The sequence below is a fragment of the Bos grunniens genome, chromosome 19, assembly GCF_055505025.1.
Source record: "Bos grunniens cultivar Pamir isolate PY7600 chromosome 19, Bosgru_T2T1.0, whole genome shotgun sequence".
In the NCBI taxonomy this organism is placed as follows: Eukaryota; Metazoa; Chordata; class Mammalia; order Artiodactyla; family Bovidae; genus Bos; species Bos grunniens.
In genome coordinates, this window is record NC_141183.1 from 53,078,365 (window position 1) to 53,222,543 (window position 144,179).

The 144,179-nt window shown below is 45.6% G+C and overlaps 1 protein-coding gene, 1 long non-coding RNA gene and 1 pseudogene across 12 annotated transcripts; 1 reads left to right on the forward strand and 2 right to left on the reverse strand.

Annotated features, from left to right (window-relative positions):
* The first annotated feature begins 2,566 nt into the window (after positions 1–2,566).
* On the forward strand, positions 2,567–11,558 carry LOC147352671 (adenylate kinase 4, mitochondrial pseudogene; annotated as a pseudogene). The gene has a single exon (XR_015148321.1). The product of XR_015148321.1 is annotated as an adenylate kinase 4, mitochondrial pseudogene (transcript).
* Positions 11,559–19,279: 7,721 nt separating this feature from the next.
* LOC147352672 (uncharacterized) lies at positions 19,280–38,373 on the reverse strand. Of its 2 annotated transcripts, XR_015148323.1 has the most exons (3): positions 35,316–38,373; positions 34,272–34,367; positions 19,280–19,679 (listed from the first exon to the last, which is right to left on the reverse strand). It is a non-coding gene; the product is annotated as an uncharacterized LOC147352672 (long non-coding RNA). The 2 variants fall into 2 exon arrangements; XR_015148322.1 differs by lacking the exons at positions 34,272–34,367; positions 35,316–38,373 and adding an exon at positions 20,178–34,265.
* Positions 38,374–41,457: 3,084 nt separating this feature from the next.
* Positions 41,458–110,425, reverse strand: YPEL2 (yippee like 2). Of its 9 annotated transcripts, XM_086360600.1 has the most exons (6): positions 108,866–109,092; positions 99,558–99,782; positions 85,003–85,316; positions 51,246–51,289; positions 50,124–50,232; positions 41,458–46,247 (listed from the first exon to the last, which is right to left on the reverse strand). In XM_086360600.1, exons 3-6 carry the CDS (start codon positions 85,117–85,119, stop codon positions 46,158–46,160), a joined length of 360 nt encoding a protein of 119 aa, XP_086216726.1. In that variant the 5' UTR covers positions 85,120–85,316; positions 99,558–99,782; positions 108,866–109,092; the 3' UTR covers positions 41,458–46,157. The 9 variants fall into 9 exon arrangements, with proteins under 9 accessions (XP_086216726.1, XP_086216732.1, XP_086216725.1 ...); XM_086360606.1 differs by lacking the exons at positions 99,558–99,782; positions 108,866–109,092 and adding an exon at positions 109,671–110,425; XM_086360599.1 differs by lacking the exon at positions 99,558–99,782 and having other exon boundaries at positions 109,015–109,157.
* Between the last annotated feature and the right edge of the window lie 33,754 nt (positions 110,426–144,179).

Genomic DNA, 144,179 nt, shown 5'->3' on the forward strand with positions numbered 1-144,179 from the left:
AATGTACAAAACTCGGGTTTGATCCCTGGGTCAGGAGGATCTCCTGGAGAAGGAAATAGCAACCCACTCCAGTATTCTTGCCTATGAAATCTCATGGACAGAGGAGCTTGGCGGGCTACAGTCCATGGAGTCATAGAGTCAGACACGACTTAACGACTAAACAACAAAAAGAATGATTACAGGTGAGAGCAGTCACCCTGGGCAGTCTTCCCCAGAGTGGTGAAATTTGGATAAGTATGTATGAATGGAAAGGGACAGGGAAAGACCTTCTAGAGGACAGGTCAGGGGCAGATTATAAATTCTAGGCAGTGGCCTCCAGACACTTTATTATCTTATGCAGGTCTCCTGACTCTCACTGGATCCTTCCAGCCTGCCACGTGTTGCTGTGGCTGCACACACAGCTAATCTTATCTCATGTTACAAATTTTGGTTTAATCAACAGTTTTCATGGGAATTCTTCAAGGGTTCTCACCAACAGGCAAACATTTTTTTCCTTCAGATTCAAAAGGCAACAGGTCCTCACCCCTTTCTTGGATAGTTGGCTGTGATTTCTAACTCTTCTTTTATAATCAGGTAAAAGGAAATTCCTTACATGTACACTCTCCCAAATTGCTGGAGCCTTTAATGTGGTGCAAATCTTCCCTGTAAAGCTCTTAATCAGATCTCATAAACGATTAGCACAGTGTGTTTACAATTTCTCGATGAAGTTAATCATCCTCGAAAGCCAGGAATTAACAGGAAAATGGGGAACGTAGTGGTTTCCCTGTCTTAACATCTAGATTTACTTTGCAAAGCAAAAGTGATAACACCGAAGATGAAATCCAGAGTTTCAGTGTTTATTTTCCGAATGAGCTGGTATGATTGTAACCCTCTTCTTGTCACACACAGTGTATCCAGTAAACCAGAATTGTTCCCAGAATTAAACAACTCTTTGTGACCCCATGGAGTATACAGTCCATGGAATTCTCCAGGCCAGAATACTGGAGTGGGTAGCCTTTCCCTTCTCCAGGGGATCTTCCCAATCCAGGGATCAAAGCCAGCTCTCCTGCCTTGCAGGCGAATTCTTTACCAGCTGAGCCACAAGGGAAGCCCAAGAATTAAACAGTGGGGATGAGGTGGAGGGTATGAGAGTGCCTCCACTAGATGCCTGTAGGAAACCATGTAAGAAGCCCTCTCTCCCACCCTTATCTCCAACTTCCTGAAGAGGCACAAGTAAACTGGAGACTCCAGAAGAGAAATATGATCAGTAGGAGGAGATAGTGTTGTCATTGTTTAGTCGCTAAGTCGTGTCTGACTCTTTTGCAGCCCCATGGACTGTATGTAGCCCGTCAGGCTCCTCTGTCCATGGGATTTCCCAGGCAAGAATAGTGGAGTGGGTTTACCATTTCTTTCTCCCAACCCAGGGATCGAATATGAGTCTCCTGCATTGGCAGGCAGATTCTTTACCACTGAACCACCAGGGAAGCTTATAAGCTTTAAATAATTCTTTAGATAATTAAATAATTTTTTAAACCCTTTAAATAATTCATTGCTACTGCTGCTGCTAAGTCGCTTCAGTCGTGTCCGACTCTGTGCAACCCCATAGACAGCAGCCCACCAGGCTCCCCTATCCCTGGGATTCTCCAGGCAAGAACACTGGAGTGGGTTGCCATTTCCTTCTCCAATGCATGAAAGTGAAAAGTGAAAGTGACGTCGCTCAGTCGTGTCCGACTCCTAGTGACCCCATGGACTGCAGCCCACCAGGCCCCTCCGTCCATGGGATTTTCCAGGCAAGAGTACTGGAGTGGGGTGCCACTGCCTTTAGACCCTTTAAATAATTCTTTAGAATAGTTCCACCATAAGCTCAAGGGCCCTTCGCCTTGTCTGAGCCCCGTTAGAGGTCCCTGAAATCAGGATGGAGCTGAGTCTGTCGGGTGGGTGTCTGCCTCTTGGCCTCAGGGCTGCAGACTCAGGGCTGACTGAGCCTATCAGTCATCTCTGTCAGAGCCTATCACCAAGGCGCTTGTCACCAGCTGCCCAGCACACGGGGGAAAAAACACTTCCTATACTCACAGAGATAATTTGGGTTGATAGGAATAGCATCAGGGAAGAGAATGGCGTCACCAAATCAATACTTGAGCTTTGCGAATTAATATCTTTCTTGGCTCTGGCTCTCTGTTTATATCCAGGAGGCCATTGCTCCCAGACAGAGATGCTAAATGGAACAGACGTTTCGCTCCAAACAACAGCAAATTCCCTTTCCTTAACGAGGAGTTGACTTGAGGCTTAACATATTAAAGAAAATTCACTTAGTACATCCACTAGCTGTGAATGTTATCATTTTCCTTGTGGCACACTACTAGGAAATAGTGTGGATAAGCTGGGAAAATAAGGAGCTGCATGCCTGGCATGAATGCTGGTCATAAGAACGAATCTTTCTACTCCCATGTTCGTAGCAACACTACTCACCATAGCCAAAACATGGGAGAAACCCACATGTTCACCGATGGATAAATGGGAAACAAAATACAATATATACACAGAATGGAATATTACTTAGCCTTCAAAAGGGAGGGAATTCTTTTTTATAATTTTTAAAAATTCATTTATTTGGCTGCATCGGGTCTTAGTTGCAGAGGTCTTAGAGAGCAAGCAGCTCTCTAGTTACAGACTTAAGTTGCCCCACAGGCATGTGGGATCTTAGTTCCCTGACCAGGGATCACACCCACAACCACTGTATTGGAAGGTGGATTCTTAGCCAGGGAAGTTCCCAAAATGAAGGAAATTCTGATACAAGCTACAGCATGGATGAACCTTGATGACATTATGCTAAGCGGCAGGGGGGCGGAGCCAATCACAAAAGCAAAATACTGGATGATTCCACTCATAGGAATCTAATTTCCTGGCCTCAGCACTTACCTAAGCCTTAGTCCATCTCTAGGCTCAATTCTAGACAGGTGTTTCTAACAGCCCATGGGACTTCCCCATCTAAGGTCATGTGCGTATCTTGAAGGCAGTATGTCTTATCTTTCCTCTAACCTGTTCTTCTATTACCTACTGTAGTTAGTGGAACCCTCATTTCCCTAGTGGCCCTGGCAATGGGAGTTACTGTTTAGTGGATACAGAGTTTCAGTTTGGAAAGATGAAAATGTTCTAGAGATAGATGGGTGTGATGGTTGTACAACAATGTGAATGGACTTATTGCTACTGAATTGTACACTTCCAAATTGTTAAAATGATAAATGTATATTATGTATATTTTGTCCCAATGGCACAAAAACAATGAACCTTTCACCCATCAGCCAGAGAGCGAGCCCTCCATCTCAAGGGATCTCAACCTCACTGGCTCTAAGGAGATTTCTTGGAAATGTTTGAAGTGAAGTGAAGGGAAGTTGCTCAGTCATGTCCCACTCTTTGCGACCCCATGGACTGTAGCCTACCAGGCTCCTCCCTCCACAGGATTCTCCAGGAAATGTTTAGTAAAGTACAAACAGTTTAACCCTTGACTGAGTTTACTTTTGGACATAAATCAGACTCATAGGGGCTGATAAATGGATTACATATCAATTAGCCATGCAAAAAAACTTAAGATTGCAACATGGTAACAGGCTTTACCAGTTAAGCAGTTTTCCTATCTTTAAATCAGGGCTTTTCAAACTTGCATGTACATGGGAATCACCAAGGCATCTGGTTAATAATGCAGATTCTGAGTCAGGTTTGAGGTGGAGCTTGAGATTCTATTTGTCTAACCGGCTCCCAGGAGATGCTGATTCTTTTAGGCCAGGAGTCTCATTTAAGCAGCAAGAGTGTAGACCTCTCTTCAGTGAAGATTCCTGTCCACACCTTGGAGGTAACAGTCTTTCTGATAAGAATTATTTCTGGAATCTTGTCAGTCTTTTGCCAACAAAGGCTCAGGCATCTCCAACTCCTTTTCCTCTAGCCTGAGCATGAACAATATATCGTGCCCTTATCCTTTAGGTACAGCCAGATCAGCCGCGATGTCCAAAAGCAGGCTTGTGGGGAGGACTGAAGGAAGGAAGAAGGATGGAAGGGCGGGAGGGAGGGAGCAAGGGAGAGAGGAGGAAAAGAGGAGAGAAGAGAGGAAGGGGGTGAGGACAGAAAGGGAAGAAAAAGCCCCTGCAGGGGCGGCGGCGAATCTCCGCGCGAGCCCAGGGTGTCAGAGGCAGGGGCAGAAGAAACAAAGTTCCCGGGGCTTCTCCGAGGCCGCTGTCCCGGTTGTCAGTTCGGCCTCCCCCTCCTCTCCGAGGCAATGGCTTCCAAACTCCTGCGTGCGGTCATCCTTGGGCCGCCGGGCTCGGGCAAGGGCACCGTGTGCCAGAGGATAGCCCAGAACTTTGGCCTTCAGCATCTCTCCAGCGGCCACTTCTTGCGGGAGAATATCAAGGCCAACACGGAAGTTGGTGATATGGCAAAGCAATACATAGAGAAAGGCCTTTTGGTTCCCGATCATGTGATCACACGCCTCATGCTGTTGGAGTTGGAGAACAGGCGCGGCGAGCACTGGCTACTTGATGGTTTTCCTCGAACATTAGTTCGGACTGAAGCCTTGGACAGACTATGTGACCTGGATCTAATGATCACTTTGAACATTCCATTCGAAACGCTCAAGGATCGTCTCAGCCGACGTTGGATTCACCCTCCCAGTGGAAGGGTATATAACCTGGACTTCAACCCACCTCATGTACATGGCATGGATGACGTCACTGGTGAGCCACTGGTCCAGCAGGAGGATGACAAACCGGAAGCAGTTGCTGCCAGACTAAGGCAGTACAAGGATGTGGCAAAACCCGTCATCGAGCTGTACAAGAGCCGAGGAGTGCTCCACCAGTTTTCAGGAACCGAGACTAACAAAACCTGGCCCTATGTTTACACGCTTTTCTCGAACAAGATCACACCTGTTCAGTCCCAAGAAGCCTACTGAGCCTGCGCAGTGGAAGAACCAGGAAGATATGGTCATTTGTTCAACTGTATGTGTAGTGTTGGTGCCATGCCCCAGTTAGCAATTAGCTGAGATAGCTTGCAGTGTCTTTTCTAGTTTAAATGGTGAACAGACATGAAAACTAATGAATAGAATGAGTTAATGACGAGGCTCTTCTCTGCCTTTCTAAAAGAGGGGCCACCTACACGTGTTTAAGATGTCCCTGCACATGTCTCAAGTTCTTTATAATAAAGGAAGCAACACAGGCTGGAAAAAAAAAAAAAAGAAAGAAAGAAAGGGAAGAAAAATGTCAAAAGCAGAAGACTTGCTTTAAAGTCCTCTATAAGAAAAAAAAAAAAAAGTCCTCTATAAGAATCCTTCGGTGGCTCTGTTGCTTTCAAGCTAAATGTTCAGATTTCTTATAAAGGCTTCTAGTGGCCTGATGAAATCCTTGTCCACCTCTCCCAGCTCATCCCTTAGCATTGCCTCCATATAGTCTATGTCCAACCATCATGAATTCTGTTCTTCCTTGCCTTTATTTCCCTCAGGTGGTAAAGAATCTGCCTGCAATGCAGGAGACCCCGGTTCAATCCCTGGTTGCGAAGATCCCCTGGATAAGGGAAAGGCTACCCACTCCAGTATTTTGGCCTGGAGAGTTCCATAGACTGTATAGTCCATGGGGGTCACAAAGAGTCCGCCACGACTGAGCGACTCTCACTTTCACTTGCCTTTACAGTTGATCTCCCCATGATCTGGAACCTTACCCTCTCCTTACATCACCTAGCCCAGGTGTGATCTCTTCTGAAACGATTTCTCTAACCATGTCGCCACTCTCATTTCGCACCCTCTGAGTGAGGTAGTCCTTCTCTGTCTTCATTGCATACAGTGCTATCAGAGCACTTCACAGTCTATTTAAATTGTATTCCCTTCTCTACATCCTCCTACCCCCAGCTCCACTGGACCGTGAGCTCTTTGAGGGATGGGAAGATGTCTTTTGTCCCTAACACGGTGTCTACAGCATACAAAGTACTCAAACAGAGTTTGTTGAAAGAATGAGCAAATGCAGAACTGTGACATTGTGTGACACTTGATGAAGACGTTGCTTAGTTCCTCAAACACCACGAAGCTGCCCTCAGAATGACTTTGCTGAGGGTCAAATACATTGACACCAATTTCTGTGTTCCAGCAACTGCTACCAAACTCCCCTATTCTGATAAATTATACTTCCCCAGCTTCTTCATTTGGAGAAGGCAATGGCACCCCACTCCAGTACTCTTGCCTGGAAAATCCCATGGATGGAGGAGCCTGGAAGACTGCAGTCCATGGGGTCGCTGAGGGTCGGACACGACTGAGTGACTTCACTTTCACTTTTCACTTTCATGCATTGGAGAAGGAAATGGCAACCCACTCCAGTGTTCTTGCCTGGAGAATCCCGGGGACGGGGGAGCCTGGTGGGCTGCCGTCTATGGGGTTGCACAGAGTCGGACACGACTGAGGCGACTTAGCAGCAGCAGCTTCTTCATTTGATAGTATTAACCCTGTATCTTTTCTGCAAGACCAAATGCCAAGATATACTTCACAAGGGGATAATAGAACTTTTAATGGAATTTGGGGGAAGGCTAGAATCTCTTCGAATATTAGTATGGTACTTGTACTCTTTTTTAAATTGAAATACAGTCGATTTGCAATCACACAATTGCACTCATCTCACACGCTGGTAAAGTAATGCTCAAAATTCTCCAGGCCAGGCTTCACCAACACGGGAACCGTGAACTTCCAGTGTTCAAGCTGGTTTTAGAAAAGGCAGAGGAACCAGAGATCAAATTGCCAACATCCGATGGATCATTGAAAAAGCAAGAGAGTTCCAGAAAAACATCTATTTCTGGCTTATTGACTATGCCAAAGCCTTTGACTGTGTGGATCACAATAAACTGTGGAAAATTCTGAAAGAGATGGGAATACCAGACCACCTAACCTGCCTCTTGAGAAATCTATATACAGGTTAGGAAGCAACTGTTAGAACTGGACGTGGAACAACAGACTGGTTCCAAATAGGAAAAGGAGTACGTCAAGGCTGTATACTGTCACCCTGCTTATTTAACTTATATGCAGAGTACATCATGAGAAATGCTGGGCTGGAGGAAGCACAAGCTGGAATCAAGATTGCCAGGAGAAATATCAATAACCTCAGATATGCAGATGACACCACCCTTATGGCAGAAAGTAAAGAAGAACTAAAGAGCCTCTTGATGAAAGTGAAAGAGGAGAGTGAAAAAGTTGGCTTAAAGCTCAACATTCAGAAGACTAAGATCATGGCATACAGTCCCATCACTTCATGGCAAATGGATAGGGAAACAGTGGCTGACTTTATTTTTCTGGGCTCCAAAATCACTGCAGATGATGACTGCAGCCATGAAATTAAAAAGACACTTGCTCCTTGGAAGAAAAGCTATGACCAACCTAGACAGCATATTAAAAAGCAGAGAGACATTACTTTGCTAACAAAGGTCCGTCTAGTCAAGGCTATGGTTTTTCCAGTGGTCATGTATGGATGTGAGAGTTGGACTTTAAAGAAAGCTGAGCGCCGAAGAATTGATGCTTTTGAACTGTGGTGTTGGAGAAGACTCTTGAGAGCCCCTTGGACTGCAAGGAGATCCAACCAGCCCATCCTAAAGGAAATCAGTCCTGAATATTCATTGGAAGGACTGATGCTGAAGCTGAAACTCCAATATTTTGGCTACTTGATGAGAAGAGCTGACTCATTTGAAAAGACCCTGATGCTGGGAAAAATTGAGGGCAGGAGGAGAAGGGGACGACAGAGGATGAGATGGTTGGATGGTATCACTGACTCAATGGACATGGGTTTGGGTGGACTCTGGGAGTTGGTGATGGACAGGGAGGCCTGGCGTGCTGCAGTTCATGGGGTCACAAAGAGTCGGACACGACTGAGCAACTGAACTGAACTGATTTACCATATTATATTAGTTTCAGGTGTACAAAACAGTGATTCAACATTTTTATAGATTACACTCCATTTAAAGTTATTACAAAATAAGGGCTCTGTTTCCCTGTGCTGTACAATATATTCTTGTTGCTTATTTATTTTATACATAGTAGTTTGTCAGCTATACTCTTTTATTGCCCATTTGATCCTAAAATAAGTCTTCAAAATTACAGTGACTTCAAACTTGAGGTCTCTGGGCATCTAGCTATTACTAGCAATTTCCAAACTGTCATGTCTTTGTATGTTTCTGTAGATTTTTACATAGATACTGCTTGCTTTATGCAAAGTACTATGTTAAGGGTTTGGGGGACTATCAAGCTACTAATGTCAAAAACTTTGCTGGCCAGTGGTCTGATCTGTGCCGTCTAATTCCATAGCCTCAGCACCTATCTAAATCTTAATCCATCTCTAGGCTCAACTCTGGACAGATATTTCTAACAGCGCATGGGGCTTGCCCATCTGAATGTCACGTGGGCATCTTAAAGGCAGTATGTCATTTTTCTTCCCAACCTGTTCTTCTTCTTTTACCTACTGTACTTAATGGAACCCTCATTTCCTCAGCTGTCCTGGCTACTGACTCTTAACTTCTTAAGTCATCCTTAACTTCTTCCTTTCCCACATCATCTCCCGCCAGTCAGTCATTAGGTCTTATTGGTTGCATCAATCTCTCATGTCTTCCCTGAGCCCATTCTGTTCCCTTTGTTTCAGCTATCAAGGCCTTGTCACTTCTCACCTCCCTGTTGATTTACTGCCTGTTGATTTAGGTGTTGAAATACCTCCCTGTTGATTTCTTTGCCTCCAATCCCTCCCCACAATAACTCTTCCTTCAGACAGCTGACAGAACGTCTTTTTAAAGCCCAAACCTAATATTGTCCTTCTTTTACGTAAAGCCCTTCAACAAATTCCTTTTATCTGTAAAAATAAAGTCCAATGCCCACAGTAAGATCTATGTATGAAGCTCTGGTGACTTATCTCTTACCCTCACCTACCTTTTAAACCTCCTCTCCTGACACTCTCCCTACATACTTCAAGATCTTTCCATACCAAACTATTTACCATTTCCTCACACACCATGCTGGCTCCTCCCTTAACAGATTTTTCAGATAATCTGCAATTTCAGCCTAGAAAACTCCTGTTATCTTCAAGTTCAAATGTCGCCTCCTTTGTAAAGACTTCACCTCCAAGCACTCAGTACATGCTTCTGTTAGGGCACCTTTCCTGTTATAATTATTTTTTCATATGCTCCTAGAAGGTAGGGCCCATGTCTCACTCTGTTTTGTATCCTGGTCTTCGACACTGTACTTGATGCATAACAAGCCTTCCATAAATCTCCAGTGAGAGTCTGACCAAATAACTGAGTGAATAAATAAGTGACTGACAAATTCAGAATAAGAATGATAAGAAATGTGCAAATAAACTGTTGCTGTTTAATGTTCAAAGGACTGAGTCACATTCATTTGGGAGACCAAAAAAGACTTTCATTGATTACAATCTTTCAATGTAACCCTATTTATTTGTTTCTATCTTAAACCAAGATTCACTTAAATCTGGCCACAGCCCCCTCTGTCTCCAACATCTGACCCTAAATGAAATTAGTTTTACTGCAATCTGTCTCTGGTATAAAAGGAGGTCTTTAGTTCATTTTATGCAGCACATAGTAATCTGATTTCTTATAATAATTTACCTATGTACAAATGGAGATTCCTTCTTTCTTCCAAAAAAAAGATTGAAGTGGCAGCCTTGATTATGTGTTCTTACTGTAACTTCTTATATAGAAAGTACCCGTTAAATATTTGTTGAATGAAGAGGTGAAGGATTGCTCAGGCCTGCTGGTACTCTTGAGTTACCTGGCAAGTACTGTGAACTCTTGAGAAGTAGCTGGGTACTTAGTAATCTTCCTACCCCGCATGTCTGATGGCATTTCTGTCTGTTTTCAGCTCATTTGGGTGACATATTCTTTTACACAGATCTTTTGAACCTTGCACATTGACAAACCACTTCCCAGGTGGCAGTAATGGTAAAGAACAAGCCTGCTGATGGAGAAGACATGAGACTCGGGTTCGATCCCTGGGTCAGGAAGATCCCCTGGAGGAGGGCATGGCAACCCACTCTAGTATTCTTGCCTGGAGAATCCCGTGGACCGAGGAGCCTGGCTGGCCACAGTCCATGGGGTCGCAAAGAGTCGGACACAACTGAAGTGACTTAGCACGCACGCACACACCCACTGACAAAGAACACTGAAGGCCTGTGTATCTTCAGGGCTCATGTCTCCTGTGGTCCCAGTCTGCCCCAGTGTGGTTAATGTTTAACCCCTAACTGCTGGCCGAATGTCCATAAATCAGAAAGAATAGCAAACACAGGCCAACTTAGCTTCAGTTTATTTAGCGACAGGCGCTGTGTGGCTCTCACCTTGGCCCTCTCAAGCACCTTAGCCTCCTTTCCAGAAAGAAAGGAGGGATCACAGAGCAGAAGAATCCAATAGGAGGGGCAGTTCCTGAGGGGCCAGATCAAGAAGCACAGTCTACTAACCTCCATGACTTGAGGGCCCGCCGTGCAAAGGAGCCCTGCACAGAACTGGCAATCCAGATCTCTGATTCTGAGGCTTGTGCTCGACCGCCCAGGTGAAAATGCGATATCTGTGTTTTCTGTGAGCTGAAGTGTTCCCTCGGAGCAGAATTACTTTACTTATTGCCTTTTCCTTCTATCATGGACAGTTATTGGTTGCTGCCTCTTCCTGAGACTTGTCCCCCAATTTTTCTTTTTTTTCTTCAGTTTTCTTTTTATCTTTATACCCACAGCTGTAGGAAGGGAGGGCACAGCCTAAAGCTCTCCCTAGGGCTGTCCCCTCCCATACTGCCTCCAGGAAGGTCCTGGGCCCATCCCATCTGTAGGTGGGCCCCTCCCACACCTCCAGGGGCCCAAGGCAAGGCCTCAGGAGCCCCCAAAGCCACACTCACTATGACTGTGGGGGTGCTCTGCTCCCAGCTGCCTGGACACCCACCATGCCCCACACCCCACAGTTCTTCACCCTGGGTGCCCGGCCGCACTGAGGGTCCCTGAATTTCAGTGAGTTTAAGCCCATCAGTACATAAGTGCATCCGTTACACTGAGCCCCAGTCACCGCTTTAGGAATGGCCTGCTCCCCGGTTGGCACTAGTGGTAAAGAACCCGCCTGCCAATGCAGGAGATGTAAGAGACCAGGGTTTGATCCCTGCGTTGGGATGATCTCCTGGAGGAGGGCATAGCAACCCACTCCAGTATTCTTGCCTGGAGAATCCCATGGACAGAGGAGCCTGGTGGGCTACGGTCCACAGGGTCGTAAAGAGCTGAAATGACACAACTGAAATGATTTAGCACACATGCACATGACCTAGAATGGTCTCATCAGAGTGGACCTCCAGTGTAGGGAATTTTGGGACTTGGACTTTTCTTAGCTCAAATGGTAAATGGTATGTCTTATTTCCGCTGCAGCCATTGTGGAAGCTGCCAGAAGAGGGGAAGGGTTGCATCGTGTGGCCACAAATGAATGGATCTCACCCAGGGAAAGCAGACCAAGCAATGGAACCTGTTGTTTGAGTCCTGGACCAAATTGTGCCTGCCTCCCCAATGAGCCAATAAATTTTCTTTATTGCTTAAGCTTTTCTGAGGTTGTTTTATTTCACTTGGAACATTAAATTTTCTGATACACACTAGCTAGATTATAAACTGTGTGATAACAGATGGTCCATCTTGATCACCCCTGGCACATAGTAGGCATTCAATGAACAAGTTCTGAATGGACACATTTCAACTCCAAGGAATACATGTAAACGCTCCTTTATTCATTTGACAGCCAAGGAATTCAGTGATGTGTAGGGAAGTAGTGATGTGGATCTAGATGCCAGGATCTCACCCCAACACAAAGCTTTTTCTAACCACCAGGAGGTCTCCAGTCAATGCTGAGGTCTTTGAGGAGACTCCCAAGTAGTAGTTAACCCCTTTTCTCTGCAGATTTTAAAATTAATCAGAGATAAGACAGCAGTGAGCTAGACAAGGACCAACAATGCCCTTTCTCACTAGTACAGCTGATACTCAGGAAAGAGTGTTAGCCGCTCAGTCCTGTCCTACTCTCTGCGACCCCATGGACTGTAGCCCACCAGGCTCCTCTGTCCATGAAACTCTCCAGGCAAGAATATACTGGAGTGGGTTGTCATTCCCTTCTCCAAGGGATCTTCCCGAACCAGGGATTGAACTCACATCTGCTGCATTGCAGGCAGATTCTTTACCATCTGAGCCACCAGAGAAGCCTTATATTGTCAGGCCAGTGAACACTGAAAAAGCAAAAGAGTTCCAGAAAAACATCTACTTCCACTTTATTGACTATGCCAAAGCCTTTGACTGTGTGGTTCACAACAAACTGTGGAAAATTCTTCAAGAGATGGGAATACCAGACCACATTTCCTGCCTCCTCAGAAATCTGTATGCAGGAAGAAGCAACAGTTAGAACTGGACATGGAACAACAGACTGGTTCCAAATTGGGAAAGGAGTATGTCAAGGCTGTATATTGTCACCCTGCTTATTTAACTTATATGCAAAGTACATCATGACAAGTGCCAGGCTGGATGAAGCACACGCTGGAATCAAGATTGCTGGGAGAAATATCAATAACCTCAGATATGCAGATGACACCACCCTTATGGCAGAAAGCAAAGAAGAACTAAAGAGCCTCTTGATGAAAGTGAAAGAGGAGAGTGAAAAAGTTGGTTTAAAACCCAACATTCAGAAAACTAAGATCCTGGCAACTGGTCCCATCACTTCATGACAAATAGATGGGGAAACAGTGATAGACTATCTTTTTGGGCTCCAAAATCACTGCAGATGGTGATTGTAGCCATGAAATCAGAAGACGCATACTCCTTGGAAGAAAAGTTATGACCAATCTAGATAGTATATTAAAAAGCAGAGACATTACTTTGCCAACAGAGGTCCGTTTAGTCAAGGCTATGGTTTTTCCAGTAGTCATGTATGGACGTGAGAGTTGGACTGTGAAGAAAGCTGAGCACTGAAGAATTGATTCTTTTGAACTATGGTGTTGGAGGAGACTCTTGAGAGCCGCCCGGACTGCAAGGAGATCCAATCGGTCCATCCTAAAGGAAATCAGTCCTAAATATTCATTGGAAGGACTGATGCTGAAGCTGAAACTCCAGTAATTTGGCCACCTGATGTGACGAACTGACTCATTTGAAAAGACCCTGATGCTGGGAAAGATTGAAGGTGGGAGGAGAAGGGGACGACAGAGGATGAGATGGTTGGATGGCATCACCAATTCAATGGATATGAGTTTGAGTAAGCTCTGGGAGTTGGTGATGGTCAGGGAGGCCTGGCGTGCTGCAGTCCATGGAGTCGCAAAGAGTCGGACAAGACTGAGTGACTGAAATTAACTGAATTGTACTGAACTGTACTGAACCCAGTACTCAAACTCAGAATCTGACAGATCTGGCCACTTAGCAATGGACAGGTGGGCCAGAACGGGCCTACCCTTCCCACCGTGCAGGAGCAGTGTGAACTCTCAAGAGGAAAGAAAGAGAGGCACAGACTTTCCTGGGAAATGCAACAGTCCTATTAAACCACTCTCCCTTTCCAGGTAAGCAAAAGGGAGTGAGTGTTAATTAGGCTTCTTTCACCAGGAAGCAAACAGCAAGAGTAGAAAGAAGATATCCCCCTACCCCCAAAACACATCAAGTGTGATTTGATCAGGTCAGTTGATTCCGCTCTGTTTTCAATCAAAATGGATTCTTTTTCAAAGTGGTGAAATTTGTTTGCTGTTTAAAATATCCTTCTCCATGGAATTAACTCACACACCACCGTAACATAAGGCCCCCAAAGGAGCTGTAGATCTTCATTAAAAATCATGCAAAGTTCAGAGGAAGAACCAAGAATTCATGGTAAAAAGACATAGTTGAGGGCACTCGATGGCAATCCTCCTTGCTCCTGCGCACCAGGCCCATCTAAGGCGTCGCAAGAGCCCTGAAATCTCACACGCTTCCCACGCCGACTGTCAGTTTCTTTCTCGCTGAGCTCAGAGCCACAAGGTGCCTATTAGTCACCAGAGAGCAGAGCCAAGGTTTAACTCCTTGGTGATGTAGGGGAAACAGTGTTTCAAATTGGATTCCAGGAAATCTAGGGAAGTATTAGACAGGAAGTCTCGTACAGCGTTCCCACTTTGCCCAACGTCAAGGCTGGAGCTGGAAGCATTTTTCGAAACAATTAGTCAGTTTAGCAATGGGACTGCACATGGTTTTCATTTTATTCACCAGGGCACTCTTTCCAGATCCAGGTTTTTTGGGGGGTTTTTTGTGTTTGTTTTTTACAGTAAACATTTACCATTCACACTTCAAGAGGCTTTCCCCAGAAAACCATTGTTTATAATTTTGAAGTTTCATAGGCAAATTATCATATCAATGGGACAATAATAATTCCTCACATTAGCTAATCATACATGTCAAATTCATCAGGTTTCACTAAAAACTGTGGGGTTGGCTCTTTAATGTGACTCTGAGCACAGTGAGGACCAGAATGCCTTGAACCCAGCATGGATGTCCTCTGGTCTGGCTGCTAAGACAAAGCTTTGATCTCATCTTGAGAGGCTCCCGGGCGGACTTCTTGCTGGAGGTCAGGAAATAGGCTTCCCTGGTCAGTCCTGGGAGAGAACCCACGCTGACAGTGGAAACCCAGATTGAAACAATATGTTCCCAACCTCTCTCCTCAAATGCAAAGCTCTTTTCTCATCTATTGTCTGCCCCTATTTTTACCATGAAAAGCTCTCCAATGTCATTTTAACTATCAATAATTGGCAGTGAGTTTTTGCAATTAACAGCTGCCCAGAATCAATTTCAATGAGCTGCACAGAAAAATCATTGCCAAAAAAGCCCATTTGGGGATTACTCAGCTGCTTACCTGTTCCTTAATCCTTTTCTTACCCTACACGTCATCTCCAGGAAGAACCTGAAACCTGAACCATGTGCCTAAAGGCCCAGTTCTGAGTATGTGGTAGGTATTTGAGAAATTCTCTGATCAATGTGTACCTAGAGGAAAGGAATGGGCAGTTCCACAAGGAGCTACTGTGTAATTCATAACAAAGAGCTGACTCATAAGTCCTGTCTAATTTCAGACGAAAGACCCCAGGGAAAGATTTGGGTAAATAAGTTGGCCTTAAAGGAAAGCCACTGAGGATTATTTGTTCCTTCAAAGGAAAGCAATAAAGAATCGCCAACTGTGATGGGCACATCTCAAGCTTTGCTGGTTTATCTCCCTCATCAATAATACCAACGACGGTCTTTTGGGAAGCTGAACTTCCCACCCACCACACCCAAGCCAACTGGAGACATAACTCAAAGCCTTGGTGAGTTTCTCAGCTTCCGAGGGAGCCAACCCTCTAAATGACACTTTCCAATGCTGAAGACCGCAGGGCTGCCAATCACTTGAGAACTAGGAGGCATATATTTTTAGAGACATTCCGTCATCCGGGCAGCCTCAAGTGGATTTTGTTTTTTTCTATCTCTTCTCAGTTCCTTATCTGGTGGGCTTGGGGCAAGAAACCCTCCAACGGCAGCAGCCTGGGAGGAAGTGCTTGCTAAGGCAAGAGGTCGAGCAAGAGGGAGCCGGAGGTACACAAGCTCCCGGAACCCTCAGCTGCTCAGTCTAAGACTCTCCTTCCTGATTCCACCTAGATCTTCTTTAAATCAGCCTCAGCCCAGGAATTATCCTGGGGCCTGGTGTTTACAGCCAAGCCCCAGATAACAGAACCATGGAGATGCCACCCCGGTTTCTATACTGACCAGGTGGTCAAGGATCAGCCCCTGGGCCCAAGGACAACCTGTATTGTTTCTTCACTGCGCCAGAATGCCTTCGCCTCCAAGACGTCGACCCTATTGTGGGAAAAAAAAAACAGCCGCAGTTGCTATTTACACCCTGAACTGCAAGCTGGGTAAAAATAGCTCTAGCAGCTTGGTCCAGCTTTAAACCCCGCTACAGAAAGACATTATTTTTGGAAGAGAAGATTTTCCTCCCCACCCACAGATCTGAAAACGGTCACCTCCCCGGAGGAGAAGAGGAGAGACAAGCCCACATAAAGGTGAAACGTAGCCCCCTTCTCCACCCCTCCTGCTGGGGACAGCAAGAGCCAGATTAGAAATTCTCTTCCTCCCTAGCAGCCAGGTCAGGCCCGGCACAGACCTGCGGGTGACCTAGTTCAAGGTACAGTGGAAATTAATTAACTTTGACTACAGTGAGAGGAGGCGGCTGTCTGAATCTGGGTGCTGACACCATCTTGCTGACTATTATGGCTGGTAGGTTACTTGTTTGCCTTTCCAAAAAAAGGAAGAAAACAGAATTGACCGACAGAGTCTGTAAGGCTTCCCCGGTGGCTCTGTGGGAAAGAATCTGCTTGTCAATGCAGGAGACACAGGTTTGATCCCTGATCCAGGAAGATCCCCCATGCCAAGGAGCAACAAAGCGTGCACCGCAACTATTGAGCCTGTGCTCTAAAGCCCGGGAGCCACACCTACTGAGCCCATGCGCTGCAGCTTCTGAAGCCCGCGTGCCCTAAAGCCCATGCTCTGCAACAAGAAAAGCCACCGTAAAGAGAAACCTGAGCACTGCAACTAGAGAAAAGCCAGTGCAGCAACAAAGACCCAGCACAGCCAAAAAAAAAAAAAGAGTACATAAGACCCCAAAAGAACAGCTCAGATGATCTACTGCCTGAGAGCTTGGAAATTATCAGGCTTGGTCTGGTCCCAGGCCCCTGACAGCTGGCGGCTGAAACTCTTCCCTCACGTATTTGCAAGCGCTTAGGGCCTGGTGTTTGGGATCCTGGAATTTCCTTCAGGTTCAGGAAGTAGTCTATATGACAATCAGTGGAAGGAAAGTCATCTCTCTTTTCTGTGAAAAGGTATTTGGTAGATGCACGTAAGTATGTAGATTACGACACCTTTGTAACTCTCAAGAGATAGATATATATGGATAGTTTCTAGGATACATGAAAAACAGCAGAGAAAAACACCAGATCCATGATGTCATTCAATTGTCCTATCATTTGAAAGTACCCAGAGCTGAGCTCAATAGGTGCTTAATAAATATTTTTAGGAAGGAAGGGAAAGAAATCTTCCACATCCGATCTCAATCTGAACCTCCTTCTTCAGAGATCCAGGAACCAAAACAAATTTTCTACTCTGAAACATGCCTAGGCATGTCTAACCAACTAAAAGAAGGGTGACAAGATTGTAACACGTCAGTCCCCCACTACTCAGCACCTCCCAGCAACACACATACAGACTCTACCACCTTGACTTCAGTGTCAGTACTGGGGTAGCTACAGGCGTAGGGGGATGGCAGGGTCAAGGCAGAAGAAGCCGAAAAGATGGGGGTATGCTTTGAGGGTATGCAGGGAGCCTGGCTCTCCCCCTGGCCTCAGACAGACCCAAGTTTTCGTGCTATCTTTGTCACCCACTGTGTGGCCAAGTCACTTACGTTTCTGAATCTCATTTTTTCCCTCTGAGAAGAGGGGTGATTACACCCCATTGTGGGGGTTGGTGCAGACTAAATGCGGCAGCATACGCAGAACGCGTGCGCATTCAGTGCCTGGTTCAGAGTGAGGGATATGCCGAACGCAGCATCCATGGCATGCCATGGCTAGATTGGTTTTTTGTTTTTTTTGGCTGTGCCATGTGGCATGCAGGAGTTTTCGTTTCCTGACCAAGTATGGAACCCGTGTTCCCTGCTATGGAAGCTTTGAATCTGGACCACCGGGGAAGTGCCCATGGCCAGATTTTGGAACGTATCCTGTTTCCAGCATCCAGAGGTTGACAAATTCTACTAAATGTCAAAAATCTTAACTCCCTGAAAAAGGCATTCCATCGACAAATTACCAAAAACTTTCTTCCGCATTATTAGGCCCTTTTGCACCATGCCCTTCATTCTCCCCTTGCACCTTTCTGTAACACCCACTTCCCCAAGCCTTATCAAGCAGCCAGAAATAGAATCTCCCTACTCTGACATCTCTGCCAGTGGGAAGGGCTGGCCAGCCAAGCGGCTGGGTCAGCACCGGCTTGTCAGTTGAGGGAGACCACAGAAATATAGCCCCAGCACCTTTCCAAGTCTCACTGACTGATGACATAGCTATTTAAGCTATGTGTTCTCAGGGCTCCAAGACTCCCCAAGGACCTGGGAAAGACGGCTGGATATCCTTTTGATCAGGACCGCTTCGGGTTTCTATTTCCAAAGTTGAGAAAGCCAGATAGTGCTGACTGCGGCCCAGGAATGAAAAGAGCTCAGGCCTCTCTTTTTCTCTCTCTCACTGACCTGTGTCCGAGGACTGTGGGCCAAGGTGGCCAGGCTCTTCCCTCCAATCTAAGTCCGCTCCCTCCTTAGTCAGCTTTCCTCGCCTCCCTATTAATAGCCACTGCTTTGACTGGCTCCTCTCGCAGTCTGATTACAGTTTAATAAGACATCTCGAATAAGGAAGCGGCAGACTTCCTGGACTGCCGAGGGCCGAGAGAGTTCAGGTTCCCTCCCAGAAGGTAGAGGCAAGGTCTTACCTGCAGAAGGACAGAGGCCCAGGTGACCGAGTCACTGGTCCCAGAAACCAGACGCTGCTCTGGGGTTTCTGTCTTGCTGAACTGCCTCTGGTTTAGGGCAGGAGACAATCACCCAGGCTACCTTGCATTTTATTGAAGTCTTTATTCCCATGGATATCCCTGGGCAGGACTGAAAAAGTGTGGTTCTTATTCAATGATACAGTAGCAGTAGCTACTCTATCAAAAGTAGCTGGAAAGCTAACTTTGGACCAAGATAGCATTGTGGTTTGGTTAGTTGCTCAGTCGTGTCTGACTCTTGCAACCCCATGGACTGCAGCCCACCAGGCTCCTCTGTCCATGGGATTTCCCAGGCAAGAATACTGGAGTGGGGTGCCATTTCCTTCTCCAGGGGACCTTTCTTACTCAAGGATCAAACCTGAGTCTCCCAAATCCAAAGGTGGATTCTTTACTGACTGAGCCACCAGGGAAGCTAAGTTAGCATTAGTCCCTACCAAGTCATCTTTTCTCTGACACTACAGAAGCAAGGTAGCATACCTAGGTTCGGGTTATCTGTATGGGACAGTGGGCTAAGAACAGATTGAATCCCAGCAAAAAAAATATTTTCATGCCCCACTCCTCCCCCTCCTCTGTCTCTCCCCAGTAAATGCAGACATGCTTAACAATCTTTAGTGTTAGATTCATGCTGATAAGTAATGTATTTGGGTTACCATGTAATTTACTCCAGCATTCCTGTTCTTCCTGGGCCCTGGAGGGGAAGAACACACAAAATTTAAGAGCAAGGCAACCTGAGTTCATATTCTGCCTCAGTCCCTCAGCTGAGGGGCTATCTTTACTTTATTTTTCTGAGCCTCCATCTTCTCATTTATATAAAAAAATCATAATCTATCCTGAAATGGTTTTATACAAATGAAACTTTGGAAAATTCGCCCAGTACAGTGCCTGGAATATAGTAGGTAGTCAATAAACAGTCTTAATTTTCTTTTCTTCTTCTTCTTTTATATTTTTAATAGTTTCATTTCCATTCTATTTTTCAAAAAAAATTTTTTTTGACCGCACCAAGTCTCAGTTGCTGCAGCAGGATCTTCAGTACGGCATATGTGACCTAGTTCCCCAACTAGGGATTGGACCTGGGCTCCCTGCATTGGGAGCGTGGAATCTTATCCAGTGGTCGTACTTTTCTTTCTGGAAAATAAAAAGGAAGGGAAATGTGAGGGCCAATCAGGGTCATCCAAGTCCCTCAAACCAGCGGGGAAAATGACCAGCATCAAGACCATCTCTGCTATGAAATTTCATAAGAACAAGTAAAACTGTTTTTCCCTTCTCTAGATTCATACCATTCAGAAGTCCCAAAGAGAGGCCCAATCTGAACTGTGATGCATCTTGCTGAGGCCATAGTGAGGAGTCTCCCAGCTCCATTCATCATCCCTCAGGACATTTATCAGAGGTCTCACAGTTGATAAAGGAAGGATGACATCAGGAAGAATGGGTTGACTGTACCCTTAGCTACATTTCAAGGCCCCCTTAGAAGGACCAGGTCAACCTGACCTCATGGGTGAACCCTGCTATCGGCAAGGCCAAAGGAGAAACAAAACATCACGCCTTCCCTGGCTTTCAACCTGCTGAGAAATAATCTGACCCTCAAACACCTGCTTATGAGATGGCAAATAATGGTCTCCTTACCCCAGGACCAGCTGACTTCCCTCGGCAACTACTTCAAGTTCTGGGAGGGTGACAGACTTTGTTCCTGCTGCAGCTTGCTTCCTTCCCGCTTGCCAACAGCCGGCGTGTATCTGATGGGAGCCAGCCAGAGCTCCTGGCAGCCCTAAGCGGGGCAAGCCCCAGCATGACCTGCTCCCCAACCGGCGCTGAGTGGTAGGGGTTGGTGTGTGAGGAGAGATGGGAGCTAAGCTGACTTTCATTTTCATAAAAGAGCCCAGGATTCCCTGCACCTCAGTAGGCAGAGGGTAGGACTTCCCAGACACCTCTTGGGGAGCGGCCTTTATTTCTCCTTTGGACCTATGCTTGGTATGAACCCTAATACGATTTTATCTCTACATAGATGTTGAGGGAATGAGCACACTGTAATCTATTTACTTGTCACCAATACCATCCCGTTTGAGGATTAACCACCCAGACATCATTCACACCTTCGGTCATGCAACAAATACTTTTGGACATTGCCTTCCCACCAGCCCTGTTCTGGGTTCTGAACACATGGTAAATAAAACAATGATGGTTCACCCTAGTGGGTGAACCAGACACAGGATGTGAAAATTAATAAGTACATCATTCAAATCGTAAGACATGCTGGTAGGAGACGTGCTCAGGTGCAGTAATAGAGAAGGACGCGCCATTCTCAGTCGCTTCAGTCATGTCTGACTCTTTGAGACCCCATGGACTGTAGCCTGCTAGGCTCCTCTGTCTGTGGGGATTCTCCAGGCAAGAATACTGGAGTGGGTTGCCATGCCGTCCTCCAGAGGATCTTCCCAGCCCGGGAATCGAACCCATGTCTCTGGCATCTCCTGCACTGTAGGCAGTTTCTTTACCCACTTAATCATCTGGGAAGCCCATTAGCACACTGCTGCTGCTGCTGCTGCTAAGTCACTTCAGTCCTGTCTGACTCTGTGCGACCCCATAGACGGCAGCCCACCAGGCTCCCCCATCCCTGGGATTCTCCAGGCAAGAACACTGGAGTGGGTTGCCATTTCCTTCTCCAACGCATGAAACTGAAAAGTGAAAGTGAAGTCACTCAGTCGTGCCCGACTCTTAGCGACCCCATGGACTGCAGCCTACCAGGCTCCTCCATCCATGGGATTTTCCAGGCAAGAGTACTGGAGTGGGGTGCCATTAGCACACTAAGACCCCCTAAACTTTGTTCCTGTTAGCTCATGGTATCAGAATGCGGAGAAGCAAATCTACAGATCTGTCTCCTGACTACTTTCATAAGGCACGTAACCGTCCTGTTATCAACTGGACACAGGCCTCCTGAATGCATGGCTTCTCCAGCCTGGCAGAGCCCCTTAAACTGCTGCTGTAAGGACATATGCAGTAAGCAAGGGCACCAGTATAAAGACAAACGTTAATTGAATAGCGTCAAAGCAACATGTCACATACTCCCATCAAGTACAGGATATGAAGTGAAGGACAAAACCAGGAGAAATCACATCCTAGAGCAGGGCTGGTGGGCACTGCAGGTGGGCTGGAGAACGGTATATGGTGATGATAGAGAGCGATAGTGGGGGGAGTTTCCTGGCAGCCCGGTGGTTAGGACTCCGAGCTTTTACTGCCAAGAGCCAGGTCCAGTCTCTGATCAGGGAACTAAGATCTTTGCAGGATCCATTAAAAACAAAAAACAAAACCCCAAGAAACAAAAGAGAGGGAAGAGAGAAGGAGAGCTGGTAGGGGTGAGGGGTGACTGATTTATGACCTTAGATGAGGTCAGGGGAGGCCACTCGGGAAATTAAGAACTCGATGGGATTTCATTGGAAATTGTCTATGAAGGTCACACACCCCCCACCCCCACCTCAGTGTTCAGCCAAGTTCCCTTCTCTCCGAGTGAAACACTCTAAGCAGAACAAAAGGGAACCTCAGCCAGGGATTCAGTGAAGACCATCCTGGGAGGAGGAAGGGGGCTCCCACACTCCCCTTCCCAATCTCCTGCCACGGGCATGTCTCCTTCTCTTCCCTCTCCTGAACCCCATCCCAAGCATCTGTCTGTCCTCTGGCCAGGGCCTTGCTGATGCCACTTGTCTCCGTACAAACTCTTCTTGTTCCTGTCACCCAGCAGGGTCTCATCATGGGGGGGATGCCGAGGAGCCCATCACAGGCTCTCTGTCATTGAAAACTGTTTTCTCCAAGGTCCCCACAGGCCTGTCCCCGAAGCTCCAGAAGCCAAATAGCTCTGACCTGCAATAGATCAAAACTCATCATTCCAGCTAGGCCAGCAGGCTTATTACAGAGTCTTCTTGCTCTATCTCTTTATCTCAGGGTTGTTTTCCTAAATTAGCATCAGCTAGGTTGACATCAATGCCATCTACCACCTGCATTAAGGAGTTGGCCCTCTAGAATGCTGGGGAACCAGCCCAGACATCAGAGCCAGACATGTGTCTGAACCACAGCTCCCCACTTTAACCGGCCCTGAGACCTTCGGCAATTATGCTCTGTGGGCTTCAGGTTCTTTATATGCAAAACGAGGAGGAGGGAAATGCTTACTCTGCAGAGTGGGTGTAAGAATGAGCCAAGAGGGAGGCAAGGTGGATGCAATGTAGCAGGTACACTGCAAATGGGAGCCTTTGTTATGATTTCAGCTATAAAACATCCTCAGGGAAGTCTGGCAGTGCCTCTTGGAGGAAGGTGACTGATTGCTCTCTTAAGAGAGGCGGCCAGGTCTCCGTTTCACCAACCGTTTGGCCGCAGCAGCGCTTGAATCTGAGTATTTCTAAAAACCAGGTGAAAAGAGGACACTTCAGGACACGGTAAAAGGCATGGATCCCAGAATCTTGGATTGGAAGGAATTCTGAGAAAAATTCTAATCCAAGTTCTTGCTACCAGGCAGGACTGAATTTCAATTTCAGACAGATGGAAGTCTTTTCCAATACACAGTTGAGCAGGCATTACTCCGCTGCCCTAGCCGTACTGTTCTTGTGATCACACAGACTTTATTATGCACTCAGCCCTTCAATCTTTAATTCAAAAAATATTTTTGGAGCAGATACTATGGGCCGCGTCTTATTCAAGGCACATGGATATGGAGGCAAGAAGGCAAAGCCCTGCCCCTCATGGAGACCAGTTATATGTAGAGATTTTAAAAAGTGGGATAGAAGGACTTCCCTGGTGGCTCGGTGGTTTAGGCTCTGTGCTCCACTGCAGAAGACACAGACGGGTTCAAACCCTGGTGAGGGAACTAAGATCCCACACGTGTGTCAAAAAATTAAATTTAAAAGGAGGGAGAGAGAGAGAGAACAAAAGTGATATCAAGAAAATAAAACAAGGTAATGGGTTAGAGTGACGGGGGTGGAGTGGGGTTGGAAGCGGGTAATGGGGTGGGGCCAGTGTAGTTAGGGGGCCAGGGACCTCCTGTCTGAAGAGAAGACATCTGAGCAGAGACGCAGTGGGTGAGGAGGAGGCACATATGGGAGGATGGGTAAGAGCTTCGTGCATTCAAGTCACATAAAGATTGTCTGTGTGGCTGTGGTTGGTGAGATTGCAGGTGTGTGAGCAAGTAAGGCTTTGAAGGTTGAACTTTATTGTAACTTCAGGATTTTAAGCAGTGGACGTGCAACACCTGATTCACACTTTGAAAAGATCCTTGTGGCTCTTCTTGGAAATGTGCTGTAAGATGCATGAGTGAAAGTAAGGTGACCAGTTACAGAGCTCATTGCTGGAGTCCAGACAAGGGAAGATGGTGAAAACTGGCCAGATTTGAAATATCTTTTGAGGGCAGAGCTAACAGGACTTACCTGTGGATTAGATATGGGGACTGGGTGCAGGGGGAGGGGGAAAGGAGGCAGTTGTAAGAAAGGAATCAATGATGACCCTTTGATTTTAAACCTGATAAACTGGGAGAATGGTAGCTGTTTAATGAGATGGGATTATTTGGGAGAAATTACTAATTCCATGTCTTTCTCCTCCTCCAGACTATATATTCCATGAAGACAGGGCCCCAAACTCTTGTTCACAGCTGTGTGCTCAGTGACTGGCACAGTGTCTGCTTTGCAGAATATCTGTCACTTCATGGCAAATAGATGGGGAAAAATGGAAACAGTGTCATATTTCATATTCTTGGGCTCCAAAATCAATGCAGATGGGGACTGCAGCTACAACATTAAAAGACGCTCACTCCCTGGAAGAAAAACTATAACAAACCTAGACAGTGTATTAAAAAGCAGAGACATCACTTTGCTCGCAAACGTCCGTCTAGTCAAAGCTATGGTTTTTCCAGTAGTCATGTATAGATGTGAGAGTTTGACCATAAAGAAGGCTGAGCACTGAAGAATGGATACTTCAGACTGTGATGCTGAAGAAGACTCTGAGAGTCCCTTGGATTGCAAAATCAAACTAGTCAATCCTGAAGGAAATCAACCCTGAATATTCATTGGAAGGACTGATGCTCCAATACTTTGGCCACCTGATGTGAAGAGCCGACTCAATGGAAAAGACCCTGATACTGGGAAAGATTGAGGGCAGAAGGAGAAGGGAGTGACAGAGGATGAGACAGTTGGATGGCATCACTGACTCAATGGACACGAGTTTGAGCAAACTCAGGGAGATAGTGAAGGACAGGGAAGCCTGGTGTGCAGCAGTACATAGGGTTGCAAAGAGTTGGACATGACTTAGTGACTGAACAACAGCAGCAAAAAACAACCACATACCAATATTGAGTATGTAATCAATGCCCAGTGCTGTGCTCCATGCTCTATAGTCATTCTAATTTAATCCTTACAAGAGAAATGTGAGGAGATACTTGTTTGAATCCTCATTTTACAAACAAGGAGTTGGGTTCAGAGGCGTTACATGACAGCCTCAAGGTCTCATAGGTACTAAGTGGTAAAGCTTTATAATCGTGGGTCTGGCTGCAAACTCTAGGCTCAGATGGGTAGGTCGGTGGATGAATGGATCCAAGGATGTATGAATGGATGGATGGGTAGAAAGCAATACCATATGCTGAAAATCATTTGTACCGAAGTGTCCTTCTGAAAGTGAGAGATTCAAACTGGAAGGATCTATTCCTAAAAGCAAAAATTTGAGGAACCAAGCATGAATTCCCACTAAAGTTATTCCCAGGGATTCAGAGGTAGAATTCATTTTCAGGGGATGGGAACAGAAAGTTCTAGAATGCTTTGTTAAGCTAAAAAAAAGAAATCCAGGAATTTGAAGAAATAATCTTTTTCAGGGGGTATTTCCTAGTACTTTTTTCAATGATCTGAGGTTACTTTAAGAGCATTAGAATCACATGAAATACTTTTGACACTTGAAAAATATCTTCTAAGAATAAAGGCATAAAATCTTGCTTGCATCAGGCAGCCCAGATCCTGGAGCTACTCAGGAGTGTCACTTATTACTTACATGGCTCGACAAGTATATCAAATATTAGTTGTGGCCCATTAGGATCAGCTTCACAGTGTTTTTCTCGATAAGTGCTCTTTTGCTTTGCTTAGTCACTCAGTCGTGTCCGACTCTTTGCAACCCCATGGGACTGTGTCCCTGGGGATTCTCCAGGCAAGAATACTGCAGTGGGTTGCCATGCCCTCCTCCAGGGGATTTTCCCAACCCAGGGATCAAAGTCTCCCGCTATTGCAGGCAGATTCTTTACCAGCTGAGCCACCAGGGAAGCCCAAGCGCTCTATTAGATTACAACCTTTTCCGGGAAGGTAGCCTGCAGGTAGTCCACGTTGACACAGTGAGCCTGGTCAGGAACCTGGAATCTAGCATAGATATGTCCCCTTGTCACACTAGAATTACGTAAACAGAGAATTTGTTGAGCTCTTACTCTTTTTTTTTTTTAATTTATTTTTGGCTGAGCTGGTCTTCATTGCTTTGTGAGGGTTTCCCTAGATACAGTGAGCGTGGGCTACTCTTTAGTCGTGGCGCACGGGCTTCTCTTGTGGAGCACGGGCTCTAGGCTTGTAGGTTCTGCAGTTGTGGCCCATGGGCTTAGCTGCTCTGAAGCACATGGAATCTTCACGAACCAGGGACTGAACCCTGTCCCCTGCATTAGCAGGTGAAGTCTTAACCGCTGCACCGCCAGGGAAGTCCAGCACTTACTGTTCTTGACGCTTGGATCTCATTTGACTTTTGTGACAATCCTTTGCTGTACGTACTATTGTGTCCTCATGTTATGGATGAGGAGACCGAGGCAGATGGATGGTTTAAGTACCTTGACTGAGTCACACAGCTATGAAATGAATGGAATCGATGCTATCTGGAGCCACATGCAGTTAACCACTACAATACCTCATGGTGAAGCAATCCTCAGTCCCAGAGATCCTGCCTTCTTAATCTCCTTGTTTGTCTCTTCCTCCCTATCCCTTTGGGCACTGCCCCCAAGTTAAGCATTTTATCTTTTCTCATCTTTGAAATTGTCCCATCCTAGATTTTTTTTCTGTTTCCATGGCTTCTTCCATAACTGACCATGCTGGAATCTGATACGTATCTTTTTTTTTTTCCTTTGGCTGCACCACTCACCTTTCCCACCATGTGAAAGCTGAGTCCTAACCACTATACTGCCAGGTAATTCCCTTGACACCCACCTGACCATGTCACTGCTGCTGCTATTGCTAAGTCGCTTCAGTCGTGTCCGACTCTGTGCGACCCCATAGACGTCTGGCAGCCCACCAGGCTTCCCCATCCCTGGGATTCTCCAGGCAAGAACACTGGAGTGGGTTGCCATTTCCTTCTCCAGTGCATGAAACTGAAAAGTGAAAGTGAAGTCGCTCAGTCGTGTCCGACTCTCAGCGACCCCATGGACTGCAGCCCACCAGGCTCCTCCATCCTTCTGCTCAAAATCCTTTAATGGTTTCTTGTTGCCTGTGAGTTGAAGGCCCTTATAAGGCCTTTCAAAGACCTGGTCCCAACATCCTCGTGCAGCCTTATCCTCCTCTCCCACTGTCTCCATCGAAGCCCCTGTTCCAAGTATACCAAATATGCACTCTCAAGTATGAATACTATGCTTCTTCCTTTTCTCCTCTGTGCAACATCCCACCCCCGTATACACAAGCCCTGTGCATGTACACAAACATACAGACACACACACCCTATTTATTGCCTGAGTACTCTTTATTCTTTGAGCCTGCCTGCTAAGTTGCTTCAGTCATGTCCAACTCTTCCTCTCTCCATGGGATTTTCTAGGCAAGAATACTGGAGTGGGTTGCCATTGCCTTCTCCAGGGATTTGCTTGACCCAGGGACCAACCTTGAGTCTCTTGTGCCTCCTGCATGGGCATTGGTAGGCAGGTTCTTCACTACTAGCATCGTCTGTGCTGTGTGTAGTCACTCAGTTGTGTCCATTTCTTTGTGACCCTATGGACTGTAGCCCACCAGGCTCCTCTGTCCATGGGGATTCTCCAGGCAAGAATACTGAGTGGGTTGCCATGCAGGCGATCTTTCTCCCTTGCCTCCAGGGGATCTTTAAGCCCCTATTCTTTGAGACTCAGCTGCTAAAATGTCTTCTCCAGGAAGCCTTTTCTCACCCTCAGAACCACGTCTAGGCACCTCTTTCTTCTCCTTGACATTGCACCTTCATAGGTCTGATAAAATACATCAATTTTTACTGTAATTTTCCCTTTACAAACTGTTTCTCTTTTAGATTGTAAGATCCATGAGGGCAGGAACCATAGTTATAACTATTGTATGCTCAACATCTGTACATGCTCCTACATTTTTGTTAAATGAATAAATGAATGACTTATTTAAGTGAATAGATTTTCCAAGTAGATTTCAAAATCTGGGCAATTTTGATCTTCACATTTTCCCATTGTTAGACTTATCTACCTGTGGATTTTTGCTGCAATGGAGCTCTGGCTGAGATAGGGTGTAGTAGCAATTTTGGGGGGTTTGTTTTGTTCTTTTAAAAAATATTTATTTATGCTGTACTGGGTCTTAGTTTTGGCACACAGGATCTACTAGTCGTGGTGTAGACTAGTCTGTGGGATCTAGTTCCCTGACCAGGGATTGAACCTAGGCCTCCTGCATTGGGAACATGGAGTCTTCGCCACTGGGCCACCAGGGAAGTCCCCTGAGAATATAGTAGTTGTTAAGAATGAAGACTCACATCATCTATTAATACCTTTAAAACTTAGCTTTACTATCTGCTCTGGAGAAGGACATGGCAACCCACTCCAGTATTCTTGCCTGGAGAATTCCATGGACAGAGGAGCCTGGCAGGTTACAGTCCATGGGGTTGTGAAGAGTCGGACACAACTGAGACACACACACACACACACACACACACACACACACTGCTATCTGCTAGCATTGGGCCCTTAGGTAAAAGTCACTCTCTCACTGAGCTTCAGTTTTCTTTACTGTAAAACTGAGTTAATAATAGGATTCATGTGAAGAAAACTGAGTTAATAATAGGAGCTATCATAGGGTCCATGTGGGGTCTAGTAAGGAAACAAACATGTGGCAATTCCCTGGCTGTCCAGTGGTTAGGACTCGGCGCCTCACTGCCAGGGCCCCAGGTTTGATCCCTGGTTGGGGAACTAAAATCCCATAAGCCATGTAGCATGGCAAAAATAAAAAGAACATGTGGAACATTTGGTGGTTGGCGCAGAGCTAGGGCTCAATACATATGAGCTATTCTTAGGAGCTATTTTCCTGACAGCTTCTCTTGACCCCATTGTGTCACCATCACATTTTGAACCAAACGTCTGGAGTCTGGCTCTCAAATATGAACAGTCAATGTCAGCACGCTCTTCGTTTGCCAAACTATCGGGTCACCCTGGATACAGGGCCGTGGGGAATATGGATGCAGATGACGGCGGAAGACAGGAGTAGCCTTTTGCTTATAAATCATGACTTATTGCCTAGAAACGAAAAGTAAGCCTTGTCAACCAGTCAGCAGATCACCTGAATTCTTCAAAATGCCGACCCCTCTGCCTGCTTGCTCTCCCTTGCATTTGGTAAAAGAGAGGTGACTGGTGCAGGCAAGTACGGCTACAAGCAGCAATTTCTCCTTGCAGGAAAGGAACAGGACACAGACTGTCAGGGCAGGATGTGGGGTGCTTTGTTCCTTTTGTTGGCTGCACGGAGGTGTTTGAAGCAACCCTGAGTAAACAAAGCCCCCGTGTGTGTCCTAAATCCAGCTGGAAGAAATGCCTTCCTTTCCAATCTCATGCATAAGGAGGGGGCTGTAGTCTCTATTTCACACCTGAGGTTTCTGGATCTTGATTCAAGCAGCCTCTTTTAGAGGTCATAATAGTCTCAGTGGAGCCTGGAACTAAATGGCCAAGAAATAAATCGCAAGATTATCCTGCAAATGTGTGTGTCGATGAAGTGAATGAGGAGTGACAAGGAAAAGGACAGGATGAGTCTTCAGAAGAATTCGAAGACTCTTATGTCAAACTACCTTCTTAAGAACTGAAAAATAACATAATTTTGGGTCAAGGGTGAGGTATTCCTTTGAATGTGCAATCTTTTATAATAATTTTACATGTGGCTATTTTAGCGATGCTATTGTCTCACCTGTCTCTGTGAGCGCTGACATTTCTGGTTTAAAGGAGACTAAGTTGGAAAACAGAAGTTAACAAAAAGTGGTTGGTTGTATAACCATTGCTCAGAGCAAAAGTAGATTTTTCCAAATGGATTAGTCAGAAAATCTGGCCAAAGGTATGTGTCCTATCTGAGTCCCTTGGACAGCAAGGAGATCAAACCAGTCAAACTTAAAGGTAATCAACCCTGAATATTAACTGGAAGGACTGATGCTGAAGCTCCAATACTTTGGCCACCTGATGCAAAAAGCAGACTCATTGGAAAAGACCCTGATGCTCTGAAAGATTGAGGGCAGGAGGAGAAGGAGGCAAGAGAGGATAAGGTGGTTGGATGGCGTCACTGGCTCAACGGACATGAGTTGGAGCAAGCTCTGGGAGCTGGTGAAGGACAGGGAAGCCCAGAGAACAGTTCATGGGGTCGCAAAGAGTTGAACCCAACTTTGTCACTAATCAATGACAGCATTGTGTCCTGTCTAAATGGATGAAAAAAAGAACTATACTGGAAAGGTTATGAGATCACATACCTAGGTCCCACTTCCCAACATCGCTCCTCACTTCTTCAGTTTTTCATTCTTACCTTTATGTTTTCTTATGAAGCAAGATATATTTTTGCTTATTATGTAAAGTTACTCTTAAGTTTCCTCTTGGCTTTATTTGTCAGACAGGATTTTCTGCACATTTATCCCAAAGGAGAAATGTGTCAGTAGAAATCAGAAAAAAAAATACGTGAGCGTCTATCATCTATCAGAAGGTCTAAATTGAAAAATAAACAGACAATTCTGAGTGCTGGCGACGATGTGGAGCAACCAGAACTCTCATGCACTGCTGGTGGGAATGCAAAACGGCACAGGCTTTTTGGAAAAAGTTTGATAGTTTCTTCTAAATTTAAAACATCCACTTGCCATATGATCTAGCAATCTCATATCTAAGAAACCCAAGAGAAGTCAAAGTATATACAAAATACATACCAAAACCTGTCCACAAATGTTAACAGCAGTTTTTCCAATAATAGCCAGAAACTGGAAACAACACAAATGTTTATCAACTGGTGAACACACTGTGGTACGTCCATACAATGAAATACTGCTGCTGCTGCTGCTGCTAAGTCGCTTCAGTCCTGTCCGACTCTGTGCGACCCCATAGATGGCAGCCCACCAGGCTCCTCTGTCCCTGGGATTCTCCAGGCAAGAACACTGGAGTGGGTTGCCATTTCCTTCTCTAATGCGTGAAAGTGAAAAGTGAAAGTGAAGTTGCTCAGTTGTGTCCGACCCTCAGTGACCGCATGGACTGTAGCCTACCAGGCTCCTCCATCCATGGGATTTTCCAGGCAAGAGTACTGGAGTGGGGTGCCATTGCCTTCTCCACAATGAAATACTATTAAGCAGTAAAAACAAATGACTTACTGATCCATTCAATGTTGTGGATGAACCTCTAAAGCATTATGTTAAAGCGTTATGAAAGAAACCAGATTCAGAAAGCTATTTATTATATGGCTTTCTGGAAAAGGAAATACCATAGGAACAGAACAGATCAGTTGTTGTCAAGGGGCTAGGGATGGGAGAAGTGGGTTCATTATAGAAAAGAAAGATGAAAAGGGATTTTTGAGATGATAGAAATTAATTATATCTGATTTTTCTTTTCAGCCATACTATGTGTCATGTGGAATCTTAGTTCCCCAACCAGGAATCAAACCTGTGTCCCCTGCACTGAAGTACAGAGTCTTAGCCACTGCACTGCCAGGGAAGTCCCAAATTATATTTGATTTGAAAAAACATTTGTATTTCTTTGGCTTTTGAGTTTCAAAATCCTAGGTCACCAAGGGTAAGAAAAGAGGACTTTAGGCAAGAACAAATTATGTGGGAGAAAACACTATGAATAAAAGCAAGATTTCCCCACTTCTATCCTTCACTTGAAAGGGGTTCCCTAGATCCTAAGAGATTAGGGAAGCGAGAGGAAGAGGAAAGGATAAATGGGGCCAAGAGATGTCTGTTCCCCCAAGATGTTGCCCAGTTCTCAGTCGAGCTTACTCCCTGTGGAGATAGCCTCCTTCTTGCTTTTACATGAGTGACTGCCAGCCACCCCATTCTCCTACCACTTGTGAAACCATTTACCTTAGATTGGGACTTGAACCAATGTAGTGGGAACTCAAACCCAGCCAAAACCCTTCTTGGGACTTGAAACTATGTGACTGGGACTCGAACCTACGTGACTGGGACTCGAGCCCAGCCAAAGCCCACAGCACATGGTACAGACCTAATGAAGCTCAGTTTCTTGATGTCTCATTGCAGAAAGAATACAGTGAGAGACAGAGATAGGTAAGAAGTGGATTTATCCAGATTCAGAGAGAAGCGGATTTAGATTCAGGCAGAGTGTGGGCCATTGCAGAGGGTGAGTGTGGCTGTGAAATGTGGCGTGGTTAGTCTTTATAGGCTGGGTAATTTCATATTTTATAGGCTGGGTAATTTCATGTGGCCATAAGCAGTGGCCAAAGGACTGGAAAAGGTCAGTTTTCATTACAATCCCAAAGAAAGGCAACACCTAAGAATGTTCAAACTACTACACAATTGCACTTATCTCACACGCTAGCAAAGCAATGCTCAAAATTCTCCAAGTGAGGCTTCAACAGTATGTGAACTGTGAAATTCCAGATGTTCAAGCTGGATTTAGAAAAGGCAGAGCAACCAGAGATCAAATTGCCAACATCCATTGGATCATTGAAAAAGAAGAGGGTTCCAGAAAAACATCTACTTCTGCTTAATTGACTACACCAAAGCCTTGGACTATGTGGATCACAATGAACTGTGGAAAATTCTGAAAGAGATGGGAATACCAGACCACCTGACCTGCCTCCTGAGAAATCTGTATGCAGGCCAAGAAGCAACAGTTAGAACCGGACAAGGAACAGCAGACTGGTTCCAAATTGGGAAAGGAGTACACCAATGCTATATATCGTCACCCTGCTTATTTAACTTATATGCAGAGTACATCATGAGAAATGCTGGGCTGGATGAAGCACAAGTTGGAATCAAGATTGCAGGAGAAATATCAAAAAATAACCTCAGATACACAGATGTCACTGCCCTTATGGCAGAAAGCAAAGAGGAACTAAAGAGCCTCTTGATGGAAATGAAAGAGGAGATGAAAAAGCTGGCTTAAAACTCAGCATTCAAAAAACTAAGATCATGGCATCCCGTCCCATCACTTCATGGCAAGATGGGGAAACAATGGAAACAGAGACTTTATTTTGGGGGGCTCCAAAATCATTGCAGATGGTGACTGCATCCATGAAATTAAAAGATGCTTTCTCCTTGGAAGAAAAGCTATGACCAACCTAGACAGCATATTAAAAGGCAGAGACACTACTTTGACGACAAAGGTTTGTCTAGTCAAAGCTATGGTTTTTCCAGTATTCATGTATGGATGTGAGAGTTGGACTATAAAGAAAGCTGAGAGCCGAAGCATTGATGTTTTTGAACTGTGGTTTTGGAGAAGACTTTTGAGAGTCCCTTGGACTGCAAGGAGATCCAACCAGTCAATCCTAAAGGAAATCAGTTCTGAATATTCATTGGAAGGACTGATGTTAAAGCTGAAACTCCAATACTTTGGCCACCTGATGCAAAGAGCTGACTCTTTGGAAAAGACCCTGATGCTGGGAAAGATTGAGGGCAGAAGGAGAAGGGGAAAACAGAGGATGAGATGGTTGGATGGCATCATCGACTCTATGGATATGGGTTTGGGTAGACTCCAGGAGTTGGTGATGGGCAGGGAAGCCTGGCGTGCTGCAGTCCATGGGGTTGCAAAGAGTCAGAAAGGACTGAATGACTGAGCTGCTGAAATTCATATGCTAATGTGTGGGAGGATTATTCCAACTATTTTGGGGAAAGTGTAAGTTGTTCAGTCACGTTCGATTCTTTGTAACCCCATGGACTGTATGTAGCCTGCCTGGCTCCTCTGTCCATGGAATTCTCCAAGCCAGAATACTAGAGTGGGTAGCTGTTCCTTCTCCAGGGGCTTTTCCCAAACCAGGAATCAAACCCAGTTCTCCTGCATTGCAGGTGGATTCTTTATTGTCTGAGCCACCAGGGAAACCCATTTTGGGGAAGGGGTGGAGATTTTCAGGAATTGGGCCACTGCATACTCCTTGGTCTTTTGACAGTGCCTTAGAACTGTTACTGGAGAAGGAAATGGCAACCCATTCCAGGATTCTTGCCTGGAGAATTTCATGGCCAGAGGAGCCTGGCAGGCTGCAGTCCGTGTGGTCATAAAGAATCAGACATGACTGAGCGACTTTCACTTTACTTGGAATTATCATGGCGCCTCTGGGTGCATCATTTAGCTTGCTGATTGAGGATCAAGGTCTAATTAAAATCAACTTGTCTGCCATCTTGGACCCCTTTGATTCTAATTGGTTTATGTTGTGTCCTTGGGCTATGTGGTTCTTTGAAAAGTTGTGTCCTGCCCCCTTCCCTCCTGTTACACTTGTACTTGGTTAGACTACAAGAAACCATATGACAGGCTTCACTCCCACCAAGAGATATAAAATATGCCCTCTTTAGTTATCTTACCTGGCAAACTTCTCTTTGGGACTTCCCTGGCGGTCCAGTGGTCAGGATTTGGCAATTCCACTTCCTAGGGCCTGGCTTCAGTCCCTGGTCAGAGAGCTAAGATCCCACAAGCCATGTGGCATGGCCAAAAATAAATAAAAAATAAACCAACTTATCTCATTTCCCTTATTGTTTCAAATGGAATGAAGGTAAACGCTAAAGCAATCTTTCCTTTATCCACAAGCATTCAATAAGTACCACATTTCCTTTTGGGTTGGGGTTGAAAGGAATAATTCTTTTGTTAACTGACCATACCTTACATCCACACTTTTTTTTTTTTTTGGTCCACGCAGCTTGCGGTATCTCAGTTCCCCAACCAGGGATTGAACCCAAGCCACAGCAGGGAGAGCCTGGAATCCTACCCACTAGACGACCAGGAAACTCCCCACGATTATTTGTTCATCAAACGTTCACTAGTCGGTTATAAAGAGTTCGGGACTTCCCTGGAGGTCCAGTTGTTAAGACTCCACGCTTCCAGTGTAGGGGGCGTGGGTTCAATCCCTGGTCAGGAAATAAAGATCCCACATGGGGAGCAGGCCAAAAAAAAAACAAAAGAGAACCTGGGTCCCTGCCCAGGAGGAAGTCCTATGAAAGGAGTCAGACAATAAACCTGGTAAGGACCAGAGAAGAGGCCTGAGTTAAGTGCTACGAGGACCTAGTGGGAGACAGGCAGCAAGGAGGCCTCTGGGAAGCCTTTCTAGAACTCTACTTTCTAGTCTAAACCAGTAACTGCTGTGGTAACTCTGACCTTTTTTCCACTGGGCAACCCTTTCTCCCCCTTGTAACACAAGCACTCCCTAAAGAGATTGAGAAAACTCCCCCAAGGGCAGGGGAATTATCCCTAAGCCTGGCTCAAAAAGACTTATTGAAAGAATGGGTAAATTACTGTCCTTGGGGATAATTGCCCAAATATACAGAAATGAATAATTGCCAAATATACAGAAATGAATAAAATATGTTCAGAAAGTGCATGCAAAGAAAAAGGAAAATTATAAACCAGCCTACCAGTAATCCTTGTCATTTGGCCATTGGAGCACATGCATTTTTCCACTTTGAATAACACACAGCCATGCTCTGCCTTTACTACTATTCAAGCAACAATAGCCAACATTACACCAGCTTCCCTGGTGGCTCAGTCAGTAAAGAATCTACCTGCATTGCAGGAGACCTGAGTTCGATCCCTGGCTCAAGAAGATCCCCTGGAGAAGGAAATGGCAACCCACTCCAGTAGTCTTGCCTGGAAAATTCCAAGGACAGAGGAGCCTGGTGGGCTACACTCCAAGGGGTAGCAAAAGTCAGATATGACTTAGGGACTAAACCACCCATCCAACCAACATTTCTTTAGCTTTAGGGGTGCCAGGCACTTGAGATACATTATCTCTCTTAGTCCTTACAACAACCTTCTTTTACAGATAAGTCAACTAAGCCTCAAAAGGTAACCAATCCAAGGTCACACAGCTGCTAATCAGAGCCTGGAAGCCTGCTTTTTAATCCCCAAATGCCTGGTAGTCTTATGCTCACAGGCAGAAAAGATCTTTACAGGCTTTCTAATGTTGAGTTCTGCCTGCCTTATCTGCTTTTACAAGTAAGTCTCCCTTAGGCTAAATCTAGCTCTACCCAAGGCAAGATGAAATATCTGATGTATAGGACACAACAGGTCCAAACCAGTTAGCTCAGTGATAACTCTAACCTTTTCTTTGCAAGTCTTGTTCCTGTGCTCAGCCGTGTCAGACTCTGTGCAACCCCATGGACTGTAGCCCGCCAGGCTCCTCTGTCCATGGAATTTTCTAAGCAAGATTACTGGAGTGGGGTGCCATTTCCTACTCCAGGGGATCTTCCCAAGATGACTCCCTAACTCCCCCTGGTTAAATAGAAACTTCCAGAGTTCCCTCCTATAGCCAGGGCTCCAGAAGGTCAGTGATGCTTCCTTTTTTCAATTTCTCTCCCTGATGTGGTTAACATTCTCTCTGGTACTATTTCTTTATAATATCATTGAGAAATAAGAACAGAATGAAACCTGAGCCCTGGGCATGTCTCATCACCATGGAAACAACTTCAAGCCTGAGTGCCTCCAGGAGATATGGGTACTGTTCATCCAATGGGTGTGGAAATAAGGCTCTGGGAACTAGATAAAGTTCAAACAAGCCCCTGTTGGCCTAGTGGCAGTTTTGGTAATAAAGACCATATTCAACATAGGATTGTATCAGCAGCCACATTATCAACCTATATCCTCCATTCCTGACACTGTGCTGGTTTGGTACAGAACATACCAACCAAATGAACATCAGCTCAAATTATCCTTCTTTTGTGAAGGGATGTTTGAAACTCTATTAAGGTGGCTCAGAGACTGTGGTAGGAGAAAAAAAAATGTAAACAGCAAAAAAAATTTCAAGAACATTCTGTAGATGATTTTTTGCTTCTGGGAATGGGAAACCAGTTTTCCCAAGAGACTCCATTATTAAAGTCATAAATAAAACATCCCTGATTCAACTGTTTGTTCGGTGGCTGTGCTCTGGAAAAGTGGCTCAGAATCAGAGGAGGCTGGGGAGGCGAGCCCGTTTGAGAACATCTTGCTTCCCCCACAAGCTGACCGCTCATCAGTCTCGGGTGTAAGGATAACGAGCGAATTTTGCTGTATGGAAGATGACCAAAGATGGGTACATTTCAAACAGGATCCTAAAATGCAAGGATGCTTTCCTAGCTGACACCCTTTCTTTTTTAAAGGTACACACTCTCCTCTCGAAGTAAAAGTAAGTAGTGTGGTGCAGGGACTCCTAGTCTGATTGCCTAGGTCTTCTGGGTTCCAGCTCCAGTTCTGGCTACATACCAGGCCCGTGATCAAGTGTAGGTTACTTAACCTCCCTGAGCTCCAGCCTCCTTGGTAGAGATGGGAAGGATGACTGTTGAACCTTAAGTATCCTATGTGCTGGGACTTCCCAGGCAGTCCAATGGTTAAGACTTGGCCCTTGCAATGCAGGGGGCACGGGTTTGAACCCTGGTTGAAGAATGATGATTTTGAATGCTGAGATAATATCAGGGCCAATAATAATAATAATAATCCCATGTGCTAGTGGTACCCATCACAGTGAGTTTCAATTACTCAGCAAATAAAGGGCAAGTGACACCTGCTAAGGCCCACTTGGTCTGGGCAAAGTGCTGAGCACTTTATGGCTGTTATTGATTCCTACAATAACTTATGCTTTCTGGTAGCCCCAACTTACAAACAATGGAAACTAGTCCTGAGAATTTCAGTGACTTCCTCGAAGTGATCAATGCATGTCCAACTCTTGAGACCCTATGGACTGTAGCCTGCCAGGCTCTTCTGTCCATGGAATTTTCCAGGTAAGAATACTGAAGTGTGTTGCCATTTCCTTCTTCAGGGGATCTTCCCGACCCAGGGACCAGACCTGGGCCTCCTACATTGCAGGTAAATTCTTTACCAAGTGAGCCATCGGGGAAGCTATAAGCACGCAGTCAGGCTTCAAACCCCCATCTGTCCAACTCCAAAGTAACCTTCTTTTTATTTGACCTTGCTAATATCTCAGCTTGGGAGAAATCATTAATATGATTTTAATTCGAAATAAATATAACTCGATAGATCGGTCATAGTTTTCAAATGGTTTGCTCAGGCCTTGAAAAATTCAGCTTCTCTAGCTATCCTGTCTCTCATTAAAATGATCCCACATCACTTGGGAATTAGAAGAATCTTCATGCAACATGAACTTTTAATCTTTGGCTTGTTCAAACAGGCCTGGAGCATCGCCCCCTATGGCTCCAAAGAAATATCATGTGTTAGGACACTTTAGTCATATCCAGATGGATAAGTTTTGGGGTTTCTATCTTTCAGTCTGAACTGAAAGTAATACTTTTTTTTCCCCTCAAAAGACATAAGTCGTAGTACTGAAATCAATAGTCATGAAATCCTGTGGAATAAAGGTTTAACAAACTATGCTTCCTCAGTTCTAAGCTCTTGGCTTCTAATGGAAAAGCCAGGGTTTCCATTTCATGAAAATAGAATAAAATATAAGAGAACAAAACAACATGACATTTTGGGTGTGCTTAGTCAGACCTGCCAGAGAGTTTCCGGTTTGGTAGTTATTCCTTTTTCCTGAACGGCAGGCTGGACCAGATGTGGTGTGGACTTCAGAATCAGAACATTCCTTTTTCCTGAACGGCAGGCTGGACCAGATGTGGTGTGGACTTCAGAATCAGAACAACAGTTCAGAGCTCTTCCATGTATACATTCATGCTCACTGAACCTCAGTCTTTCCCTCTGTAAAACGGGGAAGCGTCATGGGATTGTTGTGAAATTAAACAAAAAATATAAAGAGCAAAGTACAGTAGTCCTTTTTTCCCTACTCCAAATTCAAAACGGACTTAAGCAGCCTGTAATGATAACAGTTATTTTAATATCATTGACTCCTCCCTGGATTCCTTTTTTTATGAAGGGAAACCAGTATTTGAAACCAGGTGCTCTAATTCCAGGACTTGCCCTGTGCCCTGCTCTAGGACACAGCCATTTACTGGGTTCAGATGAAAGGATTTATGAGCAATTGCTTCTGCAGGAAACAGCTGCCTGAGGGTCGTGGTCCCTGTGGCTAGGTATTTGGCCAACGGTAGGGAAAGCCATGCATAATCCTTTGTTCTCACTCGACACAATTAGTACCCCTGCTCTTCTCCTCCCTGGGGTTAGTTTCCTGACCAGACTAGGTACATAATAGATGCCCCCAAAGTGCCTGCTGAATAAATAAATGCAAGTTAAAAAACTGATTGCTCATGGTGAACAATTTATGGAACATTTAATACTAACCTCCATTCTTCTCTTACGGAAACAAACATGTTAAAGAGATTAAAAAAAAAAAACACAAACCTGTTAATTCTCCACATTAATTCAGTGTTCACCAAGCACTTATTAAGGACCTATTAATCAAAGGGCCAAGGATTACATATGTAATTCATTACTGAGTATTAAAGAAGCAACAAAGCTCAGCTTATATTCAGCTGTGGAATACACAATACTTTTCAGGTAGAATTTAGCTTTGTGGCTTTGTTTGCACTGCTTTTCTAATTTGCATTCCTCAGTCCTTATTTATTAAACAGTCATGGTGGGCAGACTGGGCAAGCGTCCTGTGAACCACGCTAGAATGAGGGCAGGAGAAGACAGAGGCTAACATTTGGGACACGGTGTAGGGAACCAAGAGCATAAGGTCAGATGGGCTACAATTCCTCACCCTGTCATGAGAAACCTCGGTTTCCTCATCTACAAAACGAGAATGATCATTTGCCCTGCTCTCCCACGAACTCCTAGGATGATATGAGGAAGCACTTCCTTGTGAACATCCTACGTTGAGGTCATGTAAGCAAAGAGCCCAACACAGGCTCTCACGCAAACCAGGCACTCCATGAATGTCTCTGCTTTCCCCTCCGTTTCTTCGGGAGGCGTCCCTGGTGACTCAGTGGTAAACAGTCCTGCCAATGCAGGAGATGCGGGTTCAGATCCCTGGGTCGGGAAGATCCCCTGGAGAAGGAAATGGCACTAGCACTCACTGAACAAATAGTAAATATCTATTCAGTTCTAGGCGGCTTCCCTGGTAGCTCAGACTGTAAAAGTGTCTGCCTACAATGTGGGAGACCTGGGTTCGATCCCTGGGTCGGGACGATCCCCTGGAGAAGGAAATGGCAGCCCACTCCAGTATTCTTGCCTGGAGAATCCCATGGACAGAGGAGCCTGGTGGGCTACAGTCTATGGGGTTGCAAAGAGTTGGACATGATTTAGTGACCAAACAACAACAATCCCTTCTTCCAGCCTGATCTCCTGGACAGCTGCCGTGGTTTGAGTCTGGTCCTCTCCTGCACATGTTATCTTTTCTCCCCTCCTGGCTGCCAAAGGCAAACACAAATGAAATGGTAACAGGGTAGCCACTGAAGCAAAACAGGTCACAGGAAGGAGATAATGCATTCAAGGACAAATAAAAGTCAACTGTATACAATTATGTAAAGTTTAAAAATAAAATAAAATTTAAAAAAAAAAAAAAAAGTCAACTGTAGCTGGGGCCAGAATGGGTAAGTAAAAAGTCCAGGAAAGTAGAGATGGTATCTCCTATTTTAATAGGGAATAGGCTTTTAAAATATTATGACCAACGTGAAAACATACAACACATATATTTGTGTGGCTCTAATATCCTCTTTGCTGTTTAGGTTGCTTGCACAAGGTGGGGACTCTGTAAGTTGTGGATGCAACCTTCTGAAAAAATGCTTTAAAATATAGAATAAACTGATGATGTTTAGGTAAAAATAGCCTTGTTAAAACTGTACTTATAATGAATGGCTATGCAAGGCTGTGTGTGCATATAGACAAGACTAGAGGGACAGGTATTTGGGAAATAAACAGCTGCAATGTTAGGATGGTTGAATCGTCTCACCCAGTCCCTAGAACTGAATGTGAAAGTGAGGTTGCTCAGTCGTGTCCGACTCTTTGCGATCCCATGGACTGTAGCCCGCAAGGCTCCTCTGTCCATGGGATTCTCCAGGCAAGAATACTGGAGTGGGCTGCCATTTCCTTCTCCAGGGGATCGTCCCGACCCAGGGATCGAACCCAGGTCTCCCACATTGTAGGCAGACACTTTTACAGTCTGAGCTACCAGGGAAGCCGCCTAGAACTGAATAGATATTTACTATTTGTTCAGTGAATGAGAAGACTTGCTTTTCCATATATTGTATCTATGCTTATTTCCTTTTGTTAGTCAACCATTCAGAGGTAATGTTGCCTCTTTTTGACATTATTTTATTGATTCACCTGTTTTTTTTCCCCTTGGCCTAATGCAATTCTATCTCCACAGAAAATTGGTGTAAACAGAAAAGGTTGCAGAGACTAACAAGGGGCTTAGTAGACAGAAATGATAAAGGTCACTCCTGCATTTCTGATCTCCAAAACCAGGAGACGTGTTTATAGATAAGCAGGAGACCTGAGTTTTATTCATTAATCAGCCAAGTGTCCTTAGAGAAAATAACCCCCTAGGGCCTCAGTTGACAGATCTGTGAATGGGCTTAGACAGATGGCCTCCTTCTGACCTTTCAGTTAACTTTTATGTATTAAAATGTCGAGATAAAACATGCTGGGTCAATTAAGACAGAGGAGCCCTGCAAATAATTCATATTTGAAAACTTTATTTTCTCAAATGAGCACCAACACAGATTGGAAATATGACAGAAACAATGCACTTTTCTCTAATACTGAATCACTATGTACAAATACAGGAAATGGTGAAGACAAATTACTTGAAAATAATTTTCTTTGTTATTGAAGCAAAGTGACCTGAAAATGCCACTAAAAAAAAAAAAAATAATAAAGATAAAAGAAAAACAAAACCCAACAAATACAGTTTGTAAACACAAGCATAAATAGGCAGAGTCTGTATTGAAAGATAGTCTCTGCAGGTTGGAAAAGGGAACTGACTCTCACTTTCACCCAAATGTTATACAAAAACATACGGGCAGGTAGAATTTGATACTATGAGAACGGCTTGTTTCTTCTTGGCTTTATCTTTCACTGCTGGCTGATTTCATGACGTTATCTTAATTTTAAATATTAAATATTAATATATCTCTTTCCTCGACCTAGACCACTAGCATGTTTTCTCATTTGAGGCAGACTCATTTTTTAAAAAAATATCTAAGTTGATTGTGTTCAATATTTGATTTCCCAGCCTCTTCCTGAACCTGAGGCAATGTGACCTTAAAAAAAAAAAAAAGCTATTTACCTACAAAATATGTGTATTATTTTATTGACATTCTTTTCAACCCAAACCGGTTTAATGTTTAACATGATGTGGCTTCCACAACAACTGGAGCCCTGGGTCCATGATGAGTTCCCTCACCTCTCAGTGAGGGACACAGCTGTGACTGCTGGGTCTTCACAAACAACAGATTTCCTTTACAGTCTGTAAAAGCTGAGCACACAAAGACGAAGGAGCAAACTCGCAACAGCTCCGTGCTCGGGGAAACAAACTCCTCGAGGGTTGTGCTGCTGGTCCACTCGGAAACAAAACCAGCAGAGAGAAAGAGAAGAAAAATCTTATGTGCCCAAGGTGTAAACTGTAGGTATAGTGTCCCCCCAAAAAACGAAAACCGCAGGCACGATGCAAAGTGCTTTACACACACACACACACACGCACACGTGGGCGCACACACACTTACACAAACAATTAAAAACAAGACTCCAATCTGTTGGAAATTCTTCCAACAAGAGGAATCGCTCTAAGTTGTTACTAAATTTATTTGATTTATTTTCTTTTCTGGCCAATAGCGGTACAAGAAAATATTTCAATTCTCAACCTGGTAATGAATGTACTGCAGAGTCTGTTCCATTGGGAAGAAATACAGAGACATTGCTTCATTTATTGCCTCTGTCCAAACTAAAGTGATGGAGATCTTTTCTTTTTTCCTTTCCTTTTCTTTTGCAAGAGTATACTGGTGATCACTGTTTCCCTTAAAATACACTTCAAGAAATGCAGAGGAAACTAGAGAATTTAAAAATGAAAATAAAAAGTGCTCTCAGGGGATCTGAGAAAACAGCACCAAATATATTATTTAAAAAATTAAATATTATTTACAAAAGTATATTTCACAAGCAACTGTTTCTTATATATCCTCTTGAAAATCTTTTTATAAAGGGGACACCTGTCTTTCACACACTGATCCACCAGTAAAGATTGACTCTATCCTATCTCCGTCATCTTGTTGTCCGGGGAATTGGGCAGGCCCAGCTGACGTTCCGTGGACACTGAGCTTGGCTGGATTGGATACACGTCAAATCAACCCATCAGCGGCCTGAGACTAATATCCCAGCAGGCTGGGTGTAATCCAGGGCCGCCCACGCCATATGACCTGGGGAGGCACGAGGGAGATGGAACTAGAATCTGCCGGCTGGACTTCAGCTGAAAAGGAAGACAGCTGCTGGCTGAGGTCTAGCACGTCATGCCTTTTTCCTTTCCCCTTCTCCCTTTCCCTACTCCGGGCACCCCACCTAAGCCTTACCATCGAACTCCAGTTCCCCAAACCCACCAGGGGTGAACGGATGAGGTCTTTGGTTATGCTCTGAGTCCATAATTTGGTGAGGAAATTAAAAAATGAGCCGACTGAGGCATCTCCCTCACTCAGCTGCGGTCTCTCGGATACTGCCAGACATTAGTAGACAAGCCATGAACGGAGCTCACGTTGTAAGAAGCACTTTTGGTTCTTCTTAGGGAAAGCCTAATGAGTTGGTTCTTTCTTACCCTTGTCATTATGGATAAACCAGCATTTTGTGCAGCTCTCTTGCACCATGTGCCCACTGGATGCTCAATGGATAGTAATTTAAATTAAAGCAAAACAAAACACCAAAACCCGGGTCTAATTGGAGCCTGCTCTGATCCATGCAAGAGTCAGAGGCCCCATCCCCACAGACGAGCAGTGGCACTTCAGTGTCCTCTGCCCCTTGAACATTCTAGGGCACCTCACATCCAATTCCTATATGACCATGCTCGGTTTTTACACACCTACATGTTCCCCCCACCCTGACCCTGCCTGTTTTCTTTTCCTGGAAAGGATTATCAATAGCCAGGACATTCCCTGAGTAAAGGGGCTAATCAAAACACAGAAATGAGAGCCACTACCTTCAGCAGGGATGCAGAGGGGAATTTATGATTTCTGGGCTGGCAAACCAGCTTAGGAATGTGAAAGTTGAAAATGATTTTTTTTTTTTTAATTGAGATCTTGGGCCTGGGAGCCAGAGGAACTGTTTTCTCTGGGATTGGAAATGAAAGACTTCTGAATCTCAGTCTGCTTTTTAGTAATGTGGAGAGAACAACTTAATCTCCCAGGGTTGCTAAAGCACCAAACGACGTGGGCCAAGAAGCTTTTGGGAACAAAATTTGCTTTTGCAGAACCCTCTTTGTTTCACGGAGGCTGTCTGCTGCTAAACGCAGGGCCACCTGGCTTCCCGTTAGCTCTCCACCCAGGACTGCCAGGGCAGGACCATGAGCATCTCAGGCCCTGTGCTCCACCAGCAGCCCACAGAGACGCAAAAAGGCATTTCCATGACAGACTCACCCTCTCTGGGAATCTGGTTCCATTTTGAAAACGTCCCGGGTTGGCTGCTTTAATCTTGCTTAACAATTTTACAGGTTCTCGTCTCCTTCAACTCACTCTTTTGTGACTTTTAAGGTGAATTTTCCTATAGGATCAGCCTACTGGGAGAATGAGATGCTGAGAATTACCTAACATAACCTACACATATCTTAGCAATGATAATATTTTCAGTCTAAGCAATGAAATTATCTCAGTTAAATGAGTTTCGGTCATGCACTGCATACTGGCTAAATTGCTGGAGAACAGACTTCACAGTGTTGATTAAATGCAACAAACTCTTCTCTCATGAGCCTCACAGAGATGCGTTCCCCACTTCCCTAATATAATGAGCTTTGGATGGGGAGGTCGGGGGTGGGGTGTAACACTGGAATTTATAACGTGCCGTCTGACATCAAATTGAAGACTTTTCCGTTGCTGGATCACACAGATTTCTCTCCACACAAAAACATTCAAGTACAAAGAGAACAAGCTAGGGGCATGAGGAATCTGTCAGCCAGGTCATCTCTAAACTCGAAGGCTTGGGACTTTGTTTTCCGCAACTACAATGATAGACCTGGAGGAAAACACCCCAAAACTCATACGCGTAAAGGACTGCTGTTCTCAGTGAAGCCAATGCATACCAAAAAAAAAAAAGATGCACTTAACCTGTAACAGTTCAAACCAAAACTATTCCAGGCTCTGCCCCACCCACCCCCTCTTCCTTGCCACAGTGCTCTTCTCTTATGAAGGTTCAGAAAAAAAGGTCAGTCGGAATTGCTAACTGGTTCTACTTTTTTATTTTCTCTGGCCCAAGATCAAGGCCATTTCTGCAAGAGCTCCCCAACTGCACCTCCCTCCCCTGTGTTCCCTGTTATCCTCAATCATTGATTTTTTTTTTACTTGATTGCTGGTCAAAGCCTTTGGGATATTTGCATCTCGCGCACATTGCAAATGACAGTCCCCTCTCCTGTCACCTACAGTGGCTGAAGAGGCAGAGATCACCCAGAGGAGCAGTGAGGCGTCAGTCATCAAAACCTTCTGGGCTTTTCCCAAGTCGTCCCCTGCTGCCAGGACACACTCCCCCCACCCCCACCAGCTCGGCCCGGGAGAACCAGGCCGGCCCCCTGCCCCGCCAGCGAAGACGAGGGGCCACCCTTCTTGTGTTCTCATTGGCTAATCTGGCACATTTGGTGGCAGGAACAGAAGCTTCTGATCAGAGAGAATGCAGTCATGAGGTATTTTTTTTTCCTCTTTGTCCTCTTAGACAAGTCGATTATTTCAAGCCTAAGTTCCCAGGTCTCCAGGAGCAGCACAAGTCTGTTCCTACCTCTCCCCTCCCGTCCCCTGCCCACCCGGGACCCTCACACCCCCGGGCTGGGCCACTGTACTCCTGCCCAGCGGCCTTCGGGCAGCTCTTCAAGGGCCCTGGGGCCTTCGTCAAAGTGGGCTGCCGCCATGCGGGCAGGCGTCTGTTCCTTTTGTTGTTTTGTTTTTTTCAGCCAACACTAGAACAGAGAGAGAAGCCAGGATCAACTCACAAACAGATACAAAGCAAAGAGACAGAGAGACAGCGGTTTAGAGGCCGGTCACCAGAAAGATGGCGTCAGGGTGGGAGAATGCCCCAGATGGCAAGGCCCCTAAATGGATGGAACCACGTGTTCAGTCACTCTCTCACGCTTGGGTAGAATGTTCGGTTGGATGGCATTCACGTGGACGCTGGGTTGGCTGGATGCTCTCCCATCAGTCCCAGCCATTGTCCTTGATCATGTGTGCTAGCTCAATGATGTATTTGCCTTCTTTATATTTCTGGCTGCTTTCAAAGGCGTGTTCCTACGGAAACACAAAGGAAGAGAAGACATGGAATGACCAAAGATGCGCAGGTGACTTCTGGCATACCGGAGCAAAGGCAGGGCCAATGACAGGCCTCGGGGCCTCTCAAGTCTGACCCCAGCCTCACCCAGACTCACTGAGAAGGCCCACTGCTCAAGCACGCCATGTCCCCTTGGCTTAACTGCAGGACTGAGGCATCACCGGGGCTTTCTCCATATTTACAAAAAATTTAAATGTTTTTAAATTTAAGTATTCTAAATATTTTCTCAGTATTTGCAGTAGAGTTCCTTTAGCATCTTTGCTCAAACGTCATCATTGCAGTAAGGTCTTTATTGAAAACCACAACCTCCCCTGCAGCCACCTCCCTTGCCCCCTGTCGCTTCCTGCTTTACTTTTCTCCACAGCACTTAACCACATTCAAACATACAGCATAACTTGTATCTATTTTGTGTCTTTCCGTCTTGTTCATTGTATATCCATTTTGTCTTTTGTCTGCCTTGGTTTTTGATGTTAACCAGAAATCTGTCCTATGGAGGTATCCATAGAATTTCTGTGCCAAATTTTTATTATTTTGGGGGGCTGTGCCAAGCAGCTTCCGGAATCTTAGTTCCCCGACCAGGGATTGAACCTGGGCCCTCAGCAGTGAGACCACAGAATTCTAACCCCTGGACTGCCAGGGAATGCCCACTGTGCCATTATTTTAAACCATGCTTGTTAGGCTGAGAGAAGAGACATTGGGGGAGAGGAACAAAGTGTACTGTATTGCCAAACAGGTCTCTCTTTTATTTCTTATCTTGCTATTTCCATGTCAGATGGGTTAAGTTTGTTTTTCCATCATTGCCTTTCTCTAGGGAGAAAGGAGCTGTATGAACTGCAGGCTGAAGGACCTGCCAGCCCTTGAGCCCCACTCAGCTGCGAGGCCTCCAGAGGACAAACCCAGCACAAAGCTGCTGGGAGGTGCCCATCTGAAATAGCGCCACAGGCTCTCCCAGCTAACAAGCCCCACAGAAATAAGTCCTGCATCAGTGTGGCAGCAAGGTGATATTCTATTTGCAGGTACAGATACAGAAAGCCATCTTGGTGTGTCATCTAAAAAACAGTGGGTGTCAGGGTCATCAGATGGCGAAGCTCAATGGGCAGAACAGTGGAAAAACTCTCCCTTCTGAGCCCCCCAGATCGGGAAGGAGCTAAATCTTACTGCTGATAGGTGCTGGGCAGCATCTGTATGAACTGTATCTTCTGTTCTAGAGCTCAGGGGCTCTGGGTCTCAGAATGCAAGTTCAGACTTGAGTCTCTCATTCAGAGAGGAGTCATTCCCCGTAGCAGAGAGGGGAGGGGCGCCAAGAGAAAGTGCAAACACACCACACACACACACACACACAAGAGCTGTGGGCTCAGCAGTAATTTCCCTGACACCTCATTATTCCCCAGCTCCGTCTGCGTGAGTGTGATGTGTACACAACAGAGGAATACGGTTTAGGAACAAGACCTGTTGTTCCATGGTAGTGTGTTCAGAATACAGGGGGAGGAAAAAAATAAAACTAGGAAAGTGACAGTGTGTCCCTATTTAAAAAAACAGAGAGAGAGAGGGAAAAGAAAGCCAATACGCCCACCCCTCAAGCCTCAAGGCACTTGCAAAATGTCACAAGTGGACTCTAGGAGACAGAGCCCTGGATCTGGAATTGACACAAACATCGCAGATTAAACCCTGCTCCTACTGCTTCCCAGCATCAAAAGCATCATTTAAGCATCTGACTTCCATTAATAGTTTGCAAAATTATAAACTTTCCATTTACAAAGTTGGGATAATTACAGGGTCATCGTAAGGGTCAGAAGGAATAATAGAATGAAAGGTTGGAGCACTGGGGTTTGTGAGAGGGGATCAGGGAATGTTTGGGGAGACGGATGTTTCTCTGTTGTCCTGTCCAGCTGTTTGATCTTCACTTGTGGCTTTCCTCCCAAGTATCATGACTATAAGCATCCTGAGAGCAAGAACTGTCTCTCGTCCACTTTTGTATCCAACACAAAGGCTCTTAATAAATAAAGCTTTGTCAAAGGACTGGATTTTTTTTTTTGGCCACTCTGTGTGGCCTGTGGGATCTTAGTTCCCCAAATAGAGATCCAACCTGTGTCCCCTGCATTGCAAGGTGGATTCTTAACCGCTTAACCGCTGGTCTGCCAGGGAAGTCCCCAGGACTTAATCATTTTACCTGAAGTAAGGAGCCAAGCCGGCCAACTCAGGATTATTTTCTGTCTATGATCCAGCACAACTTCAAGGAATAAGATAATCAAGAAGCTGGGAAACAAAGAAGGGGCAGAACATTTCTGGGTAATCAAAACCAGAACTGAGGCCCCAAGACCACACAGTGGGGACCAGTGGCCACATGGGAATCAGAACGGCCAAGGCCCTTTCTCCCAGATGAACCTGTGGCTAAACCTTCTCAGCATTGTGAAACACAGCATCTAGGTTTTTCTGTTCTCATTCTGAACATTCCAAGGAAGACATGAAAGACAGACTCTAAAGGCTGTGCTCCTTCCCTGGACTCTACCTGCTGCAGCTTTTATGATCTGAGTATTTTTAAACTTTATTTCAACAGAATCATACTTTCATGGCTGGCTTCTCTTGCTCGATATCTTTTTTTTCACACAGACTCATATTTTTAGAGCAGTTTTAGACTCATTGAAAAAAGGAGCAAAAGACACAGATTTCCCCTATGCTCCCTGCTCCCACATATGCAGAAGCTCCTCCACCAGCAAAGTCCTGCAGAGTGGTGTCTTTGCTGCCATCAACAAACCTACATGACACATCCTTATCACTCTCCAGGAGGTTCTGACTGCTCCTTCAGGCTCCTTCCCAAGCAGGTCCTACGAGCCAGCCCCACACCGACCCTCTGCAACAACATGGAATAAAGTTCTCTCCCAGAAACAGGAAGACTGACTTTTCAACATCCCCACAATGACAGAGAGGGGAGAGAAAAGCACTGTGAAAAGATCTACCGATAATAATAGCAGCAACAACAATAATAATACAAGTTGACTCTCACTGAACACACATACCTCCTCTCACCCTGGCAAGGCTCTGAGCACTCTCCTAGCTGCCAAGGAGACGTTACAAGTATCTGTCGAGGGACTCCCCTGGCAGTCTAGTGGTTAAGACTGCACTTCCAGTGCAAGGAGTGTGGGTTCAATCCCTGGTCAGGGAACTAAGATTCCACATGCTGCATGGCATGGTCAAAAAATAAAAATAAATAAAAATTATTACCCTGCCTAGGCCTCAGTTTCCTCATCTGTAAACTAGGAATTAAATTATGGCTCACACACTAAGGATTCTGTGAAGAGTAAATAAAATCACGTATGCCTGGAACACGCGGTCAGGAGGTGTTACGTGCCATTGTTACTACTACTATTACTACTGGGCTTCCCTGGAGGCTCAGAGGGTAGAGCGTCTGCCTGCAATGCGGGACAGCCGGGTTCGATCCCTGAGTCGGGAAGATGCCCTGGAGAAGGAAATGGCAACCCACTCCAGTACTCTTGCCTGGAAAATTCCATGGACTGAGGAGCCTGGTAGGCTACAGTCCATGGGGTCGCAAAGAGTCGGACACGACTGAGCAACTTCACTTTCCACTATTATTGCACTGAGAGGGCGCGTGACTGTGTGTCCGTGTGTCAGGAGCAGGTGAAGGACTGAGTAGGAAGAGTGGACTATCAATGCAAAGAGGATGCTTGGATGCCAGGAACTGCTCTTTGAACTCAGTTTCCCATGCTCATTGCAGACAAGCCCACAAGGCCGGGGAAGCAAGTGGGAGAATGCATTCCAGTGACTCTCATTAGTTTCTTTACAGCGCGCTCTCCACCCACAGACCCCTCGGTACTTACATATTTCCAGCCCAGGGTGGTTTTGCAGTTTTCACAGTAAATGTCTGCGACGGCGTGCAGTCCTGTGAGCAACACGCGCTCTTCCGCCGGCCCGCAGCCCACGTTAACTCTGTGCCAGGGATGGGGAGAGAGAGAGCGGGGAGTGAGGCAAATGCCCATCGGTTGTTGAAGCTGAACTCCCAGCAAAAGATTAACTGAAGACGGCTGCCCAAAGGAAGCTAACGCTAAGCGCATCATCTCTAACTGAAACTAGAAGCAACCTCAAAGGCAGCCACATGGACACATCTCCATTGAGCTATCTGTCAGATGTGAAAGTTCTGATTCTGTGAGTCAACTCAAAATACTCTTTATGGCTGAGACTTTGCTTGGAATTTTTCTTTTTTCAGAGCTTTCCTTAACAAGTGCTTTTAGGCTTGTGATTTAAGGGGACAAACTGACAATCACACTGAAGCCCACGCCATGAGCACAGGTCCTCAGAACTTCCTGAGGACAGACTGTGGTCGAAGAGTCAATCATGACAGCAGAGTCCTGTCCTCATCACAGGGACGGGTGAGCCCCATCTATCAGCTCTCTAGACTCCTACATGGAGCTCCTATTATTTCAAGCTGGACATGCTAGATTTCCACTTTCACAGTTCATCAGGCTTGCCTTCCCAGAGAAAGCTGTAAATGCTGCTGAGGGCTGTGGCAGACCATACGAGGGGATGGAGGCTCTTAGCTCACTCCACTTTACAAAGCCTCCTCCAGCCTCAGTCCTCCAACGGATCCCGGGGTCTTCTGTTCATCCTCCTTTCTTCTTCGGAGACACGTCTCAGGTCTAGTTCTGAGACCTTCATGGTCAGGCTTCAGGAGAAGCACTCCAGCTTCTTTGCTAGGAGACTACAGCCCTCTGTGCTTACTGGAGTACTGCCTACATTATTTTTAGCCCAAGATGATGCCCCCCCAACCAAATTCCCCAAGGATGACTGGCTAACATGTGTGGTAAATAATGTTCCATGGGGTTCTGTGTGTGTGTGTGTGTCAGAGAGGACAGGTTCCATTGTGTAATCATCACAGAGTGTTGCTTTTCCCCATCCCTCAAAATCTGCACCGAACAATGGATGTACCATTCAGAGACACTCACACTGAGTTAAAGAGGTATGCTCGTCCTTGACTTCCTTGGAACGACTGAAATGCAAGAAGACAAATCGATGGTTAGAGATCCATTTCACCCACCCAGGGGGGGAACCAGCCCCAAAGCACAACAATCATGACCTTGCGGGACTGACACAGCTAAAAGGGAGCAGTGAGCCAGTTAACCGTCCAGCTGGCAGATGGCATGGTGGGAGGAGGAGAAGGCAGAATAAACAGAGGTACGGAACCCGGGGCACCCACACTTGGATTGGCAAGAAGACAGTATTAATCCACATTGGCCTTTCCTGGACCCATATGATTTTGGCCATCTGTGCTGCCCACAGTTTTCCTCGAGTCGGCCAGGGCACGGCCACAGGCACGAGTACCTCTCCAGGCTCTCTTGGTACAACCCTCAGGAGACAGCAAAGAATCCCCAAGGTAAGAATGAACCACCAAACCCACACTTCTCACTGGTCTTACTTTTTTGGAGATCCTAATTGCTCGAACAGTCACTGTCTTCCTAATTGGCAGCACGAGGACTTTCCTGGTGGCCCAGTGGTTAAGAATCCACCTTTCAATGCAGGGCACACAGGTTCGGTCCCTGGCTGGGGAACTAAGATCCCACACGCTGTGCAGCCAAACAAACAAACAGAAAAACCTGCAGTGCGGGAGTTCTCTCTTTTTGAGGTGCAGGCAACTTGATCTCCAGGTCACAGGAATACCCACTAAAGGGTAATCCCACTTTAGGAGCTTCTTTCTTCTGGCTGGAGGATGGCAGGGACTGGGAGAAACCGGAGCCTGAAAGCTCACAGTGCGATACTTCCACTAACACGGGCCCTGTCCATGTTTTCCTCCTCTGGTCGCACTGGAATGTCTGGCTGACATGAGCCAGCCATGTCCTGCACTGCTGCCTGCATTTTTAATGCGGCTTGACAACTGTACCCTGAATTAAACATCCTCGTCTGCTCTCAAGACCACTTGGAAAAGAAACAACCAAACAAAATAAGGGACTCTCCCGTGACCTCTGTTATTCAGTGGCTGGAGAGATCCAGGGCTGACTGGTTAACAGATGACCAGAGGGCAGGAGAGAACCAGACAGGACACAGATCACTGCGCCCAAGACAGCTGTTGTCAGAAGCAATCAATGGATTTTAGGAATCGGGGCCGCCAGCCACAGAGAAGGGTTAAAATTCTTGACTTGCGGAAAAACTTGTCTTTGGGGCAGCTGGATGGTTGGCTGCCTCCAATGTGCAAATGCACCAGAAGCCTTGGCTCCCGGGTGCAGCTCCAAGGAGCAAGCAGGTGTTTCCCAGCTGCTGCTTGGGCAAAGCCAGCTCTCTTTCCTCTGGGTCTTGAAGCATCTCCGGGGAACACATGAGCTCCAGGCTAGAATTGAGCATGAATACAAGTGTTACAGCCTTGAGACCTGGAACCTGGAAGTCCATGCCACATGTTCAGATGAGACAATGTCTCAGCGAAACAGACCATAGATTTGGCCAACCAGTTAGTTCCATCTCGGAGCACACAGACACCCAAGCACCACCAGGAGAGCAAAAGTTTCACCATCTGGTCCCACCACCCCCTGTAGTCTCTTCTCTTGCTACTCTGCCACTGTCTTTTGCTCTAGTCAGGCCAAACCATGTGCAATTCCTGGAACTTGAATTTCACCAACTTTGCCCACGATCTTCCCTATGATGGGGAGGGTTCCTTCACTTGACCAATCTCAAGCCTCAGCTTGGCCTCCTCTCTTTCGTAAGGCTTTCTCTGATCTCCCCAAGAAGAGGCACCCACTGGTACCCATGGACGGGACCCGTCTTGCTCACTGCCTGTTCCTTTTTTTCTCAGCTCTCAGCACACTTGATTTCAACTGCCTGTCTGACTAACTCCCTCACTAGACTGTGAGCTCCCTGAAGACATAAACCGTGTCTTCAATGTCTCTCTGAACCCGCAACACATAGCATGAAAAATCTGGCATCATTTACAAAATATTTATCCCATGAGTCAATTGCCTCTAACTTCCTTTAAAAAAAAAAAAAAATTGCTGCTTCTATGCTTTAAGACGTCAATAATGAGACTGATGTTATAAAAATAGGATCTTAAACAGTAGGATCCTTGCAATTTTTTACAGTGGGATAGAGTAGCCCAGAGAGGTTCATTTATACCCAAGTACTTAAAAATGTAAAGATAAAGTTATGCATTTTTCCTTCGCCAAAAAAACATTCCAAACTACCTGAACAAAAAGTTGCTGACAAAATGCTGACTTGGCAATATTTTTAAAAAACACACACACACTAAATCTGCCCCTTCAAAGTAAAGGCGACATTTTGACAGGGAATGGAAACGTAACTCCTTTTCCAAAGAAACTTGTACTACAGAGAGAACTGGTATTTAGCAATGTTTTCATTTTATATGATCTTTGTAGTTCAAAATTGAAATGCCTATACAAAAAAACTAATTCAAAATGGAGGCTATTAAGAAAAAAAATGCAGGAGAAAATCTTTGTGACTTTGCATTAGAAAAGACTTCTTAGATACTACATCAGCAATACAATTTATAAAAGAAAAAACTGCTAGATTTCATCAAAATTTTAAACTTGTGCCCTGAAAAACACTGTTAAGAAATAAATCATAGACTGGGAGAAAATATCTACAAATTGCTTTTCTAACAAAGGATTTGTATCTAAAATATATAAAGAATTCTCAAAATTCAGTAAGAAAATAAGAAATCCAATTTTAAAATGGGCAAAAGATTTGAAGAGACTTCACCAAAGATAAGCAGATGGGACCAGGCCCATGAAAAGATGCTCAACATCCCTAGCCATTCAGTTCAGTTCAGTTCAGTCACTCAGTCCTGTCCGACTCTGCGACCCTATGAATTGCAGCACGCCAGGCTTCCCTGTCCATCACCAACTCCCGGAGTTCACTCAAACTCATGTCCATCGAGTCGGTGATGCCATCCAGCCATCCCGTCCTCTGTCATCCCCTTCTCCTCCTTCCCCCAATCCCTCCCAGCATCAGTCTTTTCCAATGAGTCAACTCTTCACATGAGGTGGCCAAAGTACTGGAGTTTCAGCTTTAGCATCATTCCTTCCAAAGAACACCCAGGACTGATCTCCTTTAGAATGGACTGGTTGGATCTCCTTGCAGTCCAAGGGACTCTCAAGAGTCTTCTCCAACACCACAGTTCAAAAGCATCAATTCTTTGGCACTCAGCCTTCTTTATAGTCTAACTCTCACATCCATACATGACCACTGAAAAAACCATAGCCTTGACTAGATGGACCTTTGTTGGCAAAGTAATGTCTCTGTTTTTGAGTATGCTATCTAGGTTGGGTGTTGGTCATAACCCTCCTTCCAAGGAGTAAACGTCTTTTAATTTCATGGCTGCAGTCACCATCTGCAGTGATTTTGAAGCCCCCCAAAATAAAGTCAATGCAAATGAAAAACAACTGACATAGCCCTATTAGAATGATCCAAAAAAATTTTTTTAACTGACAAAACTAAGTGCTCTCAAGGACACTGCAAAATGGCAATGTCTGGACAGAGTTTGGCAGTTTCAGTTACTCAAATGTAATAAAAACCTATGTTAATACATGTAACAACATGGATGAGCTTGAAATGCTTTAGGCTAAGAAGATCAGTGGTTGCCAGAAGTTATGGCTAAGGGGTGAGTTTGATTACAAAGGAGTAACATAGGAGATGGAATTATTTTCTCATCTTGATTTTGGTGGTGTGTAAGACTACGCATGTGTCAAAACTCATTGAATTTTTAAAAAAATTATTTTGACATACAGTAAAATATACTCCGGTTGGTGAAATCCAATAGAATCTTTGTTCCCCAATCAGGAATTGAACCCAGACCCCTAGCAGTGAAAGTGCCAAGTCCTAACCACTGAACCACCAGGGAATTCCCACAAATATTCCATCTGAATCTACCTTTCTTTGTAAAGAAGTTTTCAGCAAGGCCAACAGTTAAAATGAAGTACTGAAGAGGACTGTCTTTAGGACACACCTCTGAATTAATGAGGGCTTCCCTGGTGGCTCAGATGGTAAAGAATCTGCCTGCAGTGCAGGAGATCCGGGTTTGATTCCTGGTTTGGGAAGATGCCTTGGAGAAGGGAACGGCTACCCATTCCAGTATTCTGGCCTGCATAATTCCATGGACAGAGGAGCCTGGCAGGTCCTAGTTCATGGGGTCAGAATCAGAAGCAACTGAGTGACTAACACTTTCACTTTCTGAATTACTGAATCATAAAGTGATAAATGAAGATTTTTTTTTCCCTCCTGAAAAGAGAACAGATTCAATCATATATACTTTCAATGAAATAAGTTTAAAAAGTTATAATTGTGCTATTTTTTCTTCCATGCTTTTAAATTGCATAAATTATTAAAAATTACTAGTAAATGTTTATAATGTATAAATTAGCAACCCTATGTATACCATTTATAAATAAATAGACATTATTAGGAGTACACACTCAAAACACTTTCCTGGTAGGGGTTTGTGACTTTAAATGCTTGGAGGTGACTGTTCTGGGGGTTCTAAGGCAAGGCCTAAGACTGGCTTTCTCTCATCAGTGTTTTATAGTTTTCTATATATAGAGATCTTTTGTTTTTTAGGTAGATTTATTCCTAAGTATTTTATTCTTTTCGTTCCAACTCCAGTGAATGGAATTGTTTCCTTAATTTCTCTTTCTGTTTTCTCATTGTTAAGTGTATAGGAATGCAAGAATAAATTAATTTAAAAAACATCATATGAAAAGTAAAAAAAAGAGTGGCTTTCTCTAGCCTGACACACATTCGAATTTCTAGAGAGTGGGGTGGGGGAGGGCACATGGAGAAGAGTCTTCAATCAGGCCCAGCGGCGCCTCCCAAGGCCACCCTGGTTCCTCCAGGGGTCTTCTCCGAGGGTGTGCTGGCAGCGGCCCATGCTCTGCAAAGGCTGCTGAACCCATCAGGCGGCGAAACCTACAGAGGCACCCCCCCTAGCGACAGCATCGATGAGTCGGTCTCCCCAGGCCCGCACCCGGGACCAGCTGAGTCTCTGAGGACAAGAGAGATTCTGCAAGCTCTTCCGCCATGGCTTCCACACTGGGCCGCTGCCAAGCCAACATTTATGATGAGAAAAACATTCACGGAGAACAACAGGCATCTTGCAAATAGACACAGACAAGAATAGCCCGGCTGGACCGCTGTATCCTGTGGGGCCCGGCCCAGCCTGGTACGACCAGGCGCGGCCTGGCGCTCCCTTGAGGGACGGTGGTACCAAAGGTGGGGAGACTGAAAGTGGTGAAGGGAGCAATCAGGACGGAGCAAACAGGATTTCAGACCAGGAGATCCCAGACAGACGGTCAGACACATTTGTTTGCTGTCGTGACTGCCAGGCAACAAGGCAGCTCTTTTCCATGTTGTATATCAACCAAGGCTGGTATTCAGGACTCCAGGAAAGGGTTTTTTTTTTTTTTTTGGTTGTTGTTGTTTTTTTAAAAAATTACCCCAAACTTCTCTTCTGTCCTTTAAAGGAAAGTTATAGTTTCAGACCCAACCCTTCCAGCCAGCTCAAAGGAACGGAAAGGCTTTGAGTTTCCTGTTTGGTAGCCAAAACCACTGATTTCTGGCCCCTTTGAAAGTCTGGAAAGCAGCAATTCCTTTCAAATGCAGGAGGACCATTGAAAAATGAATATTTGTCGGGGGAGGTGGCAACAGAGCAAACATGTGGATTCCTCCTTCTCTCAAACAGGCTCAGGCTGTGAAGTCCTCCTAGCATAAAGAGGGCCTCTCAGTCTCCTTTCTCTGGGAAGGTCACCCATGATCAATTGAGTTCGTGCCCCAGGAGGTGCCCAGGGATGAGGCAGGCAGAGGCCCACCTGATTACTCAGCTGTAACAACCGGAGCTAGCCCTGGGGTATCTGCACATGATGAGAGGATCTCATCTCGGCTCAGAAATTCAGGATAAAATCCTGGCTTCACCAGGAGAATTATCTACCCTCTGGGCTTCCACATCTTTTACACCTGTGGATGGAAAACATGCCCAAGTCCTAAGTTGTTGAGACCAAGAAGTAAAACAAGGTAAACCAAGTGCAGAGGGAAAAGGAGATGAGTTCTCCACCTTCCCTCTCTGGCCTTTGCAGGAGCCTGCAGCAGAGAGAAGGTTGACTCAATCTGCTTCTTCAAAATCCATAAAAATACAGGGATAGCGCTGCAGCTGCCGATGACTCTTTCCAGTTACAGTATCGTCCACAGGCACAATGTCCATTACATGGGCTTTGAAGAAGTGGGACTGCTAGAGTTGGAGCTTGGCGTGGCCATATATTCACAATGCTACTAACTTGGTCAAGCCAATTTACTTCTCTGAGACTAAACTTCCTAATCTATGAAATGGGCACAGTAAAATTGTATTCACACTCACACCAGATTTGTATAAGAAATAAATAATACTGTGTACACTTCATGGCATGAGAGACAGAACCTTACCATAAAAGTCACCATTAACAAAAGTTAATGTATACAATTCAGGGGCTCTTGGTATATTCCCAAGGTTGTGCAACCATCACCACTATCTAATTCCAGAACATCTTCAGACCCCACAAAGAAATCTCGCGTCATTATCAGTCACCTTCCATTTCCCTTGTCCCTGGCAGCCACAAACCTCCTTTCTGTCTTTACGGATTTGCTCATGGTATTATATGCTGTACTCTGTACCTTGTCAGAGAAAACGTAACATAGGTATTAGATAGAGACACAATAAAGGAGAAGTAAAACTCCTCCCTTGGGTGTTGGCTGAACACCCCACCTCAACATTCTCCTGGGGAAGGTCAGGTCAGTCCTTTTTCCTTTCTCATTCCTTTATGCATTCAAGCCTGGTGGAGTTTGCTATTCAGGGTCAAAGTAAACCACAGGCTCCATTCCAAAGAGCTGAAACTCAAGCAAAATAATCTTGTCTAAATTTCACCCTTGAGGAAGCATATGGAGAAAGTGGGAAGGGTAATAATAAAGAACAATGAAAATGATGAAAACTTCCACAATTAGAACCCGAGTGCAGTTTAAAGACTCTGAGCAATCAGCTAAGAGGAAAGACAATCAAAGGGGATTTCTTCCATTTTCTCTGCAAATAAGGAGGAAGCGGACTGATACGGAAATAAGAGAGACTTGGGTTCATTATAAGGGAAGAATTTCCTGACTGTGTAGGACTTCCACACTGGGACACAGGTCACCAGGAAAGATTAGGAAAGAATAAAGCCATCTGTATGTGTTTATAGTTTGCAGAAAGTTTTCACACATCTGTCTGGAGGTCTACATGGGGTAAAAAGCAACGTGTGTGCTGCCTAGGGGGAGAAGCTTGGCTGCCTCTGAGCTCTGGGAGGTCCTCTCATTCCTGAACCAGATGAAGGGAGGGGCAGGGAAGAGACTGGCTCTAAAGGAGGAAATATCTGCAGTGTGGAGTCATGAAATTCCAAGGGCATGGGAGCATACACGATACAAGGAACTGAATGGCAAAAACAAAAGGTGGTGTGGGGCCTGGGTGCCACATTTTATTGCTGAAATGTGGAGACTTCAGGATCTAAATTACTTGATGATCAGACCCTTCAATTTCAGCAGATGCTGGCAGCTCCCTACAACCTGTACTCCTCCTCTCTCTCCACAGAGAAGGCCTGGGACACTTGCATTCTCTACAAGGATACAGAGGAGGGGGTTTCTATGAGCAGACAAGCCCCTGTCCTCTACAGAAGAGAGCCTGACATGTCTGCTGGGGGGGATGGCTTCTGAGACAGAGAGATAACAGGTGGAATCAGGATGCAATGGCAGCCAGTCATTAAAGCTGGGCCCTTTGCAATTCAAATATAAAACTGAAACTTCTGGAGGGGGGCCTTCCCTGGCAGTCCAGTGGTTAAGACTCTGCACCCCAGTTCAATCCCGGGCTGGGGAACTAAGGTCCCATGTGCTGCAGAGTGTCACCTAAAAATAAATAAATAAAAATAAAACTTCTAAGGGGGCTAAAATAATGGAGCTCAAATTTCTCTCAAAACCATCAGGCCCTTCCACTCTTGGGTATACATCTGAAAAATAAAACACTAATTCAAAAAGATACGTGCACACCCCTCCCTACCCGCAGTGTTCACAGCAGCATTATTTATAATTGTCAAGGTATAGAAGCAACCTAAATGTCCATCAACAAATGAATGGATAAAGAAGATGTTTTATATATATATATGATGGAATACTACTTGGCCATAAAAAATAATGAAATTTTGCCATTTGCAGAAAGATGGATAGACTTTTATTCTAAGTGAAGTCAGACAAAGAAAGACAGATACTGTATGATATCACTTATATGTGGAATCAAACTAGTGAATAAAACAGAAGAAGCAAATTCACAGACATAGAGAACAAACTAGTGGTTGCTGGTGGGGAGAGGAATGCAGGGAGGTGCCGGGAGCCGGCATATTGCATATTGAGTGCATAGTGCATATTGCATATTGAGTGCAGCACTTTCCACAGCATCATCTTTCAGGATCTGGAATAGCTCAACTAGAATTCTATCGCTGCTGGGAGCCAGTGAGGAACTCCGCCCATGACAAAGGTCATGAGGAAGGAGGCTTGGCATATGCAAAGGCGGGATCAAGCCTCAGGAGTCTCCCTGGAAATTCTCGAGCAATCTACCCCCAAAACCAGAGTCTGCCTACTTTCTGCTTTGTGCTTTCACCTACACCTCTGACTTTACGGGGGGCTGTCCCCCACTACCTCTCTGAAAAAAGAGTTAGCTTACAGCTCCAGTTAATAATTCTTGGGTGTGATAGTGTTTCAACCTACAAACTCCTTTGGAAATCCTCTAGCCTGCCTGAATAGGTTTTTCCGGCCACATGTGACTGTTCAGAGCCTCCCAACTGTGAGAGGCAGGAGATGTTCTAAACTGTCTAAATACAGATTCCTTTGAGCAGTCAAAAGATTGATTAGAAATTGTGTTGGTGAAGGGTTTTTCATTTGTTGAGCCAATGTTTGTCTCCACATCCCCTGCCCTTACACACATTAATGAATATATAGAAGGAATAAGTATTAACCTTTGATATTAGTCACGTTAGACCTTAGGCTAAGTAAATTCTTTCCTTAACTAAAACCCACTACACCCTCACCCTGTAGGAATGTAACTTTATTTGGGTGGCTTCTGTTTTGAGAATAATCAGCCCTGGAGAAATAAGTGTCCTGGTTGACTGACCGCTGTCACAAGGAGAGGGTTGTAAATTGTCAGCAGGCCCCCCTGGCCAGAAGATGATGCAACACCCCTAAGACCTCTGTATACATTTGTATGAAGCACCTGACTTTGATAAAAGTCAGGACTGCTGACCCCACGTGACTTTTGCATAACATCTCAGTGTATAAAAAGTAGACCATGGAAAATAAAGAATTGGGATCAGTTTCTCGAAATACTGGTCTCCCCATGTCTCTCTCTCTTTCACTCTGGCTGAGTCTCCATCTGGAGCGCGGAACCCACCATGCTTACTAATTACGCCTGGGCTTCTAAGATCTCTCCTTCGAATACCCTGGATCAGCCAGGGCTGGTCCTTGGCAGGGAGGGGCAATATAGGGGGAGAGGGATTTGTTTTTTTTAAGGGTATTTTGAGATCATATGAAATCATGTGTGTGAAACCTTTTCAGGCCTTTAAAAACAATTTACTATGAGCCCCTGAAGTTAAAAAGAAAGCAAATTAATATATCTAGGAAGAACATGATCAGTTTCTTGGATTTAGGTTTCCTTCAGTTCCCAAATCCAACTGGGCATTGGCAAACGAAAACGTCCTGACACTACAAAGGATCTCTGGAAAGCCAGTGGGCAAAACTTTACAGACTCTCAAGGCAAGACTTCCCCTTTGACCAATCCAGACAGAAAGGGTTCCCTGCAAGACTGAAGCCACATGCTATGGGGGTGGGTGGGGGGGTTGTTTTCTAAATATCTTCTAACAAGCAATCATGATAGTGAAATTAGAGACAGTTTATAGGTGTGAAGTGAAAGTCGCTTAATCGTGTCTGACTTTTTTTGACCTCATACAGTCCGTGGAATTCTCCAGGCCAGAATACTGGAGGGGGTAGCCATTCCCTTCTCCGGGGGATCTTCCCAACCCAGGGATCGAATCTGTGTCTCCTACATTGCAGGCAGATTCTTTACCACTGAGCCACCGGGGGAGCCCAAATTGAGATGGCTCATTAAAATAAATTGGAAATGGTGAAATAATAGTCATGGCTTATATTTACATAGTGCTTGCTATTTGCCATACAGGGCTTCCCTGGTGGCTTAGCTGGTAAAGAATCCACTTGCAATGCAGGAGACCTGGGTTCTATTCCTGGGTTGGGAAGATCTCCTGGAGAAGGGAAAGGCTACCCACTCCAGTATTCTGGCCTGGAGAATTCCATGGACCATACAGTCCATGGGGTTGCAAGGAGTTGGACACGACTAAGCGACTTTCATTGGACAAGGGAATGGCAATCCCCTCCAGTATTTGCCTGGAGGATTCCATGGACAGAGGAGCCTGGTAACCTACAGTCCATGGGGTTGCAGAGAGTTAGACAGGACTGAGCAACTAAGCCAACATATGCCAGACAGGATTCAAACTCTTTTACATAAGCCAGGTAATTTAATTCTGTCAACAATCTAATGAGGGAGGGACTTTCATCAATCCCATTTTACAGATGAGGAAAGCAAGACAAAGAAAGGTTAAAACATATGCCAACACAGGGTCAAATTCCAACATATGACAGTGACCCAGGCAGTCTGGCTCCAAACTCTAAGAAATGATTATGTCATCCCATCTAATGAAGATGGGATGACAAGGATGCTGTAAGTGACTTCCTAAAAGAAAGGAGCTCAACAGAATTAGACTAATATCGACATGTTTAAAGGACCTCTGAATGTACAAAGATCTTTCACATATATTAATTGATTTACCTCTAAAACAACAGAGGTGGAATCTGAGGTCCAGAGCTGTTCAAGTGACTTACCCAGTTTCCCAAAGCTTGTAAGTCAAGGTCAATACATAAACCTATAGCTTCTGACTCCAGGTCCCAAGATTTTTCTAGAACGTGTTCACTTGGAAAACCTGTCTCTTTGAAAAAGGAGGATGGATCAAGCTGTCAAAACTGATGAAAGTCTCTTAAGCTATTCACCCTCCTCTGCTCTGATTCCATATTTACTCAGCAACTGCCTAAATTTAATTCATTCGCTCAGTGGGTTTACCTTCAAGGAAGATAACACACATCTAAGCTTTCGGGATTATCTGTTCCACTGTAAATTAATTAGAATTCTGGTCTACCAATTAGCTTCCTGTGAGTTATGTTAGGATGAATCACTTCACCAAGGCTTGGTCACTCTTGGGAGAATGGATAAAATTTAATTTGTAAACTTAACAATGCTTAAGGCTGATGGAGGGCCACCAAGAGAATGCTCTCTGCAACCTAGCCCGAAACCAGCCCTCCCAGGTAACAACTGAATGAATGATTCTCATTTCACAACCCATGGAAAAAGAAAAGCAAAGAAGCCCTTAAAAATCCACTCCCCTTTTTTTGGGCTCCTGGACTTCATGATGCAGAATGAGCAGAGAAGCTGAAAGAATGCTTCGGGGAGCTTTCAAAAAGAAAAGTAACTACAGTCCGTAGGAATCTCATGAAGTGGACTGCAGGTTAGGTATAGTGGCAAGAGGCCTCCACAGCCATGGAGGATCTCCAAACAAAACAAAATATATGTATGACTTTATCCAGTTTCAATTTCAGAGACCACTGGGCTTTGAGGAGCCCCGGGGTCAACCACTCACCTGCTGTATGGCTCTTGTCCACATCTCCACTAAAGACTAACGTGCGCTCAGTTGTGTCTGACTCTTTGCGACCCCATGGACTGCAGCCCGCCAGGCTCCTCTGTCCATGGGATTTCCCAGTAAGGATACTGGAGTGCGTTGCCATTTCCTACTTGAGGGGATCTTCCTGTCTCCTGTGTCTCTTCTTGTCTCCTTGCATTGACTGGCAGATTCTTGACCACTGTGCCACCTGGGAAGCCCTATTTCCACCAAACTTCTGCCTAAATACTTTCAGGGATAGTGAACACCCTGCCTCCCGAGGAACCCCATTCTGCTGCCAGCCACTCTGATAATCCTTCATCTTTACATCCTTTGGTGCCAAAAAATACTTCTGGTTATAGCTTTACATCGCGGTTTCCTTCCACAGGCTAAGCTTCTCCCAGTTTAGCAGATGAACTAGATTCAAATTCCCTTTATGGCATTTTCTCTATTGTGTGTTCTTGAAGATGCTCCCCTTTCTGGTCTCAAGTTCCTCACCTGTCAAGTGGGGTAATGGTACCCACCTTGCAGAGAGTAAAGTGACTGGCATAAGCCAGGCCCTTGAAAAGTGGTAGCATCCTTCGAATTTCCTGTACGTGGCATGGTTTTACTCTCACAGAGTCTCTCACTGTCTCCTTAACCTGATTTTTTCATTTCATCTTTGGGGTTCCTGAACACCCCTTTCCTGTCCTGGAAATGCTAATCAAAGCACAAGGACTTGCTTCACCAGTCAGGCTTCAGGTTGTTCACACAAACTAAAGCAGACTGAGTAATGGTTTTCCCTGCCAGGCCACAGGTCCATTACCAGACTTTCCTCCCATGAGTGTATTAGCATCTATCCACATTTAACCTCCGAATTCATGCACCCCCAGGGACTGGGCTTAGTCAGGAGCAGAGATATATGAAATAGTTATGAAGGAAGAGACAATGTTATTTAAAAGGGTTTGAAGAAATCACAGCCAGCGAGCTCTTATGAAAAAGACTCAAAGATACAAATATTAGAAAGATCTCTGCATTACGTGCTTGCCAAAGTGCAAAAGCTGGGCACTGGAGATTCTCAGTATTCCGTCTAGAGACAGAATACGAGCGGGTCAGAACAACCAGCCGGCCCGCTCCCAGCCCCGGCCAGGCAAGGCTTCATCATCTGCCTCCAGCTCCATGCCTTCCTCACGCAGAGCCCTGCCCCTCTGCACTGGGAGTTGCATCATCTGTGAAATGAGGGGGTTGACTGAGGTTTCTTACGAGGGTGAATATTGCATGAGTCCATATTCTCCAGAGAGTAGACGCCTTGCACAGTGAACGAACATTTCTGAGTCAGACCTCTTTTCTGGTGTTTTTTCAACTTCCTGTTTATCTGGATAAAAGGTCTTTTTTGCTCATCAGCTGGTCTATCTTATCTAATTCCTCGATAAGACTCATCCTCAAGACTTAGAGACTTAAATCCCTGCCACATATTCTGGTGCTCAACCTTCTTCCCTGGCCAATAGAAAAACCTAAGGCACACTGAAATATCAGGCACTGGAAAATCATCTCCTGGGCAAAGAGATTTTCCCACAGTAACACAGTCTATGATACTTTAAAAATAGGAGACATGGGGTGGGGTGAGAGCTAACTATTCAATATTATAGACATGGCTGAGAGCTTCCCTGGTGGCTCAGTGGAAAGAAGCTGCCTGCAAAAATGAAAAGAAAAGAAGAATTGGCCCGCCAATGCAGGAGATACAGGTTCGATCCCTGGTCCAGGAAGACCCCACACGCCGCAGAGCAGCAAAGGCCACGTGCCACAGCTACTGAGCCTGTGCTCCAGAGAAGGAATCACAACTACTGAGCCCACATGCTGCAAATACTGAAGCTCACGTGCCCTATAGCCATGCTCTGCAGCAAGAGAGTGAAGTTGCTCAGTCGTGTCCGACTCTTTGTGACCCCATGGACTGTAACCCACCAGGCTTCTCTGTCCATGGGATTCTCCAGGCAAGAATCCTGGAGTGGGTTGCCATTTCCTTCTCCAGGGGATCTTCCCGACCCAGGTATCGAACCCGGGTCTCCTGTATTGCAGGCAGACACTTTAACCTCTGAGCCACGAGGGAAGCCACCGCAAATGAGAAACCTGTGCACTATAAGCAGAGATTAGGCTCAGCTTGCCACAACTCAAGAAAAGCCTGTGCAGCAATGAAGACCCAGCAGAGCCATAAAGAAAGAAAGAAAGAATGCTGTACCTCCATAACTTTAAATCAACAAATATTGAATGTCCTAGACCTTGCGTAGCCCCAGAGGGTATAAATAGTCTGCCCCGAAGATGCTTAAACTCCAGTAGAGGGCTTTCCTCCAAGGTGAAGATGATGAAGAGGACTTGAAACAGCTGGGTTACAACCTGCCTATATGCACACCTCTTTCCCAGGGAAGGATAATAACTCAGTGAGCAGCACACCCCAAATGCTCACTACATAATAAGAAAAACAACAATATCTTATATCTCCCCTAGTTTGATACCACCTCAGGGCATTGTCTCAGGATTATCCCTGTTTTATAAGACAGCTGATGGGGACCTTCCCTCGTGGTCCAGTGGTAAAGAATCTGCCAACTCATGCCAACTCATGAGCCACCCCAATGAGAAGCCACCCCAATGAGAAGCCCGTGCACAGCGACGAAGACCGAGTGCAGCCATAAATAAATAATTTTTAAAAAGATAAACTGATGAGGACAGAGCCACACCGGAAGTTAAACTCAAAAGCGGCCCCCTCTCTGGGGGCAGCTCCTTTGTGTGGCAGTGTGGGTGAGCCTTGTCTATTGTATGCACATCACTCCCCTACCCACTGATCTTTCCTGTTGATGGGGGCGGAGAGAGGGTGTGGGATCCTTAACAGCACTGGACAGCAACTTTGAAAGCAGAACTTGTTAGTTTTTAAACAAGGACCAGCCAGTTGGACCACCGAGTGGGAGTTCCCATGCAAATTCCAGCGCTTTCAAGTTGCTCCATGAACAGAGCCTACCCAGGACAGCAAGCCCTGTTTTTCTGCAACCAGCTCTTTGATTAGGTCTAGTGAGGGACTCAATTAGCATCATGGAAACACAGAGCAGATTTCAGAAAGGAAAGGTCAGCTGCAAGCCCTAGCATTTGCTATCAGCCATCTGCCAAGCAGGAAGTTCTACTCAGATCTATTTTTAATCATATTCCCTAGGCAAAGGCTCCTGGGAGAATGCACAGGCCAGACTTATTCCAAGAGAAACATTAAATTGCTACCTTTCTGAACACATTTTTAAACCTGTCTCTGGATACTTGGGATATCATTTTAAATATATTTTGGACACCAACTTATATACAGAGGCCCAGTTCTTGGGTTCTCTCACACTGACACCTACCTCCAAGGAGGCCATGGTTGGCCTGTATTCTCCCTTCTTGGGAAAATTCCCTGGGACTGTTCGAAGGATGGACTAATTCCACATACCATAGCAATCCCTACAACCAGGTTCCAGGTATTTGATTTGGCTGCTAATGAAGGGGGAAGCGAAGACAAAAGAGGTGGTAGTTTCAGTCCAGCGTCCACGTCCACTTCCCAGAGCAATGAGACCGGCGAAGCTAACAGGGCAGACCTCCCGGTCACTCTCATTTTTCAGTCCATCTATCACTTCAGAAAGCTGAACTAACACCAGTTCCTCTGGCAGGGACTCGACCGTGACTCAAGATATGGCCTGGCTACAGAAAGGAGCAAGGTTTCAGCTCGCCTCCCAGGGACCCGGCCTGTGCCGTGGCTGGCTGGTCCGCCCAGGCGCAGGAACATTCTGTCCACTGGCTTCTTCCCCCCTCGACCCGCAGCAGCACTCGAGTCTCAGTTCCCGCCAGCCCGAGGGACGAGACGTTTCTGCGAGGCCTGGATGGGGAGTCTGGCACAGCTGTGGCAGAGAAAGTTCAAACAGGCCAGGCTTCTTCCAGCCTGTGCACACATGGAACAGAGTTTCCCTGTCTCTGGACGCTTACAGGCTTTCTGCCTCTGATTTCCAGCCGAAGGTAAAACCTAAGTGTATGTATGACTGTGCCTCAGCCAAGTCAAGTTCCCTTTGCCAACTAAGGCCAGGGGCCCCCACCCAGGGCTCACCCCATCAAACCCTGCAGTGGCGCTGAGGGGCCCAGTGTGCCCCATGACAAAGGGCACAACGGGGTCTGCCTGCTGGTTTTACCAGCCTCTCCACCCCCACCCCGCCCTCCTCTTAGGAGCTTATCTGTCAGTGAGCAGCCGATGGGAAAGCTAAGCTGAAAGGGCACCTTGGCTGTGGGATCTTTGCCTGAGAATGTGAAATAAGAGACTGGGTATTTGGGGCAACTTAACACCGGGAGGCGCCCAGCCAGAGGGCTGAGGAGGAAGGGATGGAATAGGCAGAGGTGAGCTCCACCGGAGATCTAACTCCCCTGGGCTGGGGGGTGGGGAGACAGCAGGGCTGGGAACCCAACCCAGTGAGCCTGAGCAGACATGTCCTTGAAAAGAAAAAAGAAAAAAAAAAAAAGGCCACTGCCCAGGGTCACTCCCCCTGACCCAGTTGGACCACAAATTAATTAGGGCTTCTGAGCCCTGCTGACTCTTGAGTTCCTCTTCTTTCTGGTTTCAGGAGCAAAGGGAGTTAATCGGTAAACAGCTTAAGAAAGAAGAACTCTTCTTATGCCCGTCTGAGGATCACTGGTGCCCTTCCTCTGCCCCTTCCCCAGTTTGCCACAACTGTGTGTGTACTGGGAACCCCAGAAACAAATGAAAAAACACCCCAAGGAAACATGGGGTGTTGGGTTTTGTCCAAGGGCTAAACCCCAGGAACAGGAAGTTACCTGGAGATTTCAGAGCCAGGCAGCCAGCCAGGGAAGGACCAAGAGAGGAGGCTGAGCTCTCAGTTCCTCTGCTAATTCAGAGCCAGAAACAGGCCTCAAGGTAGAGCTCTTAGGGGAGTGGGCTGCGGAATGAAGGGGGGCAGGGGGCAGGGGTGGGGTATGCACCCCACCTGAATTCTAACTCTGGTTCTACCACTTCCATTTCCTAGCTGAGTCCCCTTTAGTCAACTCAGTTCGCCCAAGCCTCACCTACTTCACCTGAAAATGGAAACAAGAGGAGAAAAGGGAACCCTCCTGCACTGTTGATGGGAATGTAAGCTGGTGGAGCCACTGTGGAAAACAGTACGGAGGCTCCTTTAAAAACTAAAAAAAAGATTTGCCATATGATCCAACAATCCCAGTCCTGGGTATATATCTGGAGAAAATTCTAATTAGAAAAAATACACGCAACCCAATGTTCACGTGCGTGCTAAGTCGCTTCAACCGTGTCTGATTCTTTTCAATGCTATGGACTGTAGTCCGCCAGGCTCCTCTATCCACGGGATTTCTAGGCAAGAATACTGGAGTGGGTTGCCATGCCCCCACTCCTGCAGGGGATCTTCCCAAACCCAGAGATTGAACCCAAGGCTCTTATGACTCCTACATTGGCAGGCAGATTCTTTATCACTAGCGTGACCTGGGAAGCCCATATTTACAATTTGAGTACTGGAGTGGGTTGCCACGCCCTCCCTCCTGCAGGGGATCTTCCCAAACCCAGAGATTGAACCCAAGGCTCTTATGACTCCTACATTGGCAGCAGATTCTTTATCACTAGCGCCACCTGGGAAGCCCATATTTACAATTTGAGCCAAGACATGGAAGCAACGTAAGTGTCCGTGCCAAATGAATGAAGAAGACGTGGTTCAACGGAAGACCACTCAATCGTTAAAATATAATGAAGGGCACTACGCTAACTGAGGCAGGTCAGAGAAAGACAAATACCATGCTAATCACTTATATGTGGAATCTAAAAACATGATGCAAATAAACTATTTACAAAACAGAAATAGACTCACAGACACAGAAAACAAACGTAAGGTTACTAGAGGGTACAGTGGGTGGTGGTGAGGGAGCAGGGAGAGATAAGCTAGGAATTTGGGATTAACAGATACATACGATCTGTTATGTATGTATAACATACATATAAAATAGGTAAACAATAAGGACTTCCTATACAGCACAGAGAACTACACTCAATATCTTATAATAACCTATAATGAGGGCTTTCCTCATTCATAGCTCAGTTGGTAAAGAATCTGCCTGCAATGCAGGAGACTCCGGTTAGATTCCTGGGTCGGGAAGATCCCCTGGAGAAGGAAATGGCAATCCACTCTAGTATTCTTGCCTGGAAAATCCCATGGACAGAGAAGCCTGGTGGGCTACAGTCCATGGGGTCGCAAGAGTCGGACACGACTTAGTGACTAAACCATCACCACCAAATAACAAGGACTTAGCACAGTAATATATATTGAGTACAGATACTCAATATCTTACAATAACCTATAATCGAGTGAAAGTGTTAGTCGCTCAGTCGTCTCCGACTCTTTAGCCCAAATAGAGTACCTCCTTAAACCTGGTGTCCTAGGAGACTTGTTTCCTTCCCCTAGCAGAGGCTTCCCAGTGACATTCAGACCTACAGAATAGGAATCTCGGGGACCTGGAGACCAGCCATTTTATCCCAGGTTATTCTGATGTACTCTCTGACTTGGGAATCACTGCCCAAGCATCTCCACTTTCCAAAGCCAGTTTCAATTACTCTCAGGCCAAAGACATGAAGGTTGTAGAAGCCACTTAATCTCCTCCTTCACTTTTCCCTGGCCTAAACCTCAAAACTACATACACCAAAGTCATCTGATTTCTGCAACTCGGTTCTCCCTTGAAAGTAATAGGAAAAAATCCATACATGCAGGCTGCAACTGCCTGCTTATGATGACTCAGTGAGTGAGCTCAAGAAGCTAGAGTTCACATGAGAGGAAGCATCTCACCCAGCGAACCAGATAACCCAGGTCCCAGAGTTCTTTGAGAGGCCTTCATCTCAGAGTCACGGGTGCTGGGTGTTGGCCAGTGATTTATCTGGATGCCGTTTAGCTGACAGCATCGCCAAGAATGGTCTGAGCCTGGTTATTAATTACAGCCACTGGCTTAATTATCAGCACTTATTAACTTTATACAATATCAACATTCCTCTTCACACAAAGCTCATAGGCATACAGTTTAGAGCAGTTAGAGGGAAGCTGAGTGGAACCAAAGGCTATTACTCCCTTGCTTGGAAACTATCCATGGCTCCCAGAGCATGCAGCATGCAGAATTGCATCTCAACTTCCCTGGCCTTCTGGGCCCATGTGATCCACCCATGCTGACTTCCTGCTTCCCTCTACCTGCCCTCTCCGCCTCTTACCTGAGGTCCTATAGGCTGGATCTCCTCTGCAAAGTCTCTATGCCTCCGCTGGAAATGGACTCCCCTTCCTTGTTCACTTAGTAAACACTCATCTTGCTCTCTGCCCCTGTAAGCAGCCTAAATAATCACCTATTCAAAGCCTGTGTTTCACTACATCCTGTAATAGTTAACTTGTTTCTTTTTGCCCACTAGATCATGAGCTGCTTCAGGGCAAGAATTTTATCGTGTCCAATTCTGCATCCCCAGTGCCTCATACAGTAGTACTCAGGACACGCTGAATGGTCAGAGAGATCATGTGCCTTATCCAAGGCCACATTCAACATTCAGTGGCAAAGCCAGGCCCTAGGGCGGAGGCGCCCGACTCTTCATTCAGGGCTCGTAAGGTGGTGCCAATGACTCGCCACCCACAGGGCCCCACACTGTTCTCCCATGGAAGTGATGAGACTGAAACTACGGGCACTGTCTGGCTCGGGCACCGTGTAACCAGCGCCCTAGATGACTGAGGCTGCAGTTTGGCCCGTGCAGAGGAATTCTCTGGCACCAATCAGACCACGCCACTGAACAGCGTCCATCAACTCCTGTACTATCCCTACCAAACGGAGCCCCCTGTTGATCTGGAACACCTCCTGAAATCACAGTGACCCATTTTTCCAACACCGATCTCATAACAGTCATTCCAATCATCAACTCAGGGGTCAGCAAACAATCCTCTAGGGCCAAATGGGGCCCCTCACCTGTCTTGTAAATAAAGTGCTACCGGAACACAGGGTGACTCGTTTATGTATTTTCTAAGACTGCAGAGTTGAGGGGCTTCCCAGGTGGCGCTAGTGGTAAAGAAGCTGCCTGCCAATGCAGGAGACATAAGAGACACGGGTTCAATACCTGGGTTGGGAAGATCCCCTGGAGAAGGAAATGGCAAACCACTCCAGTATTCTTGCCTGGAGAATCCCATCAACAGAGGAACCTGGTGGGTTACAGTCCACAGTGTCACAAAGAGTCGGCCACGACTGAAGCGACTTGGCTTGCGCACACGTAGAGCTGAGACCATACGGCCCGCAAAGCCTTAAATATGTATTATCTGGCCCTTACAGGAAAAGTTTTGCTGACCCCTGATCTAGCTGAAGGAACAGGGAATGAAGACTCCAAACAGGCCCGCCCTGCTACCAAGAGACTGGCTGCCCCTACTCTGGAAGTCAGTGGACCAGACTGGCTTTTGCATGATGTCATTGCTTTTTTTAGCTCTGGTTCCAGGCCTGGGATCCAGGAGGAGATTTTCCCTATCAGAGACACACACAGGGGCCCGGGGCACCCAAGCATATGACCTGGCTTGGTTTAATGGTGCTCAAGCAATGTTTATTAAATAAACAGACAAACAAAGGCTTGTGGAGTCCAGCTAGTCCGGGCCCCTAACCCTGAACAAAGGTCCACCCTCCCTCCCGTCAGTTTCAAGGTGACTAGTCACACAGGTGTCTGGCAGCAGCCTGGTGACCTAGATTTGTCAGACCTTATCTTATCAGCTTTCCTTCCTTACTTACCCAGCACCTGCCCCCACAGTGCCCAGGGCAGCCTGGCCTGGTGTTTTTATAGAGAAGGAGAGAGACTGGGAGGACCTCTCGCCTTCCCCACAGATATACTTTGTTTTTCTTTCTCCTGCAAAGGGGAGGACCAAGATATACGGAGACTTGGAGCTTAGAGGAGCTCCGGGAAGTCTGGTTTTTCTCACTTCCTCTCCCCTTGGGTTTCCTGGGTGAATCTGTCTGGGATGGACCTCAAAGGACTCCTCAGAGCCCCGCCTGCCAAGTGGCACGTCTGACACGTACAGGGGAGGCACCAGCTGTGGGTGAAGCGAGCAAGGCAGCCACCACCCCAGGGCGAGAGAGAGGCCTGATCCTGAGAGCAGACAATCCTCCCACGACACAAGATAACGCCAGGTCTGGTTCACCGGCCACCTCATACTGCCCGTGAGAGCCCAGGCAGCAGTTTTACAGCTCGGGTCCACACTGCAGGGGGGGAGCGGGGGCAATCGGAAGGCGAGCTGGACACATTTGGCATCTCCTGAAAACCAGGCAAACGGGACAGAAGGTGATATGGAAATGTTGGCTGCTCAGCTGCTCTGGACAACCCTCAGGACAGAGATCCCCACTTGTCCTGCTACCGGCTGCTTCTTCAGATGGTGGGCTTGTTAGGAACCAAAGGATTCTGGGTGCCAGCTGGGTGAGGGCAAGGCATACGTCTACATGCCACTGTCTCTCCAATAGCTAACAGGTCAGAGGAGCTCACTGAACTCCAAACCGGCAGGGCTTAGGACAGGAGGTTTCACACCGAGACCTTTTGTTTTTCTGTGTGTGCTCGGCCGTGTCTGACTCTTTGCGACCCTATGGACCACAGCCCGTCAGGCTCCTCTGTCCATGGGATTCTCCAGGCAAGAATCCTGGAGTTGGCTTGCCATTTCCCCAGCCGGGGCATATGCTTCTCTGAGCACATCATTCATCTATAAGAGCTGAAGTTACAGTGAAGGCTCTTGGTGGAACCAGTCCTAACAGGGAAGAAAAGGAATTTCCTGGGCCCTCCAAAGGTAGATGATTTCCCTTTTGACAACTGTAAACTGTCCCTTCAAAAACCCAAAGGTGTTAGGCGTGAGGGGTAGGGGAGAGTCAGGGCCACCTGCGCTGTCCCCTGTCATCACTGTGGTCTGGAGTGGAGGGAGGTGATGCACCGATGAGATGTTGTTTTTTGCAGCAGCTGGCGGAGCTGTCTCCTCCTCTCTTCCTCCCCACCTCCTCCTCCTCTGAGTCACTGTCCAGCCACCAGCAATAGGCAGGGAGGGGAGGGAATCCGGAGCTGAGGTTCTCCTTGGCAAGACAGCCCTAACCCCAGAGATAATACTCTGGGTCACCAGGTCAAATCCTTCCCTCGGGAGCTGGCTGAGTGCTTTGGAAAAAAAAGGTACCAGAGATGCTTTTCTTGGTTTTGTTTTTGAAAGATAAGAAAAATAGCATCTCACCCTACCCCCACCGTGAAGCATCACAAGGTGAACCAAACTGATGAGCAGTTCTGAGCTGCTGCTCACACATGGAGGCCCCGAATTCTCTCCCAGCTGCCTGGGCTGCTGCTGTTACCGTGGTAGTTCGAGGTCTCTGAAACTGCCTGATGTGTGGTTCACAGGCAAAATCACACCACCGCACAGACTGGAGGGGAAGGGGCAGGGGGCTGGTTTTTCTGTTTAAACTCTAGAGAGGACTCCCAGCTACCTGCAGGTAAACCCCACCAAGGGCAGGATGGAAGCTGCTGCTGCGGCTGTCAGCCCAGCACTGTGACAGGACCTGCATCTCTGTGAGTGCCACTTTCTGTTTGGTTTTTGCTTAGGGCTTCCCTGGTGCCTCAGGGGGTAAAGAATCTGCCTGCAATGCTGGAGACCTGGGTTCTATCTCTGGGTCTCAGAGTTTTCCCCTGCAGGAGGAAATGGCAACCCACCCCAGGATTCTTGCCTGGGAAATCCCATGGACAGAAGAGCCTGGCAGGCTAGAGTCCATAGGGTGGCAAAGAGTGGGACACCACTGAGCAATTAACGCTTTCACTTTGCTTAGTGATGTGCAGACAACAACATTTACCGAGCATTTCTGATAGGTCAGGCACCATGAGAAGTACTTTATACTGATCACCTCACTTAAAGTCCACAAATCAATCTTAGAGACATCTAAGATGAACATGATTCCCATTTTTCCCAATGAAAGCACCGAAACACGCAGGAGTTGCTTAGCTGCAAATCTATTTAGGTGAGGAGGCCAGGTTTGGACCTGGGTAGCCTGACTCAACGGAGAAGGCAATGGCACCCCACTCCAGTACTCTTGCTTGGAAAATCCCATGGACGGAGGAGCCTGGTAGGCTGCAGTCCACGGGGTCGCTAAGTCAGACACGACAGAGCGACTTCACTTTCACTTTTCACCTTCCTGCATTGGAGAAGGAAATGGCAACCCACTCCAGTGTTCTTGCCTGGAGAATCCCAGGGACGGGGGAGCCTGATGGGCTGCCGTCATGGGGTCACACAGAGTTGCACATGACTGAAGCGACTTAGCAGGAGCAGCAGCAGCCTCACTCAAATATTACACTGTTAACCACTGAGTTATGTTGCCTCGCATCATCTGCCGCTGCTATCTTATTAACAGAATCAGAGGATGGGGAAGGTGGAAGGAAACTTCTGATCTAATGCCTCGTTTGGATGGATGAAGGAAAAGGAGAGCCTGAGAGAACAGTCTTGCCCGAGATCACACAGCCTGATCCTGTCCTTCTCCCCCTGCCAGCGCTCTCTTCCAGGGCTGCCTCTAGCATTTTCGAGCGCCCGTTATGTGGAAGGTGGTAGGTGGTGTGTGTGGCGGGGAGGAGGTGGCAAAGTGCAGAGCCAAGAGGCACTCAGTTTCTCTGGGCCTTGGTTTCCTAACCTGATGAGTAGAACTAGAAACACCCCAGTTCAAAACCTCTAATACTCAGAGAGTCTATGACTCCAGGTCATTTAGAATCTTATTAGGAAACCAGAAGATTACACATAAAAGTACAGGTAACCACAAAAATATAGACCATATTATTACAAAACAGTCATGAGTAATTGCTGAATGAACAACCAGGCAGTGAGTACTACTGATGTTCAGTGGAGGGAGAGGATCCTGTAGTCCAGGAGGACATCCTAGAAAATACTTAAGCTGGTATTCAAGAATGAGCAGACATTAGAGAAAAAGAAGGATTCTCCAGGCAAGAAAAATGACAGGAGGGCAAGAGGAACAGGATTGACCACCAATATTAGCAAGACCCAGAAAACAGTCAGTGCCAAGGGAGCTACCTAGGTCAAACCTAGGTCAAGAGGGCATAGACCCATCTAGACCTGTATCCCATTTTGGACTACGCCATCGCCTTAGGCAAGTCACTTAATTCCCACCTTGAAGGACTGTTGTAAAGTAAGGAGTCCCAAGCACATGATAGATCTTCAATAAATAATAGTTAACAGCAACAATGCAGATTTTCCATCCTGTGTTTTTTTAGGTCACCAATACAACCTCATCTGTAACATTCTTGTGCCCTCCCAGTGAGCCTTACATTTCCATGCACCCCAGAGATCACAGGCTCCCTGAATGTTGTGATCTTTGTAGGCTTCTTCTCCCTATCCCTAGCACCCAGCCTAGGCCTGGCATGTCATCTGAAACACAAAAAATATTACTGAAGTGAACAATCAGCATATGATGGTGGATTCCAGTCAGGTCCCCAAATACAAACAACCAAAGAAGCAATGGTGTAGCTTTACCATTCCAGAGACCTCGGGAGAGTGGGTGCTCCAACAAAAAACATGGGGATGGGGTTCTGCATCCACCGCCTGCTTCCCAGGGAAGAGTGCCCTGGTGAAAAGAGTTTGGATTTTCACGAGGAACAAAGCTTGCTATCACGGGTGTCCTTCCTGAAGGCCAACACACAAATGCACAAACCAGTCTTAGGATTGGAACCTTACAGGCATCTGCAAACCACAGAGTTAATTTTCAGGGCACGCCTCATAGCTCAAGTCAACATTTCCTTTTGGTATTTAAAGCAACCACATAGAAAGGACGGCACTTGAGCAGATTTGTGCTCCAGCTGCCTGCAGTCTGCAGCAAACAACACAAGATGATTCACTCGACTTGATCTCCAGCAGCTCCTTTCATAATAAATTGGTGAGCAATTCTGCTTATGCCCAGATCATTAATTTTCACAGAGTGTAGGACAGGTCTGCCTTCCATCCAAAGAGGGTGACTTCCTGAACTCAATTCCTCTTGTTCGTGGCTATAAATGATAGGGCGAATTTTTCTAAGCCCTAGAATGCTTACAGCTCTTTCGCAAGCAGTGGTCAACAGTCTGCACCGGATGATCGCCACATGCATGAACCGCCTGCAGACCACTGCGTGTGCATGCGTTTTCCCATGTCTGGTTTCCTCTTCAGCAGTTCAGCTACGACACCGTGATATCTGCCACCTGAAAGCCAGGCTCTGGTCAGGGCGTTACTTGCTCAAAAGCCTTCAGTGGCACCCAACTGCCAGCAGAAGTGGCACCCAACTGCCAGCAGAATAAAGTCCCAACTTCTCCCAACAACCTGGCTTCAATCCGTATTCACACAGTTCCTCACTATGTTACCCAAAAGGATGGCTCCTCCCCCACATGCAGGGCCTTCACTTCTTTGTTCATGACGCTCCTTTTACGAGTCCCTCCCCATCAACTTCCACACATCTAAGTTCTTGCTTCATGGGACGTTTCAGTGTCACTCCTACCAAGTCTTCCCAGAACTTATAGACCTCAAGGGGTTTTTTGACCAAGGATCCTTTGAGAACCTAATGAAAGCAACGGAACCCTCCCTAGAAAAATATACACATATGCAGAATTAAACATACAATTTCAGGGACCCTTTGAAGTCAGTCCAGAGACCCCAGATGTAGAGCCCCTTATTCTGTCTTTCTCTGAGAGAACTAACAAGTTATTTGCACAGATATTCACTGGAAATTGGCCAGTATTTAAGAGCTGTGCCAGGGGCTAGAGACGCAAAGATGACATCACAATCATCTCCATGAGTAGTTCATAGGCTACTGGGAGATATGAATCATTACACTATGATAAATGCTTTAAGATAAACATAAGGTGTGGGATTCCCTGGTGGTCCAGTGGTTACGACGTGGCACTTTCACTGCTGGTGCCCAGGTTCAATCCCTGGTCAGGGAGCTAATGTACCATAAGCTTTGAGGCACAGCCAAAAGATGAGAGAGAGAGACAGCACCTAAGATAAACATAAGGTGAAATACAGTTATTCTACTGTATCTGAAGGGGATTGGTCCACCTCACAGATCAAAAAAATCCACCTCACAGATCAAAATTCAAGGACGCTGAAGTCCCTTATATAAAAATGGCATAGTATTTGCATATAAACTAGTAGATTCAAGTTGGAACCTATGATAAGGAGTTTGGGGACTTCTCTGGTGGTCCAGTGGTTAAGAATTTGCCTTCCAATGCAGGGGACATAGGTTCAATCCCTGGTTGGGGAGCCAAGATCCCATGTGCCTTGTGGCCAAAAAAATAAAATGTAAAACAGAAGCAATATTGTGACAAATTCAGTAACGACTCTAAGGATCTTCCAGACCCAGGAATTGAACCAGGGTCTCCTGCATTATAGGAGGATTCTTTACCAACTGAGCTATGAGCCACCAGGGAAGCCCTCTCTCTATATATAATTCATTAAAATTGTTCTAAGGGAAAAAAAGTGGGGGGGGAGTGAATGACTTATCTGCCTGCCAATGCAGGTTCACTCCCTGGATTGGGAAGACTCCCTGGAGTAGGAAATGGCAACCCCTTCCAGTATTCTTGCTTTGAAAATTCCATGGACAGAGGAGCCTGCAGGCTCTAGTCCATGAGGTCACAAAGAGTTGGACATGTGCACACATGCGCATGCACACACGCACACACACATACACACCCCATAACTAGTACCGTGCGTCACCACCCCACAATACATATTTCATATTCATGCAATAACAGAACACAGCCAATGAAACAGATGACCAACTTACAGGCACAGCCCCCACCGCCATCACCCACGTGTACCAGAGGCCTCTGATATCCAGTGAAGGTGGTCCCAACTCTGAACAATTATGCTATACAAATTATACCAGCCTAACTTATTATTTATCTTACCCTGAATTGATTCAATCTCTGCCTCATGGGGAGAAGATACCGTAAGAGATTATATTTTACAATCTCTTTTCACCGAGAAACACTATAACCACATTCCTTTGTTTGGAGATTTGCTGTATAGACAGGGTTCACCTGTCACCCCTTCCTGGGTGGTCAACAGCTCATCTGCAACTCCACCTCCACCCCACACCTCTCCGCCCCCCCCACCCCCCCACCAAGTACTAACACTTCATTAGCAGGAGATTAGCGCTTTCAAAGATCAAACAGTTGAGCAAAAGAAGCTTTAGGTTGCATATGTGATTCTCTTTGCAAAAGCAAAATTGATTGTGTCTTTCAACTGGGGTATTGGTGTATGCTGGAACACTTCCATAACTTATCACTTCTGCCTTTACTGGGCCTCAGAAACGCTCTTTAGGAAACTGACAAACATATGACGGTGTTTTGCAAACATTGCAAAAGAAGCAAAGGCACCTGCTATTTGGCGTGGGTCCCGAAATGGCGATTGTTCTCAACCTTTTGTTTATTAAAACCCATCAATCACTCTGGTCCTGGGTCTCCAAGATTTTAGAAACAAAAAAAGGACACTTTTAATGAGATAGACATTTACATGTTTATATGCAATCTGCCTTTTTCCCCTCCTGCTAGAATGAAAAATAAATGTTACTAATTTTTTTTTTTTGTAAAAAATGACTGTCATCACTGGATACCAAAACCGCTCAACTAATAAAATTACAATTTGACGTATTTTGCAAATTGGGTAAGCTCACAGAATTATCTTCAAGACCCATGTCTTATTGCATGTGTTCTTTAGGAATTATGCCATTTAATGTGACATAGCAGTCATTAATACAACTAATGCAATCCAATGCTCATTATAGCATTTTCCAGGGTACTTAGAGAAAAAGAAATGTGTAGTTTTTTTTGTTTTTTTTTTTTTTAGAAATTCTGTTCCTGTATTTATTTTTCACATGAGGTTTTCAGGACAAAAATAACTGCATTAACATTTTGGAGAGTTCATTTTATTACATGTTGAAGACAAGCTGGCGGGTAGTGGGAATGAAGAGAGACATGTCCTTGACAGGTAGAGTTGATAGGACTGGACGGTACCCCGCTTTCGTCCACAATCTCTAAGTCGTCATTGTGTTGGTGGTACAAGACTTTTGTGGAGTCACGGGTGTAGAACGCTAGAGCTGAGAAGCCGCGGTGGGTGAGCGGGCCTCTCAGCTGCCACCAGGTCAATACAAGACTTCAGAGCATCTTCCTCCCTGCCACTTTTCTCACAGTGATGTTGCATTTAGTGTCTAGGCAGGAAGGAAAAACCCAAAGGCCACCACTGTGAGCCCAAAGGAACCCCACAGGGAACAAAAAGAACCTGCCTCCTAATTAGGCTGCAGCCTCACACAAGGAGGCCCAGCTGCTCACATGCAGAGCAGTGGAGTGGGTGAGGTGGAGACTGGGCTGGTCACGGAGTTACCAGCCTCCGACACCTTCCCTCTAAGGACCCAGGGCGCTTAGAGCAACCTGTGTCCTGGAATGAAGCCAACATGCCCAAAGTGGGTTCACGGGAGATTAGTCCAATTCACCGTTCTTAAGTGGCCTCCTTGCCAGGCCATCCAAGGGCTAGCAGGAAAGAGGTGAGGGAAGGACAAAAGACAGTTTTTCAGGAAAGGCTTTGTGAAGATCCAGGTTGCCAGAATAGACAGTATCCACTGAAGTGAGCATTAGATTGTTTTCGCTGGGGGCAACTGCTCTGATGGAAACTATTATTATTTTATAACCAAAGTGTATTCTTATACTGTGACTTGCACCATTAAGTGAGAAACAACAGCATGAGCAATTCCTCGTGCCAACTCAAAATACCTATGAGTGCAAACACTTCAGCATTTAGACCACAACACCCCCTAAGAAAGCAATTGTAGGAGGCCTCAGCACATTCCCTAGATAGCTCTGTCATCGATTCAAAAAGCAGCACCCCCTCCCGGCACCCCCCTCATCCCCAGCATCCTACAGAGCAAATGCTGTTACCTTTCTGCCAACACACACAGCTTTGCTGTCCTCTTCTTAGCCTTGCAAATCCAACTCCTGTGCTCCACGTTCTAAAGCGAAACTATCTTGGTATAAAGTCAATTTGCTTAGTGTCAGGCAGGAACAATCCTGTCCACCCATCTCCTTGCCTTTTTGGTTTTTTTTTTTTTGGACATCAAGGCCAAGAGAAGCCAAGGGACAACTTTATATTTGCATAGAGCTTTGTGATTTGCAAACCACCCACACATCCATGATCTCATCCAGTCTCGTAACAACCCTATGAGGTAAACCTGCTCCCTCGATACTCAAATAAGGTAGGGCTACCTCCTAGGGCTGTTAGGGCCATGGCATGTAGTAAGTTCGCAACAAGCACTAACTACTTGCCATAGACACAGCAAATATTACTCATTTTATGGGTGAGAAATTGAGACTCAGAGGTTGGACAGCTGATTCCAGGCAATGAGCCCTCTAGGAATCTAGAGAGAGCTGGGAAGACAGAAAGCCTAGTGCAGAGTCTTTCCACCACCGTATCAATACGGACCCTAACTGTTTAAAACCTGACAACTACACATCTCCATGGAGGCTTAGCTATGTTGATAAGAAGGAAGCCTGAAGTCTCGATTCTGTTCCCAGCTCTCTGCTAGCCCCGGAGCCTTAGTTCTCTGTACCTTTATGTCGCCTTCTCCATAATGAAGGCAGACTCACTTAAAACAAAACAAAAACCCAAACAATGGAACCTCAAGCTTCCAGATGAAAGGCTCTATTACAAGGACAAAGTATCATTTAATTACACTGCTGCTCCAGTTAGTTGCTTCCCAGCTCCTAACTCCCACTGGGTGGATTCTGAAACTGCATAGGAGATTATGTCAAGAGGGGAGAACAGGAGAAACATTCTCTCCCTGAACTTTCTTAAATGGAAGAGAGAAACAAAATGAAAAGAAAGGCCTATTTTCCAGGGAGGGGGCTGGGGCAATGATCTTTCCATTAAGCGGACTTGCATAAGAAATCTATAGATTATTTAACACCGGGGGTGGCTGTGGAATGAAATAAAGGAATCTTTGTGTGATGCCAGCCACAGTTCCCTCGCTCTCCCCGCAGTCAGGAATTTAACCCAGCTCTTTAAATCATCAAGCTCCAATGCGCCCCATCTGTGCATCGGTTGTAACCAATGAAACTGAAGCCTGTGCTGACTTTGGCCCGGACTTGTGAAGGAGGCTTTCTGCCCCAAAACAGGGCAGGAAGGAGGACATCAAGTCTTTTTTTGCTCATCACTTGTTTTCTCCCAAGGCTCAACAAGAGCCATCCATCTGTTTATTTGATCATTTATTGAGCTCTTGACGTGGGCCAGGTTCTGACCCAGAGATACAAAGCTCGTAGGATACGGCTTCAGGAGGAAACGGACGTGTAAGAGCTCCTGGGAGAGAGGGAAGGAGGTAAAGAAAAATGATAGTCCAGTGGTTAAGACTCTATGCTTCAGAAATGCAGGGGTTATGGGTTCAACCCCTGGTCAGGGAACTAAGATCCCATAATAGTGTGCAGCATGGCCAAAAAAAGAAAAATGGATGCTCCTGGCTGAGGCACAGAGGCCTGAAATACCCCCATCTGCATATCCAGGGAAATGCTGCTGGATATGCCAAGAGGTTAGAACATTACGCAAGGAACTCTACGTCTAAAGCTAGGCTCTGCCAGATCATCTAAGGCCACAAAAAAAGTTAGTGAGACTGCAGGTATGTGCAAGTAAGGCTTTGAAGGTTGAACTTTTCTAACTTCAGGATTTTAAGCAGAGGACGTGCAACACCTGATTTACACTTTGAAAAGATCCTTGTGACTCTTGGAAATGTGCTGTAAGATGCATGAGTCAAAGTAAGGAGACCAGTTAAAGAGCTCATTGCTGGAGTCCAGACAAGGGAAGATGGTGAAAACTGGCCAGATTTGAAATATATTTTTTGAGGGCAGAGCTAACAGGACTTACCTGTGGATTAGATATGGGGACTGAGTGCAGGGGGAGGGGGAAAGGGGGGCAGTAGTAAGACAGGAATCAACGATGACCCTTTGGCTTAAAACTCAGCATTCAGAAAGCTAAGATCATGGCATCTGGTCCCATCACTTCATGGCAAATAGATGGGGAGACAACGGAAACTGACAGACTTTATTTTGGGGGGGCTCCAAAATCACTGCAGATGGTGACTGCAGCCATGAAATTAAAAGACACTTGCTCCTTGGAAGAAAAGCTATGACCAACCTAGACAGCATATTAAAAAGCAGAGACATTACTTTGCCGTCAAAAGTCCGTCTAGTCAAAGCTGTGGTTTTTCCAGTAGTCACGTATGGATGTGAGAGTTAGACTATACAGAAAGCTGAGCACCAAAGAATTGATGCTTTTGAACTGTGCTGTTCGAGAAGACTCTTGAGAGTCCCTTGGACTGCAAGATCCAACCAGTCCATCCTAAAGGAAATCAGTCCTGAATATTCATTCAAAGGACTGATGCTGAAGCTGAAACTCCAATACTTTGGCCACCTGATGGGAAGAACTGACTCACTGGAAAAGACCCTGATGCTGGGAAAGACTGAAAGCAGGAGGAGAAGGGGACGACAAAGGATGAGATGGTTGGATGGCATCACTGACTCTATGGACATGAGTTTAAGTAAACTCTGGGAGTTGGTGATGGACAGGGAAGCCTAGTGTGCTGCAGTCCATGGGGTTGCAAAGAGTCAGACACAACTGAGTGACTGAATTGAACTAGAACATTAAGCCAGGGACCCTAACTCTAAAGCTAAACTCTGCCAGATCATCTAAGGCCATGTGCACCAGGCCAAAGAGGTAAGACATCAACTCTGAAGGCCATTACCACCCCCACAGACTCCCTTCTGCTCACCTTACAAGGCCTAGCTCAAATTTCTTCCAGAAATTCTTTCAGAACATGCTCAAAGTCATTGCCCTCTCTTGTTTGAGAGCTCAAAACTTGAGTTCTTGGACAACTTGTATGCGTCTCAACTTCTCCATCCATATATGACTGGCATCCCCTACCTCAAAGGCGTCTTAGGAGGGATGAGTGAGATAGTATTATACAGTGTTAGGCAGCAGTCCTTTGTACTCTGAAGGTACCTACATGGTTTACGGTTACCTCCATTTCTTAGGACACACAGCACCTCTCCCTGAAGTTAAAAAGACATCTTGGCTTCCGCTTTCTCTGGAGACTTCCAGGGACAGGACAACTCACATGTTTTTTCCCCTCCAAGCTTGCAGGCCCCCTTCCAAAGCAAAGAGGACTGACTACCTCTCTCTCCTCTCACTGACACAGCCTCCCTGCACCCAAACCTCCAGACTCAGGGGGTTCCCAGAAGATCCAAGAGGAATCTGGGAGGAGATGAGCCGGTTGACAGGGGAGGAAGCTGTAGGCTGGCTGGAACATGAGGGGCACCGAGGAGCATGAGCAGCAGAGACCTAGAGGAGGGCAGGTGGGCCCGGGGCCTGGCCTCCGAGGTTCCAGCTCTGGGGTGACCCCAGAGCCTGGGAGGGGCCTCGGAGGAGCAGTTCCAGCCGCAGTCTTGACCTGAGGATCGCTGCCACCAGACGCGGCTGTTGGAGCGGCTCCTCCGCTTCCTGTCAGGCCGGCCAGCTGGACGGCACAGCTAAGAGCCTGCCGGACCTCCCTCCCTCTGGCGGTGGCTACCGAGCCAGAGGCGGGAGAGGGGCGCCATCTTTTCTAGTACTTCTTGGAAACAGATCAAGAACACTGTTTTTTGTTTTTTTTTTTTCTTTTTACTTAGTCTGAGTTAGCATAAAAGTTTTTCTCTTTTTTTACTTCAACGATATGAAGTCTATATTCTAAAAGTGTCAAAGTGAAAGTGGTGTCTGACTCTGCAACCCTGTGGACTGCAGCCCACCAGGCTCCTCTGTTCATGGAATTTTTCAGGCAAGAACACCGGAGTGGGTAGCCATTCCCAAAGAATGCTTTTTTTTTTAATTAGAGGATAATTACTTTACAAAATTGTGACGGTTTTTGCCACACATCAACATGTAGGAGCATGAGGGACACGTATGTCCCCTTCCTCTTGAACCCTCCTCACACCTCCCTGTGCACCCCACCTCTCGAGGTTCCCACAGAGCACTGGCTTTGGAGTCCCTGCCTCATACACAGATACAGCTCCCACGGGCCACCTACAAAGAGACAAGTCCCCCTGAGCTCCTCTTCCTTTTTATGCAGCCTAGCAAAGCTGTTTCTCCTCCCTTGGGAACATAGAGCCAGGAGGGAGGGAGCACCCTTAAGAATGCTGCTTGCAGGAGCCGGGGACTGGACCACCACTGGGAGACTCAGCTGTTTGTTATGAATAATAATCCCCCACCCCAGCTTTAGGGAGCAGTTGCCAAGGCTCCTCAGGGAAAACGGAGTTCCCGTCTTTCTTCTGATTGTGACCAAATGTCATACCATGTTACCTCATGTAGAAGCCCTACAGGGACCACAAACCAGTGGGTCAGCTCTTCACCAAGCCACTTGTGATTCACCCAAAGGTCACCCACTTTAGTAACTAAATCATCTGGTAACCATCCCGGGGAGCTTAAAAGGCAATATTCCCTCTCTCAGCCATTAACTGCCCCTACCTTTCTCTCTCCTACCTACCACCTTTCTTAGAAGTCCTTTCCAAGCAGGCAGCCCCTTACATTGAGTTCATCTGCCAACCCAGGCCAGGCCACCTGGGTGAAAGGCTTCAATCACTCCTTGGCCCCTCTCCCCACGACCTGGGGATGTCAACAGCAATGACACCCACTTTCCAAAGTTACAGATTAAACTAGTACTGTATCCCCCCAACTCCGAGTTCTTTCTTAGTTTTGAGTGAGACAGCCATGCAGATCCGCCCTCCCTGGACAAAAGAAGGAATACAAACGTCCCGGGCCCTTTGGGAGAGCTTGTCCACGTCTGCAAACCCAGAAGCGCCCTCCCCCGAGGTCGGCAAGGAGGGCCTGCAGCGAACATGTACCTTGGAAATAAGTTCATCGTGATTGGCCAAGTGGGCTCTGCAGTGAATGCAGCTGTAGGTGCGGTGGCAAGAAGGCAGATAAGCCTGGAAAGTCTTGGATCTGGTCATCTTCACCATTGGCGCTGCTGAGCCGGGGGTGAACTCTGGGGTGGCCCACGAGGCACTCCCACAGGACGGGTCGCACGGGAAACACCGGAAGACGCAGGTAAAGGCCGTGGTTTGGCGGGGGGTGGGTGTGCGGCAGGCTCCACACACTGGTGATGTCTTCAGAGGAAGGACCCTCAAGCAGAGGTCTCGGGCTGGTTCTCAGCAGCCTGCAGGGCCAAGATAAGCGAATATCATTAGCTAGATGGAGCTGGGCTTCCTGCAAAGCCAGTAGAGTCCAACTGCCACCTGAGAGAGGGCAACATTTACAGCATAAACTGATCCCCCTTCTGTGTTCTTACACTGTGCCAAGATGCCCAATGAGTAAGAAAGAAACCAGTGGAGATCCCACTGTTGCTGCAGTTCTAGAGCTGGAGATTCAGTGTCACCTCAGGGCTCTCAGGAGTTAATCCCTGCCAACGACCAGCAAACTGGCACGATCACCACCCCCAGGAACCTCTAGACACGGTGGTCCTTTAGTCGCTACATTGTGTCCGACTCTTTTGCAACCCCATGGACTGTAGCCTGCCGGGATCCTCTGTCCATGGGATTTCCCAGGCAAGAACACTGGAATGGGTTGTCATTTCCTTTCTCCAGGGGATCTTCCCGACCCAGGGATCAAACCTGCATCTCCTGCATTGTGGGCAAATTCTTTGCTGCTGAGCTACGAGGGAAAACTCACAGCTCTAGAAAAGGCCAGGCTTAAAGATATGCCACCTACAGCCCCAGGAGAGGACCCCTGGGGTCCTGTTTTCCCGATCCAACCAAGATAAATGACTTTCCTGCAGTCAACAATCACAACGGATTTGTATTCATCTCCAAATACTGGAAGTCCTCCAGCAGTTGAAATCACCATCTGAAGAAGCAACAAACCCCAAGTCTCTTTTGCGTATAAAGGAAACACAGGATATAAAGGATCAAGCTCCCGACCAAGAGGATCCCTCATGGCCAGGCAGTCCTTTTGAGAAATGATTCTTGTTGTAATATAAGGGCTTCCCTGGTGGCTCAGATGGGAAAGCATCTGCCTGTAATGCAGGAGACCCAGGTTCAATCTGGGTTGGGAAGATCCCCTGGAGAAGGAAATGGCAACCCACTCCAGTATTCTTGCTTGGAGAATTCCATGGATTGAGGAGCCTAGTAGGCTACAGTCCACGGGGTCACAAAGAGTCGGGCATGACTGAGCGACTTCACTTCGCTTTGCTTCTCTTTGTAATACCTTGCCCAGAAGGAGATGCTCAGCGCATTTGTTTTTAAGTAAGTAAAATGAAGACAACTAATGGCAGAATCAGACTCCTGCATCTCAAATTCACAATAACAGTGAATCTGACCAGAATTTCTCTTCCAACACTTAAACTTTCCATTACTCACCCCACAGTACCAAGCATTTCTCCTACCAAAGCCTCAGCTTTGTGATTCCCATGGGGAGCAAGGTCACAGAGAAAGAGGGGTGGCTCCCGGGTTATGTCGAGTTAAAGGTCTGAGGGCAAAACCCCAAACTCTGAGATCCACTCTACTTCTCTGTGGCTCACATACCTGAGGCTTCTGGATCTACCTATTCCCTGGGCTTCACTCTTCACTAACGGGGGTGGTGTTCCCACTTGCCTACCTCCCAGGAGAGCCAGAGTGTTAATTAACGCCTGCGTCATGCTTTGAAGATAAAATTATTTAGAGACACGGGGGAGGAAGACAAACAAACTCGGATATTCCTTGCTGCATTATGCCTGGGATCCATCTGGATGTTCGGACAAAGCCCGCCAATCAGTCTTTTCCCTCTAGAGCTCCACTGGAACCAAAGCTTCAGAAGGAGAGCCGCCCTCCTCCCTGGCATCCTTCCCACTGCAGCATCACTGCAGGTGAAGAAGGAATTCATAGGGCCTGGACTCCATCTTAGGCCTGTTCATGCTGATCATGCTCGGCCACCTTTCCAATGGACTCTGAACTCTGTGTTTACTGCCTATGAAAACAACAACAGAAGGATAAGACCCCCTCCAGACAAGGGAAGGGGAAGTATCTTGAAGATCGTATCTAGGTTACTCATCGCCTAAGAGAAAACATACACTAATCACCCCTTCCTCCAGATAGGCCATACATTTTTCTGTATCAATCGGAGTGTAACCTCGGGTTTATCGATTATTGGCTAATCATTTGACTGTTTGAGCACATGAGCACATAGCACGTGAATGATGGGGTTATTGGGACTGTATTTTCCTCGGTTTATGTAAGTCTCAAGGAATTTGGAGCGGTGGGTTCAGACATGTACACATGGGGTATAAAAGATTTTCACAAATGCTGGTTGGGGTCCTTGGCTAAGAGGAGACTCTGCCTTGGGCCCCCCGGTGTAATAAACTGCACTCCACTATCTGCATTGTCCTTCTGAGTGAGTTTGTTTCCCGGAACGCGTGGCTACAACACAGGCCTCTAGGGCACTCTATAGCCTCCTGAGTGGCTAACACCCTTGGCCAGCACTAGGCTCAAGGACAGCAGTGGTCACCATCTCTCACCCTGCATGTCCCTTGAGAGCTGAGCCAAGTAAGCTCCATATCCAGAGTGACCAACTGGTCACCTGAAATGTCCAACTGCTGAAGGGGTTCGGACCTAGAGGGGCCCAGGCACAGTGTCTTGGCTGCTCGAGTCTCCCACCGCTAATTTTAAAGAGGACTAATTGGGGACTTCCCTGGCAGGCCAGTGGCTGAGACCTCACGCTCCCAATGCAAGGGGCCTGGGTTCGATCCCTGGTCAGGGAACTAGATCCTACATGCCGCAACTAAAAAGAACCCATGTGCTGCAACTAAGACCCGGCACAGCCAAATAAATTTTTTTTTTAAAAAAAAAAGAGTCATCAGATTTAACTGAGCATCATAGAAATACTTGAAGAATATGGGAGGGGCAGGGGTAAGAGGGGCTTCCCAGGTGGCTCCAGTGGTTAAAAAAAAAAAAAAAAAAAAGACAGAAAACCTGCCTGCCAACACAGAAGGCATATGAGATGAAGGTTTGATCCCAGAGTCAGGAAGATCCCCTTGGAGAAGGGCACAGCAACCCACTCCGGTATTCTTGCCTGGAGAACCCCATGGACAGAGGAGCCTGGCGGCCTATAGTCCATGGGGTTGCAAAGAGTCACACAACTGAAGCGACTCAGCACACGTGCATGGATGGGGGTCAGAATTCACCTGCTCAGCTTTGCCTCAGTGTGAGGCCTGGCCATAATAGGAGACAACACGACCCCTTGGATCAGAGCCCCCGCATCTCACCCCAAGCTTACTCTGCAAACGCTAAGGTTGAGTGTCCAAACCAAAGCCCACAGTAGACCAAGGCTGTTGGGTGTTGAAGTGTTGCAGGTGGTAGAAAGAGCCAAGGACCCTGCTTGGTGTTCCCTGAAAGATCCTAAAACTTTGCAACACTCCTGTGTCATTCTCAGGAATGGCAGCATTTCCAGGAAAGGAAGTGGTGAAAAGTCAGGGGGTAGGGGTCAGGAACAGGAAAGCCAGGGCAGGGGAAGCAGGAGGGAGGCCTGCCCCAGGCCAGGAGCTCCTGAAGGCCAGGGCCCCCGCTGCCCAGTGGAGAGCAGGAGGAACACCAGCTGGCCTGTCTGCCTTTGATCCAAACTTGCAGGAAGGCGAGGGAACAGTGAGCCCTGGCTGCCAGTCTGGGTTTACAGAGCAGCCCCAGAGTCTGTTTCCTTACACACGCAGACAGCTGAATTATGCATTTCCCCAGAGTAGAATTATTTTTCTCACTTCTCTTCTGTAGGAAACCCCCCAAAAAAAGTTCACAGGCAGGGATTTCTGGTTGTGCTCAGCTTCAAATGTGAATCTCAAAACTTACGCAAACCTTTGGAGAAACTGGCATTCATAGTCTGCTTTAAACATGCATGTGTCACATACAAACACAGTCATCCAGCTCAGAACTTAAGAAGAGAAAAACGGACCATGCAAGCAACATCGCAGGCTGCCTGGTGCTAGAAAAGCCCCGAACAGCCTTGGACTTTGCTCTACAGTTGCTCTGCTCCTTGCAAAGTCTCCACTCATTCCTAGGAATTGACAGGAACCCACAAAAGGTGACTCCTTCCCCAAGATGGAAAGAAAGAAAAAGTGGCTTGCTGAAATATGAATCTTGTTCAACTGCTGCAGGGCAAACAAGAAGGAATAAGAGGGGGAAAGTGGAAAGTAACGTGAAGGAGGATCAAGAGGGGGGTCCTTGAACCTGAGAAGAAAGGAAAGAATGGGCTGAGCCAGAAAAAGTGAAGAGCTGGAGACCAAAAAATAATCACCAATTACTGTCTCCTCCCCTCTTAAGGCCAAATATTGAAAGCTGCTTCCTTAAAAAGCAGTCCATTTTTTAAAAGGAAGTAAAAAGAAGTCAGTTGTTAGGAAGGAAGATGAAATAGCTTTGTTTTTGTTTTTTTTTAAGGAAGAAATTAAGGCTAAAGGGCTGCAGAACTCACTGCATTTTAATCTCTGGACTCTGGTACCTGCTAATGGGGCCACAGGCTCCATGGGGCATCCTGAGTCCACCTTGCTGAACACGTTGTGGAGTTTAAATTGATTTCCAACAATAATCAAATGAGCTCAATATTTAAAAGCCTCAAGGCACGTGTACAAATTAAACACCATTTTAAGCAAAGTAATAATCCACCACAGTAGAAATTAAAGGGAGATTTGCTACCACCTCCAGCTGGCCCCTGCTGGTCGGCGTGGAAAGAAAAGATGTGAACTATTATGATTAAAAACAAAGACCTCAAATACGCCATGCTGAGAGCCAAACTCAGAGGGAGCGCACAGCGAACCTAGACATCCCACCTCATGGACTGGGCTTTTCTACCAGAAGCCACGACTGCAGGTGGAATTCAAAACAGAAACTTCTGCGTGTCCCCAGGAGGGAGGGGAAGGAGGTACCGAGCCCTCAGGTAAGTCATGAAGGGACTGGGTAAGTGACAGTGAACAAGGTTGCATCCGATCTCACAGAGCCTCAGAAACGGGGAGGACGGAACTCGCTGGGGGAAGTGACCCCCCTACCAGCCACAGGACAGGACCACCGCGAGGCGTGCGTCAGTGCTGTCGCTTCATCGTGGAGTGTTGTTCTGGAGGAAGGCAGGCAAAGACGGCCTGGAAAAGAAGTGGGCCCTGCAATCAGAAACTGGTGATAGGGGACTTCCCTGGTGGTCCAGTGGTTAACTCCACGCTTCCAGTGAAGTGGGTGTGGGTTCGATCCCTAGTCAGGGAACTAAGATCCCACAGGCTGGCCAAAAAAATAAATTTAATAAAATAAAAATAAAATTGTGAAAATGGTAAACTAAAAAGAGAGACTGGTTCTGCTCCACTGTAGCTGAGGGACTGTGGCAAGTTCTTCAACTCCCCTTACCCCCAGCTTCCCCAGTTCTAATAAAACCGACATACTCAGGGTGAGAAGGATCAAACGAGAGGTGTAAGTACATGCACAGCGCTGGCATACAAAACACCAAAATTGTAGCTATTACTGTTTTTAGTGGTCAATGAATTAAAAAAAAAAAAAAGATGCTGCTGCTTCAAAAAAAGAAGAAAAAGAAAAAGGAGGCCAGAGAGTTCAGAGACAGACATGGTTTTCCTGCCGCTTCATTAGGATTGTCTAGCTTGTCTTCAAGCAAGGTAGATGGTACCATTGGGATCATTGGGATGACATTTCTCTAAACCTAGAATTCTCCTCCCAAGGTGGTGAGCACACCGGAGGAACCGCAGCAGTGTTCCTTCCCCTAAGGGGCGATTTCCCTCGTGGCCATGCTCACAAAGGCCCTAAAGCACTGTCAGGAACACAGCATCGCTGATGCACACAGCCCTGGCAGACAGCTGAGTCTCCTTCCCCCCTAAACCCACCTTCTGCATTTCAGCCAGTGTTATGTATTTAAAAAGCAGATTTGACCATCTCATCACTTTCATGTCCTTCATAAAGGCAATACGAGGCAGTGGGTGAACAGATGGATTTTGGATATTTAACTAAAAAAAAAAAACCCAAAACACCTAATTCAAAAAGATCTATGTACCCCTATGTCCACTGCAACACCATTTACAATAGCCAAGATATTGAAGCAAGTGTGTTCACTGATGGATGAATAAAGATGTGATATATAATATATATATTTATTTATTCATATATACACACAATGAAATATTACTCAGTCATAGAAATGAATGAAATCCTGACATTTGCAACTACATGGTTGCACTTGGAGGGTATTGTGCAAGGTAGAATAAGTCAGAGAAAAACAAACACCATATGATTTTACGTATATGTCTAAAAACAAAGCAAATGAACCAACATAATAAAACAGAAACAGAGTCACAGATACAGAGAACAAACTGGTGGCTGCCAAAGAGGAGAGGTGTGGGGGTACAAATAAAACAGGTGAGATACAAACTTCCAGCGATAAAATGAGTCATCAGGATGAAATGTACACACAGAATTCAGTCAGCAATACGGTAATAACTTTGTACGGTGACAGGTCTTACTGTGGCGGTCATTTCATAATGTATGAAAATATTAAATCACCATGTTGTATACCTGAAATTAATATCATATTGTGCAATATGTAATTAATTACAATTCTATTTTTAAAAAGGGCTTTTGGAACCAGACTCCGAGGATTTCAAATCTCAGTTCAATAATTTATTAGCTGTGTGACCTTGAATAACTTAACTCTCTGGGCCTTGCTCTCTTCATCAAAATCTAGGAACACTAATAATGACCTCATAAGGCTCTTATGAGAATTAACTAAGCTAAAACCTATAAAGTACTTAACATATGCACCTGGCATATAGTAAAGAAAGAAAGAAAGTGAAGTCGCTTAGTCGCTCCTTCTCCAGGGCATCTTCCCAACCCAGGGACTGAACCCACATCTCCCGCATTGCTGGCAGACTCTATCAACTGAGCCACCAGCGGAAGCTGTCTATCTACATATAAATGCATACATACATATATATATATCTGTATCTGTTGAGGTTACAGCTTAACCATTTTCCAGCTTTTCCATCTTGTACTTATTGTAGGCCCTAAAGGAGGAAATGGCAACCCACTCCAGTCTTCTTGCCTGGAGAATCCCATGGACAGAGCTAGCGAGCTACAGGCCATGGGACTGCAAAGTCGGACACAACTGAGCACAGACGCACGTATTGTAGGAACTCTTAGGAATCCTAAGGAGGATTTCATGCTGCCTTTAAGGACAGGAGGGTAGGCGCTTGTTGACTGACTAGCTTGTTCCAGGAAGAAAGAGAGAAGACCCAACTGGAGGCAATAAACAGGCTGCAGTGGAAAGGGGACAGGTGAGCCATTCTGGGACTGGAGACAGAAAACAAAGAGACAGAATGGCTGCGGAAAACCTCTGTCCCAGGAGATACCCCTCTCTCTTCCCCGTTTTCCTGATCTCACCAGAATCCTCGACCCTGACCAGGGAGCAGGGGGCCCAGTTTTCCTGGGCTGCCACCTGAGAGAAGAGGGTGGTGGTATCTTCTCCTGGTGAGGAGGACAGGATTAGAGGTCGACCTGGATTCTGTCTTGGTTCTTCTCACTAGCTGCATCGCCACTGGGCAAGCTGCCTGAAAGAGGCTAACAGCGCCTACCTCGTGGAGGAGACAAAAGCATCAAATGACATAATGCAAGGGAAGCATTCAGCAGAGCACCTGGCATGTGGCTGGCACTCCGTAACCTTGAGAAGCTGCGATCATCCTCACCAGCAAGAGAAAAAAACACGCGGGAACCCTTCCTGTTCACGAGACCCGAATGAGCGGTGCTCCTGTCTGCCAGGTTGACTCATGGTGGTTAGAGGGTTAGGCCTAAATTAATCCACTTAAAGGTATACTGTGGTTTAAGCAGGTTCTGGTGGCTTAGCTGGGGATCTGACATTACTGCAGTGTCATTGTGAACAACAGACCACTCCATCACTTCATGCAATGGAAGGTTTCCTCTGCAGTCTGCATTGACTCTACTGATCCCAGGAGGGGGCTGCTACTGAAAACATTATTGAAACTCTGCATTAAAACTGCCACAAGCTGATGTGCAAGGCACGTGGGAAAAACAATGCTATCACTTCATGGTTAACCACTTTATACCTCTGAACTCAGGTGGTATTTTAAATACATCTAGTTGATGAAAAATAAATAAACCATTTGGATATTCAGGAAACCACTCGTTCATAAACAAAACCAACCATTCATCTCTATGTTGGATACAGGGTCTAGTCTTGATTTCAGGGGGATTATCTGTCAGATGATAATCCTACATGATCTCTAGGATTCCTTCAGCTCTTAAAATCCTGATTTCATGTTGTAATGATGTCTCTGCCAGCTGAACACTGCCCCAGAGTAAACTGCCCACCCACCAACCTTCTGTTTTGCGAGGTCACAGAAACATGCCAGCCTCACAAAGTCCACTGGCTCAACAGTGCTTTGCAACATCTGTTAGCAAAACAATATATTTACCACATGGCCCTTAGTTCAGCACTCTGCCTGGGAGGCCCCCATATGAGGCTTACATCTGTTAGAACACCTGCATAGAGAAGAGGCACTTCCTCTTGAATATCCTGAAACTTGAAAGTAATTTACTAGTCATTACATACAAACAGCTGTTGCTAGCTGCCTAGGAAGAGATCAGATATTACTTTGGGTTGTTTCTACAACTCTAACCAAATATGATCTGTCTGAAGATTCATTACCAAGCACGTTTGGCTCAAGTTCATTGATGGCTCCCTTCTTTTTCTTATACAACATCAAGATCCAAAAAGGATTTAAGGGGGCTTTACAAAAGCACAAATCATACAATACTATTGAAATAGATTAAGAAATTAGGGTTGGAAGAATTAAAGAACACAAAGAGAGTTAGGACACAAACGCATGCTATTAAATTGCTAAAGATTTACTGAATTTCCACTGCAAATTTGGCTTTGAGCTCCCCAGGAACCAAGGCAGGAAAAGAAAATACCAGCCGTGTTTCCTATGAAATAAAAGCATCTTGGTTGTTCAGGATACAGATTCTCTGAGAGACATTTCTCCTCTGGGTGGTTGCAGGAGACAATGAGCAAGCCAGGGGATAGAGCCCCAGTGGGTCAGCCCTTTCCACCCCGGAATTCTCTTGCAAGTCTTTCTCAGAGGCCCCTCCATGAAAATGGACAGCATGAGGAACACTGAAGGGCGATTCAGTAACTGGGATTCTACACGGGGTCAAATGAGGGCGGCCCAAGAACGTGGCTTTCGGATGGTCTGGCTGGATCCAGCGATATCGACTCTCCGGAGGAATGGGAGAGCTACACAGCCTTCTGGCAGCGCTCCACGAATATCATTTATCACAACCAGGCTTTTGAGTAACAAAAATATGGGCAGCCTCCAACATGCCAAGTCCAAACACTAATACTTTTGAATGCTAGCACTTATTTGGCCCTGGTGCTGCATTCACTCTCTCGCTGGGCTGTTTTTTTCCCCTGAAACTCTCCCTTACAGGCCTTCTCTTGCCTCTCTGAGCCTCAGTCTCCCTGGCAGCTCGTCCATCCTCCTCCTCGGAGGAGCTTCCACCATATATGCCTGCCTGCCTGCCTGCCCTCTCCCCTCCCCCTCCAGCATTCTCATCCACACTCAAGTCTTCTAAATACCTTTCTGGATTCCTTTCTTTCTTTAATATTTATTTATTTTTATTAATTTGGCTGCACTGCATCTCAGTTATGGGATCTACTTCCCCGACCAGGGATGGAACCCAGGCCCCCTGCAGGGGAAGCGCGGAGTCTTAGCCGCTGGACCACCAGGGAAGTCCGTGGATTCCTCTCTACAGGGGACCCCTTTCTGGCTCCTAGGAAAGCGCTTCAAATTCCCAAAGCCAGCACCATCTCTCACCCTCCCCCGGCTCCGATCCCCTGTCCCCCTCTTCTGTCCCCTCCTCTTGGAGGCCCAGCTGCCCAGGCAGGAAACACCCTTTCTTCTCTCTCCCTTCTGTCACTCACACACACCCCGTCTGTCCCCTACACAGCTGACTGCCTCGACAACCCACCCTCCCACTGTCGCCCTCAGTCCAAGCCGCAGCATTGCGAGCCAGGCCCTCTCTCACCCTGCACTTCCTGAACTAGGCCCCCTGACTCAGCTCTTACCTCTCCAACCCAACTGTTCTAGAACTCTATTAACAGCACAATCTGATCACAGTGCTCTTCTGTTTCAAACCTCCAGTGGTTTCCTAGCAGCCTGCAAGACAAGGTTCAACCCCCGTTAGGTGGCACTGAAACCTGGGCCCAATTCTCTGTATCTTCTCGTCAGCTTCCCACACTGCTGCAAACCTGTTTCCCCATCAGACTGAGCTCCTTCATTACCTTTTCTCAAGTTATTTCAGCCTCCTGCAAAGCCTTAACCTATGTTCTCTGCCCAGTAAATACCTGCTGCTGCTGCTAAGTCGCTTCAGTCGTGTCCGACTCTGTGCGACCCCATAGACGGCAGCCCACCAGGCTCCCCCGTCCCTGGGATTCTCCAGGCAAGAACACTGGAGTGGGTTGCCATTTCCTTCTTCAATGCATGAAAGTGAAAAGTGAAAGTGAAGTCACTCAGTTGTGTCTGACTCTTCGCGACCCCATGGGCTGCAGCCTACCAGGCTCCTCGGTCCATGGGATTTTCCAGGCAAGAGTACTGGAGTGGGGTGCCATCACCTTCTCCGCAGTAAACACCTACTCATCCCTTAGTACCCAGCTCGAATAAGACCCTGAAGAGGGACTTCCCTGGCAGTCCAGTGCTGCCAATACAGGGGATGCAGGATCGGCCCCTGGTTGGGGAGCTTAGGATCTCACGTGCCTCACAGGCCAAAAGAAAAAGAGAGCCTAAGCAGAGCTAGGGGCCCCCTTCATCCAGCATGCAAAAAAAGCTGTTCTCTGGAATGGTACTTTTCCACTCTCAGGCTGGAAACTTTCTGTATCAGAGGTTCAGTCTCTACCCGCCCACCCCCCTGGGTTCCCAAGGACTCCTGGTAGCCAGCACACTGGAGATTCTTGATAAATGTTAATTAACTGAGTAAAGTGAATGACCGTCATTGGCTCCGTGCTGCTCTATACAGCTGATATTTTTTATAGTCTCCTTACTTTGCCATTATCCAGTACATTTAAAATACTGAATTCTGGGCATTACACGGGACTCACACACCATTAATGTTCCACAAACTCTTCTGATGTAAACTCACTTGGGCGGGCAGGTTGAAACCCAGGACTGTGGAGCCCTATCTCTGACAGGCCCCACCATAAAAACCTCTGATGGTTTTACCCAGCTGCTGTCTGCTGGCAGAAATACTTTCCATTCAGCCTCCCCTGGCCCTTCCCACCACTGCCCACCTAGGGCAACTTCCCAAGGCACCATTCCCAGGCTGACAGTGGCTTCCAGACCCCTAAAGAAACCCCCAGACTTCCCACCCAGGAACCTTCTCTTCCAGGATGGTCCCCACTAACGCCCCAAGGCAGTCTGAGCTGCTGCTCTTGGTAAGAATGAGTCAGAGAAAACGCAGTGTCAGACTTGGTTCAGGCCAAGAAGGAAAGGGTCCGTTGACCTTGCCTCTGCTCCACGTTTCAAAGAAACCAGATGGACCCACTTGCAGTCCCCAGGGCCTGGCACCTTCAGTGTCAGTCCTTCTTTTGTGCTTGGCCATGCTCAGAGAGGCTAATCCTGGTTAAAACAAAATGACTGCATTCCTCCCATGATCTGGGGCCCAGACAGGGATCCAGCCCATTCCTCCGTCCCAGACAAGGCTACATGTGAACTGTTATGTAAAGCAGCCATTTAGAAGATCTGTAAAGAAAACGTCTTGGAAAGCAGAGTAAGAGATATGGCCCGTCCTCAGATTACTTCTCAAGGGAACCCTCACCTTAGACTCCTCCAACCCCCACAAGGCCAGGCCCCCAGCTCCACGTGATAGCACTTGCCACTGTGGTTACTGAGATGATTATTTGATTGTCGCCTGTGTCTCACACACTCAGAGATCCAATATTATTTACTGAATAAATGAATGTCTTTTGGAACAAGGGCACTGTGTGACCTTGATTTCTCTTTAACTGCTGCTCCCCTAGGGCACAGCTGGGGCCCCAATTAGCTACAAGCCATCCATCCCAAATCTGCCAATACCATTCTATTGTTCCGCTGTCAGCATGCCTTTGGCTTTCTCACTTTAATCTCCCAATTCAAATAAATCCAAAACTCGACTCTGACATCTGTGGCTGGGCTCCCTGCCTTTCCACGATTGGAATTTGGAAACTGGACTTAAAACTCAGGAGAAAAAAAGGGCAGAGGCACTTTCCAAAGGCTGCCTGTATGTCCAAAGTCTCAGCCTTCACCACCCTAAAGATGGATGCATTTTGTTCTAAGAATTAAACTGTCACCTAGCGTGGCCATTTATTGAAGAAATGAAAGAGGAACAGGGTGGGGGAGATAGATTCATTCTAGAGCAAATTTCTGGATTCTTCCTGTTATGGGAATGGCAGATTTTAGTAAGAATGACAGCCTCATCTCCTTTCCAGCCTGGCACACTAGGGGGCCAAGCATGTTGCCGGTGTAGACTCTTCATATACTTTAAGAGGCCTCCACAGAGCTACTAGTTTATGGGCTAATCTTCCCGCTAGATTGTGTGTCATTCCTGATCACGTCTAGGAACCACATCCAGTTAATCATCTGTCATAGTTAGCCCAAAGCCCTGCTGGCACTACTAGCTCAGAGAAGGAAGGTAGGAAATGAGCAAAGGAGGTAGGAAGAGTCACTGAGGCCTTTCAGCAACTGTCAGAAAGCCTCCAGAACTCCACAATTTATTAATTTCTTACCATGGGCCCATGAGGGGTGAAGCACTTGATATGTATTATCTCAATCCTCACAACAACCCAGACAGGCAGGTATTATTATGATTACTCCTATTTGAAAGATGATGAAAAAGCCCAAGAGAAGTTAAGCAACTTGTCCAAGGTCACTCTGCTAGCAAGTACCAAAAAGTGAACTCAAAGTGTTTGCTGCTCGGTCGTACCTGACTCTGTGACCCCACTGACCACAGGACTCCAGGCCCCTCTGTCCACGGGATCCTTCAAGCAAGAATACTGCAGTGGGCTGCCATTTCCTTCTCCAGGGGATCTTCCCTAAACCAGGGATCGAACCCAGGTCTTCTGCACTGCAGGCAGATTCTTTACTGTCTGAGCCACCAGTGGCTTAAATAGAAAGTACCAAAACTGAGATTTGAATCTGGGAACCAACCCCCTCCAGGGGATCCTTCAACCAAGACATGATAGAAAGTGATCTGAAGAGGTTTATCCTTGGTCCTGAGCCCTCTAAGACAATACCTCCCGGAGAGAGAGACTAAGTCAGTTAATGACAACGCGAAAGATGTCAAGTTCTCTCAAAACATCTTCAGACTCCCAGGGTTGGCCCAGTGCGTCAACTTTTAATTGCAGCAACCTGAGAAAACAAATGAGGGAAGAGAATAACCTGAACCAGAAGGTGGGACAGCAGATTGCTGCTGCTGCTGCTAAGTCACTTCAGTCGTGTCCCTCTCTGTGCGACCCCATAGACAGCAGCCCACCGGGCTCCCCCGTCCCTGGGATTCTCCAGGCAAGAACACTGGAGTGGGTTGCCATTTCCTTCTCCAATGCATGAAAGTGAAAAGTGAAAGGGAAGTCGCTCAGTCGTGTCCGACCCTCAGTGACCCCATGGACTGCAGCCTACCAGGCTCCTCCGTCCAGGGGACTTTCCAGGCGAGAGTACTAGAGTGGGGTGCCATTGCCGTCTACGGGGACAACAAATTAGGCACAAGAAAAAGCTAGTTTTCAGTTCTTATCATCTCTTCACGCTAACGGGATATTTGGCTTTCAGGCTGCAGTTATGGGTGGAAATACTTTTCCCCTCAAATCCTGAAGAAAACAAATTAAGAACCATGTAAGCAAAACTAACCAAAAGCCCTATCTAATATATATTTACATAATACACGTTTATACCATTAGCACAGCAAATACTGAAAGCGAATCGTTTCTACCTTATGGTCCCTTTGGAGGTGGGTCAGTTTAGGTAGGGACACCCCAACAAAGACGACAGTGCTCAAAGAAAACGATTAAGGGGAAACAAATACAATGGATGATACACAGGGACGCATAAACAAAAGAAGAATAGGAAGAGGCAAACACAGAAACTAAGGGAAAGGAGGCCAAAGGTTAAGGAGGTTTAGCAGCTGGTTTCTGCCTGGGAGAGCAACTGCCTTACTGATTTCCAGACAGAGTGAGGTGGGCTGCGAAGAAAAATCTAGGAAACGGGGATATGCAGGGGTATTATTTGTTTATTCTTATTAGATTCCCTATCCTGAAAATTCTGATTCTATAGGCCTTTAGCTGGGCCAGGAATTTTTAAGACAATCAAGGTCGAGAATCCCTAGGGACAGTCTTACTTTTGAGGATGCCGATTACCTACGTGTGGTTTTTCCAGTAGTCACGTGTGGATGCTGAGAGCTGGACCATGAAGAAGGCTGAGCGCTGAAGAACTGCTTTCAAAGTGTGGTACTGGAGAAGACTCTTGAGAGTCCCTTGGACAGCAAGGACATCAAATTCATTGGGAGAAGTGATGCTGAAGCTCCAATCCTTTGCCACCTGATGCGAAGAGCTGACTCGCTGGAAAAGACCCTGATGCTGGGAAAGACTGAGGGCAAGAAGAGAAGGGGGTGACAGAGGATGAGATGGTTGGAAGGCATCCTGACTCAATGGACAGGAGTTTGAGCAAACTCAGGGAGATTGTGAAGGACAGGGAAGCCTGGAGTGTGGCAGTCCATGGGGTTGCAAAGAGACACGACTGAGCAACTAAAAAACAATAATTATCTATGTCAGCCAGACCTGTTCACAGGTCTTCATCGTCCAGAGTTCTGCTGTGAATGTATGTCACAGTCCACTTCTGTGGAGCTACTCGACAGCAATGGCAACCTAAGCAATTTCTCCCCGCATCACACATGCCTCCTGGCATTCCTCATACATTACCTCTCAAGCTCGTACCTCCGTGCCTTTGCACACACTGTTTCCCCTGGCATGTTTCTTTCTGCATGCTGAAATCCTCTTCACTCTTCCCAATCCTATCTCCAAAACGCCTACCCTTCTTTCTGTATCGCTGTAAGGACTTTAAACTCCTTCTACCTTGTACTCTGGTTATTGACAGAGACGCCTTAATCACTCCTATTTGAGGATTTGCTCTTAGGGGCCATATTATAACTTATCTTTTTCTCCCAAAGGTCTTATCATCTGTTGAATGATGATTACCCAGGGAAATAAAATAAAACCAAGGTTGAATTTCAGCCCCAGGCCAGAGGTTCCTTTTCTCTATCTCAAAAAAGGAATCAAAATTTTCCTGACTCAGGCAGGATATGTTCTCTTGCCCCAGGTATTCCCACCCAGAACACCATGGGAAAATTCATCATTAGGCAGGTCAATATTTCCTATAACAAAATTTCACATCAGCTAAAATAAAGCCACTTTCTTCTGCCCAACTGATCTCAACCCCTGTTCACACCCAGTGGACTCAGTCAGTGGCACATATTTGGCTTCCCCAGTGGCTCAGTGGTAAATAATCTACCTGCCAAGCAGGAGACATGAGTTCTATCCCTGGGTTGGGAAGATCCCCTAGAGAAGGAAATGGCAACCCACTCCAGTATTCTTGCCCGGGAAATCCTATGAAAACAGAGGAGCCTGGCGGGCGACAGCCCATGATGTGGCAAAGAGTCAGACACGACTTAGCGAGTAAACAGCATCAGGCACCCATCTGCCATCTGGATATCAAGCCTTTCTTTCATGGCAAGAAACAGCCATGGGAACTCCAGACACTAGAGGCTGATTTCATCCTGAGCAGGGACTCTCATTCCAGCGAAAACCCACTAAGTCCGGACATACTGCATTCCCAAGACCACAGGGGAGGCCTGACTGCCCCGTAACACAGGAGACCAGAGAGGTCGGTGACCCAGCCAGGAAACAGGGATTCAGGAGGCAGTGCCACACCTCACTGGCAGATGCTGCTCAGTCCCATCCCAAGAGAGAAGGGAGGCTTTGCCTAGTATTGAGACATTATGAGTTCTTTAGAGTTTAAGTCAGGAGTTGATACTCTTCCAGAATGCACAGGAGTTGTAAGAGCCCTGGACCTGAGAAATAAAAGATACAGTTTACAGTCTATCCTGTGCCCTACTTAGTTCTGTGTATTAATAAGCAAGTTCTTATTGCCTGTTTGAGCCTCAACGTTTGTGTCTCTAAAATGTAACACATAAAATGAATTTGAATGCCCAATCCAGCAAATATCTAAATAATACAGAGTTATAAACCATTAGCTTGAAAGCAGGGAAAATAAAAGGATAAAGTTACCACTGGAAAAAATTGGGATACAGGGCCCGACAGTTACTAAAGTCAAGCCACAAATTTGTTTCTCTGCTTCCTGGCAGCCAAAGCAAAAAGAGAAACATGATCAGTTACACCCAATTGTCCACAAGCAAAGTCATGCCAGTTCCCTGGGACAGGCAAAGCTTTTCCTGGCACCAGATTCTGAAAGAAAATTTCTCCAATTCACTTAACAGAGACATTAAGTGAAGCTATAGCTTAAGTCTTCCACAATGTAAACTCTTAGAAGAAATATAGTAGCAAGTTACATAAAGCTATTTTGGAGAGCATCAGTCCATAAAGCAAAGGGCAGGACGCCCATCTCAAGTTCATCTCAGTGAAAGTAATTCTGGCGGGGCTGAGCTAACATGGCCCAAGTATGCAGCTTTCAGTTGGCCCAACTTAAATCAAGGATAAAACTAAGACCAGGTAGACAACTTGTTCTTCCAAACACTTCTATAAATATTACTTCTTCCACATGGATGTTTATTAAGAGTTAGTTAGCAGTTTCCAATTAGATGACTTCTACATTCCATTCCAGTTCTGATAAATCTAAGTGACCTTTTTGGTCTTCATTTACTTATATTAATTTAAAATTTGGTAGTTTTCCCCGTCTTACTGCACTCCCAAATCAATGGGAATTCCTGCCAGTGAGAGAGAGAGAGAATCTAACTATTAACATTACTCTTGCTATTAATAGCTAATACCAAGTGCTTATGTACCAGGCCCGGGGCCTGGGTTCCCGTGCATTCTCTCATTTAATCCTCCCATCAACCCTGTGTGATAGTAACTATTATTAGTCTCATTTGACAAATAAGGAGTAGAGACTTAGAGAAAATGTCCAAGGTCACAGAGCTTTCTGGTTCCAAAGTCAAGATTCTTAGTTCTACTCACAGTGCCTAGTACTCATGAAACATGATTACTAAGTTTGTCCGAACAATGAAGCCTAGAGTGAGGCTAGTAGAGCAGGAAAGAGTTATTAACAACAAAAAAATAACAGTAGAGCTTTTAGAGACTTTGGCAACCTATAAAAAGAATAAAAGGATGAAAAATTTGTGAGAAGCAGAAATCCCAAAAGAAAAGTAATTCCACAGGAACAGGAATTCTCAGGAAAGGGAAGAGAAAACTTCTTTTCCTCCTCTTCTCTTGAAAACAAAATATTATAAAATAGATAACCAATGAAAACCCACTACACAGCACAGGGAACTCTGCTCAATGCCCTGTGCTGACCTAAGTGGGAAGGAAATCCAAAAAAGAGGGGATATATGTATTACATACACATACCTGATTCACTTTGCTGTACAGTAGAAATTAACAACATTGTAAACCAACTATACTCCAAGAAAACTTAAAAAAAAAACAAACAAACAGAAAAGAAAGTCATTTCCTACTCTTCAGTTCAGTAGCTCAGTTGTGTCCGACTCTTTGTGACCCCATGGACTGCAGCACACCAGGCCTCCCTTCCATCACCAGCTCCTGGAGTTTACTCAGACTCATGTCCATTGAGTCGGTGATGCCATCAAACCATCTCATCCTCTGTCGTTCCCTTCTCCTCCTGCCTTCAATCTTTCCCAGCATCAGGATCTTTTCAAGTGAGTCAGTTCTTCGCATCAGGTGGCCAAAGAATTGGAGCTTCAGCTTCAGCATCAGTCCTTCCAATGAACATTCAGAACTGATTTCCTTTAGGATGGACTGGTTGGATCTCCTTGACGTCCAAGGGACTCTCAAGAGTCTTCTCCAACACCACAGTTCAAAAGCATCAATTCTTCAGAGCTCAGCTTTCTTTATGGTCCAACTCTCACATCCATACGTGACTACTGGATAAACCATAGCTTTGACTAGACGGATTTTGTTGGCAACGTAATATCTCTGCTTTTAATATGCTGTCTAGGTTGGTCATAACTTTTCTTCTAAGGAGCAAGCATCTTTTAATTTCATGGCTGCAGTCACCATCTGCAGTGATTTTGGAACACCCAAAAAATAAAGTCTGTCACTGTTTCCATTGTTTCCCCATCTATTTTCCATGAAGTGATGGGACCAGATGCTATGATCTTAGTTTTTTGACTGTTGAGCTTTAAGCCAACTTTTTCACTTTCCTGTTTCACTTTCATCAAGAGGCTCTTTAGTTCCTCTTCACTTTCTGCCATAAGTGTGGTATCATCTGCATATCTGAGGTTATTGACATTTCTCCCGCAATCCTGATTCCAACTTTTGCTTCATCCAGCCCAGCATCTCTCATGATGTACTCTGCATATAAGTTAAATAAGCAGGGTGACAATATACAGCCTTGACTTACTCCTTTCCTGATTTGGAACCAGTCTGTTGTTCCATGTCTAGTTCTAACTGCTACTTCCTGACCTGCATACAGCTTTGTCAGGAGGCAGGTCAGGTGGTCTGGTATTCCCATCTCTTTAAGAATTTTCTGAAGTTTATTGTGATCCACACAGTCAAAGGCTTTGGCGTAGTCAATAAAGCAGAAGTAGATGTTTTTCTGGAACTCTCTTGCTTTTTCGATGATCCAGCAAATGTTGGCAATTTGATCTCTGGTTCCTCTGCCTTTTCTAAATCCAGCTTGAACATCTGAAAGTTCACAGTTCACGTACTGTTGAGGCCTGGCTTGGAGAATTCTGAGCATTACTTTACTAGCGTGTGAGATGAGTGCAACTGTGCGGTAGTTTGAGCATTCTTTGGCATTCCCTTTCTTTGGGATTGCAATGAAAACTGACCTTTTCCAGTCCTGTGGCCACTGCTGAGTTTTCCAAATTTGCTGGCATATTGAGTGCAGCAGTTTCACAGCATCATCTTTCAGGATTTGAAATAGCTCAACTGGAATTCCATCAATTCCATTCGCTTTGCTCACAGTTTCTACTCTTAAAAGACTCTAAACTTTGGCTCTCTTGGTCATTCATTCATTCATTCACTCCAGCAACAATTAGATATTTACCCTGTGCTACTCCCTGCCAGGCACTGTCAGCAGTGAGCAAGACACAGGAGCCTCCAATCCAGCCATCAAGTAGACAATACACTTCCAGATGGTATTAAAGTGCTTTGAAAAAAAAAAAAATTAAGGGGATTAAGAGAGGCTGAGGGGCAAGGAAGGAGGACTGTTCTAGATAACAGATCAGGAAGGGGCTCTCTGAGCAGCATTTGAGGGAGCCCAATCATGCAAAAATTTTGGAGTCCAGGCACCAGCAGAAAGGCCCAATGACAAAAACAAACCTTACATGTTTTAGAAACTTCAGGAAGGTCACTGCAGTGGACTGAGGCCAGACTGAAGAAGAAAAGACCAAGTGAAGACCGGTGGGGAATGAGGTGGGAGAAGATGGGAGATGGGGCTACAGGGAAAGGAGGTGGACGCTTTCTGAAGGGTAATGGGAGGGGCATAATCCTACTTTAAAATCTCTAGGGCTGTGGTCAAAGCTCCAAGGGACTCCAGAGAGATGTAGTATCACCTTTTGTTAGGGATAGTATCACCAAAATCAAAACTCTTAAGGGAATCCCTTTAGCCTGCAGGCCCTGGTTTTCCATTGTTTGTTGTTGTTTAGTCCCTAAGTTTTTTGCAACCCCATGGACTGTAGCCCACCAGGCTCCTCTGTCCATGGCATCTCCAGGCAAGAATACTGGAGTGGGTTGCCACTTCATTCTCCAGGGGATCTTCCTGACCCAGGAATTGAACTGGCATCTCCTGCACTGCAGGCGAATTCTTTACCACTGAGCTGCCAGGGAAACCTGCTTTCCATCACTAGATGCTAAAAGTAAATAAAGCAGTTCCTTTTCCAGAGCTTTATACCCTCTTGTGATGAAGGGAATGCAATTGTCAGAGCAACTGGTGGTTTGGTTGACAGACTCTAGGGAAATGCCAAGATAATTTATAAAGAAAACTGATCCAGACCTCTATTTGAATCCCACCTGCTCTTCCTATCCTAGGATGTCGTATCCTTGGCTATCCTTTTGTTGCTTTCTTTTCTTTTCCAGAGGCTCAAAACTCAACACTCTCCATGTGAGCTGCCTGACCAAACTGAATATTATTAAAGTTAATTTCAACAATTCTACTGTTAGCCTTCCCAAATAAGGCATACCCTTGGCAGGAAGGACCACAGAGTATGAATTTGAATTTGAATCTTTTCTGAAGCTAAATTGCAGCTTTGATTAATTCAAGGAAACTTCTTTTACCAACGTGTTTGGACACAAGAACTAAGAGGGAAACATCCAACATGTGGAAGCAGCAGCTGTGTATGTTTCTGCTTGAAAGTAGAGACAGGTAAAGCGATGTGAAAGTGCTAGTCGCTCAGTCGTGTCTGAGTCTGTGCGATCCCATGGACTGCAGCCCACCAGGCTCCTCTGTCCATGGGATTTTCCAGGCAAGGATACTGGAGTGGTTTGCCATTTCCTTCTCCAGGATCCAACCCCAGTCTCCTGCATTGCAGGCAGATTCTTTACCAACTGAGCTACCAGGGAACGGGTAACAGAGACAGGTAACAGCATCAGAAAACGGTGACTAACAAGATACACCTGCACACAGGAGCCGAGCCATCACCCAGGAAAGAAGCTGGGCTGAGGTCGGCAAGGGGGCATGGAAACTTGTTGTCACTTCTTATTAAGAGACAAACCCCTGGCTCCCCTCCCCGCTCCCAACAACAACAAAAAATCACCAGTATGCCCTTCCTCCAGATTACACAGCCTGGAACACCCAGATACTAAACAAAATCAACCTTTCCTGCTGGCCAGACTATTAATGTCCCAGGCACAATGACTGTTATCATCAACTCAAAACCATTAAAATCATTCAAACACTGAAAATTCACCTAAATCTGGGAATAATGCAGCAGGTTCAACGGCACTACTCACGACCCCAACTCCACACACCTAGAAACATCCAGTCGTACAGAATAGTGAACAGCAGCCCTCAAATGGACTGGAGCAGGGTACTGTGGGAGTAACAGGGCCTATGCCTAGCTCTCAGGGCCAACGCGTCAAGCCAGGTGAAAGCAAACACTACACCCTTGTTTCAAAGCCCAGGCCTGCAACAGATGAGTGGTCCTGGGTTTGAATACAGTGTGGGTCATATAATCTGATCAAGGCTTTGCATATCATTGTTCATTGCCCCAAATTCCCACTAGTTCAGAGTTTCTTATCAACCATCTGCCTCATAACTTCATGGCCCACTTATTAAAAATGTCCCCCACTGACAATAAACATCTCCAGACTGGACTTACGAACTACATGTTCAAACATTATCCAGGTCGTCTTTATGCACATTTAAGTCCGAGAACTTCAGCAATGTTTCTGCAAACTGTGGGCCATGAGTCATGACCAGCAGTTGATATTTTTTTTTAATTAAGTAGGAAAAAATTATAAATAGAACACACTGCAGGTAGTCAGGGCAATTATTGTTTCTGGGAACTTAAGCAGTTACGGGCCTCTGTGCAGTGATGTAAAATGTATTCATCACTGTGGTTCAGTTTGAAAACCACTCTCCTAGAGGGATGAAGGAATATTTTTATGGAATATTTTACACTATTCCTATGCACGGTGTTTATTTTCCATTTTTCACCCCTAATTCCAAGCTTCTGGATTTTAGTTCAAGCACAAGTTATCAAGACACAAAGGCTGTTATCAAATCCTAAACTGATGAGGCAATGCCAAACTGAATAGGGGCATCAGCCCAAGGCTCCTTCCTGCCCCAGACCCTTCTCAAGGAGCTGCGGATACGGAAAGGTGCCAAAGGGAAGTTTGCACAACTCTCCCCAGGCTGGACCTGTTCCTTGGTAAAGAACTTGCACGCTCATTATCATACATTAGAAGAATTGAAGTGTTCCCTTAAGAGGGGGTAGGGAGCCGGGGGCAGGGGAGGCTCAGTCTCAGCCTAAGGAATAGAGAGAACTCAGCTTCAATCCATCAATGCAGTCCTGGGGCAGTGACCTAGGTCAAAGGAAAGTCAGGGAAGGGTGAATCCAGGCCCACTGACCACAAGGCCCTGAGCTCTCAGAATCAGGACAGCATTGGACAGCATCGGGCATGTGAGGTCTCGTCTCACCCCAGAACCAGTGACATCAGTTGCCTTGGGCAAGTCACTTAGCTTTTCAGTCCCCTAGGTTCCTTGTATGGCCAATGTTCTGGGAGCAAGTGGAACACAAGGAATCAGACAGCGTCCCTTCTTGCCCAATGCTCTAGGACAGGCAGCCCCATCTTGCTGGACCAGAAGAGAGGAACATGGGAGAAAGAGGGAGCGGGGAGAAGGAATAGCTGGGACTTCTCTGGTGGTCCAGGGGTTAAGGCTCCAGCTGCCATCGCAGGGGGCGTGGGTTCCATCCCTGGTGGGAGAACTAAGATCCCGCCTGCCAGCAGGATGTGGCCAAAAAAAGCAGCTAGCTGTCTTTTCGGCTTTTAGACTCATCAGAAGCAACGACTTACTGAAAACAGACTCAAGACTCGAGGAGAGCAACTGACAAGGAGGCCAGAGCTCAAAAACAAAAAACCCAGCGAAGCCCAGGAGCGGTTTCCCCTTGCCATTCAAAGCCGCGGGACTGCGGGCGGGTCAGCTACATCACAGAAAAACGGAGGGCGCTCACTCCCTTGGCTTTGTAAGCTCTTGTAAGCCGAGAGTGAAGTCAGAGGTGGCAGGCTCCTGGGCCCGGTCCAAAAGAACAGGTGGTTCCCCTCCCCACCACCCTCGACAACAAGAGAAAAGTCACCACTTGGGGTAAAGATACCCAGAGGAGGTCAGTGGCCAGGGAGGATGCACCTGAAGCAGTGCGAGGTCGGGGCTGCCCCGCCAGACCCACTTCCCGAGAGATACTCGCTGGAGAGGCCCCTTGATTCCGTCGGGCAGGAGTGAACTCGCGCCCACCTCTTTGGCAAGGGCGCTGGGGAGGCGCCGGGAAGCGGCCAGGCAGGAACTCGGCTGCGGTTACCTCTGCCCGGGGCCGGCCAAGCGCTCCTCGGAGTCTTGAGGGCGGCCAGTCCCCCAAAAGGCGGGAGGAGGGAGCACCGAGGGCGGCGCCCGGGGACCCAGTGTCTCCAGCGGAGACCCAGCGACATCGGGGACAGCAAACGCCTGGAACTCCCACCCTGGCCCCCCACCCACTTAGTCCCAACCCGCCGGAACTAAGCTGAAAAAGGCGCGGCCATCGGATCTCCAGGTTCACACCCCCCACCCTCGCCCCGCGCGCTCCAGACCTGCCCAGCTCGTCGCCCGGGTCCCCGGCCCCGATCCGGGGACCTGAGCCCCCTCGGCGCCCGCCGCGGGCCACAGCCGGGGCCCCGGCAGTGTTTGTAAACAAACCGGTCACGTGGCCCGGCGGCTCGCTCCCCGCCCCCTGTGCCCGCGGCCCCCCGACCCCGCCCCGGGGCGACCCCCGCGCCGGACCCCACCTCGGCCGCGCCGGCCGGAGGGTGCCGAGCTCGCTCCAAGGGAGCCGGGCCGCCGGGGCCCCGGGGCGGGATGGAGGGGGACGGGGACGGGCGCCCCGCGCTGACAGCGCGCCCCACGCCCACGCGCGCCGCGCTCGCGTCTCACTCACCAGGCAGCCAGCAGCCCCGTCCGGCCCGCGCCGCGGTAGGCTCCGCGGGGATGCGCAGCAGCGAAGGACCGCCCGGCCGGATCCCGGGCCCCGGGCGCGCTCTTAAAGCCACAGCCGCCGCCGCCGCCGCTCCGCATCCCTCCGGGCCGGGCCGGGGGCTGCCGGGTGACGGACACGCTCCCGCGCCTATCCCCTCGGCGCAGCACATAGCAACACGCCGCGGGTTGGCTGCGCCCGGCCGCAGCCCATCCGCCGCGAACCAATCAGCGAAGGACGGAACTCCGCCCCCTGCTTCCCAGACCTCCGCCCCCCACCCCCCACCACCCCTTCGGGCCCCGCCGGGCTTGGGTGCGGGGTGCGGGGCGCGAGGCGGGCGCCGGGATCTGGCCCCGAGGAGGCTGAGCCTGCCGCGCCTGGCGAGGCGGGGGGCGGCTGGCCCGAGGAACGGGAGGAAGGGTGATGACGATGGGGAGGCTCTCGGCGCCCGGGCGGAGACCGTTTATTTGGGTTTGGAGTTTGTCTCCAGGTCAAGGCTGGGATTTCTAGAACCCGGGGTGGTGGTGGTGTGGCGCTTTCTAGTGCTGCTTCTGCTTAGAGGAGCTAAGACAGTAACTCACTCCTCACGCCTTAGCCGCCCCCAACTCAGTCTAAGTTACCTGGAGAGGCTCTCGGGACCCAGGGCAGTTGAATGTAAAAAGCAACGCCAGCCCGAGGGGGCCCCCGCCAGGCCCCACTCCGCAGCAAGGCATTTCCCGTTGTCTCTGCTCTCCTTAAACCGGGCGCATTAAACGCAAGATAAGAGGCATTTACAGGCATTGGAAGACACCTCGCCCCCAATTGCTGCTGGTTTTTCTAAGGCTTTTGAAGAGAAACGATTCACCCGGGACACGAGGATGGTCAGTGAACACAGGAGAGGTGCGCCCAGTCTGGATCAGTGGAGCGGTGCTTTTCACGGAAGAGAAGGTTAAAAAATAAGCCCAGGGCTATCAGGAAATCTAGGGAGGCACCAGGTGGGCGGAGTGGGGCAGTCTCCCAGCAAGAAAACAGGTCACTTTGAGAAAGAATGCAGCCAGGGATCAGGGGCAGAGAGCAGTTCAGCCTTTTCATTTGGCCTCTGGGATTCTGGGATTGCTCAGAGAGCAGTAGGAAACCCCGGGTTTCACTGAGCTGCTGTTAGAATGTGAGACACTTTGAGCTGCTACTGGCTTCAACCCTTTTCCACGCTGGTTTGCGCGAAAGTGGAGAATGGTACCCAAGGCAGATCCCCAAGTGGCTCAAACTTCACCACAACTCCAGCCAACTGTCTTTAAAATACATTTGATTCAGTTAATATATTTCTCATTTGGATTGTATTCCGATAATATATATTGCATGGTTGGATGTGAATCCAATCCTAATGTTAGTAAAAACAAAAAATATACCTGAAACACATCAGCATCTCACATATGTATCAGTCTTAGTGTAAGCATTTTCAGTGTAAACAAGATCACATGGTCACCGCTCACAGTTAATGAACTTGGAAAGTTTAAAACAAAAAAATTTTAAATACTTATCAGATAAAGAATCTAGAAAGGTTTAGCACTTAATCCTTAATCTTTGAAGAAGTGGTAGATTCTTTAGATTATTGAGATCTTGATTTCTGCCCTAATCTGCCTCTTGGGCAAATTTCTTCCTCTTTCTAGACCTTAGTAGCCGCAGTTTGAAACAAAGAAGATTGAAATAGATTGAAATAGTCCCCTCCAGGCACTAAAATCTAAGCAGGTCCCGAAAGTCAAACTTGTTACAATGTTTCAACAATATTCTAGTGAATATTCCTGTTGCCAGATCACCACTCCCCAACCGCAGGCCCTGCATGAGTTTAACACCCTGGAATATTGGTATGTTATGTAACAAGACTGGTGGCTACTGTTTAAATAAAAGATAATGTTAGCTAAGGAGGACGAGCCTGGTGAGGTGCTTCAGAGGGAGATCTGAGGACCCCTGCAGGCCGGCCGCGTATATGCCGGGGACTGGAAGAGGCATCCAGACTGCAAGACCGGAGACAATAGAACCAAGCCAGGCAGCCAACCAAAAAGATGAAATAAGCCTGATCATGCCTCCTCCCTGTCAAAAGAGCCAAGCATTGTGAACTATTCCCGGAGAAAGTAGAAGTGAAACAAAGTAGCAGAAACAACTTCTCTTCCTCTGAAAGCACCTTGAATGGCCTCTCAGAACACATTCACTCAGGGCCTATTCTGTGCCGCCTTGCCTGATTGGCTTGAATGGTAGTTTTCTAAAGAATCTACCAGAAGAAGAGACAGCTGAGCCTATGGAGAGTGTGTGAGAATGGACAGGTATTTATCCCATAGGGCAAAAATGAGATGGAAAAATACAGGGAGAGATGTAAATAAATTCGTTCAGGTAACCCCACAGACAAGTGTCAGCCTGCCTCTGTCAGTGGCCCAGGACCCTTGTCTCCTCTGTGTGTGGCTGAATTCGTTCATTCCCAAAGCTTTCACAGCCATTCTTTTCCAGCATCCGCTCTCCCCAACCCGGCATTCCTACTGTTGCCATATTGACATCACTGCTACTGTGAAAAGGTCACATTTTTTTTCTTTTGACCATGCCGCTCACAGTGTGGGATCTTAGTTCCCCACCCAGGGATGACCCCATGCCCCCTGTGTTGGAAGCACAGAGTCTTAACCATTGGACCATCAGGGAAGTCTCAAAGGTCACTTGCATATGCTCATGGTGGGCTTCTCTAGTGGCTCAGCTGGTAAAGAATCTGCCTGCAATGTGGGAGACCTGGGTTCGATCCCTGGGTTGGGAAGATCCCCTGGCGAAGGGAAAGGCTACTTACTCCAGTATTCTGGCCTGGAGAATTCCATGGGCAGAAGAGCCCGGCAAGCTGTAGCGCATGGATCACAAAGAGTCGGACACAACCAAAACTTTCACACTTTCTTCCTTTCCCTCACCCCCACAGCAGTGCATCAGGGGGTCCTGTCACCTGAACTTCAAGAATATATACTCTCTTTCCTCCGAGCATGTCTGTCTCCACTGCCGCCTCCTGGGTCGGAGCCATAGCCTCCCAACTGATCTCCCTGCTTCCAGTCCATTCTCTCCGCAGCAGCCGGATGGTTCTTCCTCAAAACAAACCCCTTACGATGGCCACAAGGCCCTGCTAAGCAGGCCAGCCAACCTCTCCGGCCTTTCGCCTTTGCTCACACTGCTCCCGTCAAGCTGGCCCCCTTTCTGTTCCTTAAATACTCTGGGCCTAGTCTTCTTCTTCTTTTTTTAAAATTTTATTTATGTATTTACTTTTTGGCTGTCCCACTCGGCTTGCAGGGTCTTAGCTACCCCACCCCCCCCTCCAGGAGTCAAACCTAGGACCCTGACAGTGAAAGTAGGAGTCCTCACAGGGGGCCTAGAAGTCCACACCGAGCCTCGTCTTGTTACCGTGTCAGCGTTTGCTGTTCCCTCCACCTGAAACGCTAGAAGTTTCCCTCTCACTGCTTGGTTCTGAGGTCTAATACTTCCTTCTTAGAGGCCCCCCAATCCTTACCTGCTCCGCCCCCCCCCCAAGGTACTCTCTCTTCTACCTACTTCCAGCTTTTCATGACACATATCTCTCTGAAATTGCCTTGTTTATTTCTTCTCTGTTTCATCCAGCTCTAAAGGATAAACTCCATGATCGCATCAGGGGCTTTGTCTTTCTTCCTGTTGTCTCCCCAGTGCCTGGAGCAGTGCCTGGCACATGACCGATACTTGTGGAATAAATAACTGAACAAATGAATGAATATGCTCGTCACCTCCCAGCCCAGCCCCTGCAGTTTATTTCACTTTGCTTAACGCCCCTTCCCTCTCTGCTCTTTGCTCATCCCGTTCAAAGCCTTTCACTTGAGGACTAAGTCCAAAGATCAAATGTCCCTTCTTTGGAGGAGTTTCCCCTTTTTTTCTCCCCTTAACGTCATCCACAGCAGTGTATTCATAACTCTTATCACATCACTCCACACTTTGCACTCCCTGTTAAGAGTTCTCAATCCATTCTCTCTGCCAGTCCCTCCTGGGCTGGAATCTTATCAGATCGTGTTTATATTTTTCAGCACCTGGCACATGACAGGCCTTCCCTCCAGGTTTATATCTGAGTTGAAGCCAGTCGGGATCCAAGCAGGAATGGATAAGCTCTGTCTTCAGAGCCCACTGATCAACAGATAGTGGTCTGACTTGACGGTGTGACCACATTAACCTGAAACTTCAGGATATTCAGTCACAAAAGGAGCTGCCTACATTTTAAAATCACAGCACAATGGAAACTTCCTGAACACTAAAGGCTACAGGCTGTCACACTACCACACCACCTGGGAAAACAGTCCCCTCTGCCAGGGTGGGGAGGGGGCGTTCTCCTCCCAGGCTGCACTGTACCCCTTCCTCCCATCTCCCCCAACACGGAAAGTCCCATGACGTTACATCACAGAGGAGGGCCTGGTGCCATCTTCCTGCAGACACATCATGGCAACAGTGCTTTGTTTCTTTATGTACAATAAATGCTTTCTCTGATCCTTGTCCAAGTCCCTCAGTTTCAGTCATGAAAGTGGCTGATTATGTGCTTTTCAGACTGCAAGTGGGTAAGGGTTATGCGTCAGCCCTCCTGAACACACGCCGAACAAAACAGCTGCTCTCATTTATTGAGCACGTGTTGTGGACAGCACAGTTCCTATTCTCGTTATATTTAATCCTCAAAGCAACCTGCAAGATAGGTATTTTCCTCCATTTTTTTTTCTTTTTCTTTTTTTTTACAGAAGCTGATCCTATGGAATTAGAACCCTGATCTATCTGGCATCAAAGCCCATTCATTCTTTCTTCTACACCATCAAAGAGGACAAAGGCTTCGCTCCTCTTCTCTTCAAATATTCCAATCACTCTGACCAGGAAACTCATCTGAACATCAGATTACTCCCACAAAGCAAAACTCAAAGGGCCCAGAAGCAAGAGCTGTAAGGGTTTAGAACTTCTGTCTTAAATGCAACAGCTGATACAGACACTTTTCACGCATTGTTCAATTTTAAACCAATCTTCACAATAACCTTATGAGGAAGATAACACAGGTGTACTAACCTATACCTACCTACCATTCCACCGGGGAACAGATCTGCCCCTGTGGGGAAGGAGAGTTACACACCTTACCCACAGTTGCAAAATTCAAAAAGCTTTAAAAAATTAAAAATTTGACACAACCCATGTATAAAATAACAAAGCAGTGGTACTCAACAGCTAAATCTGTAGGGTAAAAAATATTTGGGAGGATGCAAGCAATTGCGTTTTCCTTCTTTATTTTCACTCTTATTGAGTGTCTTTTCATTTTCAACCCTTCCCGGGTGGGCTAGTCTCAGTATTGGTATAATTAATAGGTTATGCCTCACAATCAATTACGGTGCCTCTCTTCTGCATAATTTTTTCAGATGCCTCTCTTCTGTATAATTTTTAAACTGATGTAAAAAGCCATAAAATTTTTTTAAATTAATTAATTTATTTGTCTGTGCCAGGTCTTCGTGCTTCAGGATCTTCAATCTGTGTTGTGGCGTGTGGGGATCTTTAGTTGCACATGTAAACTCTTGGTTGTGGCATGTGGGATCTAGTTCCCTGACCAGAGACTGAACCCAGGCCCCCTGCACTGGCAGCACAGATTCTTAGCCACTGGACCACAAGGGAAGTCCCCAAGATTGTTTTTTTTTTTAAGTTTGACATAGCTCATTTGATGGCAAGCTTCAACTGACATGACATTCATGCATTTTATTAGTCCCATCTGACATGTTCATATCTTTCTTACTGGAATATTACTATTTGGAAGAGCTCATACTCCCGGGGGTTTTGTGTAATATACAGTATATGCACTGAAAGATTCTAGAATTTAAAACACATCTATGCCAGGGTTTCAAATATGGGACTGAGGACTATACTATTATCCCAACTTTACACACAAGTAACTTAGATTCAGAGAGGTTAAGTAACGTGTCCAAGGTGACACAGATAGTAAATAGTAGACCTACAATTGGAAATAGTCTGCAGCTGTAGAAAAAAAAAAATTTGGAATAAATGTGACAGCCTAAGGGCTAGTTTTTCTGAAGGCAAAAATAGGAAGTGACAATTCACAGTAAAAGAAAAAGAAATAACTTGTAAAGATATGAATATTCAACCATACGTATAACAAGAAAAAACTAAATTAAAATTACAGTGAGGTACTATTTTTATCTTATCAGATTGACAAGTAGTAAAAAGCTCAGTAACACTGTGTTGGATTTGCTGTACAACAGACCCTAACACAACATTGCATAGCAACTATACTCCAATAAAAACTAAAAAAAAGCCCCAAAACAAAAACATTGTGTTGGAGAAGCTGGGACAAAACACACACTCATATGTTGTTTGCAGTAAGGGAAATTGGTATGATTTCTACGAAGGGCAATTTGATACCCTCTCTTAAAATAAGAGGTTAATATACTCGGAAATTTCACTTCTAGGAATTTATCCTTAAGATGGACTCACACATGTGCACAAAGATGGACATTAAAGGATATTGTGAAATCGTTAGTTTTACCAAAAACTCAACTGACTCTCTGGGAAATGTAACTTTACAATTGATTAAAGCCCAGAAATCTTATGACTCTCTAAAATTGACAATGTTTTAGGTTAGTCACTGCTGCTCCTGCTACTGCTAAGTCACTTCAGTCGTGTCCGACTCTGTGCGACCCCATGGACTGCAGCCTACCAGGCTTCTCCATCCATGGGATTTTCTAGGCAAGAACACTGGAGTGGGTTGCCATTTCCTTCTCCAATGCAGGAAAGTGAAAAGTGAAAGTGAAGTCACTCAGTCGTGTCCGACTCTTCGCGACCCCGTGGGCTGCAGCCTACCAGGCTCCTCCATCCATGGGATTTTCCAGGCAAGAGTACTGGAGTGGGGTGCCATCGCCTTCTCTGAGTTTAGCCACTAAGTCATGTCCAATTCTTTTGTGACCCCATGGACTGTAGCCCACCAGGCTCCTCTGTCCTTGGGATTCTCCAGGCAAGAATACTGGAGTGGGTTGCCATTTCTTTCTCCAGAAGATCTTCCTGAACCAGGGATCAAACCCGTATCTCCTGCACTGGCAGGTGGATTCTTTACTACTGAGCCACCAGAGAATATCTTCCAAAAAACAGATAATTGGGGATGATTATTTTTTTCTGTTCAATAGTAGAGAACCTCAAATGTTATTATTTTCACCCTGTGGGACATTAGCCAATTACCTACCGTAATTGCTATTTCAGAATTTCTTTTTATCCACTGATTTTATGATTTTCAACTTGTATATTGTTTTGAAACAACTTTGTCATCCTGGTGGATTCTTCATTGATGGGTTAGATAAAACTTTAATATATGGTTTCTATGCATTTATACTGAAAATATGATTTTCATCTTTTAAAATGAATGCTTTGAAATAATCTAAATCCATCAATAAAGGACTGGTTGAGTAGATTACAGTGCCTCTGCCTGAAGGAATACTATGCAGCCATTATAAAGAGGCAGGTCTGTACATAGCTACTCCATGGGGGCAAGGGTCTTTGGTTCCGCAATGAACCTAAGCACCTGGAATAGTCCCTGGGCTCATAGTGGTCTTAGTTTGCTTCTGGCTAACAGACAGTGGGGATTCCTAGGTGTCTCAGATGTTAAAGAATCCACCTGCAATGCAGGAGACCTGGGTTCGATCCCTGGGTTGGGAAGATCTCTGGAGGAGGAAATAGCAACCCACTCTAGCATTCTTGCCTGGAGAATCCCATGGACAGAGGAGCCTGGCGGGCTACAGTCCGTGGGGCCGAAAAGAGTCAGACGTGACCGAGTATGCACATAAAAAACAACACAAAATATCAGTAGCTTACCCATACACACAAAACACATTGATTTTTTTCTTGTGAATCTGTCAGGCACCTGTGCTTTAGGCTGAGGGTCACAGGCTGGGTTGAAATTGGCTTCTAGTGTCTTTTCATTTAGGGATCACTGATGTATGTTTAAGAAGTCCATGGTAACATATGATGCCTCTTAAAGCCTCTGCCTTGCCTGACACATTGTCACTTGGGTCTGCAATCCACTATTCAAAGAAAATGATGTGATCAAGTCCAAAGTCAAGAGAGAAGTATACTTCACTTTTTTGGGTGAAAGAGCCTCAAAAGTCACATGGCAGAGAGCAGGATGTATAACCCTCCCATGAGGAGTGGAGAACAATGTTTCAATCTAGCATAGTGCTCAGTAAATATTGATACATGTTGAATGAATGAATTGAGTAAACAAACTCTAAGAATTCAGGTGGGGGGTGGGGGTGGGGAGGCATGGGGCAGTACAATGGTACAAAGTATGTCACTGTTTATTTTTTTAATATAAATATATGTAAGATGTATAGAAGTATGCTTGAATAAGACTTTACTATCTCTAGGAGAATGCTCAAAAAACTGGTACCTGTTTTTGCTGCTGGGAGAACTGAGAGCCTGGGAGTGAGGCGTGGGAGGGAGCCTTACCATTTAGTATCATGTCTATGTATCACCTATTAAAAATAAAGTTAATTTCTCTACGGAGGAAATAAAAAGAACAACCCAACACAGTCTGACTGTAGAGTCCAAACTCTGTGCTATCTTTGGGAGAAAGCCATGGATCAGGAGACTCTTGTTAATCCATTGCAGACAAATGTCTCAAATGCCTGCAGACTCACCTATAGCACAACACCAATTACGATGAAAATTTCATCTCAGCCAATTTTTAAATGTTCCAGAGCCATAATTTTCAAACCCAGTGGAAAGTTTCCCAGGAATGGAAGTCTCTGAAGAGAGAGAGGTAAAACTAGTTCATCCTGATCCCTTCAACCAATTAGCTCTGCTTTGGGCTGTTTTGCTTCTGAGCTGAAATAAAACCATTCTCCTAATAGTGAAATGAGACGATGCTCATGGTTCTCTCATGCTCGCTTTATGGTTCTGTGTAGAGCAGTGTATTCCTTAGGCACCTCCAAAACTTCAGATAAAAGTTCCCCTCCAGCAGTAACAATAAGGAGAATCAAACCGTGATGGAAGAGACTGGACATCTACACAAAAGACTTCCCTAGTCAGCAAATGGATAGAGATTTGTGTTGTAGTTTAGTCATTAAGTCATGTTCGACTCTTTGTAACCCTATGGGCTGTAGCCTGCCAGGCTCCTCTGTCTGTGGAATTTCCCAGGCAAGGATGCTGGAATGTTTTGCTAGTTCCTTCTCCAGGGGATCCTCCAGGGATCGAACCCTTGTCTCCTGCATTGGAAGGCAGATTCTTTACCACCAGGGAAGCCCTAGATAGAGATCTAGGACTTTCCATATGGGGATTAGGGCACAATGTCTAAATAAGAACAATTGTATATTGTTACTGTATCCAAAGCTATAAAATATTCTAGTCTCTGAGTGAATGCATTGTGTTATCTATGGTCTGAAGAATAGCCCCATTCATTGCTGAGGTATCTGAGCAAAGAATGGGAATTCCACACTGGAAATGTTGGCAGTGGCACCTCGCTTACTGGCTTCCTCTCAGCAGAGCCTGAGGCACCTTGCCGTTTACTGCGCCCTGTTTAATGGATTTCAGGTAATCTTACACTACCGCGTTCAGTTTCCATTAAGTTAACCCTCACAAAATGGACAAGAGCTTACCAAGTTTCCTGCAGAGAAACCACAAATTAAAGATAATGCTAATAATTAAAGCCCAAGCAAACGAGAAAATGGTGAGGTTGACATTTCTCTTACCTTTAATATCAGCTGTCAGCCACATTACTCAGGAAAAAGCAATAACTGTCTTGTCAAACCTGACAAGAAGATGATAGCAAAAAAAAAAATCAAAATTATCCACAGATGATTTGAAAAACTGACTTTAATTTTTGTTGCTGTTGTTGCTGTTAGCAAAGTACAACCAGAAAAGTCTGGAGGCCCCTAGTTTGAAAAAATGACTCCCCAACAGCAAGAATTTGTCAGCAACTGCAAGGTGGTTCAGACAGAAGACACCCAGCCAGAGTCTGGGGTATTTTGTTCTGCTTAACTGTTCACCCCTGCAGAAAGGCTGAATGAATTCAGCTACTATAGCTTGATGATACCACCTTGTAAGATCACCTAACCCATTTCTTAATTCCACTCTTGATTTTCAAGTATAATTTATGATTCCAACATGGCTCTCCATGTTGTCTTTCTTACAGATGGTTGAGAACGTACCATCCAGTGTCATGGAGTAATTCAACATCAGACTCTTGTGAGCCTGGTTAATGTGGGTCTATTCCCAAAAGACTGCTCACCTCTAAGTTATGACAAGATGAATTATTGGGACTTCCCCGGTAGTCCCAATAGACTCTGTTAGAGACTCTGTTCTTCCAATGCAGGGAGCCCTGGTTGGGGAACTAAGATCCTCCATGCTGTGGAGCAGCCCCCTTCCCCAGAAAAACAAACAAAGAGCAAAATGAATTCCTGAATTTGTCAAAGTAATGCCCAGACCCTAGAATACAGGGACCCTCAGTTTCCCCAGATGACTTCATCTCAGTGCTCTCTTCTGGCATTGCGGTAACCTAAATCCTTCTGCTGAAGACCCTGAAAAAGTAATATATGAGAACCTGGGCCTTGTTTCTAAAACAAGGGCGTTTCTAGCTCTGAATTGTGTTCACTCTACAGCACATCTAATGTTATTCTTGCTGAACAGCTTTTTCTTCTTTGGTCTCAGTTTTTGAACAGTGTTAATTCACTGACTTGAAAGCTGATTGTTGCTTTGGTCTGCCAGGCCCCAAGGCCCAGGCTCCCAACAAAAAATCTCTTCAGACAACACAATAGCCAAGATAAACTGACCCACAGAGCTGAGTTTACACAGGCTCCGAGCAGCTTCTCTGCTCTCCTGGTCTGCTGCTGCAGCAGAGTGCTGGAGGATTGCAAAGCTAGCCTCTGTAGCATTCTCCCTCCCGTGACTGGACTCTTCTTTCTTTGAATAAAACTGACATAGATCTATTTCCTTTAGTCAAATGACAATATCATCAGCTGTCTCAGCAGCTTGGCTGACCAGACTTTTATTTTTGCCTCACTGCCTGATGGCAATGTGCCAACACCAGCAATTTCTGGAAGAGCAGAACAGCCTACTCGGGAAGGGTAGGGTAGGCCCCACGGAACTGGGCTAACTTTAGATCAATTAGGATGGCAGTTCTCAGCCTTGGTTGCATATTAGAATCACCTGGAGAGCTTTCCCAACCGAGCAATGCCCATGCTTTAATTGGTCTGGCATGGACCCTGGGCATGGATGCTTTTAAAAGCTCCCGAGGTGGTATGTGCAGTGGTGAAGGCCACAGGCTTGGGATCTTATCCTCCAAGGGAGGATATGAGGCTGACACAGTTCTCTTCTAAGCCTTCCAGTCTAAAGCTCCCTTCCGTCAGCTCCACAAATTCCATCTGGCAATTAGCTCACAGACATCTTTGCAAAAAGCTGCACAAGTGAAATGTGTTAAGGGTACAATGCCATGCTTCACAGGTTCCAAGACATTTTCTCATGTATTCTTTCCTTTGACTCTTAAAATAACCCTGTGAAGTAAGCAAGACAGGTATTATTATCCACAATTTTCTGGTAAGGAAATTGGTATCCTGAGCCAACCGAAGATGCAGACTTCTGGTTTTTGTTCAACGCTTTTTAAATTACATAATATATACTCTACAGAGACATGAATAACCTCGGCTGTCACATATAGGGAGGAAATATTGAACAGGAATCAAAAGCAAAGATTGTAAAATCAGATTTAAAAAGCTGAGTTTTAGTTTTGCCACATATTAGTTCTATGATATTAGGCAGGTTTATAATCTTGCTGAGATTCAATTTTCCTCAACTGGAATATAGTACCAATTTTAAAGGGGGTATCAGTGAGATATAAATAGTTGCTATTCTCATTGTATGATCAGGGCGCATGTACCTACATGTTAGTTGGGCTCCTTTATTCCATTCGAAGTTTTCTTCAGTATCAGTCTTTGCCTTTCTTACCTGATACTGTGGCAGAAAGCAAGGGGCTTGACTGGTTCTCACTAGTCATCAAACGATTCCTTTTAGATCTGAATTCTAGCAAATCCACCATTTTAAGATCTCCTTTACTTATTTTACCAATGCGGTGCTTGATCGGATGCTTTTTAAAAAATTGATAGACTTAATTTATAGTTTTAAAGAAAAATTAAGCAGAGTGCAGAGTTCCCATATAACCTGACACCTGCAAACAGTCTCCCCTACTATTAAGATTTTATATTAGTATTATCGTAAGCAATGCCAGAGACCCAGGTTCTATCCCTGGGTCCAGAAGATCCCTGGAGCAGGAAATGGCAACCCACTCCAATATTCTTGCCTGGAAAATCCCATGGACAGAGGAGACTGGGGTCGCAAAAAGCTTGACATGACTGAGCCTCTGAGCATATGGTACATTTGTTCTAATTAATGAACCTACACTGACACTTTATTATTAATTAAAGTTTATAGTTATTCAGATTTCCTCAGTTTTCACCTACTGTTCTTTTTCTGTTCCAGAATCTCATCCAGGTGCCACCTTATCTTTAGCTGTCATGTCTCCCAGCTCCTCTTGGCTATGACAGTTTCTCAGACTTTTCTTGTTTGTAATGACCTTAACAGTTTTGGGTAGTCCTGGCTCGGTATTTGTAGGATGCCCTCTACTGGGATTTGTCTGCTATTTTTTCTCAAGATTAGACTGGGGTCACAGGGTATTGGGGAGGCAGATCACAGAGATAAAGTGCCATTTCATCATGCATGTCAGGGGTAGGTACTATCATTATGATTTATCAGTGTTGATGTTGACCTCAGTCACCTGGCTGAGGTCATGTTTGTTGAGTTTCTCCACTACAGTTACTTTCCATTCCTCTTTCTTTGACAGCAAATCAGTAATGTACAGCCTACACTATGGGACATCACTTAGCTGACAAAGGTCCATGTAGTCAAAGCTACGAATGTGAGAATTGTACCATAAAGAAAGCTGAGTGCCGAAGAATTGATGCTAGTGCTGGAGAAGACTCTTGAGAATCCCTCGAACTGAAAGGAGATCAAACCAGTCAATCCTGAGGGAAATCAACTCTTGAGTATTCACTGGAAGGACTGATGCTGAAGTTGAAGTTCCAGTACTTTGGGCACCTGATGTGAAGACCTGACTCATTGGAACAGACCTTGATGCTGGGAAAGATTGAGGGCAGGAGAAGAAGGGGGTGACAGAGGATGAGATGGTTGGATGGCATCACCGACTCCATGGACGTGAGTTTGAGTGAACTCCGGGAGTTGGTGATGGACAGGGAAGCCTGGCGTGCTGCAGTCCATGGGGTCGCAAGGAGTCAGACATGACTCAATGACTGAATGACAGCACTATGGGAATAAAGCTCCCTCTTTTAGAGTGAAATGTCTCCTTAATTTATTTGGAATTCTTCTGCACAGAAGACTGATCAAATGCTTTTGTTTGTAAACCTTTTGCTGCTGCCACCCACCAAATCATGACGATTAACCTGTTTGGTAGTGGCCATCGCCCTGTGTTAGGAGAAGGCAATGGCACCCCACTCCAGTACTCTTGCCTGGAAAATCACATGGACGGAGGAGCCTGGTAGGCTGCAGTCCATGGGGTCGCAAAGAGTCGGACACGACTGAGCGACTTCACTTTCACTTTTCACTTTCCTGCATTGGAGAAGGAAATGGCAACCCACTCCAGTGTTCTTGCCTGGAGAATTCCAGGGACGGGGGAGCCTGGTGGACTGCTGTCTATGGGGTCGCACAGAGTCGGACACTTACCATCGCCCTGTGTTCCAGAATAGAACCATAATGGGGTCTAGGGAGACCTCTTGTGGTTAAAGGAGGGCATAACAGTCAGCTACAGGTTCTCAGTATGCCGCCAACATTCCCCGGGTTATCCTGCTGCTGCTGCTGCTGCTGCTGCTGCTGCTGTGGTTCTCAATCCAGGGCGATTTTGCCCTCCAGCCCCAGGGGACATTTGGCAATATCTGGGGACGTCTTTGGTTGTCACACTTTTGAGCAGTGATGCTACTGATGTCTGGTAAGAAGAGCCCAGGGATCCTGCTCAACATCTTATAATGCAGAGGACACACACAGCAAAGAATTACCTGAATTGATACATCAGTAATGCTGAGGTTGAGAAGCCCTGTGGCCAACAGCTGTATGCAAGTGTATAAAGGTGACAACTGTCCTCAAAGGAATATTGTTATAATGGGTGTATGTGGCGGGGGGGAGACTCTGTTTTGTGGCGGGGAAAAAAAGAAGGACAAATTCTTCAATAAAACCTGGAGCTCAGGACTTCCCTGGTGATCCAGTGAGTGACTCCACGCTCCCAACGCAGGGATTCTGAGTTTGATCCCTGATCAGAGAGCAAATCCCACATGCCGCAACTAAAAAGGATTCTGCATGTCACAGCTAAGACCTGGCACAGTCAAATACATAACTATCTTTTAAAATAAAACAAAAAATTTTTTTTAAATTTGCAGCTCAACACTATTGGTCACAGCAGAGACAGAAGAAATGGTGAAGTGAGTTCTGGATATATGCAGTTTCTTTCTTTTTTTGGAAATGTGTGGCTCCTATTTGGGCCAGTCTTGTGCACACAGACCTGAGTGTCAAAAGCTCATGCTGTGGAGTTCAACAGAAGCAAATGGAAACTGGGGAGCTGTTCTGAGCAGAAGAGGAACAAGTAAAGAAAGAAATTGGACTGAAGCTAGTGTACTGAGAAGGGGATTATGTGAGAAGATTGTTCATTTCAGATCATTGTTTGAAAACCAAGAACAATCTTGAGGGAAAAAAATTCAGCCAGTCCAATTAAACAACTATAATCCACAACTACTTTCAATTATATTTCCTATACATACATGTTTTTATGTTACTGCAGTTGATGAATATGACCATTCATATTCTGCTGTTTTCACCAAATAGTGTATCTGAAATATTTTTTTCATATTTCCGGAGTCTCCATGGGAGTCTATATGATATTCCATAACATAGGTGCGCCATAGAACAAGCATTCTTCTATTGTTAGGCAATAATATTGTTTCACATTTTTCTCTTTTCTAACACTTTTCTCTTTTCTAATACAACACAGTGTTTTTCTACGACTGAAGGGTTTTCTTAGGATTCCTTTCTTTTGTTATTGTTGTTTGTTGTTTAGTTTCCAAGCTGTGTCTGACTCTGCTACTCCATGGACTGCAGCACGCCAGGCTTCTCTGTCCTTCACTATCTCCCAGAGTTTTTTCAAACTCATGTCCGTTGAGTCGACGATGCCATCCAACCATCTCATCCTCTGCTGCCCTATTCTTCTGTCCTCAGTCTTTCCCAGCATCAGGGTCTTTTCCAGTGTGTCGGCTGTTTGCATCAGGTGGCCAAAGAATTGGAGTTTCAACTTCAGCATTAGTCCTTGCAATGAATATTCAGGACTGATCTCCTTTAGAATGGACTGGTTGGATCTCCTTGCAGTCCAAGGGACTCTCAAGAGTCTTCTCCAACACCACAGTTCAAAAGCATCAATTCTTCAGAGCTCAGCTTTCTTTATGGTCCAACTCTCACATCCATACAAGACTGCTGGATACCTTTCTAGGAGTCAGAATCCAGAGTCAAAGAGTATGAAGAGTATGGCAAAGTAGCAGAGTGGATAGGAACACAGAATCTGGAATGAGACCACCTGAGTATAAGTTCAGCCCTGCCTATTACCGCCTGTGTGACTTGAATGCCTTGCTTACAGCTCCCAGATCCTCTGGGGGTTGAGGTTATGATCCTGTATGTGGTGTACATGGCACAGAACTGGCAAGTAGACAAATTGTAATTATTTTCCTTTTTCTTGTTTTCCTTAACTTAAAGCTCTTGATACTTATTGTCATGTCGCCTTACCACAAGATTATACCAAGTTACAATGTCACAGAAATGCAGAAAACTGATCAAGAGAGGAAGGTGAGGGGAGGGGCAGAAGGAGAAGAGGGCAACAGAGGATGAGATGGTTGGATGGCATCTTCCACTCAGTGATGAGTCTGAGCAAACTCCAGGAGATGGTGGAGGACAGGGAAGCCTGGTGCGCTGCAGTCCATGGGGTCGCAAATAGTCAGGCACGATTCAGAGACTCAACAACAAACAGCAATAACAAAAGAAAGGCATTCTAAGGAAGCACTTTCATTGTAGAAAAACACTATGTTGTAAGAGACGGGAAGGGGAGAGAGAGGAAAGGAGAGGAAGAGGGGAGGGAGGGAAGAGAGCCATGAGATTGTATCACTCCTCTGAGAGGCTGCAGTGGGGTGACGTAACCTAACTGCCATGCCGGCCTTGCTCCCCTGCTGGAGCCCACGGCACTTGCAGCTGTGGCGTCACACCCTTCCTCCTGTGAATGCCTATTCCTGTGGCTCCTCTAGGCCTGTGAAGCTTCGCTCCTTGCTGGGCACTTGGGGTCACCCAAGATTGGTAACTGCGGCCTTGTGGGGTCTTAGTTCCCCACCCAGGGATTGAACCCGGGCTCCGTGCAGTGGCAGAGTGGAGTCAACCCCTGGACCACCACCAGGGAAGTCACAGAGACGTAACGTTAAATTTAACTGAGCATTTCAAGTGAGAATGAACATCCTCTGTGTCTCACTGGAATCTTCTCAGTGTTTTTCTTAGTCTCTATAGTCTACAATGTAAAGAAAATGAAATACTAGAGTCAAATTGATGGCCTCTGACCTTGGTTCTGTGCTTAGGAACATGGGCTTAGGCCTGAATTAAGTCCTTGCCACCTTCTGTTCTAGAAATAGGCTGTATTTCAAGGGGAAAACAAGTCCCAGCTGTGTGAAGAAATGAAATAATATAAACTGGATGCCTGTGATTCCTTTTTTTTTTTCTTTCTGGTCTCTGAGAGCATCAAATTTAAATATACTATGTCTCTTCTTTCTTACATGTCTAATATTTATACTTTGCAATGATAACTGTAGGAAATTATAGAAAATAACCTATAATCTAAAATTATAGAAAATAATCTAACCACTATTGACCTTGTAGTTACCACCAGCTTTTTTCTATAAATATATAATTATGTAAAATTATGATTTAAAAATAAAGTTTGAATCTTCTGGTATATGCGGTGTTATTTGCTACCTCTTCTCACTTTTATTATATTATGAAATATTTATCCAGATTTTCAAAAATATGATTTTTATTGGCACCATAATATTCTGCCTTCTTAATATATTTCACATAATGATTCTGTTATTGCTATATATTTTGGTCACTTCTAAGCTTTCATAGTTATAAATAATTTAGTGATAAGTATCTTTGGACATATCTTTATTCGTATCAATCATTCCCCAAAGGTAGTGTTTTCGATTCCTAGGACTGCCATAAACTATTTCCAACTAGGTGGCTTCAAACAATAGACATGTGTCATTTCGTGGTTCTGGAAACCAGCAGTTCAAGGTGTTGGCAGGGCCACACCAGCTCTAAAGGCTGAAGGGGAATTCTTCCTTGCTTCTTCCATTCCGCTGTTGTTTGATGGCAATCCTTGGCATTGGTTTGCCTCCAGATAACATCGTTCCACTCTTTGCCTTCATAGCCGCTCCGCCCTCTTCTCTCTATTTGCCTCTGTCTTCACAGGGTGTGTGCCTTCGTGGGTGCACACGTGCCTGCTCAGTCCGGTCCAGTTCTTTGCGACCCCATGGACAGTAGCTCACCAGTCTCCTCAGTCCACGGAATTTTCCAGGAAAGTGTACTGGAGTGGGTTGCCATTTCCTACTCCAAGGGATCTTCCTGACCCAGAAATCGAACTTTTCTCTCTTGTGTCTCTGGCATTGGCAGGCAGATTCTTTACCACTGTTCCACCTGGGAAGCCTCTTATGGCATACTTCTTTCTTAAAAGGACACCAATCATATTGAGGCCATCAGATCAGATCAGTTGCTCAGTCGTGTCCGACTCTTTGCAACCTCATGAATTGCAGCACGCCAGGCCTCCCTGTCCATCACCAATTCCTGGAGTTCACTGAGACTCATGTCCATCGAGTCAGTGATGCCATCCAGCCATCTCATCCTCTGGCGTCTTCTTCTCCTCTTGCCCCCAATCCCTCCCAGCATCAGAGTCTTTTCCAATGAGTCAACTCTTTGCATGAGATAGTCCTCCTTATTCCAGTATGAATTCGTCTTTACTGATTACATCAGTGATGACCTAGTTTTAGAATATGGTTGCATTCTGAGGCACTGTGGGTTAGGACTTCAACATGCTGCTTGGATGGAAACAATTCAACCCATAACAAAGAGATCACAAGATCAACATATGTAACATTTTAAAACTCTCAGTACAATCTGCCAAAATACTTTCCAGAAGGTCATGTCACATTTATTCTTTACTTGAGTGCCTGTCTTATGATGCATTTGTCAACATTAAACATTCTATTTTTTAATCCAAACCAATTTATTAGTTTATTATCTCATTGATTTAAATGAGCTGTATTTCATCAGCGAGACTTAACATTTTTTCCATCTGCTTGTAGCCATTAGGCAATTTGTATTTTTTCCTCTGTAAATGTTTATATAGTTTGCCTGTTTTCTATGATGTTTTTCTGATTTATAAAAGCATATTCAAAATGCTCAACATAATTAGTTATTAGAGAAATGGAAAAATAAAAACTACAATGAATTATCACTGCATGCTTGTCAGAATGGCTATTATCCAAAAGTCTACAAATAATAAATGCTGGAGAGGGTGTGGGAAAAATGGAACCCTCCTCCACTCTTGATGGAATTGTAAATTGGTGCAGCCACTGTGAAAAACAGTACAGAGGTTCCTTATAAAACTAAAAATAGAGTTGCCGTTTAATCCAGAAATCCCACTCCTGGGCATATACCCAGAAAAGATGAAAACTCTAATTTGAAAAGATACATGCACCCCAATGTTCATAGCAGCACTATTTACAATAGCCAAGACATGGAAAACACTTAAATATCCATCAAATATGAATGGATAAAGGAGAAGCAGTATGTATATACAATGGAATATTAATCAGCCATAACAAAGAATAAAATAAGGTCATTTGCAGCAACCTAGTGATTGGATGGACCTAGTGATTTTCATAGTAAGTGAAGTCAGACAAAGACAAATATCATATATCACTTATACATGGAATCTAAAAAAATGATACAAATGAACTTATTTACAAAACAGAAATAAGACTCACAGACATAGGAAGCAAATTTATGGTTACCAAAGGGGGTAGCAGGGTTTGGGGGCAGGGATAAATTAGAAATTTGGGATTAACAGATACACACTACTATATAGAAAATAGGCGAACAACAAGGACCCACTGTGTAGCACAGAGAACTGTGGCCAGTATCTTGTAAGAACTTGTAATGGATAAGAGTCTAAAAAGTAATGTAGATAAATACGTATACGTATAACTGAATCCCTCTGCTGCACACCTGAAACTAACACAACATTGTAAATCAACTATACTTCATTTTTAAAATTTAATTTATTTAGTGGATGTGATCGAACTTCGTTGCTGCGAGCTTATTTTCTCGAGTTGCAGAGAGTGGGGATACCCTCCGGCGGTGGCGCGAGGGCTTCTCACTGCAGCGGCCTCTCTGGTTGTGGAGAACAGGCTCTAGGGCATGTGGACTCGGCAGCTGCCGCTCCCAGGCTTCAGAGCCCCGGCTCAGTAGTTGTGGCGCATGGGCTTAGTTGCTCCGAGGCATGTGGGATCAGCCTGGACCAGGGATCGAACTCATGTCCCCTGCATTGGCAGGCGGATTCTTTACCATTAAGCCACCAGGGAAGCCCCACTATACTTCAGTTTTTTTAAAAGTGTATTCACCTATCATCTATTCCATTTATTCTATTTCCAAGTTTTTTCTTTTTCTTAACTTTCAATTTTTGATATATTTAAGTTTATTATTTCTTTTTCCTTTTATACTTAGAAACCCATTCATTTTAGGATTAATTAAATATATACATTTTCTTCTAAATACTGCATACTTCCTGTTTTCTTTTATTTTTTTCACTGTGCTGCACAGCTTACTCAGGATCTTAGTTCCCCAACCAGGGAATGAACCCAGGCCCTCAGCAGTGAAGGTGCCAAGTCCTAACCACTGGACTGCCAGGGAATTCCCCGCTTTTATTTTTTAACATATACTTCTTTAAGTTCTGGAAATCGTTTTCAGTATATGGTACCAACTAGGTATTTTTATCCAATTTTCTTCACACAATTGATGATATCATTTCTTAACCTACTGTGATACATCCTGTATACAACTTTAACTTAACCTCTTAAGAACCCTGAGATAGGTAATTATTATTTTTCACATTTTAAAGCTAAGAAAATAGGCACAGAGAAGTTCAATAACTTTTCCAAAGTCTCACAGGTAGTAAATGGGAGACGGAATCCTGAACACAGGCAGTGTGGCTCCAGAGACCCATTCTTAATGAAAGTAGTTAATCTGTAAATGAGTTAACCAACAAGGCCCTAGTGTGTAGTATAGGGAACTGTGTTCAATGCTATGTGGCGGTCTGGGTGGGAGGGGAGTTTGGGGAGAATGGATACATGTGTATGTATGGCTGAGTCCCTTTGCTGTCTGCCTGAAACTATCACAACATTGTTAATCTGCTATATTCCAAGATCAAATAAAAAGCTTAAATGAAAATGAAGAGAGAGAGATAAGTTTACCTAAAAATAAATAAATAAATGAGTTCATATATGCAAAGAGTCTAGAACAGTGTTTGGCACACAGTCAGCTTTGAATGAATGGTTGATTAGTAACTATGATGAAAATGTCATGGACTTATCTATCCTATGGAGAAGGAAATGGCAACCCACTCCAGTATTCTTGCCCGGAAAATTCCATGGATGAAGGAGCCTGGTAGGCTATAGTCCATGGGGTCACAGAGTCAGACACGACTGAGCGACTTCAATGTCAATGTCAATATCTATCCTAAGGTCCATTCAAGGATACCTGTTTGTATTCCATTGATCTGTCTTGGTTTCTGTTCCAGTTTTTATTAGGGAAACAGCATTCTTAAAATTTGAAAGGGCAAGCCCACATTCACATCCACTATTTTTTGGTAACACTTTCCTTGTTGGTCTTGCCTGCTCACTCCTCCACATCCATACTAGTTCTGAAAATTTTTGAAGAGAGAGAAAGTTTGAAAGAAGTATACAGTGAAAACCCCAAGGCACTTTAAAGTAATTTGTTTCAAAACTCAAATAAAAACTCAAAAATATAAAAAATTCCTCTATGAGGATCTGGTGGATACTAACCCACACTAAAAGTTAATTTGATAATATCAATATCTTTATGCCAATTAATATTCATCAGAAATATGGTTTATTTCTTCATGTGCTCAGGTATTTCTCTTTTTCAATGTATTTGTTTATTTATTTTTGAAATTTGTGGTTATGCTGGGTCTCTGCTGCTATGTGTGGGCTTTCTCTGGTGGTGGGAGGGCTCTAGGCAGGCAGATTTCAGGAGCTGCAGTACACAGGCTCAGTGGTTTTGGCGCATCATGGGCTTAGATATCCTGTGTATTCCTTATCCTTTCCCTGTGTTTTACTTTTGAAATCAACAAGAGCTTTCTAGGTCTGGAGAGACCACCGCTGCTATCCTGTTCATTTTACGACGTCACATTTCTTAAGATTTGCTTTGCTAATTCTTTCTAGGGTCAAAGATCTTGATGACAGCACAGCGGTTTAGCTTAGGGAGACAAAGCCTTATTCTTTTTCATCTCTGGCTTCTGAGAAAATTATACCGAACAACTCAACTATCTTGGTAGAGTAAGAAATGTGAACTGATACCCTCATTCTTCTGCTTTCTTAACTTTGGGCCCAGAAATCAACCAACTAATATCTCTGTCAGTAAAAACTCAGCACTTGTAGCTCAACCTAAAGATTGACATTACTGTCCTGAAACCCATTTTTCAATCTGTAATCAGTTTGTAAATTAATTTTAGTGCTGATTAGCGGGGAAGACGAATATCTCATATGCCAGATAAAAACTGAGTAAGTAGATCCAGTGCTGAAGCTGCAATATAGCAGCTCATTTATTTAACAGATCTTTATTGATCTTCTATGTGCCAAGTGGAGAAGGCAATGGCACCCCATTCCAGTACTTTTGCCTGGAAAATCCTGTGGACGGAGGAGCCTGGTGGGCTGCAGTCCATGGGGTCGCTAGAGTTGGACACGACTGAGCAACTTCACTTTCACTTTTCACTTTCCTGCATTGGAGAAGGAAATGGCAACCCACTCCAGTGTTCTTGCCTAGAGAATCCCAGGGACGTGGAAGCCTGGTGGGCTGCCGTCTATAGGGTCGCACAGAGTCGGACACGACTGAAGCGACTTAGCAGCAGCAACAGCAGCATGTGCCAAGCACTGTTCTCAGCTCTGAGCTACAGCAGTAAACAGAAAATGTCCTTGCTCCCATAGAGCTTACATCCTAGTGAGAGAGACAGCTATGAATAATAGATATGCAAATATATTACTATACATAAAATATGTCAGCTGGTTGTATGTGCTATTGCATAAAAATAAAACAGATCATAAGGGAGAGGTGAGAAGGTAGAAAGAGCTCTTTTAGATAACTGAATTTGTTTCTTTCTTTTACTTTTCTTTGTTGTTCATTTTTGTCTTTACTGAGTCTTAGTTACAGTGTGTGGGCTTCTCCCTAGTTGCAGCTCACCAGCTTAGTTGCCCCGTGGCTTGTGGGATCTTAGTTCCGTGAGCAGGTATCGAACATACATCCCTTGCATTGGAAGGCAGATTCTTAACCACTGGACCACCAGGGAAGTCCCTTACTTTTTCTCCTCTTAATCATTAAAGTATAATATACATAATATAAAGTATATAAAGTATACAGCTATGTACAACTTGATGATTTTTTCCATATGTTCATATTGTAACCACAGACCAGGTCAGGATATAGAACATTTACAGCAACCCAGAAGGTTCTTTTATGCCCTTCTAGGAGTGCAGTACAGTTCAGTTTAGTCACTCAGTGGTGTCTGACTCTTTGCGGCCCTGTGAACTGCAGCATGCCAGGCCTCCCTGTCTATCACCAACTCCCAGAGTCTACCCAAACTCATGTCCATTGAGTCAGTGATGCCATCCAACCATCTCAGCCTCTGTTGTCCCCTTCTCTGCCTGCCCTCAATCTTTCCCAGCATCAGGGTCTTTTCCAATGAGTCAGCTCTTTGCATCAGGTGGTCAAAGGACTGGAGTTTCAGCTTCAACATCAGTCCTTCCAGTGAACACCCAGGACTGATCTCCTTTAGGATGGACTGGTTGGATCTCCTTGCAGTCCAAGGGACTCTCAAGAGTTTTCTCCACAGTTCAAAAGCATCAGTTTTTCAGCACTCAACTCTCTTTACAGTCTAACTCTCACATTAATACATGACTACTGGAAAAACCATAGCCTTGACTAGACGGACCTTTGTTGGCAAAGTAATGTCTCTGCTTTTGAATATGCTGTCTAGGTTGGTCATAACTTTCCTTCCAAGGAGTAAGCGTCTTTTAATTTCATGGCTGCAGTCACCATCTGCAGTGATTTTGGAGCCCCAAAAATAAAGTCTAGGAGTGCACTACTATTCTATTACCATTGATGTTTTACTTGTTCTTGAACTTCAGATAAATGGAATTCTAAAGTACATGTCATTTGGATCTGGCCTCTTCCACTCAATGTAATATCTGTGAGATTAATCCATACGGTTCCCTCCCCAGATGGAAGCTAAGCCCCAATGAGCATTTGTGTTTAGATTCTCTGGGTGATGTTTAGTACAGGACTGGAAGTTAGCTCAGCCCATAAACCACTATCAGAGGGGATGAAAAAAGACAGACAGGACTCAGAGGAAAGGAACACAATTGCTCAGTGACCCAGAATCTGGATCTTAGAAGCCTAATTATGGTTAGACACATTGCTTCACTATTGACTTTGTTCCTTGATATACATATTCTCATGTGTACACTGTGTCTATTTCTACCCAATTCTTCCTTCCCACCAACGCAGCTTATACCAAAAGACAGCAGATGACAGATGGCGTGTATACTGGCATTTTTCTACAGCCTAAGACCCAGCCAAGACTCTTGATGCCTTAAAAGAAAAACAAATGATATCAGCTACTTCCTTCCTGATAACCACCTCCTTTAAAGGAACAGTGAGATCTATATTCTCGTCATATTTTATGACAGGCTCAAAAAATGTCAGCCCTTGTGTAATCTTCCTTAAGTTTTGTGGTTTATTTGATGATCTGGTGAAACTTCACACTTACCTGAAGGTTGGTTGTGTGTCTTAAGGTGTCAGGGCCTGAGGAGTTCTATGTTGAGGTGAAGGAGGCTTTATTATTAGCATTAGGTCATAGACATGCATTCCCCAAGCTGGGGAAGAGCTGTGTTGTGTCACCTTTCTGTAGCCCTGAGCTGGACAAACCTGTATGCTTCTGGAGAAGCCTCTGTTTATATGGCTAAGTAGTGAAAGATGGTGTTAGATAGGTCTACACTTAGACTGAGTGATGAATCATCATTATTGTCATTCAGTCGCTAAGTTCTGTCCGACTCTGTGTGACCCCAAGGGACTGTAGCATGCCAGACTTCCCTGTCCTTCTCAGAGTTTGCTCAGATTCACGTCCATTGAGTTGACTATGCCATCTGACCATGTCATCCTCTTTTGCCCCCTTCTCCTCCTGCCCCCAATCTTTCCCAGCATCAGGGACTTTTCCAATGAGTCAGCTCTTTGCATCCGGTGGCCAAAGTATTGAAGCTTCAGCTTCAGCATCAGTCCTTCTACTGAATATTCAGGGTTGATTTCCTTTAGGATTGACTGGTTTGAACCATCATTAAAGCCATGCTAACTGATCAAAGGTTTGAGTGACTTAACAGGAGTCTTATGGTTTTCACCAATCAAGTCTGTGGGTACAGGGAGTGGACTGATAATACTTGTCAGTCAGTTCTTTTCTGACTTTGCATTCCTTTCTCTGCTTGATATCAGCAAAAGCTGTGCTATAGACTAAACATTTGTGTGCTTCTATATTGATACATTCATACCTAATCCCCAACGTGATGGTATTTGGAGGTGGGATCTAAAAAGGTAGTTTGGTTTAGATGAGGTCCTGAGGGTGGAGCCCCTATAGTGGGATTAGTGCTCTTACAAGAGGAAGAGACGACTGCTCTATCCCATGAGGACACAGTGAGAAGGCAGCCAGGAAGAGAGCCCCACTAGACGCCAAATACACCAGCAACTTGGTCTTGAACTTCCTCGCCTCCAGAACTGTGAGAAATAAATGTTTATTATTTAAGTTGAAAAAAAAATAATCCATACTGTTGCAAGTAAAGGTCAGATCAGATCAGTCTCTCAGTCGTGTCTGACTCTTTGCGACTCCATGAATCTCAGCACACCAGGCCTCCCTGTCCATCACCAACTCACAGAGTTCACTGAGACTCACGTCCATCGAGTCAGTGATGCCATCCAGCCATCTCATCCTCTGTCATCCCCTTCTCCTCCTGCCCTCAATCCCTCCCAGCATCAGACTCTTATCCAATGAGTCAACTCTTCGCATGAGGTGGCCAAAGTACTGGAGTTTCAGCTTTAGCATCATTCCTTCCAAAGAAATCCCAGGGCTGATCTCCTTCAGAATGGACTGGTTGTATCTCCTTGCAGTCCAAGGGACTCTCAAGAGTCTTCTCCAACACCACAGTTCAAAAGCATCAATTCTTCGGTGCTCAGCTTTCTTCACAGTCCAACTCTCACATCCATACATGACCACAGGAAAAACCATAGCCTTGACTCATGGACCTTTGTTGGCAAAGTAATGTCTCTGCTTTTGAATATGCTATCTAGGTTGGTCATAACTTTCCTTCCAAGGAGTAAGTGTCTTTTAATTTCATGGCTGCAGTCACCATCTGCAGTGATTTTGGAGCCCCCAAAAATAAAGTCTGATACTGTTTCCACTGTTTCCCCGTCTATTTCCCATGAAGAGATGGGACCAGATGCCATGGTCTTCGTTTTCTGAATGTTGAGCTTTAAGCCAACTTTTTCACTCTCCACTTTCACTTTCATCAAGAGGCTTTTGAGTTCCTCTTCACTTTCTGCCATATGGGTGGTGTCATCTGCATATCTGAGGTTATTGATATTTCTCCTGGAAGTCTTGATTCCAGTTTGCGTTTCTTCCAGTCCAGGGTTTCTCATGATGTACTCTGCATATAAGTTAAATAAACAGGGTGACAATATACAGCCTTGACGAACTCCTTGTCCTATTTGGAACCAGTCTGTTGTTCCATGTCCAGTTCTAACTGTTGCTTCCTGACCCGCATACAAATTTCTCAAGAGGCAGATCAGGTGTTCTGGTATTCCCATCTCTTTCAGAATTTTCCAGAGTTTATTGTGATCCACACAGTCAAAGGCTTTGGCATAGTCAATAAAGCAGAAATAGATGTTTTTCTGGAACTCTCTTGCTTTTTCCATGATCCAAGAGTGAATGTCGACATTCTAGGAATCAGCGACCTGAAATGAACTGGAATGGGTGAATTTAACTCAGATAACCATTATATCTACTACCGCGGGCAGCAATCCCTCAGAAGAAATGGAGCGGCCATCATGGTCAACAAAAGAGTCTGAAATGCAGTACTTGGATGCAATCTCAAAAATGACAGAATGATCTCTGTTCGTTTCCAAGGCAAACCATTCAATATCACAGTAATCCAAGTCTGTGCCCCAACCAGTAACACTGAAGAAGCTGAAGTTGAACAGTTCTATGAAGACCTACAAGACCTTTTAGAACTAAAACCCAAAAAAGATCCTTTTCATTATAGGGGACTGGAATGCAAAAGTAGGAAGTCAAGAAACACCTGAAGTAACAGGCAAATTTGGCCTTGGAATATGGAATGAAGCAGGGCAAAGGCTAATAGAGTTTTGCCAAGAAAATGCACTGGTCATAACAAACACCCTCTTCCAACAACACAAGAGAAGACTCTATACATGGACATCACCAGATGGTCAACACCGAAATCAGATTGATTATATTCTTTGCAGCCAAAGATGGAGAAGCTCTATACAGTCAGCAAAAACAAGACCAGGAGCTGACTGTGGCTCAGACCATGAAGTCCTTATTGCCAAATTCAGACTTAAATTGAAGAAAGTAGGGAAAACCACTAGACCATTCAGATATGACCTAAATCAAATCCCTTATGATTATACAGTGGAAGTGAGAAATAGATTTAAGGGCCTAGATCTGATAGATAGAGTGCCTGATGAACTATGGAATGAGGTTCGTGACATTGTACAGGAGACAGGGATCAAGACCATTCCCATAGAAAAGAAATGCAAAAAAGCAAAATGGCTGTCTGGGGAGGCCTTACAAATAGCTGTGAAAAGAAGAGAAGCGAAAAGCAAAGGAGAAAAGGAAAGATATAAGCATCTGAATGCAGAGTTCCAAAGAATAGCAAGAAGAGATAAGAAAGCCTTCTTCAGCGATCAATGCAAAGAAATAGAGGAAAACAACAGAATGGGGAAGACTAGGGATCTCTTCAAGAAAATCAGAGATATCAAAGGAACATTTCATGCAAAGATGGGCTCGATAAAGGACAGAAATGGTATGGACCTAACAGAAGCAGAAGATATTAAGAAGAGATGGCAAGAATACACAGAAGAACTGTACAAAAGAGATCTTCACGACCCAGATAATCACGATGGTGTGATCACTCACCTAGAGCCAGACGTCCTGGAATGTGGGCCTTAGAAAGCATCACTATGAACAAAGCTAGTGGAGGTGATGGAATTCCAGTTGAGCTATTCCAAATCCTGAAAGATGATGCTGTGAAAGTGCTGCACTCAATATGCCAGCAAATTTGGAAAACTCAGCAGTGGCCACAGGACTGGAAGAGGTCAGTTTTCATTCCAATCCCAAAGAAAGGCAATGCCAAAGAATGCTCAAACTACCGCACAATTGCACTCATCTCACACGCTAGTAAAGTAATGCTCAAAATTCTCCAAGCCAGGCTTTAGCAATACGTGAACCGTGAACTTCCAGATGTTCAAGCTGGTTTTAGAAAAGGCAGAGGAACCAGAGATCAAATTGCCAACATCTGCTGGATCATGGAAAAAGCAAGAGAGTTCCAGAAAAGCATCTATTTCTGGTTTATTGACTATGCCAAAGCCTTTGACTGTGTGGATCACAATAAACTGTGGAAAATTCTGAAAGAGATGGGAATATCAGAACACCTGATTTGCCTCTTGAGAAATTTGTATGCGGGTCAGGAAGCAACAGTTAGGAATGGACATGGAACAACAGACTGGTTCCAAATAGGAAAAGGAGTTCGTCAAGGCAAGTAAAGGTAGTTATTCTCTTTATTGTTATCAAGTACTCAATTTCATGATTACACCACAATCATTTTATCCATCCTCCTGTTGATAACATTTGGATTATTTCTGAGTTGGGGCTATTATAAACAAAGCTGCTATAAATATTCTTAGATGTGTCTTCTAGTGGGCATAAGCACTCATTTCTCTTGGGTCTATGCTTGGAAGTAGGATCCCTGTGTCATGCAGTAGGTATGTTTCCGTTTAGTTCAGTTCAGTTCAGTCACTCAGTCGTGTCCGACTCTTTGTGACCCCATGAATCCCAGCATACCAGGCCTCCCTGTCCATCACCAACTCACAGAGTTCACCCAAACTCATGTCCATCAAGTCGGTGATGCCATCCAGCCATCTCATCCTCTGTCGTCCCCTTCTCCTCCTGCCCCCAATCCCTCCCAGCATCAGTCTTTTCCAGTGAGTCAACTCTTTGCATGAGGTGGCCAAAGTATTGGAGTGTCAGCTTCAGCATCAGTCCTTCCAATGAACACCCAGGGCCGATCTCCTTCAGAATGGACTGGTTGGATCTCCTTGCAGTCCAAGGGACTCCTCAAGAGTCTTCTCCAACCCCACAGTTCAAAAGCATCAATACTTCGGTGCTCAGCTTTCTTCACAGTCCAACTCTCACATCCATACATGACCACAGGAAAAACCATAGCCTTGACTAGACGAACCTTTGTTGGCAAAGTAATGTCTCTGCTTTTGAATATGCTATCTAGGTTGGTCATAACTTTCCTTCCAAGGAGTAAGCGTCTTTTAATTTCATGGCTACAGTCACCATCTGCAGTGATTTTGGAGCCCCCAAAAATAAAGTCTGATACTGTTTCCACTGTTTCCCCATCTATTTGCCATGAAGAGATGGGACCAAATGCCATGGTCTTCGTTTTCTGAATGTTGAGCTTTAAGCCAACTTTTTCACTCTCCACTTTCACTTTCATCAAGAGGCTTTTTAGTTCCTTTTCACTTTCTGCCATAAGGTATGTTTAGTGTTAGCAATTAATGGATTAATAGTGAATGATTGAACCAGTTCATACTCTCACCAGGAAAGAAGTTCAAACTTCTCCACATCTCTGCTAAAATGTGAATGTGTCAGTCTTTTTCTTTTTTTGGCTGTACCTTGTGGGTTGAGGGATCTCAGTCCCTGCTCCGGGACTGAACCTGGACCACAGCAGTGAAAATGCCAAATCCTAACCACGAGATCACCAGGGAGGTCCCTCAGTCTTCTTCATTTTAGCCATTCTATGTGTTTGTAAAAACGACTTTTAAGCGAAGATCTGAAAGAAGCATACTTTGCTTGGAGCATTTGCCTCTGGAAGAGAAGTACCAAGGCCTCAGGGCAGTAGTGTGCTGTCTGAGAAGCAAAAAAAGAAGCCTGTGTGGCTGGATCTGAATCAACAATAAGGAAAGTTAAATGACATAAGGTGAGAGAAGTGGGCCTGGGGTGAAGGATAAAGCCATCAGAGACTTTTAGGCTTTTATGCTGAGATACAGAAGAAATCATTAAAGAGTTTTAAGAACAGATATGATCTGACTTGGTGGCACAGTGGTTAAGAATCCACCTGCAACGTAGGAGACATGTAGGAGATTCTGGTTCAATCCTTGGGTCGGGAAGGTCCCCTGGAGGAGGAAATGGCAACCCACTCCAGTATTCTTGCCTGGAGAATCCCATGGACAGAGGAGCCTAGGGGGCTACAGTCCATGGGGGTGCAGAATTGAACACAACTAAGGGACTGATCATGCATGCATGACCTGACTTAAGTTTCTTTTTTCCTTCCAGTATCTTTGAGATATAATTGACACCCATGCAGTTCGTGCTCAGTCACTTGATCATGTCCAACTCCTTGTGACTCCATGGACTGTAGCCTACCAGAGTCCTCTGACTGTGGGATTTTTCAGACAGGATTGCTGGAGTGGTTTGCCATTTCCTCCTCCAGGAGATCTGCCTGACCCTGAGTGTCTTCTATATTGCAGGCAGATTCTTTAGAGTTGGGTCACTGGGGAAGGCCTATAATTGACATACAGTGCTATATGTTTAAGGCATACAATATAATGGTTTGACTTATATACATTGTGAGCTGATTACCACAATAAGTTTAGTGAACATCCATCATCTCAGAAAGATGCAAAATTAAAGAAATAAAAAAATAATTTTTTTTCTTGTGATGAGAACTCTTAGAATTCACTCTTTTAACAACTTTCATACACAACACACAGCAGTGTTAATTATATTTATCATGTGGTAACACCTGGGTGTTCATTGCAAGGACTGATGCTGAAGCTGAAACTCCAATACTTTGGCCACCTGATTCGAAGAGCTGACTCATTTGAAAAGACCCTGATGTTGGGAAAGATTGAAGGCAGGAGGAGAAGGGGATGACAGAGGATGAGATGGTTGGATGGCATCACAGACTCAATGGACATGAGTTTGGGTGAACTTTGGGAGTTGGTGATGGACAGGGATGCCTGGCGTGCTGTGGTTCAGGGGGTCACAAAGAGTCGGACACAACTGAGCGACTGAACTGAACTGAACACACCAGTACTTATTTATCTTATAACTGAAAATTTGTATCTTTTGACTGCCTTCATCCAACTCTCCCTCCCCCACCATAAATCTGATCTCTTTATCTATGAGTCTGCTTGTTTTTGAAATACAACTGACCTACAACACTATTTCAGTTCCTGTTACGCAACATAGTGATTCCATATTTCTATACATTTCAAAATGATCACCACAGTGTCTATTATGATGTGTGTCATCATACAAAGATACTACATCCTTATCAACTATATCCCCATACTGTACTTTTCATACCTATGAACCATTCATTTCGCAACTGGAAGTTTGTACCTTTAATCTTCCTCATGTATTTACCTTCTCCTCCCATCTCTCCCCTCTGGCAGCCTCCTGTTTGTACTCTGCTTCTATTGACTCTGTCTCTGTTGTGTTACATTTGTTTGTTTCCACACATCAGTGAAATCATACAGTATTTTTTATTTCTTGTCTGATCGATTTCATTTAGAATAATAACCTCTAGATCCATTGATGCTGTCACAAATGGCAAGACTTTATTCTTTTTTCGTGGCTGCTGCTGCTAAGTCGCTTCAGTAGTATCTGACTCTGTGCGACCCCATAGATGGCAGCCGACCAGGTTCCCCCGTCCCTATGATTCTCCAGGCAAGAGCACTGGAGTGGGTTGCCATTTCCATCTCCAATGCAGGAAAGTGAAAAGTGAAAGTGAAGTCGCTCAGTCATGTCCGACTCTTAGCGACCCCATGGACTGCAGCCTACCAGGCTCCTCCGTCCATGTGATTTTCCAGGCAAGAGTACTGGAGTGGGGTGCCATTGCCTTCTCCATTTCATGGCTGAGTAATATCCATATATATATATATATATATATAGTAAATATTGTATTTACATTGTATTACATGTATATTGTAATATAGATTGTATATTACAATGTATATTACATTTACAGACTTACAGACTATGTAAGACTATTACATAGTCTTACAAAATATTGTAAGACTATTGTAAATATAGTGCTGCAATGAACATAGGGGTGCATATATCTGTTCTAATTAGTGTTTTTATTTTCTTCACATAAATATTTAGGAGTGAAAGTATTAGATTACTTGGGTAGTTCTATTTTTTTTGGCTATAACACATGACTTGTGGGGATTGAACCCGGGCCCCAGCAGTGATCACCAAGCCCTAACCAGGGGACCTCCAGGGAATTTCCATGTTTTTAAATTTTTGAGGAATCTCCACTGGTTTCCATAATGGATGCACTCATTTTCATTCCCACCAATAGTGCATATGCGTTCTCTTTTCTTCACATCTGTTGCCAACACACCATTAGGCCACCAGGCAACTTCCCATGAGTGATTTTTTTTTTAACATTTAAAAATTGTTTTTATTTGTCTATTTATTTTCGGGTCACAGGGTCTTGGTTTGCTCTAGGTGTGGCAGACGAGGGGTACTCTCCAGTGGTGTGCAGGCTCTCATTGTGGTGGCCTCTCTTGCAGAGCATGGGCTCTGGACACTCAGGCTTCAGTACCTGTGGCTCTCAGGCTCAGTTGCCCTGAGGCATGTGGGATCGTCCCCGACCAGGGATCAAACCCGTGTCCCCTGCTTTGGGAGGCGGATTCTCCTGCACTGGGAGAATGAGCCTGTTTGTTTTTGAAATACAACTGACCTACAACACTATGTTAATTCCTGTTATCAAGTCTTGCCATTTGTGACAGCATCAATGGATCTGGAGGATATTATGCTAAATGAAATCAATCAGACAAGAAATGAAAAATACTGTATGATTTCACTTATGTGTGGAAACAAATGTAACAAAACAGAGACAGAGTCAATAGAAGCAGAGTACAAACAGGATTCTCAACCACTGGACCACCGGGCAAGTCCTCTGAATGAGTTTTTTTAAGAGAGGAGTTTCTCCAGAGCAACTAAATAAATAAATAAATATTTTTGAAAAAAGAAGAAAAAAGAGGAGGGTTTCTATTCCTACCGCCCTCTGGCTTTCCCCAAAGTAAGTCCCTCTGGTCTTCAAAACCAAAGGTTCTGGAGGCTCATCCTCACAGGGCAGGACCCCTGGGCTGGGAGCCTGACGTATGTCTCGGACCTCTTGCTCCCTGCAGAGAACCTCTGCGATTGTAACTATCCTCTTGTTTGGGGATTGTTCACCTGAGACTGTGGGTCTTGACTATACCACATCTCCACCCCTCCTCCTATCTCATTGTGCTTCCTTGTTTATATCTTCAGTTGTAGAAGATGTTGTGCTAGTCTTCAGGTCTTTCTCATCAATCAGTTCAGTTCAGTTCAGTTCAGTTGCTCAGTCGTGTCCGACTCTTTGCGATCCCATGAATCACAGCACTCCAGGCCTCCCTGTCCATCACCAACTCCCGGAGTTCACTCAAACTCACGTCCATTGAGTCGGTGATGCCATCCAGCCATTTCATCCTCTGTCGTCCCCTTCTCCTCCTGCCTTCAATCCCTCCCAGCATCAAGATCTTTTCCAATGAGTCAACTCTTCACATGAGTTGGCCAAAGTATTGGAGTTTCAGCTTCAGCATCAGTCCTTCCAATGAACACTCAGGACTGATCTCCTTTAGGATGGACTGGTTGGATCTCCTTGCAGTCCAAAGGACTCTCAGGAGTCTTCTTCAACACCACAGTTGAAAAGCATCAATTCTTCAGCACTCAGCTTTCTTCACAGTCCAACTCTCACATCCAGTTGTTCTGTAAATAGTTATAATTTTGGTGGACCCATGGGAGGAGATGAGCCCAGGGTCTTCCCACTCTGCCATCTTACCATTCCCCTGATTAAGACCCTGACTTAAGTTTTAACTGGACAGTTCGGCTGCTCTGTTGAGAAAAGACTGAAGAAGAGCAATGGAATAAGCAGAGCAGGGAAGAAGCAGGGAGAGCTTTTGCAGTAACCCAGGAGAGGAAAGGTTTGGGCTTGGGTCAAGGTTGCAGCATTGTAGGAAGAAGTCAGAAGGGAACTGATTCTGAATGCATTTTGAAGGTAGATTTGACAGGGTTCTTTCATGGAACTGGGGTAGAAGAAAAAGAGAGTATCAAGCATGATCTCGGGTTTTCAAACCTGAGCAGAATGGGATTGAACCCAGGTCTTTTGCACAAGTTTTTTTGTGTAATCGATGACACAGAGAATTTGGCAGGAGTCAGTCCTTCAAACCTCAAAACAGTAACATCAAGTTTAGGAAGTGTTTCCCATGACAAAACCTTTCTGGAATAGCTCTGAACCTATGTAAATCTGTAATTGAAAAATCATTTCTACTGGAGAAACTTAAGCCAGTTTACAATTATAAGATACAAAGAGTGGCTTTGTTTTTAAATCTCTTCCAAGGGCTCTAAAATGCTTCACAAATCCCCTATGGCCAGTTTCTTCACCTCAACAATAAAGCCATTTCAAAAGCAGAAAGTCACGAGGCATGAAAATTTAGGTCAGGAAAGCTAACGATAAGAAAATAGCACAAAGCTAATCGCAATGCTTAATTAATGTAAATAGAACTCTAGGTCGTACAAAACTGTTCAAAGATGACCTAAACAGGAAACAAAACTATTCCTCTTATTTCCTAGTGCAAGAGGAAGCCTAAGGGAATTACTTAGGGCATTCACAGGATGAAATGTTCTTGGTCAATAAAAAGTTCAAGATTAATATTAAGTATGCACAACACAGCTGTTGGGTTTTCTCAGAAAATTATCCAAAATGCTTAGGAGCCAGTTTCCCTACATGACAGCAACAAAACCTCATAGATTCCTGACTTTCCTGCCTTAATAAGGGATAATACAAATGCATACAACAGTTTGTGTCACCCTACTCTCAAAAAGCAGAATTCAAAAACTTTCAAGTGATGGGAAAAGTGTGAATACTCATCAGCAAGCTCCCCTAGAAATGAAAGCAAGAGGAAGTGGTGTCTTTTGCTGGTTTGTCATGGTGCCCACATCTTCAAGTCACCAGCCAGAACTGAGGGTGAAACTTGAGAATGCAAAAAGTTCAACATCACAAAGTTGGTTTGATCATTCACATGAGGATTAAATCCACAGCTTTGGCCTCATCTGAAGTGAAGTTACTTAGTCATGGCCAACTCTTTGCGACTCCATGGACTGTAGCCTACCAGGCTTCTCTGTCCATGGGATTTTCCAGGCAAGAGTACTGGAGTGGGTTGTCATTTTCCTTCTCCAGGGGATCTTCCTGACCCAGGGATGGAACTCAGGTCTACCCCCATTGCGGGCAGATGCTTTACCCTCTGAGCCACCAGGGAAGCCTCATCACCAGGTCCTG

Coding starts and splice junctions, on each gene's coding strand:
- YPEL2 (XM_086360606.1), bottom strand. CDS start 85,119: ATGGTGAAGATGACCAGATCCAAGACTTTCCAGGCTTATCTGCCTTCT. Junction 51,290..85,002: donor ACGATGAACTTATTTCCAAG/GTACATGTTCGC, acceptor CTTGCATTTCAG/TCGTTCCAAGGAAGTCAAGG. Junction 46,248..50,123: donor CCACCCTGGGCTGGAAATAT/GTAAGTACCGAG, acceptor GTGTTTCCGTAG/GAACACGCCTTTGAAAGCAG.